Source organism: Podarcis bocagei (genome assembly GCF_964188305.1).
Source record: "Podarcis bocagei genome assembly, chromosome: 9".
Classification (NCBI taxonomy): Eukaryota; Metazoa; Chordata; class Lepidosauria; order Squamata; family Lacertidae; genus Podarcis; species Podarcis bocagei.
The window spans coordinates 76,791,080-76,912,975 of NC_138134.1; the positions used below are offsets into that span (position 1 = coordinate 76,791,080).

The 121,896-nt window shown below is 47.7% G+C and overlaps 1 protein-coding gene and 1 long non-coding RNA gene across 3 annotated transcripts; both read left to right on the top strand.

Moving 5' to 3' along the window:
- Positions 1 to 8,252: 8,252 nt before the first annotated feature.
- FBXO41 (F-box protein 41) lies at positions 8,253 to 100,293 on the top strand. 2 transcript variants are annotated; one of them, XR_014011365.1, is made up of 14 exons: positions 8,253 to 8,844; positions 31,378 to 32,392; positions 45,682 to 45,892; positions 47,154 to 47,233; positions 48,987 to 49,345; positions 50,367 to 50,602; positions 51,860 to 51,975; positions 54,860 to 55,012; positions 70,642 to 70,737; positions 81,006 to 81,124; positions 82,561 to 82,719; positions 86,693 to 86,808; positions 93,258 to 94,477; positions 94,529 to 100,293. XR_014011365.1 is itself a non-coding variant. In XM_081207030.1 (13 exons), exons 2-13 carry the CDS (start codon positions 31,647 to 31,649, stop codon positions 93,318 to 93,320), a joined length of 2,454 nt encoding a protein of 817 aa, XP_081063156.1. In that variant the 5' UTR covers positions 8,253 to 8,844; positions 31,378 to 31,646; the 3' UTR covers positions 93,321 to 100,293. The 2 variants fall into 2 exon arrangements, 1 of the variants encoding a protein (XP_081063156.1); XM_081207030.1 differs by having other exon boundaries at positions 93,258 to 100,293.
- A 7,627-nt stretch (positions 100,294 to 107,920) lies between these two features.
- On the top strand, positions 107,921 to 109,311 carry LOC308594423. The gene is made up of 2 exons (XR_014011464.1): positions 107,921 to 108,241; positions 108,450 to 109,311. It is a non-coding gene; the product is annotated as an uncharacterized lncRNA (long non-coding RNA).
- Positions 109,312 to 121,896: the final 12,585 nt, after the last annotated feature.

Below are 121,896 nucleotides of genomic sequence, written 5' to 3' on the forward strand. Positions count from 1 at the left end.
TCTGGTCACATGTAGAGGAAGTTTGTCCCAGCCCAGGAGGAAACAGGAAGTTCTGACTGGCTGGTTCAGACATCCCCTTTTTATGTCCACTCTAGGAATGTTGTATTTGACCACTCTGTGTTTCACACCCCACAAACCTAACTTTGTAAAACTCCCTGTCTCTGTAGGGACCTCCAGGCTGCTGCATCTCAACACAGATGGGAAACACAGTTTGGCTCAAAAGCCACAGATGTCATAGATCAATGCTGTCTTCTCACACCTAAGCTGTTCATTAGGTTCAAGCGCACAAACTGTGCAAACACCCCTTCCCTAGATACGTCATGACACAGCGGTTGCCCGTTTAGCTAGCATATGTACCTAAGAACAAATTAAATGGCGATAGCTCCATTGGCAGAGAACAAGACTCTTAATCTCAGGTTCATGGGTTTGAGCCCCAGGTTGGGCAAAGAAAATCCTGCATTGCAAGGGGGGGTTGGACTAGATGACCCTCAGGGTCCCTTTTGACTCTACAATTCTATTATTGGCTTGGGCTTCCAAGCAACTGAGGACCCTCCCACTGCTATGGTAGAACAGGACCAACTTGTGCTGCCACCTAGCGGAGCCCAGAAGAAATGCAAAGGTTGTTGCTGACTGGAACTCGGGGGCTCTTCTGGGCTCTGGGCGCATCCACAACATTTGAAAAAGGGCCATAGCTCAGGGGTGGAACATCTGTTTTGAATGCTGTTCTGAATACATGCCCAAGTACGGCTGGGAAAGATTCCCTGCCTGAAATGCTGGTGATCTGCTGTTGGTCATTGTAGACAATACTACTACTACTACTACTACTACTACTACTACTACTACTACTAATAACAACAACAACAACAACAACAACAACAACAACAACAACAACAACAACAACAACTACAGCCTGGCTGCATAGTTTCTCTGACTGGCTGGGAGCCCTACTGAGATGTGGGAGACTGACACTATCTACCCATTTTTCAGACTGTTCACAGTCAGGAAAGTGATGGGGAAATTATTGCTGTTTCCCAATACGTTTCCGAGCACAGTTCAAAGTGTTGGTGCTGACCTTTAAAGCCCTAAACGGCCAAAGGTCCTGTATACCTGAAGGAGCGTCTCCACCTCTATCGTTCTGCCTGGACACTGAGGTCCAGCTCTGAGAGCCTTCAGGCGGTTCCCTCACTGCGAGAAGTGAGGTTACAGGGAACCAGGCAGAGGGCCTTCTCAGTGGTGGCACCAGCTCTGTGGAAGGCCCTCCCATCAGATGTCAAGGAAATAAACAACTATCAGACTTTTAGAAGACATCTGAAGGCAGCCCTGTTTAGGGAAGTTTTTAATGTTTGATGTTGTTGCTTTTTTATTATTGTCATTAGTGTTCTGTTGGGAGCCGCCCAGAGTGGCTGGAGAAACCCAGCCAGATGGATGAGGTATATATAAGAAGTTGTTCTTGTTGTTGTTAAATCGATATACCACCCAATCCCTGTAGGGCAGTTCACAACACAAAACTACAATATAAAAAACATGAAATGAATTATAAAAATAAAGACAACCCAACAATCCCTGTTTCCACAACACATTTGAAAAGGGCATTGGATGTCTCAGCCAAAGGCCTGGTTAAAGAGGAATGTTTTTGCCTGGTGCCTAAAGGTGTACAGTGGTACCTTGGGTTACAAATTTAATTCGTTCTGGAGGTCCGTTCTTAACCTGAAACCGTTCTTAACCTGAGGTACCACTTTAGCTAATGGGGCCTCCCGCTGCCGTCACACCACCGCCGTGCAATTTCCATTTTCATCCTGGGGCATGTGGGAATGTTCTGGGGTGCAGGAGAGGATATATTGTGGGATTATATCCTTATCCAACTTGTGCTAACAAGTTCCCAAAATATCAGCAGAGTTTATAGACATTCCCCTTTAAGTTTGCAACAATAACGCTTGCACAGGTTCGCTAGAACCTCTATAATAATTACTCTGGTAATTTCCCCTTTGTTCCCTCTTGAAATACAAGACACGACACAGTCTTCATAAAAGTATAAAAGAGTTTACTCACGTTCTGTTCACAATATGATCCCAGAAGGCAGACAGGCTTAAAAAAGGTTACATACATTCAGAATCTATCTTGTAGCAAGATAGTCCTTATCTCCTCTCTTGGCTGGGAGCCAAGAGAGCATCCTTGGATGTTTCCTCATCGAAAGAAAAATGGCAGAGAGAGAGAGATGGCTGCCTGCCCTGTGCTTTTTGTCATTACCTGCACAGGTGAGGCCACACCCACCTCTGGTCACATGCGGAGGAAGTCCGTCCCCAGGAAGTTTACCTGCTTGCTGGACAGACATCCCTCCCCATGTTCTAACATGTACACTCTAGGAATGTTGTCATTGACTGCTCCTGTGTTTACATCCCACAGGGCAAAGTTCTCAACCCAAGGTACTACTTCCGGGTTAGCGGAGTTTGTAACCTGAAGCGTTTGTAACCCGAGGTACCACTGTATAATGAAGGTGCCAGGTGAACTTCACTGGGGAGAGCATTCCACAGACGGGGAGCCACTGCAGAGAAGGCCCTGTTTTCATGTTGCCACCCTCTGGACCTCTCGAGGAGGAAACACACAAAGAAGGGCCTCAGAGGATGATCTCACGGTCCAAGTAGGTTCATATGGAGAGAGGCAGTCCTTGAGGTGCAAAGGATGACCATATCACAGCAGAGATCTCTGGAAAGGATGGCCGCGAAATGCATTGAAAAGTGCAGGCCCAAAAACTGATAGAGGAGTGGACTTGCGTGAAGGAATACATCAAAAAACATTGTTCTGGTATTAATATATCAATATGCAATGAATGAAACTTATAGATTAAAAAATGAAGAAGAAATGGGTATAAGATGATATAGTCAAAAATAATATTGATAAGAAGAAAAGAACCAAAGGAAGCCACATATAGGTGGAGGGAAGTCAAAATTTATGTATGTATGTTTAGTTTGTATGGGGTTTTTTGTAATCTAAGTTGAGAGGTGTATGTATCTATGTATAATAAGTTTGTTCACTGTTCTGGTTTGTGTTTGTAAGTATTGCATTTATCAATAAAAGTTTAAGAAATAAAAATGAAAGAAAGAAAGAAAGAAAAGTGTCAAATGATTAACAGGAAGATGCATAAGTGCCTGAGAGCAGATCAGAATGGGGTTCCTTGCCATATAACCGCCCAGCAAAACAAATAAGAATGCATAGGAGAGCTGCATATTCCTACATTGCAGGGGGTTGGACTGGATGATCTTCAGAGTCCCTTCCCATTCTATGATTCTATAATTCTATGATTCTAGGAGCGCTCAGTGAAGTCTAACCTACGCAAGCAAATCCAGATGATTGCTCAATAAACTGGTCGCCGGTTTCCTCCAGGCCTTTGCTGGGTAAACAGCTCAGCTCCGGGCCTCCCTGCCTCCTTCTCCTTGCCCCACATCAGCCTGACTCCCTGGCTGCTGCCCTTACCTCCTCACTCCAGGCCCCCTTGGCTTCTCAGGGCAGGTGCCCACCCTGCCATCTGCCCGTGCCTCTGGACCGACGCTCCTGCGGAGCGGTCCCAGCACCCCGACTCAGCTCCGCCGAGAATCGCGCCTCGAGTCCTCCACACGCTTGGCTGCCTATGGCAGGGCCTTGACAGACAAGGACACAGCCTGGGAGTCCCATCTGCTCAAATCCTTCTGGAGAAACCCAAAGCACACATTGTGATATCATTTTTTTTGTAATAATAAAAAGAAAACAACCATCGGAGAGAGCACAGATTGTCCAAACTGTACCAGATGCTGGAAATAGAAAAAGTGTGATAACGCAATTGGGAGAAATCAAGTGATCGTCACATGGCAGGCAAAGCCGAAAGCAAATGAAGCTGACAAATTAAGGCGAAGCCCTGACCCGACCTGACCGCAGCCGAAGAAAATGGCAATTTTGCAAACGGAACCACAGAACTGCGTGACGCAACCGCTTCAGGGTAGGGGGAAATTATTCTCCTGTTTCCCTTCACGAGCATGGGGGACCATGATCAGCCCAAGGGCCACATCTCCTCCTGGGCAATGTTCCCGGGGCCACATGCCATGGTAGGCGGGGCTTCAGACACAAGTAGGCGGGGCCATGGATGTAAGCTTTGTGGGGTAGGCTGCTTTCTGCACATGCTCTCGCTCTCTTGCCTTCCTCCACCCAGGCAAGGAAAAGGCATGATCAGAGATCAAGGACACACATTCCCAGGCAGGCAGAAGAGCTCTGGGTGCCCAGGATTCCTGAATGGAGAAAGCTCCGTGGAAGTCCTTGCATCACAACACCTTCCCCTGGGCTTTAACTGAAGCATGGGGGCAAGAAAGTAAAGAACTTCTGGGAAATGATATATAATGAGATGAAAAAGATGTTGAAATATACATTCTTTTAAAAAAAAACAGAAGCATTTTTACCTGGCCAAGACATTAATAGACAAGATTGTAATTGTTCTTATATGCAACTGTAGTGGCAAGAGTACTGTTAGCCCAGAAATGGAAGCAAGAAGAAATTCTGACGAAAGAAGAATGGCAGACGAAATTAATGGACAAAATGACAGGAAGGATTCGAAAACTGCGGGACTAGAGATTCACAGAAGACTGGAAGAAGTATATGAATTATTTGAAGAGCAACTGTAATCAACAAATTACGCTAGTAGGACTACAAGAAGTTTTGTGAGGAGAAATATACGAAGTGTTACAAAGTAGAGATATTGGTTATGAGTTTGAAATGTAATAGGGAAAATAAGAAATGCATACTAAGAGATTAGATTGGAAAGTTTTCAGACAGGACTGATGGAAGTTGAAAAAATTGAATAAGATGTAAAAGTATGTTTAATTACTGTTGAAAATGATATGTTAAAACACACACACACACACACTATATATATATATGTATATGTATGTATGTATGTATGTATGTATAGCATGGGAGCAACGAGAGGTTGAGGAAGGTAGACCAGCAGAGAGGTGGTGTGTCGAATGAAAGAAAGGATACTCTCAAGGACCCCCACAGCGGTGGGGGCTGTTCCATTTCAGGAGATGGGGCATTGCCCACTGACCTCTGGCTTCTCCTACCATTGGTCTCTCTGCCACTCTCTGCCCCTCAGCCAGCTCTGGCAGAGTGTGGCTAACCGGTAAGAGTGTCAGACTAGGACCTAGAAGGACAGGGTTCAAATCCCCACTCAGCCATGGAGCTCACTGAGTGTGACCTTGCAGTGGCTGCCTCTCAGCCTAACCTACCTCACAGGGGTGTTGTGAGGATAAAATGGGAAGGCGGGAAAGTATGTATGCCACCTTGAGCTTCCTGGAAGAAAGGCAGGCTATTCATGTAAATGATGATGATGATGATGATGATGATGATAATGTATTAGTAATAATACTAATCTTTTAGTGAGCATGAAAGAGGAGAGTGCAAAATATGGTCTGAAGCTCAACATCAAAAAAACCAAGATCATGGCCACTGGGCCCATCACCTCCTGGCAAATAGAAGGGGAAGAAATGGAGGCAGTGAGAGATTTTACTTTTTTGGGCTCCATGATCACTGCAGGTGGTGACCACAGCCACGAAATTAAAAGACGCCTGCTTCTTGGGGGAAAAGCAATGACAAACCTAGACAGCATCTTAAAAAGCAGAGACATCACCTTGTCAACAAAGGTCCGTATAGTTAAAGCTTTGATTTTCCCAGCAGTGACGTATGGAAGTGAGAGCTGGACCATAAAGAAAGCTGATCGCTGAAGAACTGATGCTTTTGAATTCTGGTGCTGGAGGAGACTCTTGAGAGTCCCATGGACTGCAAGAAGATCAAACCTGTCCATTCTGAAGGAAATCAGCCCCGAGTGCTCACTGGAAGGACAGATCCTGAAGCTGAGGCTTCAATACTTTGGCCACCTCATGAGAAGAGAAGACTCCCTGGAAAAGACCCTGACGTTGGGAAAGATGGAGGGCACAAGGAGAAGGGGACGACAGAGGACGAGATGGTGGGACAGTGTTCTCGAAGCTACCAGCATGAGTTTGACCAAACTGCGGGAGGCAGTGGAAGACAGGAGTGCTGGCGTGCTCTGGTCCACAGAGTCAGGAAGAGTCGGACACGACTAAACAACAACAACAATAGTACTAATATCATAGAATTGTCCAGCTCAAAGGGATCGCGAGGGCCATCTAGTCCAACCCCCTACAATGCAGGAATCTTTTTGTCCAACATGGGGCTTGAACCCACCACCCTGAGATTAAAAGGCTCATGCTTTACCAACTGAGCTATCTCACGGATGAGTAACAGCAGCTCTCCGGCCTGAGGATGTCATGCTGTAGAGGAACCAGGGTCTCCTTTGCTCTGTCGGACTCCGCAACTGCTAAAACAGGGTGGGTCTCTATAAATGGAAGAGGCCCCAGCAGAAAAAGGAAGCTACTACTGCGGAAGAGCTGCAGGAGCTAATTGAAGTCCCAGCCCGAGGATGGCTGCCTGCTGCTGAAGCAACCTCTATGCTCAGCTCTCCATGGAGCTGTCCGTGGCGCTAGCAGAGCCTTGTCTCTGCACTGCTGAGGCCAATGCTCCAAATAGAAAACGTACCTACCTGAGATCATCTATAGAGGCTCTGCTCTGACTAGGGATGGGCGGATTGCGTTCAGTTCCCCCCATTTCTACCTCGGGTTGCATTTTATTATCTTGTTAAAAGTCCTCATGAAAAATCACCAGCAGTTCAGTGTGCGTTGTTCCTAAAATCCAGGTATTTGTATGCCATTTTGCCTTGCTTGCATGTCTTTGCAAGAAATTCCCCTTAATTATAATGCATTTTCGGCACGCTTTTCCCAATGCACACATTCGGTTATTTGGTCAGAGAAGTGTGGGCTTTGAGAGCTGGCTGAGGTTCAGTTCACACAGAGAGTGTGAATTAGGTAGGTTTTCAAAATTTGAACCGAAGCTCATTTCTCTCCTTTTCCTAGCTCAGAGTTCCCCCTCACCCTGGTGGGTGGCCACAAGAGACAGGGGCTTCTCAGTGGTGTCCCCCCGCCAAAAAAATCCCCCATCTCCCTATAGAGCCTTGCCAAGCAACCATGTTAATGCATTTTCGGTGCCAGCAGGCCTTTTTCAATTCTCCCAGAATTCTAACACCATTTTATTTATTTAATATTAATCATCTGAGTCTCGGCTGTTACCCGTGTATCTTTTGCCCTTTTGACTCTCAGTCTGCTGAGAGTCCATGGATTTTTAGTACTGTGCTGCAATCCTAATATATTATATATTTTATTTTCCTTTACTATTATTTACTCATTTCTTACATCCACATTCCACCTTTTCCTCCAAGGAGCTCAGAGCGGTGCGCGCGGTCCTCCCCTTTCCTCATTTAATCGCCGCAACAACCCTGCCAGGTAGTTTAAGCTGAGAGGCACTCTGGCGCTCTAACCGGTGCGCCATACTGCTGGGATTTATAAACCCCGCCACGGTTGCAGAGGGTCGTGCGGGGAACCGGGCTGCAGAATTAAGAACCCACGTAGGTGGATCGGGACAACGGCCAACCACTTTCCCAGTATGCCCAGTATGGGAAACCCGCCAGGAGGAGCCGAGAGCACAAGCGCCACTCTCCTCGCCCGCAGTTTCCTGCAACTGGTACTCAGAAGCAGAGCCGAGCCATCGTTGTTGCATCTTTTGGGGGGCGATTCCTCGGCTGCAAAACTGCAGCGCGGGTTGGCGCTCAGTTCTGCAGTCGGTGCAATGCACGCGCAAATATATCGAGTGTGCGCGTCGAGTGACCTTGCGCCTGGGTGTGCAAGCTGGCACACACACACACACACACACGCCCCTTTCGCTCCGGGGAGGGAGAAAAGGAACGCAAAAGGGGGTGTTTTGCAAAACGTGGAGAGGTTCGCGCTGGCCCTGGTGCTGTGCCGGCTGCCTCTCCCCCCCCCCCAAAAAAAAAAAAAAACATGGGCGCTTGGCACAGGGCAGAGACAGAAGGGCAACGGCCCCCCCTGGCATCGCAGCCCCGCAGCCAGACGGCGCAGGAGGGGCTGCCATGGAGCAGAGAGGCTGCTTCACAGTGCACAGCCAGCTGGGGTTAGGGGTGCTTGTTGAGTGGAAGGGGGGAGCCCGAGAGCCGTGCCAAACCCCCCTCCCTACCCACCCGCCCTCAGCCTCCTGAGCAGCTGCAAACTCCTTCCTCCAGCCCAGAGAGACCCTTCCAGTTTGGCCTCCCGCATCTCCCCTCCTCCTCTTCCTCCTCCTCCTCGCACCCCCCCTCGCACCCATTTCCACTCCCCCTCTCTTTTCTCTGTGGCTCCCTTGGAAATGGAGGCACGGAGATTGCAGTCAGCTGATGGGTGCTGCTGAGCCCAGGAAAAGCCTCCGCTCCTCCTTCTCTCTCCATCTCACCGCCTCCTCGGCCTCCCCAGCCCCGACAAAGGGTCTCGCTGTCGCTGGTCCCCCCCCCCCCGGGGCGGTTGGGTCAGATTATCCTATCCCGCCTCCCCCCACCGCCACCTCCTTGGAATTGGAGAGAGGTTTTTGGTCTGGCGCGCCTTCCTCGCTCTCTCGCTCGCTCTCTCTCTGCCTCCTTCCAAAGGCACAGCAGATAAGAGCTGCTACCGCCCTCTCTGGGAAGGAAAAGCATTTCTCCCTCTGTCTCTCCTTTGCAGGACCCAGAACACAGGTATGGACTAAGCAGGAGAGACTGTGCGTCCCCGAGCTCCGTCTCCTCATCCAGGCGCCGCGTGCGAGGAGGGCAGCCAGGACACCTGGGCAGGTGGGCAGCCTCCGCAGACCATCTCCCGCGCCCGCTGCCATCACCTGCTCGCTCCAGGACCTGTGAAAACGGGGAGATCAGGCAGGCCAGCCCTGAAGGTAAGGCTCTCTCTCTGTCTCCCCACGGGCATGCTGTCAGGCTGATGTGCAAAATTCTCTGGGTTGGGAAAAAGCGAAGAGCGAGAAAGAATGCTTCTGCCTTGCTTTGCACAGCGGCGCACGTCTCCCCTCGATGTGGGTGGGTGTTTTGTATTTTCTCCCCCATCAAGGAGCCCGTAAAATGAACAATTTTTCCAACGCTCGGGTCTCTGTGCCAGCCAGGTGTAGGGTTAAAAAAACACCACCCACCCCACACTGGGAGTAGGTTGGAAATGTCACACCGTGGCCTTTGGAGGAGCAGGCAAAATAAGGAGGGGAGCGAATGTGTGGGTCTCTGCTCCCCCATCCCCTGAAATCTTTCGCGTCTTTCCAGGCAGAATGGAAGGATGAAAAGCAAGGAGCAAATTCTAGAGGCGAGGATTGCAGAGGTTTTCTGTGTAGCTCTCCCCGCACAGACCATCCAATTAGCTGACAGTGACTCACAAAACAGAATTCAATACGGACTCCTTTAGTCTCTGCCGTAAGAGGTTCTATTATTCCAGTTTTCTTTTCTTCTCTCTCTCCCCCCTTCCCCTCTATCTGATGTAGCTGGAGAAAAGAAAAGAGCCCCCCCCCCTGTCTCCCTCCCTCTTCTCCACTCTGCATGTGCAAATTTGCTATCGCAGTATCTCATAGTAACCGTTGCATGAAATCCAGATTGTCGGGAGTGTTATCCATAAGGCAGTTATGAATGCTCGGAGGTTGAGATCTTGCTTTCTGGAGATGCGCCGCCTCAGTTGTAGCTGCAGAATCAGAGCCGCCGTGGATGCGGGCCAGCAAGGGTTAACTGGAATGATGGCTGAGTATTAATATTGCAACTAGAGGGTTTGCGAACTACTTTGGGGTCTGTAATAAGCCAGGCGACAGAGTTTAAGAAGAGCCCTGTGGTTAAGTTTGCAAAAAATAAATAAAAATGGGCGATACGTTTTCAGAAATATTGTGGAAGGTTTGCAGGGTCACAGAAACTCCCCCTGTGATCTCTTTTCTCTGGGAGATATTTAATGCAAAACCGACCTTTGTCATGTTTGCATTCTGGTGTGTGTGCGTGGACGGGAGAACCAATATTCCGAAGGAAATTTGCTAAGGAAGAATAAAGCTCCGTTTTCTAGCTAGAAAGGGCTGTAGCTTGCTGGCAGGGCAGCTGCTTTGAATGCAGAAGGGCTGGGTTCAACCCCTGGAACCTCCAGGTGAGGCTGGAAGACTCTCCTGCCTGAAACCTTTGAGAGCGGCTGCCAGTCAGAGTGGACGGCACTGAATAAGGCAGACAAAGCAGATTCCCCAGGTTTCTAGAGCTCACTATTTTGAATTGGAGAAGGCACCGTGCCATCCTTGACTTGTGCCAAGTGCTGTACAGTATGCAAAAGGGGCATGGTTTTGCACACAGAGGCTTAGAGTTGAGCAAGTGCAAAGCCCATAGGAGGAATTCCTTTTGGCGGTTCTGCTTCCAGATCCCAAGCAGTGGATTTCTGTGGAAAGCCCAGCTCGGATTTCAGCATCAATGCTCTCAAATCCCACCTCAGTCGTAGTTGCGCTGCATCACGGGTTTCCTTGTTTAAGGGGCTGCAGAAACCACCAAAGGGGAAATGTGTGTTTTCAGTCACGGGAAAGAATGTCATTGGACTCTAAAACATGAGGGAAACATTAGGAAACATTAAGGGAAATCCGGGCGAGGAATTCATGCCTTTTGGATGGCAATTTTGTTCAATTCAAAGAAAGTTGTTTGGTGCAAAAAGAGTGAGGTGTCAGGAGAAAGAATGGGAAGTTGCCAAATGGTGCTCATTCATGCAAGCAGGTCTCTTAGGCAGAGTCATTGAATATGTGGTCTATTCTGCAATGCCCAGGGGATTTTCGTGCTAGAGTTTTGAAGAGATGGAACCAGGGTCTGGGGTTATTAAAATCCTTATTTCAAAGGAAGGCGTTAATGTTCAAGGTATGTCATTGCTGCGCCCATGTTACAGATGAGGAACTGAGGCTGAGTGATAACACGCCCAAGTTGGCTGCTCATCATTTGAGCCAGAATCCTCTCCTTGAAGCCCCTCCAATTGCTCATTTCAAAGCAAAAGCATTTAATACGGTATGCGATTAGGAAAACAATTGTTGTTAGGGCCTTCTTGGTAGTTGTGCCTGCCCCGTGGAATGCCCTCCCACCAGATGTCAGAGATAAACAACTTTCAGAAGAAATCTGAAGGCAGCCCTGCGTAGGGAAGCTCTTAATGTTTGATCATAGAATCATAGAATCATAGAGTTGGAAGAGACCACAAGGGCCATCGAGTCCAACCCCCTGCCAAGCAGGAAACACCATCAGAGCACTCCTGACATATGGTTGTCAAGCCTCTGCTTAAAGACCTCCAAAGTAGGAGACTCCACCACACTCCTTGGCAGCAAATTCCACTGTCGAACAGCTCTTACTGTCAGGAAGTTCTTCCTAATGTTTAGGTGGAATCTTCTTTCTTGTAGTTTGGATCCATTGCTCCGTGTCCACTTCTCTGGAGCAGCAGAAAACAACCTTTCTCCTTCCTCTATGTGACATCCTTTTATATATTTGAACATGGCTATCATATCACCCCTTAACCTCCTCTTCTCCAGGCTAAACATGCCCAGCTCCCTTAGCCGTTCCTCATAAGGCATCATGATGTTTTGTTTTATATTCTGTTGGAAGCCAGGTTAGGGTAACCCAGCCAGATGGGTGAGGTACAGGTAATAAATTGTTGTTGCTGTTGGTTTGGAGGAGGGGAAACCTCAGATAACAAATCTGTGATTGCTGGAGGCAAAATGGAAATCTGGACCATTTTGGAATCATAGAATTGTAGAAAGGGAAGGGGCTCTCCAGGGGTCATCTAGTCCAACCCCCCTGCAATGCAGGAACCACAGCTAACGAACCCCGGACAGATGGCCATGCAACCCCTGTCTAAAAAGCTCTAATGAAGGGGAATCCAGGCCCCCACTTTCCGAGGTAGTTCGAACAGCTTTTAGCATCAGAAATTTCTTCCTAATATATAGCTGCAATCTCCTTCCTTGTCATTTGAAGCCATCGGTTCAGGTCCTGCCCTCCAGAGCAGGAGAAAACAAGCTTGCTCCATCTTCCGCGGGACCACCCTTCAGATCTTTGGAGACAGCTATCCTATCATCACAACAAATACATGGGATGTGAGTGGTGCTGTGGGTGAAACCACAGAGCCTAGGGCTTGCCGATCAGAAGTTGGCGGTTCGAACCCCCTGACGGGCTGAGCTCCCGTTGCTCGGTCCCTGCTCCTGCCAACCTTGCAGTTCGAAAGCACGTCAAAGTGCAAGTAGAGAAATAGGTACCGCTCCGGCGGGAAGGTAAACGCCGTTTCCGTGCGCTGCTCTGGTTCACCAGAAGCGGCTTAGTCATGCTGGCCACATGACCCGGAAGCCCTACACCGGCTCCCTTGGCCAGTAAAGCGAGATGAGCGCCATAACCAGAGTCGGCAACGACTGGACCTAATGGCCAGCGATCCCTTTACCTTTACCTTTATCCTATCATCTCTCAGTCTTCTCTTCTCCAAGCTAAATGTCCCACTTTGGACACTCGTCTGCAGACTTCAGGATGCGGTGCACCAGTCAAATTCAGCAACTGTGCTAGATGTCACTTACCGGAAGGTCCCTGGGTTAAGCGGTTTTTGTGGCAGCCCAGGAAGCTGGTTCAAGTTGGTTTCCTTTCCATCTGGTTTCGCCTGTCGAAAAGAGACTGTAACCCTTTTCGGACAGGGACTGTGTTGTATTTTGCTTGCTCTTCTGATCAAGGGGCAGTAACTACAGTGGTACCTCGGGTTACAGACGCTTCAGGTTACAGACTCCACTAACCCAGAAATAGTACCTCGGGTTAAGAACTTTGCTTCAGGATGAGAACAGAAATCGTGCTCCGGCGGCGCGGCAGCAGCAGGAGGCCCCATTAGCTAAAGTGGTGCTTCAGGTTAAGAACAGTTTCAGGTTAAGAACGGACTTCCAGAACGAATTAAGTTCTTAACCCGAGGTGCCACTGCATTTGTCTTATGCTATGTCATTTTTGGGAACCTAGGAGTGTGTATATGTCTCTGACACTTTGTCACACTTCCCTGCATTTCACACATTGAATGAGAAGGTGTCTTGTCACAAGTTGTGCTCCATCACACCCGATTCAAGTTCACTTTCTTTCTTTCTTTTTGCATTACTGGGGCAGGAGGTTGGTAGCGAATTCGCGCCTTTTCGTACTAACCTCTGGGGCTTATAGTCCCAGGTGGCATTTGGTGAGAGTCTGCCCTAGCTTTGTGCATTTGACTGTTACCAAGCAATACTTGTGGGTCATTCCAACTTGCTGAAGTTATCCTGCCCCCTCCCCAGTAAACGTTTTGAGAAAAGGGGGCTTGGGAATGATATCTGCAGGGAGCAGCAATGAGAGTAGACGTTCTAGGCAGGAAGAACTAGATGCAGAAATATATGATGGGGGACACCTTGCTTACTAGCAGAACATGTGAAAGTGACCTAGATCAGGGTTCCCCAAACTAAGGCCCGCGGGCTGGATAAGGCCCGAGGGACTTGTTTATCCAGCCCACAGCAACCCCTGCTGCCCGCTGCCGCTCCCCACTCTTACCGGCGCTGCACTGCACCGGAAATAGCTTGTGTGCATGTGCAAGCGTTATTTGTGCATGTGCAAGCGTTATTTCCGGTGCACATCTGGGTCAGAGAAGGCCCATGCACAAGCTCTTTCCGGTGCTCCTCCGACCTGGAAGTGCGCCGGAAATAGCGTGTGTGCATGCGTATGGGCATGCACTCCCCAACCTGTGGCCCACTGCATGATCGGCGCTGGAGACACCGGCCCGAGGCACGGTAAGTTTGCTGACACCTGATCTAGAGGTCTCGGGGGGCCGCAGGCTTAAAATGAATCAACAGTGTGATGCAGCAGCAAAAAAACCTAATGATGTTCTAGGCTGCATCAACCGAAGTCAGTTGTCCAGATCAAGGGAAGGAATAGCCCCACTCTGTTCTGCCTTGGCCAGGCCACACCTGGAGTCCTGTGTCCAGTTCTGGGCACCACAACTTAAGGATGTTGATAATGTAAGCTGGAACATGTGCAGAGGAGGGCAACCAAAATGATCAAGGGTCTGGAAACTAAGCCTTATGAGGAGTGGTTGAAGGAGCCGGGTAAGTTTAGCCTGGAGAAGAGGAGACAGAGAGGAGATATGAGAGCCATCTTCAAATATCTCCAGGGCTGTTACATGGAAGAGGGAGCAAGTTTGTTTTCTCCTGCTAGCCCCGACTGTGGAGGCAGAGCTGAGCCACTGTGTCTAGTAGCCTCTGATAGCCCTCTCCTCTCCCATAATTTCATCTAATCCTCTTTTAAAGCCATCATTGCCCCTTGTGGCAGGGAGTTCCATAGTCTAACTATGCACGGTGTAGGACCGTGTAGCAGGGTAGGACTTGAACCCATGGCTTCAAGTTACAAGGAAGGAGATTCTGATTAAACACCAGGGAAACTTTCTGACAGTAAGAGTTGTTGGAAGCCACCCGGGGTGGCTGGGGAAACCCAGCCAGATGGGTGGGGTAGAAATAATAAATTGTTGTTGTTGTTGTTGTTGTTGTTGTTGTTGTTGTTGTTGTTGTTGTTGTTGTTGACGACAATGGAAAGGTCTCCTTCGGTGGGAGGTGGAGTCTCCTTCCATGGAGGTTTTTAAGCAGAGGTTAGATGGCCCTCTGTCCTGGATGCTTGAGCTGAGTTTCCCGCATTGTAGGGGGTTGGACTAGATGACCCTTGTGGTCCCTTCCAACTCTACAATTCTATGCCAAGGCAGACCTTCCTCCTCTTTCTTATCTTCCACAGTAAGTGTTGCTGGCTAAAACTCTCTCGCTGGTGCCCAGAAGGAATTGTTTTCTCTGACCACTGGGCCCATTATTCTGTTAAAGCAAACGCGAGGCAAACGTCCACCAGGCCTTCGTAAAAGAGAAAGCTCATATTTGCAAAGATCTTTCAACATTTCAAATGAGCATGCTGGCATCAAACATGCCAGCATTGAAAAATCAGCCGTCAGATCACAAATACGTGAATGTAGGGCACACTCGGCATGCAAATAAACATTTATGAAGTCTCCGTATATTAATTCAGAGTAATTGCGCCGTACAACCAGGGTTTCTCGGCTCCAGAACTCGCAGACATACAGTGAAGCTCGATGCCGGAAGATTCAGGGCAGATGAAGGAAAATCCTTCACACCGTGCACAGTTAGACTATGGAACTCCCTGCCACAAGGGGCAATGATGGCTTTAAAAGAGGATTTGATGAAATTATGGGAGAGGAGAGGGCTATCAGAGGCTACTAGACACAGTGGCTCAGCTCTGCCTCCACAGTCGGGGCTAGCAATGCTTCTGAATAGCAGCTGCAGGAAACCGCAGGAGGACAGAGTTGCTGCTGTGTTCGAATCCTGCTTGTGAGTTTCCCACAGGCCTCTGGTTGGCGACTGCGAGGTCAGGATGCTGGCCTAGGTGGGCCATGGCCCTGATCTAGCAGGTTCGCATTACGTTTTCATGCTCCAGCTGACGGTGAGGTCTTTCCACAGCTCTGCTTCCACACCCAGGGCCTTTTCAGCACTGGCCCCGACTTGGTGGAACGCTCTGTCACAAGAGACCAAGGCCCTGCGGGGGTTGACATCTTTCCGCAGGGCCTGCAAGACAGAGCTGTTCTGCCTGGCCTTTGGTTTGGACTCCGTCTGACCCTTATGTTTCCCTCCCCTTATGGTTTTGACTTTTAAAATGAGGCTGTATTTTAAATTGCATTTTAACCTGTATTTTAAATTGTTTTTTCTTTCTATTCTTTATTATGTTTTTATTGAAATTTTATTGATGTTAGCTGCCCTGAGCCCGGCTTTGGCCAGGGAGGGTGGGGTATAAATAATAATAATAATAATAATAATAATAATAATAATTATTATTATTATTATTATTATTATTATTACATGACATCCTGTTAGCCGGAGGTTCGAATGACCTCGCTCAGCTCAGGACTAGCTGCATGCAAAGCCCCCACTCTACCACTGAGAGCTACAGCACCTCCCCTACTTTAATTTTAGCTCCATTGACTGCAATGAGAAAAATTGCACGACAAACGCTGCCACTCTCACTGCGACCAATGAGACTGATGATCAGACTCAGCATGTTTTGCAGCGATGACCCAGTGCCCGCCTAATAATAATAATAATAATAATAATAATAATAATAATTGTATTTATACCCCACCCTTCCCGGTTCAAAAACCGGGCTCAGGGCAGCTAACAATAAATTTAAAGCACTTACGTAATTGTAAAAGCAGCATAAAACACATTATAAAAACATGAACAACAATAAAATTCAAAAGTCAGTTTAGGGGAAATAAGCATTAGATAATCCCCAGGGCTTGCTGGCTGAATTGGTCCTACTTGGGCAGTGAGGAGGCCAGGGGAGAATTAGCTGTGGGGTCTCAGAGCGGGTGATCTTCATAAAAGGGGAGGGGGAGGGAAGGAAGAGGAGTAAAAGATCAGGCTGAATTCAAATTAAAGGCCAGGCGGAATAGCTCTGTCTTACAGGCCCTGCAGAAGGAGGTTAAATCCTGCAGGGCCCTGGTCTCCTGGGACACAGCATTCCACCAGGTCGGAGCCACCACTGAGAAGGCCCTGTCCCTGGTGGAGGATAGTCTGGCTTCCTTAGGGCCCGGGACCTCTAAACTATGGTTGTTCATGGACCTTAAGGTCCTCTGCAGGGCAGACCAGGAGAGGCGGTCCTGTAAATACGAGGGCCCTAAGCCACAAAGGGCTTGTATAATTGGAAGGGACCCTGAGGGTCATCTAGTCCAACCCCCTGCAATGCGGGAATCTCAGCTGAAGCCTCCATGACAGATGGCCACCCAACCATTGCTTAAAAGCCTCCAATGAGGGAAGAGTCCATCACCTTCTTAGGGAATCTGTTCCACTGTCAAATAACTCTTGCCAGCAGAAATTTCTTCCTGATGTTTAGTCGCAATCTCCTGTCTTGTAGCTTGAAGCCTTGGGTTCGAGTCCTACTCTCTGGAGCAGGAAAAACAAGCCTGCTTCATCCGCCATGTGACAGCCCTTAACATATTTGAAGATGGCTATCATATCTCCTTTCAGTCTCCTCCTTTTCAAGTTAAACACACACAGCTCCCCCAGCTGTTCCTTATAAGGCTTGCTTCCCAGGTCCTTCATCATCTTGGTCTTATATAATTCAGCATTCTTCAACCTGGAGCCCTCCATATGTTTTGGACTATAATTCTCATCAGCCCCAACCATCACGGCTACCTGGAGGACGGCAGGTCGGGGAGGCTCCCTTGTATTATCCTGGAGGATGGAATATTGCCCTAAGCCACAAAGGGCTTTAAAGGTCAAGACCAGCAGGAGACCCCCCAAGCCCATTCAGACCCCAATTTCCCCAGCAAAAAGGATCAAGTAGGAGGAGAGGCCCTTCTCTGCTAGAAGCCCCTTGAGAAAACTACCAGTCAGAATGGAGAATTAATTTATATCCAACCTTTTCCTCCAAGGAGGTCAAGGCAGCCTACGTGGTTCTCCAGTCCTCACACAACGACCCTGTGAGGTAGGTTAGGCTGAGAGGTAACCCAGAGAGCTTTGCAATCTCTCAGGTCCTGATCCACGCAGGAATCACAGAACTTCAGAGTTGGAAGGGACCCCGAGGGTCATGTAGACCAACCCCCAGGAATGCATTCATCTCAACTGGATTGTACATGACAGGTGGCCGTCCAAACTCTGCTTGGCAGGGGGTTGGACTAGATGACCCTCAGGGTCCCTTCCAACTCTACAATTCGATGAACTGTGATGAACTGTGTCCAGTTCTGGGCACCACATTTCAAGAAGGACACTGACAAACTGGAACCTCCTCTGGACACGTTCCAGTCGATCGATCGTCTCTATTATGGGTCCTCTCAATTTTGCACCCTTCCAGGCGTTTGGAACTGCACACATTGCCCTCAGTCCAGTGCTCCACCACCTTCAGAGGCTAATAGCCTCCTAAAGTCCTTCCTGATGTTGAGTCAGAATCTCCTTTATTGTTATTTGAATCCAGTGCTTTTTTCCCATTAAAAAATGTTTAGGGGTACTCTAATTTTGACTCAGGACGCGGGTGGCGCTGTGGGTTAAACCACAGAGCCTAGGACTTGCCGATCAGAAGGTCGGCGGTTCGAATCCCCATGACGGGTGAGCGCCCGTTGCTCGGTCCCTGCTCCTGCCAACCTAGCAGTTCGAAAGCACGTCAAAGTGCAAGTAGATAAATAGGTACCGCTCTGGCGGGAAGGTAAATGGTGTTTACTTGCGCTGCTCTGGTTCGCCAGAAGCAGCTTAATCATGCTGGCCAGATGACCCGGAAGCTGTAAGCTGGCTCCCCCAGCCAGTAAAGTGAGATGAGTTCCCCAACCCCAGAGTCAGCCACGACTAATGGTCAGGGGTCCCTTTACCTCTTTAATTTTGACTCAAGAAAATCACCATTTTATAGTTCAAATCAGGGGAAATAAATACAGTAAATGGACAAAAGTACAAGGAACATTCATTACCTCATATTACACAGCTGACAGCTCACAGTATCTTCCATATTAGCATGAGGTTGTGTGTGCTAACATCTTCCCAATTTCTCTGATTGCTGTTGGTGTCCGTCACCAGATGTCGTCCTTTCAAACAGTTAGTCATTTTACTATGGAAGTGAGAGCTGGACCATAAAGAAGGCTGATCGCCGAAGAATTTATGCTTTTGAATTCTGGTGCTGGAGGAGACTCTTGAGAGTCCCATGGACTGCAAGAAGATCCAACCTCTCCATTCTGAAGGAAATCAGCTCTGAGTGCTCACTGGAAGGACAGATCCTATAGCTGAGGCTCCAATACTTTGGCCACCTCATGAGGAGAGAAGACTCACTGGAAAAGACACTGATGTTGGGAAAGATGGAGGGCACAAGGAGAAGGGGACGACAGAGGACGAGATGGTTGGACAGTGTTCTCGAAGCTACCAGCATGAGTTTGACCAAACTGCGGGAGGCAGTGGAAGACAGGAGTGCCTGGCGTGCTCTGGTCCAGGGGGTCACGAAGAGTCGGACACGACTAAACGACTAAACAACAACAACACTCATATTAAAATACTGCCCCTCAACGAGGCCACCGCACATCCACATTCCAATTCCTGCTTCACACATTAAACGCTTGCTTCCATCTGAGAATCGGGAAACACCGGGAAAGGAAAGGATATTTAAAGCCTGGCACAAAGACATCTCCAGATTTATTTGGCAGGGGAAGAAGCCGAGAGTAAAGTTTAAAATTTTGACGGATGCGAAAGAAAGAGGAGGCTTCGCCCTCCCCGACTTGAAGATATATTACGAGGCATCTAGCTTATGCTGGATAAAGACATGGATAAAGCTAGAAGATGGGGAAGTGCTAGACTTAGAGGGTCACGATAACCGCTATGGGTGGCATGCTTACCTGTGGCATGGGCGGAAGAAGGGCCACAAAGGATTTGGGAACCATATATTCAGGGGCCCTTTGTTGGAGGTTTGGGAGAGATATAAGGAGATGTTAGAACCCAGAACACCCCAATGGTTATCGCCGTTAGAGGTAATGGCCATCAAAAAGACTAATATGGGAACTAAATGGGCAACCTACGAACAATTGCTTATGAAGGAGGAAGGAAAATGGAAAATGAGGCCGTACGATCAAGTTAAATCTCAAGTATATGATTGGCTACACTACCACCAAATAAATGATATGTTTAGGAAAGATGTAAAAGATAAAGGCTACGCCGACAAAAACTCTAGATTCCAAACCGAGATCCTGGGGAGCAATATAAAAATACTATCCAAACTGTACAAATACTTACTGGACTGGAACTTAGCTGACGAAGAGGTTAAGGTGGTAATGACTCACTGGGCTAGAGATCTTGGCCGTAATATCTATTACGAAGAGTGGGAAAAACTCTGGAAACAACACTTAAAATTTACGGCCTGTGTGTCACTTAAGGAGAACCTAATGAAAATGTTTTATCGCTGGTACCTGACTCCGGTTAAGTTAGCCAAAATGTATGGATACGTGCAACAAATGCTGGAAATGTAAAGTAAGGGAAGGCACCTTCTACCATATGTGGTGGGAATGCCCAAAGGTTACAGGGTTTTGGGAGAGTATATATGATGAAATGAAAAAAATGTTAAGATACACCTTTAACAAAAGACCAGAGGCGTTCCTGCTAGGCTTGGTAGGAAAGGAAATAAAGAAGAAAGATTATAAATTGTTCCAGTACGCAACAACGGCAGCAAGGGTCCTAATAGCAAAAAACTGGAAGCAGGAGAGTATTCCAACAACGGAAGAATGGAGAAGCAAATTGTTGGAATATGTGGAGATGGATAGGATGACATGTAAAATTAGATATACAAAAGATCAGAGGTTTGTTGAAAATTGGGAAAGTTTTACGAAATATCTGGAAAGCCTAACTGATGAACAGATAACACTAGTAGGTTTCCAAGAAGCTCTGTAAGAGGTAAAGGGTAAAGCCAAAAGAAAATGGATGGATGAGAGTGACTTTGGCTTTACAAATATGGAAATGCGGACTTATTGACAATGTTATTTTGGACGATTCGTGGAATGACTGAAGGAAGTCAACTTATTTTCTATAAGTGTACAGATATGAGTTTCGATTAAGTTTGTTATGTATTTTGACTTTTGAAAATTAATAAAAAATTATGCATGAAAAAAAAAAAAGGAAAGGAAGCCGCCATCGAAGGTGGTAACAATGAATCTGACCAATCACCATACTAGATTACAACTCCTACTTCACATATTAAACGCCCGCTTCCATTTGAGACTCAGGGTACACCATGACAGGAAATGAGGCTGCCATCGGGGGTAGCATGCTACAGAAGAATTTTTAATTTTTTTAGTTTCTTCTCCTGTTAGATTCACAAAATGTTTAGGGGTACATGTACCCCTGCATCCCCCCTGAAAAAGCACTGTTTGAATCCATTGGTTCGGGTCCTACCTTCTGGAGCAGCAAGTTCAGCTTATATCAGCTAAACCTCCGCATCTCTGGGACTTCCAAGGTTTGAGGACAGTGGTTAGGAACCCCGTGCCCAGGGACAAATCATAAAATCATAGAACTGTGAAGTTGGAAGGGACCACAAGGGCCTTATAGTCCAATTCCCTGCAATGCAGGAAACTTTTGCCCATTGTGGGGCTCGAACCCACAACCCTGAGATCATAGAATCATAGAATCATAGAATCATAGAATCATAGAATCATGGAGTTGGAAGAGACCACAAGGGCCATCGAGTCCAACCCCCTGCCAAGCAGGAAACACCATCAGAGCACTCCTGACATATGGTTGTCAAGCCTCTGCTTAAAGACCTCCAAAGTAGGAGACTCCACCACACTCCTTGGCAGCAAATTCCACTGTCGAACAGCTCTTACTGTCAGGAAGTTCTTCCTAATGTTTAGGTGGAATCTTCTTTCTTGTAGTTTGGATCCTTTGCTCCGTGTCCGCTTCTCTGGAGCAGCAGAAAACAACCTTTCTCCCTCCTCTATGTGACATCCTTTTATATATTTGAACATGGCTATCATCTCACCCCTTAACCTCCTCTTCTCCAGGCTAAACCTTCCATCCTTCCATCTCTTGGAAGACCACCCATTCTCTTGGCTACGTTGACTGTAATCCAAGGGAACTCGGAGGACCCACTGGGCTGGGCCGCTACATACAGTATTGACCTAGACAAGAGCTTTCCAAACTGTGTGTTGTGACACGTTAGTGTGTCAGCAGCAGTGCGTACAGTGGCGTCGCAACGGGGAGGGGGCGGAGAGCAGTGCGCCTCGGGTGCCATGTCTGTGAGGGTGACAAGAAGGAACCCACGGGGGCTCACGGCGGCGCGAGCAGCTATCGCGCCATCGCCGCATGTGGAGGGTCCTCCGTTCGCGGCTGCAGCCGCGAGCAGAGGATCCTGGTGCCAGTGGCAAACCGCTATGTACAGTGCATGTGCAGTGTCGCTACGTACGGCACATGTGGTGTATGTAGCGATGCCACACATGCGCTGCACATAGTGATGCCTCACCCTGGGTGTCACAATGCCTTCGTTTGCCCCTGAGTGTGTATGTAGGTTTATTGCACAAACCCGTGCTCTTCCCGGGACTGGAAAGGGGCTGGCTTAAACCTCCGGTTTGCTAGTAAAACTGAATTACTGCGTCGCAAAATGATGCACGTCTAAAAAGCCCGTCGCCAACATGAAAAGTTTGGAAAGCTCTGACCCAGACCAGTGGTTCTCAAAGGGCGTGGTGGGGCAGGAGAGGGCGGCAACAGTGGTGACGAGATTCAAGGACAATCAAACATTTCAGTGCAGCGTAGTATAGCATCTAAATTTTTATTATTTGCGGAATATGGATCAATACCTTTTCAAAATGAGAGCGAGAGCCTCCTGCGATACCAAGGCCAATCCTAGCTGCGTTTTCTGATGTATTTCTTATCGGTAGAAAATTCAGCGTGGTGCAAGGAAATTTTCATTCTGAAAGCTTTATACCTACAGAACACATCTCTGTCCTCCAGGTAAGCCAGAGGGACTTCTGCATTTTGTGGGTTTTTCCAGCCAGGCCAGGAGGAGGGTCTGGGGCAGGGGCAGTGATGGCTGTGATAGCCCCAAGGGCCTGATAGATGGGTCTGGGGGTGGGGACACGGTTTGTCCACAGGACTGAGGTCGCCGACTCGATATAATAGAAAAACAGCCAAGGGAATCCATAGTTTGGATGTTAACAGATCATTATTATTCCTTGACGAGTTCCCTTGCTGGAGGAGCCCATCTTCCCTGCTCGTGTTTTAGCTTGGAGACCAGTTAAAGGTTTGTTTGCAGAAGGCCTTTGGGGTTTGCGGTCTGAGAAGTAGCTCCCAGGCCACGTTTTGAACGCAGAAATGCACATTAGCGAAACTAATGGTTGCTGCAAATGGGAAGAAGTGAAGGATTTCAAGCGCTTTGGGTTTTTTTTGGAAGGCTCTGCATGGTGATTAGCAGCCATAAGGATTGATTCTGCCCCAATCCTACACCTTTCCCTCTCCAATAAGTGGAGAATCAAGGATATACTCCTCCGTAATACTAAAATGAATACACATCCCTACCTTGGGGAAAGGCAATTGGTGGAGGAAGGCTCGATAGAGGTGTGTAAAATTGGGCATGATGTAGAGGAGGTGGAGGAACAAAAGTTTTTCTCCCCCATAGAATTGTAGTAATAATAATAATAATAATAATAATAATAATAATAATAATAATAATAAATTTTTATTTATACCCCGTTCCCCAGCCAAAACTGGGGTCAGGGCGGCTAACAACAAGTTGATTGAAATACAACTTAAAAAACAAGATTAAAATACATTAAAACATTAAAATGCAGCCTCATCACAGGAGGAGAAAGGAAAAAGCAAAGAGGGGGAGGGAATCAAATTGATTCCAAGCCAAAGGCCAGGCGGATCAACTCTGTCTCACAGGCCCTGCGGAAAGAAATCAGATCCTGCAGTGCTCTGGTCTCGTGAGACAGAGCGTTCCACCAGGCTGGAGCCAGTGTTGAAAAGGCCCTGGCTCTGGTTGAGGCTAATCTGACTTCCTTAGGGCCCGGGACCTCTAGGGTGTTGCTATTTATGGACCTTAAGGTCCTCGGTGGGGAGGGTTGGAAGGGACCCCAACGGTCATCTAGTCCAACCCCCTGCAATGCAGGAATCTCAGCTAAAGCATCCATGACAGACGGCCATCTAAACTCAGCTTAAAAACCTCCAAGGAAGGAGAGTCACAACATTAGATCTCACGGACATTCAAGGATGCTGAGTGCCAGGAGAGACAGGACAGATATAAGGAAGTTCTTCTTCAGACAGCGCACAGTTAAACTACGGAACTCCCTGCCACTGGAAGCAGTGATGGTACCAACTTGGGTGGCTTTAAAAGAGGAATAGACAAATTCACAGAGGAGGAGAGGGCTGTTGATGACTACTAGCCATGTCTATGTTCTGCCTACACAGTGGGAGCGTCAACAATGTCTAGGCAACACAATGACCATATACATTTGTAATAGGCAATCTTTATAGAATTCCTTCAAACCATAACAAGTACAATCTGAAATCTTTCGACTCAAAGTCTCTGAAAATCTTTAAATGAAGCGAGGTACCAGACTTTCTACGATGAAAGATAAGCTGTGAAGCTTTGTGTATTCAGCAAATATGATGTCCAACACTGAACAGTGATTCTGGATATTGACTACTGTTTCGTAGAATTCTTGGTCAGCGTGGTGGGAGGATATAGAATGCTTCATAAACTGAAAATAAAATTTTACAGACTATGACCTGCATGCACATATCACTTTACAAAAATTATAAACTATAATACAAACAGAAATGAAAAAGAGTACATGCCCCCATCTTATTTCGAATGAATGAAAATATCAAATGCTGTGGAACAGTGCTCATGTAATAATGTAGTCACTGCTACTAACAATATTTTTTGAGAAACATATAAGCCCAGCTTCTATAAAGATTGTCTATTATGCTTTCGTAGATTTTCACGGGTACAGGAATGCAGGTTTTGGTGTCTTCGGGTGTCTTCCCGTGTAAGAGTTGGGGTGTCTAGGCGACGTTTCGACGAGGTCTCACTCGTCATCTTCAGGCTGGTGCTTTCGGCTTCTTGTTACTGGAACAGAGCAGGATCTCAGTGTTTGAGTTCCTATAAATACTGTTGAGGGGGTGTGGTGTATAGCCTCCAACGTTCTGGGCAGAGAGGAAGTTCCCAGGTTAGTGTGTCTTTTCTTCTTTTGTTCATTAATTACTTGAGGGATATCTTGAGTGATTTCTTGCACGTATCGCACGTATCGCAGAACACAAGAATGCCGTCAAAAAAGAAGAAAAAACTTCCTCTCTTTACCAACACATGAAAGAAACAGGACACGAAATTAATTTTTCAGACTCCAAATTGCTCTTTAACATGGAACACCACCACAAGAGAATAATCATGGAAGCCATCGAGATAGAGAAACACCCTCACAACATGAACAAGCGTGACGATACGTCCCGCCTGCCAGACATCTGGAAAATAGCCCTCCCCACAAAAACCGACACCAGAACCAGAGGCACACAGAACGCCATCTCCAATCAACCACACCAGACCCACACCCAGACCCTCTCCACAGATAAATTACAGACACCATCCAGTAGCCAAACCATAGCGGCACCTCCGGATGCTGCACCCCCCTGCAATCCCTACACAGATCTGGCTGGCACAGGGCACAAAACCACAGCTCGCCCCTATACACGAAGCCAAGCCAGAGCACAACTAAGTGCAGTACAGCCATCTTCTCAGAAAAAAACTCTTCACAGCTCAAGAGGTCAAGACACGAAAGCTTTAGCAACTAATCCACACCTAATGACCCTCCTAAGTGGTACTCAGAATATCACTCAAGAAATCACTCAAGATATCCCTCAAGTAATTAATGAACAAAAGAAGAAAAGACACACTAACCTGGGAACTTCCTCTCTGCCCAGAACGTTGGAGGCTATACACCACACCCCCTCAACAGTATTTATAGGAACTCAAACACTGAGATCCTGCTCTGTTCCAGTAACAAGAAGCCGAAAGCACCAGCCTGAAGATGACGAGTGAGACCTCGTCGAAACGTCGCCTAGACACCCCAACTCTTACACGGGAAGACACCCGAAGACACCAAAACCTGCATTGTCTATTATGTCTATAGACCATAGACATACATAATAGACAATCTTTATAGAAGCTGGGCTTATATGTTTCTCAAAAAAATATTGTTATTGTTGCCTAGACCAGTGTTTCCCAACCGGTGTTCCGCGGCACACAAGTGTGCCGTGAGACGTTGGCTAGTGTGCCGTGGGAGGGAGGCGGGCGAGTCGGGCGGTGAGAGGCGGCGGCGGCGAGGATCCGCGTCGAGCCGGGGGCGGCTCCGCGGTGGTGGTGCCGAGGTTTCTCTCTCCATTCTCCCCTCACACACACACACAGGAAATAACACAGGATCAGCTGACAGGACCCAGCCAATGGGGCGGCGGCGGGGCAGCGCGTGCAAAAGGGAGGAGCGCGAGACAGCGGACGAGGAGGAGGCCGGCATGTCCGGGCAGCAGCAGCAACAACAGCAGCAGCAACTCCCGGCGACGGCTCCTCAAGCCCCGGGCAACCCTACTCCCTCACCGGCCTCGGCCGCCCTCCTGCTCCACCCGCCGCCGCCTCCCCCGCTGCCGCTGGCCACCTCGGCCCCGCCGCCGCCCCCTCCTCCGCCCGCTATCGCCGCCACCACCACAACAGCCACCGCCGCCTCAGCTGCCGCCGTCCCTCAGTCCCTCGCTTTGCTGCCTCCTCCCCCCCACCCCCAAAGCTTGGAGGTTCCCCGGCAAGGGGGAGGGGAAAAAATTGAAAACTTTCACTTTCGTGCGTCCCTCCCGGCGTGACGCTGCGCGCTGACGTCACGGGGCTGTAATGGTGGTGTGCCGCGAGATTTTTTTCCTCAAACAAGTGTGCCTTTGCCCAAAAAAGGTTGGGAAACACTGGCCTAGACATTGTTGACGTTCTCTTTGCAACACAGGGGTTTGGCTACTCTTGTGTTCGAATCCTGCTTGCTGGTCTTCAACAGGCATCTGTTTGGCCTCTGTGAGAACAGAATACTAGACTAGATGGACCACTGGCCTGATCCAGTGGGTCTTCTTGTGTCCTGCTCGTACTGCCCTCCCGGCTGAGGTCATACGGTGTGTTTTTGTCAGGCACATTTTACCTAGGAATTCGCTCTTTTTGCTGACATTGTTGGATCTCTTTGCATCGCTGTAGCTCTTGCTGATGCATCCAACAAGTTGCAGCGCCCAGAATTAAAGTGTTGCTCCAGATTTTGTCAAAACCACCCACCCTTGGTCTCTGCAATACATGTGTAGGTTGGTTGTAGTTTTACCTGACTACAGGATATAACATCCTGATTTTTTTGCATTCAATTATATAAGCTTTACTGCCGGATTTGCTGGTTATATCCTGATGGATGTAATATTGGTAGCTGGAATTTCTTTGCCATTCCTTGGGGTTTTATGGGTTGTTTTCAGCCCTAAGATGGAGCTGTTCTTTTTTAAGTCCAGTAAACAGATCACTTAATTTATAACAGAGCTTTTGCAGTCCATCGCTTCTTTAACTATCAATGGCTCAAAGCTTTGCGGTTTCCTTAAGTGGGTGGGAAGATCTTGTAGTATGATTAAAACGGTGATTAAGTATTGAAATAGCAAATGAAAGAGTTGCCTGTTTTTTCTTTCCTTTTTTTAAAGGAAAGCAAACCCGCGAACGGCATATTTCAGGAAGCCAGTTTGAAAACCTGACTCGGTTGTGGATAAACTAAGGGAAACAAGGGTGGAATTTTTTTAAATAAAGCCAAGTTTGTGCTTCAAATCCACCTTGCAAGATAGAGAGAGGAATGAAATGCAAATGGTTTTCATCATGGGTAGGCAAACTAAGGCCCGGGGGCCGGATCCGGCCCAATCGCCTTCTAAATCCGGCCCATGGACGGTCCGGGAATCAGCGTGTTTTTACATGAGTACAATGTGTGCTTTTATTTAAAATGCATCTCTGGGTTATTTGTGGGGCCTACCTGGTGTTTTTACATGGGTAGAATGTGCGCTTTTATTTAAAATGCATCTCTGGGTTATTTGTGGGGCATAGGAATTCGTTCATCCCCCCCCCCCAAAAAAAAATATAGTCCGGCCCCCCACGAGGTCTGAGGGACAGTGGAGTGGCCCCCTGTTGAAAAAGTTTGCTGACCCCTGGTTTTCATTGATCCGGGGCCTGTCAACAGGAGGGCTATGGGCAGGGCAGAAAAGGGTTTGGCAGTCTGTTGCCCCAGTCATGATGAATTGCACTCCATCCCACCACTCAGGGCTAGGCTGAGCCTTGGGGGGTGGGCAGTAAGATGGGGGGGGACCTCCATTGCACTGTGGGGCTGAAGCTCAGACTACACACCCCACTGCCTGCAACAGGATTTCTGAATGTTGGAAGATTCGGGACAGATACAAGGAAGCGCAGCGCAGTTGAACTACGGAACTCACTGCTACAAGATGGTCACCTAGACAAATTCATGGGGGGTATTGATAGCTACTAGCTAGGGTGATTCTGTTCTGCCTCCACAACCCTTCTCAATTTCAGCTGCTGGAAACCCCAGGAAGGGAAAGATGCTCTTCTGCTTTTTTCCGACATCATGGGCATCTGGGAAGCCACTGTGAGAACAGGATTCTGGACATAATAATAATAATAATAATAATAATAATAATAATAATAATAATAATAATAATAATTTATACCCCGCCCTCCCTGGCCAGAGCCGGGCTCAGGGCGTCTAACACCAATAAAATCACAGTACAAACATAATAGGGGGGAAAGAGGAGGGGGAACCAATTTAAAATACAGGTTAAAATGCAATTTAAAATGCAGCCTCATTTTAAAGTAGCTGATAAATCAAGACCATAAGGGGAGGGAAACATAAGGGTCAGACCGAGTCCAAACCAAAGGCCAGGCGGAACAGCTCTGTCTTACAGGCCCTGTGGAAAGATGTCCAGTCCCACAGGGCCCTGGTCTCTTGTGACAGAGCGTTCCACCAAGACGGGGCCAGTACTGAAAAGGCCCTGGCCCTAGTTGAGACCAATCTAACCTCCTTGAGGCTCGGGACCTCCAAAGTGTTGTTATTTGTGGACCTTAAGGTCCTCCGTGGGGCATACCAGGAGAGGCGGTCCCGTAGGTACGTGGGTCCTAGGACATTGGCCTGACCCTGCAGGCTATTCTTATGTCCAGCGGAGCTTGCCTGCTACTTCCAGGGATATTGAAAAACAAACAGGCATGAATAATGATTGATCCGCGCTGTATTCTTGACATGCTTACCTTGCGACGGAGGCCAGCTCAGCTGTCTGAGATCTGGGAAGGAAAGGGCTTGCAGCTTTCACTTGGCATCCTTCCCTCGTCTCTCACACTGCCTCTTTGCCATTCCCGTCAGGTACCTCAGCTCACAGGTCAGCACTGATAATCCTGCTTACTTTGACAGCAACAGGGAGAAGATCTGGCCTCACTGTACGCGACTTGAGAGAGGCAGGCTCTTCTGTTTACTGCTTTGGCTTTGCAGTAATTGCATTGTGGTTTTAAGCAGGGAGCTCTTTCCGTTCTGCTTTTCCCCAGTTAAGGATGGAGGAGAAATTTGCTTCAGTTCATGGTATTCAGAGGGACCTGCCTCATTCTCACGTTGGGAAGCGATATGCAAACTGACAACCCAGGCATTCTTTCAAAAGAGCACTTTCCTGAATTTTGTAACACTGCTCTCCAACCAAAAATGTTAGGGGAAAGCATTCTCACATTGCATGCATTTGTGGAAACGTTGTATAATGCGTGTTATACATGGAGAAAGCATGGCGGAAATGTGAAGATTAGGCAAATCGGCGTACAAAAACGTGTAGATTAGGAGAAATTTGCACTAGGGCGCAGGCGAACATTCGTAAGGTCTTAAAAGTAATTCTCAAGAACTGAACGGAAGATTGGGAAGACCAGAAAGGGAGAGAAAAAGAATCTTCCAGATTTGTCCAGCTAGCCAGTTCCAGAGTTACTCTATGGAACTCCCTGCCACAAGAGGCAGAGATGGCCACTAACCTAGATGGCTTCAAAGAAAATTAGACACAGTCGTGGAAGGCTATTAATGCTTACTAGTCAGGAGGAATACGCCCTGCCGTTGCTGTCGGAGGCTGTGGCGTTTGCCTGTTCATTTGAAAATGTCTGTACAGGGGGAGAGGGGGAGAGAAAGGGTTAATATGTAGACCAATAGGAAAGCCGGAGGCAGAGCCTACCTGTTTATAAAAGGGCTTGGCCCGAGGTTTGGATGTGGGTAGTTGGTTGGTTTTAGTGGGTTGGTTGGTTGGCTGGGAAAGGCAGTTGGAAACAGAGAGACAGTGCAGTTGGTTCTTGTGTGAGGGGAAGTAGAAGAGATAGAGACAGGATAAAATTATTTGTTTATTTATTTATTTATTTATTTATTTATTTGTACCCTGCCCATCTGGCTGGGTTTCCCCAGCCACTCTGGGTGACTTCCAACAGAATGTAAAACAAAACATCAAACATTAAGAGCTTCCCTAATCAGGGCTGCCTTCAGATGTCTTTCTGAAATTTGTTTATCTCTTTGACATCTGCTGGGAGGGCATTCCACAGGGCGGGTGCCACCACCGAGAAGGCCCTCTGCCTGGTTCCCTGCAGCTTTGCTTCTCGCAGTGAGGGAACCGCCAGAAGGCCCTCGGCGCTGGACCTCAGCATCCAGGCAGAACAATGGGGGTGGAGACGCTCCTTCAGGTATACTGGACCAAGGCCGTTTAGAATAAGACTAAGAAGGTAAAGAGTAACAACGTTTGGAATGCAGTTAAAGTTTGTTTGTGTCTGCAATAAAAGTTACCGGGAAGGACCTGGTTGGTGGCAGCGGATTAGTGATATACAGGTCAATAGTCCATGAGACGACCGGGGGCTCCATACGAGCACCACAGAGGCAGCAGTGTTTCTGGGAACCGCAGGACAGGAGGGTGTTTCTCATGTTCTCAGGCCGTGTTTGACGGTTTTCCTTTGTGGGCCACAGTGAGAAGAGGCTGCCGGTCCAGGTGGGCCATTGGCTAGGGCTGCCGTATTTCAAAAAGCGAAAATCTGTGGGGGTGGGGGGTGGGATCTGCCAAAATCTACACTTCCGACATGGGTTGCCATATGTCCGGATTTTTCCAGACATTTCAGCAATTTCCACCCGGAGACTGTATCTGACGGTCGAATCCTGACTACGTCAGGGAAATTCCAGACGTATGGCAACCCTACCATGGGTCTCATCCAGAAAACTCCCTTGATCTTCCCAAGATCCACCACTGTCAGGCATGGAGAGTCCTCCGCTCCCTTCGGTAACTTCACAGATAAGAATTAACAAGCAGTTGATAGGTTTCTAGTCCTTTTAATATAGCATCACGTTGTGAGCACAAATACGCAGCTCTCCGCATGGAGGGCAGCTGGCTTGTCTAATCCTCCTTCCGGTTTCTGCAACCTTTTTCAGCGCCAATGGGAAGTTCCTCCCTCCCTTTGACTCCTTTGTTCTCTGATACGTTTGGACCTCTGAGTCCTTGGTGAGGGGGGTGTTCCCCACGCTCTCAAGAGACGTCTCGACTAGCTGCCCCCTCCATTCTGGTTCTGTTGTCACTATATCAAAACTGAGCAACTCCTCCCTAAGCTGTTCGGCTCTGTCTCTCTCTCTCTGAACACGCTGTGGACAGGGGGGGTGACTCTCCCCCCTCCAGCTCTCCATTGGAGAGAAGCTGTCATAGAATGCATCCCCCAGTCCTCGTCTTCAGACCATTCCCTGACAACCATAGATTCACAGCTGGCAAGGACAGCAGAGGGCAGTCTCAGGAGACTCAGGGCAGGGAACAAGGCCCCCGATTCCCAGGAAATGCTGACTTTCTTCTCTCTTCCAGTGCTGCCCGCTGTGCCCGATGCTGACCAGACCTCCTGCGGCCTCTCTGGGTCACCCTCTGGGATTCTCGCCCTCCACGCCTTTGCCAGCCTGCCCCTAACCAGCAATGACCTTGTGGAACTGGCCTCCCGCCCCACCGCGCCCCCTTCCCCACTGCTCCTCCTGCCCCGCTCCTCCTGCTACCCGCATGCCTGCACCATGACAGGGGCCCGGCAGCTGGATTCCTGCGGAGGAGGGCTGCGTGGCCAGGAGCGTGGCTCGGGCTGAGGGATGGCCTCGCTGGACCTGCCCTACCGCTGTCCGCGTTGCGGGGAACACAAGCGATTCCGGAGCCTGTCCTCCCTGAGGGCTCACCTGGAGTACAACCACACCTACGAGACCCTCTATGTCCTCTCCAAAACCAACAGCATCTGCGATGCCACCGTTTTCCCCCTGGCATCCGACACCACCCTCCTGACGCCCGCAGCCCGCCGGGACATCTTTGAGAGCACCTCCTTCCAGGGCAAGGAGCAGCGCTTCACCTGCGACCTCATCGCCACTGCCACCACCGAGGAGCTGGACCCGACATCCTCGCCCGTCGCGTCCCGCTACGTCCACGAGATCGAGATCCCCCTGACCGAGATCTTCACCCGCAAGGCCATGACCTCGGCCACCACGCCTCCTGCCGCCGCGGCCGCCGCGGTGGCTGCCGTCGATGCGGCCTACGAGGAAGGCCTGACCCGCCTCAAGATCCGGGCCTTTGAGAAGCTGGAGGTGGACAAGCGGCTGGAGAAGCTGACCGAGGAAGTGGAGCAGAAGATCGCCTCCCAAGTCGGCCGGCTCCAGGTGGAGCTGGACCGCAAGAGCTCGGAGCTGGAGAAGGCCAAGCAGGAGAGTATCCGGCTCAGCCGGGAGAAGCAGGAGCTGGAGGAGAGGGCCGTGGAGCTGTCCCGCCAGGTGGACGTCAGTGTGGAGATGCTGGCCTCTCTCAAACAAGACCTGGTGCAGAAGGAGCAGGAGCTGAGCCGCAAACAACAGTGAGTGATGGTTTCTGTGGTGTCACAGGGTCTGCTAAAATTGGGGGGGGGGTTGAACCTGAGGCCCACGGGCCTGATCCGTCTTCCTTCACCCCGTCTTCTGATTTTGCCAATAGCAGCAGAGAAAAATGGAAGTATCATTGAGGAAGGCAGAGGTTTAAACACAGGAAGTGAAGTGGGGAGGGAGGAGTCCTGGACTGGTTGGATGCAGAAGAGTGGTGGGAAGAAACTGTTGGGGGGCCACCAAGGGAAGAAGGCTCAGAGCCTGGGGAAAGGTGGTGGGACGACAGTGAGTGGTCAGAGGGAGAGGACTGGGAAGAGGAGGTGTCAGAAGCTGAAGAGGTAACAGGGCTTAGTGAGCAGGGAGAGTCTGTGGCAGAGAGCAGCCCAGAATCAGAGGTAGAGGAGGAGGAGGAGACAGGTCAAGAAGCAGAGATGAGTCAGGCTGATGAAGAGTCACAGGTATTTCCCCCTCCTGCTGCGACCAGATCCCCAACCCAACCCACCCCCGGTCTCCCAGAACCAGAAGAGGCATGAAAAGGGCGAAAGAGAGATTGGCTGCACACAGGCACAGTCTCAGATTGCTTGGGGGGAACCCTGGAGACTTAGATGGCCATGGGGAGACCTTCAGTCTCAGCAACTGACTCATGGCTGCCAGACCTTCTGAAGATGAGTTGCTGCACTCCTGTGCAGATCCTGATTGTACTAAAAAAGAGTTAACTCCAACTGGCATGATGTCATTTACTGCTGGCTCGCTCCTGGCAGAAGGAAAGAGGAAGGGTGGGAGGGAAGGAGGGGGCGCAGACACAGAGTAATAGCAGAAGTTGCTTTGCACCAGATTTGTCCAGTCAGCCCAAGATTGTCCCTTCCAGCCTTTCCCAACCCAGATGATGTGCCCTCCAAATGTGGTTGGACTACTCCAGGGGTCGGCAACATGTGGCCCATGGGCCAGATGTGGCCCACGAAGACCGTTTTGCCAGCCCACGAGCTGCCCCTGAACCGAGCCACCCACTCAGCGAGTCCCCTGCGCCTTGTCGAGCAGCGCTAGAAATCGTGTCTGCACATGTCCAGACGCCGAAAACTGCGCTTCTGTGCAGGCGTAATTTACGGCTTCTGGGCATGTGCAGGTGCAATTTCCGGCACCGCGGACATGCGCAGGCGCATGCCCACGGATGATGTCTAGGGGAGTGATCCGGCCCATGGCTGGTAAACCTTGCTGACCCCTAGACTACTCAAAGGAAACACAAGAAGCATGGACTAATGGTTTTACCTGGTATAATCCTGCTTCCTGGGCTCTCTCTGAATGTAGAGCCTTGAGCCAATATAAAGGGTTAGTCATCCCTGTGTTAAAGGATGCCGCAAGGCGGGAAGGTAACGTTTGACACCACTTTTCAAAATTAACCTGTGGAACATAAAAGCATGCTTATGTAATAAAAACCTGTTCAATAGAAAAGTAATACACAATCAATATTAGAGTCAGTCAAACAGAGGGAGGTTTTTTAATTAAAAAAATATTACATATAGCAATACAAATATTTGAGAGACACAGATATGAACCATGGCTTGCCTGTTTGGCATCATATGGTTCACGACTTAGAAAATGATGCAGAGTGGAGAAATGGAGAGAGATAAATCATGCAGTTAGTCCTTAAGTTCATGACTGGTGCTCAGAAATCTGCCTTGGTTGCCAATCTGCCACCGGGTCAGGTTCAAGATGTTAGTATATAAAGCTCTTAATAAACTGGGGCGAGTTTACCTACGAGTTTCACCTTCAATCGGTGAAATGCCACGTGATTCCTGTTCCACATTTGTAAGAACCCATTCACTGAGCGTGGTAGCTAAGGGACTTTGGAACTCCCTGCCTGTTGATATCAAGCTGGTGCCTTCACTGTATTCTTTGCAGCTGCATTTGCAGATCCAAAATAGAGCAAGACTGGGCAGTGTGGGTGGAGGTCCTGGGCTGCCCAGACGGCAAGACCCCTCTCTTGGCCACGCTGATGGAGTCCAAAGAAAAAGTAGAGCAAGATGTTTGGCAACAGTTTAGCTGCAGGAATCACTGGTAGGAGGCGTACAAGAGACCATCCAACTGCCTTAGGGACTCCGCTCCAGATTTCTGTAGGGCTCGTTGTTGTTTTGTTGTTTAGTCGTGTCCGATTCTTCATGACCCCATGGCCCAGATCACGCCAGGCACTCCTGTCTTCCACTGCCTCCCGCAGTTTGGTCAGACTCATGCTGGTAGCTTCAAGAACACTGTCCCACCATCTCGTCCTCTGTCGTCCCCTTCTCCTTATGCCCTCCATCTTTCCCAACATCAGGGTCTTTTCCAGGGAGTCTTCTCTTCTCATGAGGTGGCCAAAGTCTTGGAGCCTCAGCTTCAGGATCTGCCCTTCTGTAGGGCTCACTTAGCCTTTTCTTCTCCTGAAGCTATCCCACAAGGCAGTGGGCACAGATTTTTCCTCGGGGTTTACTCCCAAAGCCTTTCTCACAAATATTTATAGCCTCGAGGGTATAAATGGACGTTTAGATCCAGAGTTTTCCTTCTCCTATCTGGGCTACCTTCCCAGGTTGACAAGCCCCTATCTTGCCCCTCGTTTCATCTCCTGCTAAAACCATTCTTGTTTTGACAATCCTACCCAGATGCCTAGAAAGTTAATTTGTTTTAGTGTTTCGACTTTTCGTAAGTTTTAAAGTAGAGTTGTAATTTTTTATAGTTTTTATATTTTTTGTAAACCGCTTAGAGGGCTCTCTTTTCCTTTTTTACAGTCAAGTGGAGTATACATTTTATGAAATAAATAAAATAAATAATGATTTAACGGAAGGAGAAGATAGCGGTCAATATTAAGTCCTGGAATACAATCAGTTCCAGCTAAAAATCATACGTTGCAGAAAATTGCCACCCACAAGTTTGTCTTTTGACATAAGTCATGAATGACCGCCAAGTAGCCTCACCGTCTATAGCTTTGGCTTCTCTCTTGGAAGCTTGTGAAGGATGAGTGAGTTTTCTAGATATCACAAGAAACAAGACCTTCTTAAACCAGGTATCAAGGGGGGAAACCCAGTTAGACTCCATCCCTGGGCAATGGTTAGTTGAGTGGTGACAGGCAGCAGTTTTTCTTTTTAAGAAAAGTTTAAAGCAGTCAGCAAGGCTAGATTTTAGGTTTGATGAGGCGCTAAGCTCCTGAAGGTAATGGGGCCCTTTATATGTCCAGCTGTCCTTTGTCAACAACAAATTGTCACTGTCTTTTTGTGCTGAATATATGCTATACGGTAATTGACGGACCTAACAGGAATCGAAAGCCATTTGCACATAACAAAATATGTATTTTATCAAAGTAATTGATATAGCAATGAGCAAACCAGTGATATTTTACAGAGCAGGCTAGCAAGCGGGGCCCATTACTTACATCATAGGAGCCTACACAAAACACTGTTGCTGTGTGTAGGTTTTATTTTATTTGTTTTTTATCTTATATTTTGGAAATGTAAATCCAGGTTGTTGTTTTTTTTTGGGGGGGGGGCCCAAGAGAGTGGGGCCCTAAGCTATAGCTTGTTTAACTTATACATAAATCCAGCCCTGGCTGGCACAGAGGCTAAATGAGGGATTTTGATTTTCATTTCTTTATTTTACTTATTTCATGAAATTTATACACTGCTTGAGGGAGGGAAAGGTCTCTAACAGCTAAAACAGTTTGTAGAAACATCTACAAACCTACTTTAGGTTTAGGAGTATAGCATCTAGATCAAGGGAAGTAATAGTGCCACTGTATTCTGCTCTGGTCAGACCTCACCTGGAGTACTGTGTCCAGTTCTGGGCACCACAGTTCAAGAAGGACACTGACAAACTGGAACGTGTCCAGAGGAGGGCAACCAAAATGGTCAAAGGCCTGGAAACGATGCCTTATGAGGAACGGCTAAGGGAGCTGGGCATGCTTAGCCTGGAGAAGAGGAGGTTAAGGGGTGATATGATAGCCATGTTCAAATATATAAAAGGATGTCACATAGAGGAGGGAGAAAGGTTGTTTTCTGCTGCTCCAGAGATGCGGACACGGAGCAATGGATCCAAACTACAAGAAAGAAGATTCCACCTAAACATTAGGAAGAACTTCCTGACAGTAAGAGCTGTTTGACAGTGGAATTTGCTGCCCAGGAGTGTGGTGGAGTCTCCTACTTTGGAGGTCTTTAAGCAGAGGCTTGACAACCATATGTCAGGAGTGCTCTGATGGTGTTTCCTGCTTGGCAGAGGGTTGGACTCGATGGCCCTTGTGGTCTCTTCCAACTCTATGATTCTATGATTCCATGATTCTATGATTCTACTTTAAATCAAAGCAGAATATTGAATCATATTGCCATTTTCCCTTGGTGTCGGAATAACAGGATGGGGCCAGATTCATAGTCTTAGGAGAGAAATGATTTGGCATCACAAAGCCTGCACGAAACTCTCTTCCACTTTCCCTGCCCAGCAAAAGCCTGCTCATTCTTTTCAGCTAGAGCCTGCAGTACACCTGCGTCGGAGTGCAGAAGGCAACCAGCTTTTCTTGGGGGAATCCTTCCAGGTGGCCTCCCTCTCAGAAACGGGCTGCTTCACACAGAAAGCAGATAATGTGGGAAGGCACACAGGGGCGGAATGAATAGTTGCATGATCTTAAGTAGAAAGATATCTGAGGAAATGGAGAATCAGAGGCAATAATCCCGTCTAAGAAAATGTGGACTGAAATTTAATGATCCCAATGCACTCTGAGTATCGCTCTTCTCTCGGGTACCAGTCGAAACAAACAATCATCCCACATTCTCTTAGATGGGATTATTGCACCTCGCTCTGAATTTTCTCCAGTATTTCCAGCTTGCTCAAATATTCATTCTGGCCCTGTTTGCTTTTTCAGACTTTCTTCTCTTTGTGTGTGTGTGTGTGTGAGAGAGAGAGAGAGAGAGAGAGAGAGATTGGCATTGCAAAACTCATTTTTCTCCGGCTCTGCAAAGAGTGAAGTCATTCTCAGATGTGGGCAAAAGACACACACACACACACACACACACACACACAAATCCTTTGAACAATTCCTTCTGCGATCTTCCTTTGTCTTCACAATCGTCTGTGGATGTAAACACCCAGACGTTTGCACCTTTTTCTGCCTTCTTTGAAAGCAGGCATTAAATAAGACCAGACATTTCCTACCATTCCCCCATTCTGAATCTCTTCCTTTGTGGTCTATCAGCCAACATTTCCCTCAAGCAACAGCATGTTCACCCCCAGAGGCTTAAATTAATTTTTCAAGTTGGATTTCATGCGCCGTTTTGCTGCGATCAGAACAGATTACGTCCCCTTTCTTCCCAACCTCCCCACAACCCCATGGATGCGACGGATGCCAGATAGCAAGTCATGCTTAGATAAGCAAGTCATTTGCAAGACCTCCCACCACAGTCACTTGAGCCCAAGACTTAAATAATTGTGTCTATGGCAAAATCCATCCTGCCGCTTAGCCGATGAAACCGGGGTGAGGGAAGGGACCCAAAGTTAGCCCACGCCTAGTGAGTGGAAGAGGGTTGCCTGTAGAAAAAGAATTCTGACCAATGGGGTCGGTGGGATTGATCTAAAGTCTTTCTTTTCTTTTTTTGAAAACATTTTTATTTGATTTTACAATACAAAATTATAAAAAAATCAAACACATATCCGTATACATATCTGTGTGTATATATATATATATATATATATATATATATATATATATATATATATATATGCTTTCGTAGATTTTCACGGGTACAGGAATGTAGGTTTTGGTGTCTTCGGGTGTCTTCTTGTTACTTGTTCTTGTAACAAGAAGCCGAAAGCACCAGCCTGAAGATGACGAGTGAGACCTCGTCGAAACGTCGCCTAGACACCCCAACTCTTACACGGGAAGACACCCGAAGACACCAAAACCTATATATATATATATATATATATATATATATATATATATATATATGCTTTCGTAGATTTTCACGGGTACAGGAATGCAGGTTTTGGTGTCTTCGGGTGTCTTCCCGTGTAAGAGTTACACGGGAAGACACCCGAAGACACCAAAACCTGCATATATATATATATATATATATATATAAGATTTTACAAATTATAACAAACATATCAATACACACAAACACAAACAAAAATAACATAAAAAGCAAGTATAGTTTCAATACCTTATTTTCTTAAAACTTATTTCACCGACCTCCTCATACCTCCCCTTTCTGCATTCCCATTTCAAAAATTTAGTTCAGCAAATCCTCACCCTTAATTTTATCTAATTATCATCCTTACTTTCCTTTCACTTAATCTTTACAGCTGTACTCCATTTGATTTTAAAAACCACATTATTCTAAATTTCATAAATTTTACAGTATTTCTTAAGATAGTTCTTAAATTTCTTCCAATCTTCTTCCGCCGTCTCTTTTCCCTGGTCTCGGATTCTGCCAGTCATTTCTGCTAGTCCCATATAGTCTATCACCTTCATCTGCCATTCTTCCAAGGTGGGTAGATCCTGTGTCTTCCAATATCCGTATACATATCTGAAGGCAACTCTGTTTAGGGAAGTTTTTAATGTTTGATGTTTTATCATGTTTTAATATTCTGTTGGGAGCCGCCCAGAGTGGCTGGGGAAACCCAGCCAGATGGGCGGCGTATAAATCATCATCATGGAATATGATATATCTGTAAGATCATCACAGTGAGGACTTCTTTGGAGAGCAAGATCCCCTTGATCTCAGAACCATCTTGCTTATATCCTGTCCTCTACAAGGTTTGCAGTTCCTGCTCTCTTTTGTGCCACCTGCAAAACTTGTGAAGAACACTCTCCCCAGCTTTCAGGAGTGCTCCTATTTTCCACGGACAGTCCCAGATTTACAGAATCTGCCGCAGTTTCTGATTTGATCCTGGAATGCTCCACTTTTCCTTACGACGTCTCTATTTTCATCGGAGAAATGTTGGAGGGTATGGAGTGATCTGACCCCCACAGCCATCTGAAGGCAGCCCTGTATAGGGAAGGTTTTTGTTTTTTAATGTTTAATGTTTTAGTATGTTTTTATATGTGCTGGAAGCCACCCAGAGTGGCTGGGGCAACCCAGTCAGATGGGTGTAATAATAATAATAATAATAATAATAATAATAATAATAATAATAATAATAATAATAATAATAATAATAATAATAATAATGGAATAGAACATCCTTATTTTCATTGGTTAAAGCTATATAGTCCATATAGTTAAAGCTATGGTTTTCCCAGTACAATCGTACCTCGAGTTAAGTAGTAAATTTGTTCCGGAGGTCCATTCTTAACCTGAAACTGTTCTTAACCTGAAGCACCACTTTAGCTAATGGGGCCTCCTGTTGCTGCCATGCGATTTCTGTTCTCATCCTGAAGCAAAGTTCTTAAACTGAGGTACTATTTCTGGGTTAGCGGAGTCTGTAACCTGAAGCATCTGTAATCTGAAGTGTCTGTAACCCGAGGTACCACTGTAGTGATGTATGGAAGTGAGAGCTGGACCATCAAGAAGGCTGATCGCCAAAGAATCAATTCTTCTGAATTCTGGTGTTGGAGGAGACTCTTGAGAGTCCCATGGACTGCAAGAAGATCAAACCTCTCCATTCTGAAGGAAATCAGCCCTGAGTGCTCACTGGAAGGACAGATCATGAAGCTGAGGCTCCAAGACTTTGGCCACCTCATGAGAAGAGAAGACTCCCTGGAAAAGACCCTGATGTTGGGAAAGATGGACGGCAGAAGGAGAAGGGGACAACAGAGGACGAGATGGTTGGACAGTGTTCTCGAAGCTACCAGCATGAGTTTGACCAAACTGCGGGAGGCAGTGGAAGACAGGAGTGCCTGGCGTGCTCTGGTCCAGGGGGTCACGAAGAGTCGGACATGACTAAACGACTAAACAACGACAAGAAGTTTCATTGGAGAAATGTTGGAGGGTGTGTGAACTAAGAGAACAATGACAATTCTCTCGCTCGCTCTCCATCAGAAAAATCCACGGCTCTGCTCCCTGTGCGGGGAACTGTTCTCCAAACAGCAAATATGTGGTTTTCACATGAAGGGAGAGAAAACATCATAGATATTCACACAGCATCCTTTCTCTGCAAGAGACGGTTTCTTCTTTCCCCTCTCGCCTTTGCGGTGCAACTGCTGCAAAGGAGCTGAGCGTCTCTCTACTGCCGTTCCAACAGATCAGGAAGGATCAGGCCCCCAGGGAGGCAGTCTGAATATTCAAGAGAACAGCGGCTGCCTGAGAGCCTCTTCCTTTTTAGAAACAGCTCCCTCTGGTAACTCCCACCTCCCTGATCTTTACTTAAAATGGGCATTTGCATGGAGATGGGATCTGCACCTCGCTCTCAATTAAATTCACGCTGCAGGATCAGGCAGGTTCCCACCATCGCAGCATCAAGGGAATGTTCGGAAATGTTCAGAGTTGAAAGGGTTGTTTGGCAGGAAGCGAGACTTTCTTCCCTGTGAGTTTTTGACACCCGCCACGCTGTTTGCCAAAGTGGGTTTTAATTTTATTTATTTTTTTAGTAAAAAAAAAATACTTGCTTTTATTTGAAAGGGGAACAGACTGCCTTTATGACCAAAATTACGCCTTTCTTCCGTCTCGTGTTTCCGGCACAACTGTCTTTCTCCTAGCCAATCCCAACCACGTGATGACTATGATGTCATCACAAAGGATGCCTACCAGCTGGTGATGATGTCATCACGCAGCCGGCTCAGAAGCCACACCTTTTTGAAGCCACACTTCATTGCGAATGAGAAAATCCACCCCATAAATTCCCAGGGAGTTTTAGCTGGTGCCTTCATTATACAGCTTTAGATGCAGAAAAAAGTTCCTTTTTAACTAGGCCTTTGGCCAATTGACATCCAATGCCCTTTTAAATGGGTTGTGGAAGAGGCAAGTATCGCCTCATTCCCGTTCTTTTTTATTAGGTATTTTGTGTTTTTTACATTATTTATTTTGCGTTTTTTACATTGTAATTTTATTTTGTGAACCACCCTAAGACATACAAATATAGGCAGGTATACAAATTATTAATAATAATAATAATAATAATAATAATAATAATAATAATAATAATACCTTTTGCTTTCTCTTGAGGTTTAGATGAGAGAATCTCTCAACCCCCAGCCCCGCTGCCACGTCTCGTCAACAGCCAATTACACTGATGGACAGCTGGCTATTAGAAAACACCGAGGATAACGATTTAGTCTCTTATTGACAATGGCCAGGAATAAATACCGAGGGTTTGGTCTCCATGGTTTCCCCCTGAACTTGAACTTGCCATTTCAGCTCTCCTCCTGCCATGTGTCTGTCTCTTTCTCTCTCACACACACTTGTAGATTTGAGAGAGGAATCGTCAACAGAGGTGGCGTTGTTATTTAAATACTAACAAGGTCTAAGCTCCAGAACTCCTTTCTCAGAGAGAAGGCTCTTTCTTTAAGCACACCTAGGTGACCCTATCCTAAAAACAGTTGATTCTGCTGGGAAGTGCTTCCTCCCAGGAGCATTCAAGGGCAAATAATAATAATAATAATAATAATAATAATAATAATGATGATGATGATGATTTTTATTTATATCCTGTCCTCCTCAGCCATAACCAAGCTCAGGGCAGCTAACATCAAAATATAGATACATTAAAACATAAAATTCAGCAATCGACTGAAATACAGCTTAAAATCTGATTAAAATCAAATAATTTCAATTGGCACCAACCAACCCCCAAAAGGTTAAAAGTGTGGCCCTCACCATAACAACTTCATGATGAGTACCGGCAACTTTTTCTCTTAAAAAAAAAAATCACTGCTCCTAGGACAGAAATGTAGAAAAACCGAAATTAATCGGCTTGGTGATTGATTGATTGATTGATTGATCAGTTGGTTGGTTGATTGATTGGCTCATTTGGGTGGGCAGGTGGAGGTAGCACCACGTGGGGTGGAGTCCACAATTGTGCAGAGTCCACATCTGGATTGTGATTCCGCCCTTCAACATCTGGCTCTGCAATCTGGCATTAGGCAGGGACACACCAGGGACTAGAATTTTGGACTCTGCATTATGAAAAGGGTTCTGCGCCATAACCGATCCTACCCAACAGCTGCTTCTTCTTTTTAAGTACCTCATTTATCAATTTCTCTGTGTTTTAATAGTAACTAAGATAAGATGTTAATACACAGAAAGATAACTTATCAATACAGTGGTACCTTGGGTTAAGTACTTAATTCGTTCCGGAGGTCTGTTCTTAACCTGAAACTGTTCTTAACCTGAAGTACCACTTTAGCTAATGGGGCCTCCTGCTGCCACTGCGCCACCAGAGACCGATTTCTGTTCTTATCCTGAAGCAAAGTTCTTAACCTGAAGCACTATTTCTGGGTTAGCGGAGTCTGTAACCTGAAGCATATGTAACCTGAAGAGTATGTAACCCGAGGTACCACTGTACAGTCATACCTCGGGTTACAGCCGCTTCAGGTTGCGTCTTTTCGGGTTACGGACCACCGAAACCCGGAAGTACCAGAACGGGTTACTTCCAGGTTTCAGTAGTTGCACATGCGCAGAAGCGCTAAATTGTGCTTTGCGCATGTGCAGAAGCACCGAATCGCAACACGCACGTGCGCAGATGCGCAGACGCGGGTTGCGAACGCTGTGGGTTGCGAACGTGCATCCTGCACGGATCACGTTCGCGACCCGAGTGTCCACTGTAGTTATAAATGTGACCCGGTTTAGGGTAATTTATGTAGAAATAGCTTTGCAATGGTTGCTCTTTAACTAAGTTTAGACCTAATGAAGTCAATGGACCCAGCTTAGTCCTGTTTGTTAATTTCAGCGGTTGCAATGTATGGGCATACATTTTGCTCAAAAGGTTGAATAACTCAACTGTGCAGGAAGGAAGGAAAACGCCTCTCAGTTCGGGAAGATCCCTAAACGCTCCCTTGTGTGAATGCAAGCAATAACACCGGCCCTGCCATCTCCTCTCTGCGCCCTGGTTTCTCGGTGACCCCCTGGCTGTAGCTGACCCACATTCGGTGCCAAAGATACTCTGACATTTTCAGAACCTCCTGCAGGCCTGGCAACTGCTTGGATGCCCCAGGGAGGCTGGTCTGTTCTGTGTGTTGGAGAGAGGAAGGAAGGAAGGAAGGAAGGAAGGAAGGAAGGAAGGAAGGAAGGAAGGAAGGAAGATGAGAGCCTATGTGGTTTGGAAACTTCAGCTAGCACAGAATTCAGCAGCCAGGTTGCTCACCAGAGCAAAACGGTTTGAGTATATTACACCGATCGTGGTCCGACTGCACTGGCTACCAATTAGTTTATGGGCCCAATTCAAAGTGCTGGTTTTGACCTATAAAGCCTTAAATGGCTCAGAACCACAATACCTCAAGGACCGCCTCTCTCCATCAAGAGGTCTGGAGGCTGAAAGATGTTTAAATATACTTTCCCCCCAAAACCGGAAGCATTTCTGCTGGGGTTGATGGGGCGGAAATCGGCTTCGCTGATGAGTCCAAAGGAGAGAGAGGTTGTAGAGAAATGGAATTCAGAATATATATACTGTACCAATTGTGTAGCAGCTATAATAACAACAGTAACAGTAATTTATTTACAGATAGGTAGCCGTGTTGGTCTGCCATAGTCAAAAAAAAAAAAATCCTTCCTGTAGCACCTTAAAGACCAACTAAGTTAGTTCTTGGTATAAGCTTTCGTGTGCATGCACACTTCTTCAGATACACACAGTAATTTATTTATACCCCACCCTTCTGGCTGGGTTTCCTCAGCACTCTGGACAGCTCCAACAGAATATTAAAAACACAATAAAGCATCAAACATTAAAAACTTCCCTAAACTGGACTGCTTTCAGAAGTCTTCTAAAAGTCAGGTAGTTTATTTCTTTGACATCTGATGGAAAGGCGTTCCACAGTATGTTTCCCAGTATGTTTCTGAAGCGTTAAAGCCCTAAACTCCCTTGGCCCAGTATACCTGAAGGAGCTTCTCCACCTCTGCCTGGTTCCCTGTAACTTGGCTTCTCGCAGTGAGGGAACCGCCAGAAGGCCCTCGGCGCTGGATCTCAGTGTCTGGGCAGAACGAGGGGGGTGGAGACGCTCCTTCAGGTATACTGGACCGAGGCCGTTTAGGGCTTTCAGGGTCAGCACCAACACTTTGAATTGTGCTCAGAAATGAACTGCATGCTGAACAACTGCAACAAAGTTTTGCAGCGTCAGATGCCACTGTTCACAGTCCATCAGACACACAAACCATCTTCCAGAATGTTCCGTTCCATTTCTCTTGCTACAGGTTCTCCTATACAGTCATACCCCGTGTTGCGTTAGGTTCATGTTGCGTCTTTTTGGCTTGCAAACGCGGCAAACCTGGAAATGTATACTTCCAGGTTTCACTGAGCGCATGCAGAACCGTTCTGCACACTTTGCAGATGCGCAGAAGCACTCTGTTGCGCTCCGCGCTTGCGCAGAAGCGCTGCTGTAGTTTAGAACTTTTTGGGGTGCGAAAGGCTCCCCGGAACGGATCGTATCCGCAACTAGAGCTACCACTGTAGGCCAATAAAGGAGATAGATAGATAGATAGATAGATAGATAGATAGATAGATGATAGATAGATAGATAGATAGATAGATAGATAGATGAATGATAGATAGATAGATAGATAGATAGATAGATAGATAGATAGATAGATAGATAGATAGACAGACAGATTAAAGGAATCATAACCGCAATTCAAGTTTGGTTTCTGAAAGCCACATTTTCCTTTGCGTCTTTCTGTGTATTATAAACCACTGTCCAGCGAAGGGTCCTTTAACTCTTCCAGCCACTGTTACAAACTCAGAGGAAACTCAAAGCAAAAGTTTGCAGAAAAATGGGATGGTTATAGAAGATATGTTCAGAAATACAATAATAGTTTTGACTCTGTGTTAGCATCCGAGTGATAAAGGAAGTAAAAGGAGGTGGATAACAATTGAGGATTTATTATGTTTTCAGAATGTATTGGAAAATTTATATAGAAAGGTGTATTGTTTTGTGTACATTCGATTATAAGATAAAACATATGCGAAGGGACTTGACAGGAAGTCAAAATCGAAGAAAAGATTTTGTAAGATAAAAGGGGGAAAATATTTACTTTCATTATTATCGTGTGTGTGTGTGTGTGTGTGTGTGTGTGTGTGTTTGTATGGAATGTTTGGGAGGAAATAAGAAGGTAAATAACAAATAAGAAACAAAAAAATCCAGCTAGGCGTTACAGTTTGCCTGTCTCTCGCCTTCCTCCCGCAGGGAAGTGATACAGATCGACCAGTTCCTGAAGGAGACGGCCGCCCGTGAGGCCAACGCCAAAGTCCGCCTCCAGCAGTTCATCGAGGAGCTCCTGGATCGGGCCGACCGGGCCGAGAAGCAGCTGCAGATAATCAGTAGCAGCTGTGGGACAACCCCCAACTGCAGCCTGGGGAGGTGCAGCGTGTCTGGGTCCAAGAGCACAGGAAGACCGGTACCCGAAAGACGCCCGTTCTAAGCATATAGGAAACTGCTCTATACTGAGTCAGACACATTTAATAAAAACAGCACAAACCAATAAAACCCCCTTCTTCCCACCCCAAAGCAGCTTTCAGTTGCAATGGCAAAAAGTGACCGAACAAACAATTGTTGTTGTTGTTTAGTCTTTTAGATGTGTCCGACTCTTTGTAACCCCCTGGACCAGAGCATGCCAGGCACTCCTGTCTTCCACTGCCTCCCGCAGTTTGGTCAGACTCATGTTTGTAGCTTCAAGAACACTGTCCCACCATCTCGTCCTCTGTCGTCCCCTTCTCCTTGTGCCCTCCATCTTTCCCAACATCAGGGTCTTTTCCAGGGAACCTTCTCTTCTCATGAGGTGGCCAGAGTCTTGGAGCCTCAGCTTCAGGATCTGTCCTTCCAGTAAGCACTCATTTCCTTCAGAATGGAGAGGTTTGATCTTCTTGCAGTCCATGGGACTCTCAAGAGTCTCCTCCAGCACCATAATTCAAAAGCATCCATTCTTCGGCAATCAGCCTTCTTTATGGTCCAGCTCTCACTTCCATACATCACTACTGGGAAAACCATAGCTTTATCTATACGGACCTTTCAATGAAAATAGGGACGTTCTATTCCATTATTATTATTATTATTATTATTATTACACCCATCTGACTGGGTTGCCCCAGCCACTCTGGGTGGCCCTGAGACCCCTGGGTATAGGGCGGTATATAAATAAATAAATAAACAAATAAATTTATATCTTTTTTCCTGCATTGCAGGGGGTTGGACTAGATGACCCTTGGAGTCACTTCCAACTCTGCAATTCTACGCTGCTATGGTTTAAAACATGGGTAGGCAAACTAAGGCCCGGGGGCCGGATCAGGCCCAATTGCCTTCTCTATTCGGCCCGTGGACGGTCCGGGATTCAGCGTGTTTTTACATGAGTCAAATGTGTACTTTTATATAAAATGCATCTCTGGGTTATTTGTGGGGCACAGGAATTCGTTCATTCCCCCCCCCCAAAAAATATATATATAGTCCAGCCCCCCACAAGGTCTGAGGGACGGTGGCCCGGCCCCCTGCTGAAAAAGTTTGCTGACACCTGTTTTAGAGGCAGGAATCATGTATCGCCAGGGTCTCTTCTGTGATGCTCCTGTGGGGGTCAAAATGGGGGGTTTCTGCTCAAGCACTCTGTAATCTCATCCATGGGGGGGGGGTGCAGGAGTCTTCTGATCCCCAGTTTTTTGTCTCCGCAGAGAGACAGGCACTCGGTTCCCGGAGCAACAGCACACAGTTCGTACGCGGTTTCCAACCAAAGATCATCTTCCAGCACTGGGTGAGGAATTGTTTGTTTGTTTCATAAAATTTAGACACTGCTTGACTGGGAAAACAAACAACCATTCTCAAAAACGATAAAACAATAAAATTAACCGAGAAAAAATGAGAACAACAATTTAAGTGAAAATGCAAACAGGCTAAAAAAACAGATGAAAACTCGCATCAACCTTCAAAACATCTGGGTAAAGGTAAAGGGTAAAGGGACCCCTGACCATTAGGTCCAGTTGTGGCTGACTCTGGGGTTACGGCGCTCATCTCGCTTTATTGGCTGAGGGAGTCGGCGTACAGCTTCCGGGTCATGTGGCCAGCATGACTAAGCCGCTTCTGGAGAACCAGAGCAGCGCACGGAAATGCCGTTTACCTTCCCGCCAAAGTGGTACGTATTTATCTACTTGCACTTTTGACGTGCTTTTGAACTGCTAGGTTGGCAGGAGCAGGGACCGAGCAACGGGAGCTCACCCAATCATGGGGATTCGAACCACCAACCTTCCGATCGGTGTGGCAATCACACAGCATCCCCGGACGTTTCACCGTCTATTGATCCTTGTGCCACCACTTTATTTCTCGCTGCCACCACCCAGGCCCTACCTGGTAAAATACTGAGTCCAGTCAGGGTTAAATTGGAACATAAACTTCTGTTTATTTATTGCAGTTTAACAAGCGTGTGGTTTCATAAATGGTATCGGTCAATTACAACCTATAACTTCCGCTATCTGCTCTCACTCACTAAACCACCTCTCAGATATTTGCTTGTCTTCCTAGTCCCTAACTGTTCCTGACTCGGCTTATTTTGCTACACTAACTCAACCTACCCACAGACTCTCTCCCAATTCACTCCCACTCCAACCAACCACCCAACTCCCAACGAACTCCTCCCTTCGCCCCTCCCAGAGCTAGTTTTATAGTCCCTCTGACTCCACCCCCTGGGTTCTGATTGGGTAACCTGTTTAACTATTTCACCTCCAGCACTCTCATATGTTAACATCACAACCGGCAAGCCCTAGGCCAGGGGTCGGCAACCCGCGGCTCCGGAGCCGCATGTGGCTCTTTTACACCTTTGCTGCGGCTCCGGGGTGGATACTAGCGAGGGGAGGAGGCGCATTGTGCGCCCCGACACTCCCCACTGTGGCAGGCGCTGTAGTGGCTGTGACGTCGCATGGGGGTGGTGCGTGCGTTAGTCACGCACCGTCCCGACGTCACCTTCCCGCCTGCCCGCTACATTGTAAGGGGCATGTACGCTGGTCACTGCATTGAAAGGGGGCATGTACGTTGGTCACTGTTTTGAAGGGGAGTGAAGAACACACACACACAAAAAGGTAACTTGTTAATTTAACGTTTATTTCTATGAGGAGGAGTAATTCTAAGGGGTCAAACAAAGAAATAATAAAAAAGTGACAAAAAAGTTATTTTTATAATGACGAGTTTTGCGGCTCCCAGTTTTTTTTTCTTCGGAAACGGGTCCAAGTGGTTCTTTTTGTCTTAAAGGTTGCAGACCCCTGCCCTAGGCTCTGTGGTTTAGACCACAGCGCCACCCACGTCCCATGTCTAAACGGGAGTGTTTTTAGCAGGTGCCAGGAAAAGTGACATGATGCTGCCTGCCTGATATCAATGGGCAGGGAGTTCCAAAATATAGTTCTTACAAATACAGAATAGGTATAACATACCCGTCAACCTGCCTGGAACAGAAATGGGCTGGTCTGGATGGCCTTTGGGTGCCCCTTCCTGCTAGTGCTTCCCTTCTGTGCTTCCAGAGCCTCTAGCCGTGCCAAAGCCGTCTCCCAGAGCTCCGGCTGCTACGACAGCGACAGCCCCGAGCTATACCAGGGGGACGAGAACGCCGACGGGCAGTCTTACCAGGGCGGGCAGAACCGAGGTTCGGACAGTGCTTTCGACAGGCCTGGTGGAGTGAGGGCTTCGGGTCTCCGCAGGCAGGCCATCCAGAACTGGCACCGCCGCCCTTACCGCAACAGCACCGAGGGCGAAGAAGGAGACATCTCTGACGTGGGCTCCAGGACCACCGAGTCGGAGGCCGAGATGTGGGAGACCGAGCCCCCGGCAGAGGCTCAGCAGGAGAATTTCTCCAGGTCCAGAAACAGCTCAAGGCTGCAAGGTGAGTCTCCTCTCCTGCAGAGAGCAGGACGTAGTGGGTTTTATTCCATAAACCATGTTTATTATGACGTTTAAGGCATCTTCTATTGGGTCAGAGCAACAGCGGCCATTGGGAACCCACAAAAGTGAAGTCCGTGGACCTAGAAATTCTGCTGCTTTTGCCATCCATCTGTATTGAGAGAGCAGAGTTGAATTCCTGGCGCCCAAAACATATTTTTAAGACCCCTCACTGAAGAAACTTGCCAAAATTAAGTCTTCCTCCTTAAGACTCGCTGATGTTTAGAGGATTAATTTTCTTGTGCACTAATATATTCCAATAGATTGTTGGCTATTGCTTTATTTCATATATAAGTCATTCATCATGTTACGTTTGATTGCATTGGATCAGATTGTTGTAAGACGTGTGTCCTTTCTTGTATATGTTGTTGCTGCAAACCGCCTGGTGTACAGTCATACATCGGGTTACAGATGCTTCAGGTTGCGTTTTTTTGGGTTGCGGACCACCGAAACCCGTAAATACCGGAACGGGTTACTTCTGGGTTTCGGCGGTCGCGCATGCGCAGAAGTGCCGAATCGCAACCCGCGCGTGCGCAGACATGGGTTGCGAACGCCGCGAGTTGCGAACGTGCATCCCGCATGGATCACGTTCGCGACCAAAGTGTCCACTGTATACGAAGGCGGTACACAGGTACCTCAGTTTTCGGACGTCTCCATTGCCAAACTTTTCGGCTTTCAGATGCGGAAAACCCGGAAGTAAATGCTTCCGTTTTCGAATGCGCCTCGAAAGTCAAACTGCTTCTGCCGTGTGTACCTGTTGCTTTTCCACAATTTTCTCTACTGAATTAGCAGGCTGCTCGGCCTTGTAACGTTTTGGAAGTCGAACGGTCTTCCGGAACGGATTACATTCGAAAAGCGAGGTACCTCTGTACCTGCAAATTAAAAAGTGAAACGAAATGGAAAATGGGGAAAAAATGACATGCCCTAATGTGCCCAGACAACGTTATGGATCTCTTATGTCACAGCCAGGTCTGAAGGAGGGAAGGCAGTCCGGCCGGAGAGAGGCAGCCCGGCTCGCTCAAACGAGGTCATCAGCCCCGAAATCCTCAAGATGCGAGCCGCTCTCTTCTGCATCTTCACATACCTCGACACCAAGACCCTGCTGAGGGCAGCCGAGGTCTGCAAGGACTGGAAGTTTGTGGCCCGGCACCCTGCCGTGTGGACCCGGGTGCTTCTGGAAAACGCCAGGGTGTCGTCTAAGGTGAGCCAAAGTCTTGAAATTGTTGTGGCTTACTGGCTTTTGTTGGTTTTTTGTGTTGTTGTTTTTTTAAAAAAAGTTATTTGATTTTACAAGCAAAAAGTTGTAACAATACCAAATACATACCCATATATTTCTCTGAATCCCTCGACTTCCTTCCTTCCTCTCCATGGGTCCTATTGTCAACATTTTCAGCTGCGTATTATTACAGAATCCATATTTTGTATCTTTCCATATTAGTGTTGTTAAAATCCTGCTAATGTTTTCATCTGCTTACAGTGGTCTCTCTCCTAAGGTAGATTATAAACTTTCCCCATTCTTTCTTGAAGTTATTGTCTTCTTGGTTCCCGAGCTTTCTAGTCAGTTTTGCCATTTCGGCATATTCTAACAGCTTAATTTGCCATTCCTCTCTGGTGGGGATTTTATCTTCTTTCCATCTTTAGGCTAGTACCATCCTTTCTTTTTTGTTTGCTTTGTTTTGTTTTTTTTAATTGAACTCTATGATCCAAATATTGCGCCCATTTTCTCATATGTGTATCCTGGTTCTGATCCAAGTTTAACCAGAGGTTATAGGATTTTGAAGTTACGCCTGTATCCAAATGGGAAATAAGCAGAATGTCAGGGCCCCTAGCATAATAAACTACAAGAATTTGCTGAAATGGCACAGTTGACAAATAGCCTGAGAGGCAATTCAAAACAAAAAATTATGGAAAAATGGGATAGATATGGGATATATGTTCAAAAATATAGTAAAGGTTCGCTATCTATGCTAGCATTTGATTGACGTTGGAGAGAAATTGAGTTGAGAAATAAGACTAAGAGCACATATTGATATAGGAATGTATTAGATAATATGTATACAATAATAAGAGTACATTCATTTGTAAAAAAAAAGAAAAAAAAGAATATACAACGAGATTGAAAGGAAGTCCGTAGTGTTGGTACAAATATTATTTTGAAATGGCTTTATGTCTTTGTTTTTTCTTTGTTTTTTTTTTCTTTTTTCTTTCTTTAGGTACATAAATTTGGTATATAAACTTTGTATACATGATGGAAATTATATTATAATATGCTCTGTAATGTAATATGATAAGGTATACATATGTGACATAAGAACATAGAAAGAAAGAAAGAAAGAAAGAAAGAAAGAAAGAAAGAAAGAAAGAAAGAAAGAAAGAAAGAAAGAAAGTAGGTCAGGGCCTGGCAGGATGTGGATGAGTGGCGGTTGCCTGGCATTTAATGTCCCTTGTCCTTCCACAGTTCCTGGTCATGCTGTCACAGTGGTGCACCCAAACACACTCCCTCACCCTCCAGAACCTCAAGCCCCGTCAGAGGGGGAAGAAGGAGACCAAGGAGGACTACATGAAAAGCACACGGTGAGTCAGACCCTCCTGGCAAGCCGGTCAGGGAGATGGACAAGCCGGAGAGGTGTGCAGAGGTGGGCGTCAGATGTCAGTGGTGGTTGCTCCTGAGTAGCAGGCAGGACTCCGACCTGTCGTTTACAGGTTTTACTGTGCAAACTATTTACAGTGCAGATCCACAAAGTTCATGTCCGTCTTAGTCACTTGCAGAATCCGGGAGTGGCCCCTTCCGGTTCCTCCCCCAACATAAGAACTTCGACACCCCAACCCTCCTCCTGCCCTCCTTGCCTTTCATCCCTCTGCACAAGCAGGGCAACGGAACTGGCGTGCATCCCTCCTGGCCAGCCTGGCTAGGTGATTTGCTGGGGCTCTCAGCAGCATCCTTGAGCCCTTTCCTCGCTTGGCTGGCTCCTTCCCCCTCTTCTCCACTGGAGGTGTGGCTTTTCCCGCCACTGGAAGATGAATTGCTCCTCAGGAATTTCAGAGGCTCTCTGTATCCCAACGGCCCCCCTGCCTCCCTCCCCTGTTCCGATGGCAGTCCCCTGACAGTGGGCAACCAATATGTTCAAGGGTCCGGAAACCAAGCCTGATGAGGAACGGTCGAAGGATCTGGGTATGTTTAGCCTGGAAAAGAGGATGAGACTGAGAGGAGCTATGAGAGCCATCTTCAAATATCAGGCTTAACGTGAGTCCACAGTGCGAGGCGGCAACAAAAAAAAGCTAATGCTATTCTAGGCTGCGGCAACAGAAGTGTAGTACCCTGGTCAAGAGAAGGAATAGTACCATTCTATTCTGCCTTGGTCAGAGCACACCTGGAATACTGTGTCTAGTTCTGGGCACCACAATTTCAGAAGGAAGTTGACAAGCTGGAAGGTGTGCAGAGGAGGGCAACCAAGATGATCAGGGGTCTGGAAACCAGGCCTTATGAGGAACGGTCGAAGGAGCCGGGTATGTTTAGCCTGGAAAAGAGGAGACTGATAGGATATATGAGAGCCATCTTCAAATATCTCAAAGGCTGTTGCATGGAAGATGGAGCAAGATTGTTTCATCCTGCTCTGGAGTGTTATTGGGTTATTCTTATTTTGATTTTATATATTGTGATCTTTTCTGTGAACCGCCTTGAGACCTCTGGGTATAGGATTACCAGACGTCCCATTTCCTGGGGACAGTCCCCAGGTTTGCGAATAATTCCCTGGACAAATTCCATCCCCGGATTTCATCTAGTGTCCCCGGGAAATGCAACAGCGGCAGTCTCAGCAGCCCGGAGCAGTTGGCTCTGGCTGGCTTCAGGAGCTACCAGTGGCGTAGCGTGGGGGGTGCAGGGGGGGCCGGCCGCACCAGGTGCAACATCTGTGGGTTAGGGTTAGGGTGCGCAAATCCACGGGTTAGGGGGCACAAATCCACGGGTTAGGGGTGCAAATTACTTGCCTTGCCCCGGGTGCTGACAACCCACGCTACGCCACTGGGAGCTACTTGGAAGTCCCCACCTGATGGTGGTGCAGGGACTCTCAGACGCAGCTTCCGGGCTGCCTCCACCTTCCCTGACCCCAGCAACTAAGCTGCGAAGGGAGGCTTCATGCTGCCTATCGGAGCAGCCTCCCAACTCCTACTTGCGTGCAAGCAGGAGCGGGGCAGGGATCTCTCAGCTGGGAAGGGAGGCTTCACGCTGCCTATCAGAGCTTGTGTGCGAGAAGGAGTAGGAATGGGATTGGGGCAGCTCCAATGGGAAGGGAGGCATCGCGCTGCCCGAGCCTCACTGCTGCTCTCAGCCCTCCTTCTCCGTCTTCCATGCCTGACCCACCGCACACCGCTTCCCCACCACCACTGAAGAACCAACAACTCAGGGGCTGCCCAGGCTCACGGAGAAAGGAGATAGAAGCCTCAGAGGAAGGGGAAACGTGGCGGTTGAGGTCAAGGCGGCGGCGGCCCCTCTGCCACCACCATCGCTGAAGCATCAGAGGCGCCAGAAATTGCATCTGCACACGCGCAGACGCCAAAAATCGTGGGCGCTCACGCAATCCAGCCAACAGGGGGATCTCCACGGGATCGATCCGGCCCAGGCAAGATAAACCTTGCCGACCCCTGCTCTGAAGGAAGCCATCATCAGCAATGTCTAGGCAACACGATGGCCATGTACATATGCAATAAACCATGTTTTATAGAATTCCTTCAGACCCTAACAAAGTCCAAAATGAAATCTATAGTCTTAAAGTCTCTGAAAATCTTTAATTGAAGTGAGGTAGCAGACTTTGTACGATGAAAGACTCATCTTATTTTGAATGAATGTATGTAAATGAAAATATCAATTATTATTACATGAGCACTGTTCCACAGCATTTGATATTTTCATTTGCATACATTCATTCGAAATAAGATGGGTTTATGAAGCAATTCTGTATCCTCCCACCACACCGACGAAGAATTCTACGAAACAGTAGTAGTCAATATCCGGAATCACCGTTCAGTGTTGGACATCATATTTGCTGAATACACAAAGCTTCACAGCTTGCCTTTCATCGTACAAAATCTGGTACCTCGCTTCATTTAAAGATTTTCAGAGACTTTAAGACTATAGATTTCATTTTGGACTTGTTAGGGTTTGAAGGAATTCTACAAAAGATGGTTTATTGCGTATGTACATAGCCATCATGTTGCCTAGACATTGCTGGCGTTCTCTTTGCAAAGCAGGGGTTGGTTTGGTTGCTTACTGAAGGAAGCCATGGCAGTTAAAGATGTATAAAAGACGTATAAAACTGCCCTGTATTTTGTGGTGCAAAGGGTTGTGGGTTTGAACCCCACATTGGGCAAAAGAGTCATGTATTAAAGGGGGTTGGTCTAGATGACCCTCGTGGTCCCTTCCAACTCTACAACTCTGATGATCTGGACCTTTCCTTCACAGGGGCTGCCTGGAAGCTGGCCTGGAGTCGCTGCTGAAGGCCACCGGAAGCAACCTCTTGATTCTCCGGATTTCGCACTGCCCCAACATCTTGACAGATCGCTCCCTCTGGCTGGCCAGCTGCTACTGTCGAGCCCTCCAAGCCGTCACCTACCGGTAGGCGGACAAAATACAACTCTCTTTTTTAAATAATAATAATAATAATTGCATTTTTTAAAATTTACATATACTGAAAAGAAAAAACAATACATAAAAAGAAAGAAAGAAAGAAAGAAAGAAAGAAAGGAGGAAAGAAAGAAAGAAAGAAAATATATTTGTCAAATACATAAAATTATTTAAGGAGTACAAACCATAATTTGAATAATCTATACACAATATTCCTAGAAAGAAATTACCTTCATATTTCTCCTTTCCTTTTTCATTCTTTACAGTCACTTTCTTTCTGTTTCACTATATCGGTTTGAGTCCCTTATATCATCAATCTTTATTACGGTCCAGAGACCCAACAAATCATTACAAAGCAATACACAATTCATACAGACTACCTCCAGGTTAAACAAGTATTTTGTTTAGAATATAAGGATCATTTGTTCTTGCAACCACCGATAAAAACTTTGCCACTGCTAATGTTCTAGCATTTGTCCGGTCTTCCAGTAGGAACCTGACACAGTGAGCCTCTGATTTTCCTGGGAAAGGTACCAGCAAGGGTAGTATCAGTTCAGCCCTGGCTTGCTCATATTTTGCACAATGCAACAAAATATGTTTTATGGAATCGATGTCTTGAGCACACGAGCAAAGTCTGTCCTGGTAGGGAACTCCTCTCAACCTGCCATCCAACACTGCAGAAGGAAAGACATTTAGTCCGGCTTTGGTGAAAAGCCTTCAATAGTTTGGTACTGTCAGGTTTTTAATGTAAGATGTTAACTTAAAGACATACCCATATTGTACTCCTACTGCCAGCGGACTACAGACTGTGTGTGATCGAGATCGCAAGTCACTGTGTGCATTATCCCATAATCTTTGCTTTAACAACTTTTGGGTGCCTTCATAACCCAGGTAATACAGTTGGCGGGGAGACAAACCAATAGAGGTGGCTTTTTTAACCATGGTTTTCTGTCATTTGCTGACAAATTCCTCATTGGTCAGGTGTTGGTACAAACCCTTTCCTAGATTAAACACTGAAATCCTGAGCCAATGTTTTAGGGCAGCCCACCACGCTTTAGCTGAAATTGGGCATTCACCAGCTTCTAACAGAAGTACGGAGTTGGGGACGCAGTTGGGTACCTGTAGCAGAGATCGTAGAAATTTTGCCTGAAAGCCATCTAGCTTTGGCAGGTCCCCATTATGCCAGACAGTTGCTGCGTACAGGAGTTGGGAAACGGGTTTTGCGTTGAAAACCCTTAAGGCTGCTGGAACATATTTGCCGCCCTTTGTGAAGAAGAATCTGAGTATGTCTAGCTTTGTAATCTCCGCCTTTTGAAGGGAGGTTTGCCAGTGGTGCTTCCAAGATCCTGTATGATGGAATGTGAGCCCTAGATAACTGAAGTATTTTATCTGTTCAAGGTTATGGCCATTCAGCACCCATTTAGACCGGGAGAAGCTTCTCTCGAAAACTAGAATTTTAGATTTTTCATAATTAATGGATAAACCATTTCCAGAACAGTAATCAGAAAGTTTCCTCAGCAGATAATTCAAACCCGGTCTGGAACGTTAGATGATGGCCGCGTCAGGTTTGAGGCCCTTATATGTTTGTCGAATTCCCCCTATCTCTATGTGGCTTCAACATTTCTCTTACATTTAAATTATCTGTATTCAACCGTTGAAAAAGAAAATTCCCTTATATCTGTGGAATGAATCTAGGCACAACCAAGTGTTGCTATTGGAACAGTATTTTGTCAGGTAATTTTTAAAACATTCCTTTCTTTAACCTAATTGCCTGAGTGGTTTCTTATTAATTCTGTCATTTTGGCAAGTTCGAGACAAAATGTGGTTCTCAACCAGTTTGGAAATGTGGCAGTGTGGTGCAGTGGTTAGAGCGCCAGACTAGGACCTGGGAGAGAGCAGGGTTCGAGTCCCGGCTCGGCCAGGAATGAATCTCTCTGCCTCTCCTCTTTTTTTCTTTTTTAATTTGCATTTTATTTATTTGTTAACATTCTTATATTACATCGGTAAACGTTGCCATATTACATTACAGGACTTACTATAATATAATTTCCAACATGTATATGAAAATTATATACAAATTTTATATACCTAGAAAGAAAATGAAACAAAAAAAAAGAAAGAACGAAGAGAAAAAACGAAAACAATTTCCCCCAAAAAATTATATACATACCAACACACTAGACTTCCTGTCTTTCCCTTTGTATATTCCTTTTTTACAAATGAATGTACTCTTATTATTGTATACATATTATCTAATACATTCCTATATCAATATGTGCTCTTAGTCTTATTTCTCAACTCAGTCTCACTCCAACGTCAATCAAATGCTAGCATAGATAGCGAACCTTTGCTGTATTTTTGAACATATGTTTTATATCTATCCCACTTTTCCATAAATTTTTGTTTTCAATTGCCTCTCAGGGTATTTGTTAACTGCACCATTTCAGCAAATTCCTGTAGATTGTAATGCCAGTTTGTTATTGTCGGGGCTTCTTGTTCCTTCCACCCCTTTGCCACCAAAGTCCGAGCTGCGGCCGCTGCATATAAGATTCTCAAAGACCTTCCTGAGTGGGAGGTCTTCAGCCAAAGATTACTTTCCCCGCTGTCAAACGGCATATATGCAAAGCCACTTAATTACCGCTGTTTATGCAAGCTGGGTGGGAGGCCTGCAGCCAACGATCAGGCTAGCCCATCAATCGGCATATGCAAAATTACTTAATTACTGTAATTTATGCAAGCTGTAGAGTTCTTCTTTTTCTTCTCTGTCTTGGCATCAAACGATGTCGCCTGGCCACAGAATTCTGTGCTGCAAATGGAGGAAAAACACAATTGGAAAGAAAAACCCAGTATGGCTAGGGGGTCGCACCTTTTTCAATACATTTTTTTAAAAATAGCCCTGCCCTGTAATAGCATCTGGAGAGGCAGAGAGGGTTTTCCTGGCATCAAGAGAAGGGCGTGTGTGGTTTGCCAGCTGATCTTCTGTGTGTCTGGCTGAGCTGTTGTTTTGGGAGAAATGATTGCTTTTCTGGATCAGGGAGGGAGATGCAGCTGTGAGGTTTGGTGGGTGAAAGAGAGCAGAATTTTGTTTGTTTGTTTGTTTGTTTAGTTGTTTAGTCGTGTCCAACTCTTCGTGACCCCGTGGACCAGAGCAGGCCAGGCACTCCTGCCTTCCACTGCCTTCCGCAGTTTGGTCAAACTCATGCTGGTAGCTTCGAGAACACTGTCCCACCATCTCGTCCTCTGTCGTCCCCTTCTCCTTGTGCCCTCCATCTTTCCCAACATCAGGGTCTTTTCCAGGGAGTCTTCTCTTCTCATGAGGTGGCCAAAGTCTTGGAGCCTCAGCTTCAGGATCTGTCCTTCCAGGGAGCACTCAGGGCTGATTTCCTTCAGACTGGATAGGTTTGATCTTCTTGCAGTCCATGGGACTCGCAAGAGTCTCCTCCAGCACCATAATTCAAAAGCATCCATTCTTCAGCGATCAGCCTTCTTTATGGTCCAGCTCTCACTTCCATACATCACTACTGGGAAAACCATAGCTTTAACTATACAGACCTTTGTTGGCAAGGTGATGTCTCTGCTTTTTAAGATGCTGTCTAGGTTTGTCATTGCTTTTCTCCCAAGAAGCAGGCGTCTTTTAATTTCGTGACTGCTGTCACCATCTGCAGTGATCATGGAGCCCAAGAAAGTAAAATCTCTCACTGCCTCCATTTCTTCCCCTTAAGGAATAAATAATTTTTAAAATAGGAAATGGAATGAATGGAAGGGAGGCGGTGGCCAATTTTGCTGACCTTTTCTGAGGACCCAAGTTATCAGACTGCTGCTGTTTGAACTCCCCATCTCCAGACAGGGCTGGGGAAATCTTGGCACATCCTGATTCTGAATAAAGCACCTTCCTGTGTCCCTATGAACGAAAGCTGAAATAAAAGGACTGTTAAGTTGTGGGCGAACATATCAGACGACACAGCGATTCTTCCAAAGCAGCTCTTTATTTGTAAGCTGGAACAGAACTGAACTGAGGAGCTCAGTCAGCCTGCTTATATAGAGCTCCAGTACCTCGTTACTGTAACAACTTTCTAAAACTATCCAATCACTGAACGTCACTTTCAATCCTTCATTTGCATAACTATCTACAGTATCCCCCTGCTGGCCCAGGGTGAGAACTTCAGTACATAACAAGGACTCCCTTTGCTCCAATTGTTCATATTCCCCTGTGTGCCAGAAGATTGGGGAGAAGGAGGCCTTTCCCTCCATCCCAGGCTGACAGCTAAGACCCCCTGAGAACATCACAGACCACCCAAGAGCAGCGAAAAGACAGCGGAGGTGTGAAATAATAAGGAACCTTTTCTTTGCTTCAAGCCTGGGGGTGTGACAGGCGAGCATCTGTAATAGAATTTTAAGGTCATGTAAATATATATCATAAATGTACCAATGTCTGGAGCAGCACAGGAAGACCGTCCTGAAACTATTTTGACTCCCAAGCTGACCAAATGTTTCTCTGCAAGGAGGGAGCAGGGTGAGGGAACCTACATTGTCACAGGAAATAAGTAATCACCATTTCAAATGGAATGGGCAGACTATCAGGAAAGGCAATCAGATAAGGCATTATCAGAATACCTGCCAGACAGGAAAAACAACAACACTCAAATTTCTGTTGTAGACCGCCTTTTCTGTGATGTAGGTATGATGTTTGTGGGGGGTGCTCTTGGGTTACACCCCTTCTCTGATGTATGTATGATGTATGGAGGGGTGGTCTTGAGCTCTAGGGCAGGGAATTTAAAAATGTCTATATAAGGCCTTGCGCGCCATTGTTCTGGGTTCCTCCTCCTTTCCTGCGGGTGAGGCGAGCACCCTGTTGCAACAGATCAATAAAGATCAGGCTTACAAGCTGCTTTGCTTCTCAATATTCTCTGGATGGCCTCTGTTATTTTCTCCTACCAATAGGGAACTCACGTAAGGACTCTATAAGAGCTCTTGTGTCCCCCATAAGGGAATAAGGGCAGATTTTGTTTACAGCACAGCACGGCTGGGCTTTATCCTTGGCAAGACTGGCACGGCGAAGCAGCTTGGTGTGCCGGCAGGGGAGTGCGCAACTGTCCCCGTGTCAGGACGTCTGGGAGAAACCGTGCAATTAGCCCAGCTTGAATGGGCTGGTGAGATTGTCTTAGATTAGAAGGCTGGGCTGGCGTGGAGAACACATCTGGGATGCGCAGAGGAGCTGTGGGTGGCTCTTTGCGAAACAAGTGACTGGGGTGGGCTCGCTCTGAGAGCCTGAGCATCTCTGAGCATCTCCCGGTGAGCAAAAGATCACAGCGTTCCCACTGTTATAAGAAATCGGCTCCCTTTCCCTTATGGGGTATTCTGGAGCCCGCATAGAGTCCTTATGTGGATTCCCCACACTGGCTCCCAGTACATTTCTGAGCACAATTCAAAGTGTTGGTGTTGACCTTTAAAGCCCTAAACAGCCTCAGAACGATGGGGGTGGAGACGCTCCTTCAGGTCTACTGGGCCGAGGCCGTTTAGGGCTTTCAAGGTCAAAACCAACACTCTGAATTGTGCTCGGAAACACACTGGGAGCCAAAGTAGATCTTTCAGGACCGGTGTTATGTGGTCTCGGTGGCCACTTCCAGTCACCAGTCTTGCTGCCACATTCTGGATTAGTTGTTGTTTCCGGTTCACCTTCAAAGGTAGCCCCATGTAGAGCGCATTGCAGTAGTCCAAGTGGGAGATAACCAGAGCATGCACCACTCTGACGAGACAGTCTGCGGGCAGGGAGGGTCTCATCCTGCGTACCAGATAGAGCTGGTAAACAGCTGCCCTGGACACAGAATTGACCTGCTCCTCCATAGACAGCTGTGAGTCCAGAATGACTCCCAGGCTGCACACCTGGTCCTTCAGGGGCACAGTTACCCCATTCAGGATCAGGGAGTCCTCCACACCCGCCCGCGTCTCATCCCCCAAAAACAGTATGATGGACCTGGGCGTGTTCTGCCTGGAGAAGAGGAGACTGAGAGGAGATAGGATCTTCAAATATCTTCAGGGCTGTCACATGGAAGAGGGAACAAGCTTGTTTTCCCCTGCCCTGGAGGGCAGGACTCAAACCAGTGGCTTCAAGTTACAAGAAAGGAGATTCCGACTAGACGTATGTAAAGACTTTCTGTCTGTAAGAGCTGTTTGACAGTAGAAGTGGTGGACTCTCATTCTTTGGAGGTTCAGAGCTGGAGAGGGGAGCACAGGATGTGCTGGAAGAAGAGGAAGAGGTAGGCCGGGCAAGTGAAGGGCTAGGTGTTTCCCCAGCCTCTCCTGCACCACTGTCTCCCAGAAACAGCGGCGGTCTGAAAAGGGATGAGCAAAGGGAGCTCCCATGTAGGCATAGTCTCTGGCTGCATGAGCACAGTCCCTTAGTGGGAGGTACATAGAATTAACTATCTTCTGTGTGACTGGGGAGCACCCATTTCACCCAGCCAGCCACCCACCAGCTGGCGTCATCTGAAGGCTGCTAGGGTGGGGTTAAATCCTGTGTCGGCTGTGCATCCCTGTTTCCAGCAGCTAATGAATGGGGTTAAATCCTGCTCAGTCTGGCAGGATCATTAGCAAAATAACAACAAACCTATGATTACGTGAAACATACTCAATAAACACACAAGACGTAATCGGCTGTACTTTTGAATAAATAAGGCATACTATTCATTGTATCAAATTGTAAATTTCAACGGAAGTCTCGTAAAGTTCAACGGAAAAAGCAGAAGACCCAGTGGATCAGTTCATTCTATATTCCATTCATGCATAAGAGCCATACATGTATAAATATAATAAATATTTATTATACAGTCTGGCAGGATTGCATAGAAATGAGTACAGTGAAGGGGCCTGTCTGGTCTCAATAGGCGGGGAGTTCCAAAGTTTAGGTGCCGCCACACTAAAAGATCAAGTGCTCACAAATTCAGAAAGGCACCCATCATGGAGTATGCCTGTCAGCAGATCACACCGTTCAAAGCTAGAGTTAACCCTTTATTGGTTCTTCACAGACTTGGCTGAGTTTTCTGCCTAATAAAACTGCTGCCACATTTTGCAAAGCTAAGCAGGGTCCGGGTTCAAAATGGATGGAGTGTTGCGATACCTACATTGCATCGGGGTTGGACCAGCAGGCACAATCAGCAACAAGTCTCTTGTGAATGGGGCAGGGGATGCAGCGAAACAAAATCGCTTTGAAAAGATGCTAGATTTAATCATGAAAGAAATTCAAGGCAGATGGACTCATAGAGTGATAGGCGTGCAGACGATCGTGGGGGTCTTCCTCCTCTCTTTCATTTGGATGATTTTCTGTGGCAGATTGCAGGGGCACAGAAAAAGTGCTCTCCTGACATCTGCTCTGCCTGCTATTCCATGCATATCCTTCCCAGCTGAGACAGTGCTGTTGAACCCGATCTGGCTTTTGCTGCTGGCAACGAATCCTGAAAAACCACCAGAGGTCAGTTCTTAGAATCATAGAATCATAGAATCATAGAGTTGGAAGAGACCACAAGGGCCATCGAGTCCAACCCCCTGCCAAGCATCAGAGCACTCCTGACATATGGTTGTCAAGCCTCTGCTTAAAGACCTCCAAAGTAGGAGACTCCACCACACTCCTTGGCAGCAAATTCCACTGTCAAACAGCTCTTACTGTCAGGAAGTTCTTCCTAATGTTTAGGTGGAATCTTCTTTCTTGTAGTTTGGATCCATTGCTCCGTGTCCGCTTCTCTGGAGCAGCAGAAAACAACCTTTCTCCCTCCTCTATGTGACATCCTTTTATATATTTGAACATGGCTATCATATCACCCCTTAACCTCCTCTTCTCCAGGCTAAACATGCCCAGCTCCCTTAGCCGTTCCTCATAAGGCATCGTTTCCAGGCCTTTGACCATTTTGGTTGCCCTCCTCTGGACACGTTCCAGTTTTTCAGTGTCCTTCTTGAATTGTGGTGCCCAGAACTGGACACAGTACTCCAGGTGAGGTCTGACCAGAGCAGAATACAGTGGCACTATTACTTCCCTTGATCTAGATGCTATACTCCTATTGATGCAGCCCAGAATTGCCATCCACTTTATTGCTCCAGGAACAGCAGCTTTTGCTGTGACTTTTCCTTCTAGGCAGCCCCAGTCCACCTCCCAAGACTGCTGCTACTCAGCCCGTAGGAGGCTACTCGGCCTAGTTTAGAGAAAAGGCACGCGTACGAGCTGGCAGGATAATAAGAAAGCCGATAGAAAAACGTTTCCCTCCCTCTCGTAACACTAGAATGCCAATGAACATCCAGCGGAGGCGAATGCTGGAGGATTAAGGTCAGAAAAAGGAAAGTACTATCTTCCACTGTTAACCTGTGGAACTCCCTCCCACAGGAGACTGTGATGGCGACCATTTAAAAGGGGTGGAGAGGGCTGCTGATGGCTGTTAGTATTATGGCTACGCTCTGCCCTCCACAGTTGGAGATTTCTGAATCCCAGTTGCTGGAAACCACAGGAAGGGAGATTGGTCTTGTGTTCGAATCCTGCTTGCGGGATTCCCATTGAGGCATCTGGGCTGGAGGGGGCATAACAACAATAATAAATTTTTATTTATATCCCGCGCTCCCCATCTGAAGCCGGGCTCAGAGCGGCTAACAACAATAAATGTAACACACAGCAATCTAAAATCCATTCATTGGCACAAGGCAGCTTTTGCTCTTTCTCTGTCTCCAGGTTCTCTCTCTCATTGCCGCCGCTTCCTTCCTTCCCTTCTTCCCTCGTTCATCCCCTTCCACCCGGCAGGATCAGGCCCACCTGGGCAGCTCCTGCTTGGCAGCTCAGCATCCTGCCCACGTGTTTTAATTAACGGCAAGCCAAGCCGGCCAGGGAGCCTTGGCAGGCGGCTTCCTGGGAGATGGATGAGCGTTCCAGATAATATGATTCTGCTTATTTTTAGGCTAAACCGAAGCGTAGAAGTAGGTCATTCACAAATTAGAAAACAGCAAAGCTTACCTTTTAGGCAGAGCGGTGCCACCAGGTAATTCTCACCCCGGGGGCTTGGCCTGGGCCTCCCCCTTTGCCCCTTCCACCCAGAAGAGGGACGAGCCTGAGATGTGTTTATATATATATATATATATATATATATATATATATATATATATATGCAGGTTTTGGTGTCTTCGGGTGTCTTCCCGTGTAAGAGTTGGGGTGTCTAGGCGACGTTTCGACGAGGTCTCACTCGTCATCTTCAGGCTGGTGCTTTCGGCTTCTTGTTACTGGAACAGAGCAGGATCTCAGTGTTTGAGTTCCTATAAATACTGTTGAGGGGGTGTGGTGTATAGCCTCCAACGTTCTGGGCAGAGAGGAAGTTCCCAGGTTAGTGTGTCTTTTCTTCTTTTGTTCATTAATTACTTGAGGGATATCTTGAGTGATTTCTTGAGTGATATTCTGAGTACCACTTAGGAGGGTCATTAGGTGTGGATTAGTTGCTAAAGCTTTCGTGTCTTGACCTCTTGACCTTGTGAAGAGTTTTTTCTGAGAAGATGGCTGTACTGCACTTAGTTGTGCTCTGGCTTGGCTTCGTGTATAGGGGCGAGCTGTGGTTTTGTGCCCTGTGCCAGCCAGATCTGTGTAGGGATTGCAGGGGGGTGCAGCATCCGGAGGTGCCACTATGGTTTGGCTACTGGATGGTGTCTGTAATTTATCTGTGGAGAGGGTCTGGGTTTGGGTCTGGTGTGGTTGATTGGAGATGGCGTTCTGTGTGCCTCTGGTTCTGGTGTCGGTTTTTGTGGGGAGGGCTATTTTCCAGATGTCTGGCAGGCGGGACGTATCGTCACGCTTGTTCATGTTGTGAGGGTGTTTCTCTATCTCGATGGCTTCCATGATTATTCTCTTGTGGTGGTGTTCCATGTTAAAGAGCAATTTGGAATCTGAAAAATTAATTTCGTGTCCTGTTTCTTTCATGTGTTGGTAAAGAGAGGAAGTTTTTTCTTCTTTTTTGACGGCATTCTTGTGTTCTGCGATACGTGCATTTATTCGTCTGTTTGTTTGTCCAATGTACGTGGCTGGGCAGACTTTGCAGGGTATTTCATAGACCCCTTGGTTTTCTAACTGGATTTTATCTTTGGGGTTTCTGAGGATATTGGCTATTTTTTGGTTGGTGCAAAAGGCTGTTTTGATATTGTGTTTATGGAGGATTTTGCTAATTTTATCTGTAGTGCCCTTGATATAAGGAAGGAGGGCCATGCCATTGTTTTCTTCTGTGTCTTGCTTTTTGGGGGGTGTTTCTTTTTGGATTAGCTTCGTAACCCTGTTTTGCTGGTATCCGTTGGCGATTAACACATTTGAAAGATTCTGTAACTCAGTTGTCAAGTGGTCTTTGTCAGCCAGGCGTTTGGTTCTGGAGATGAGAGTCTTGGCTACGGAGTTTATTTGTGCAGGGTGGTGGTGTGATTGTGCATGTAAGTAGCGGTTGGTGTGTGTTTTTTTCCGGTAGATAGTGTGTCCTAGGGAGCCATCAGGTTTTTTGTAGATTAGGACGTCAAGGAAGGGAAGTTGGTTGTTGGCTTCTATTTCCATAGTGAATTGTATTTTGGGGTGTAGGCTGTTGAGATGTGTGAGGAAGCTATCTAGTTTTTTCTTCCCGTGTGGCCAAATTACAAAGGTGTCGTCAACATACCTGAGCCAAAGTTTGGGTTTGTGTTCTGACTTGTCTAAAGCATTGGTTTCAAAGTGTTCCATGTACAGATTTGCGATGACCGGTGAGAGGGGTGATCCCATAGGTGCTCCTTCTATCTGTTTGTATCTTTGTCCATTGTGGATGAAGTACGTGTTGGTTAGGCAGTGGTTGGTCAGGTCCAGGATGTATTCGGGGGGATTGTATTTGTTTTGAATGGCTGTCAAGGCTTCATTAATGGGCACTTGTGTGAAGAGAGATACAACATCGAAGCTCACAAGTAGGTCGTCGGGATGTAGGTTTTGCTTCTTTATTGTTTCTATGAACTGGAAGGAGTTTGTAACGTGGCTCACCTCCATAGGCTCACCTCTACAAAATCTCGCTAAATTTCTCGCTAAGCAACTTCAGCCCTATGCAGAATCTATCGCTTCACACGTTACAAACTCCTTCCAGTTCATAGAAACAATAAAGAAGCAAAACCTACATCCCGACGACCTACTTGTGAGCTTCGATGTTGTATCTCTCTTCACACAAGTGCCCATTAATGAAGCCTTGACAGCCATTCAAAACAAATACAATCCCCCCGAATACATCCTGGACCTGACCAACCACTGCCTAACCAACACGTACTTCATCCACAATGGACAAAGATACAAACAGATAGAAGGAGCACCTATGGGATCACCCCTCTCACCGGTCATCGCAAATCTGTACATGGAACACTTTGAAACCAATGCTTTAGACAAGTCAGAACACAAACCCAAACTTTGGCTCAGGTATGTTGACGACACCTTTGTAATTTGGCCACACGGGAAGAAAAAACTAGATAGCTTCCTCACACATCTCAACAGCCTACACCCCAAAATACAATTCACTATGGAAATAGAAGCCAACAACCAACTTCCCTTCCTTGACGTCCTAATCTACAAAAAACCTGATGGCTCCCTAGGACACACTATCTACCGGAAAAAAACACACACCAACCGCTACTTACATGCACAATCACACCACCACCCTGCACAAATAAACTCCGTAGCCAAGACTCTCATCTCCAGAACCAAACGCCTGGCTGACAAAGACCACTTGACAACTGAGTTACAGAATCTTTCAAATGTGTTAATCGCCAACGGATACCAGCAAAACAGGGTTACGAAGCTAATCCAAAAAGAAACACCCCCCAAAAAGCAAGACACAGAAGAAAACAATGGCATGGCCCTCCTTCCTTATATCAAGGGCACTACAGATAAAATTAGCAAAATCCTCCATAAACACAATATCAAAACAGCCTTTTGCACCAACCAAAAAATAGCCAATATCCTCAGAAACCCCAAAGATAAAATCCAGTTAGAAAACCAAGGGGTCTATGAAATACCCTGCAAAGTCTGCCCAGCCACGTACATTGGACAAACAAACAGACGAATAAATGCACGTATCGCAGAACACAAGAATGCCGTCAAAAAAGAAGAAAAAACTTCCTCTCTTTACCAACACATGAAAGAAACAGGACACGAAATTAATTTTTCAGATTCCAAATTGCTCTTTAACATGGAACACCACCACAAGAGAATAATCATGGAAGCCATCGAGATAGAGAAACACCCTCACAACATGAACAAGCGTGACGATACGTCCCGCCTGCCAGACATCTGGAAAATAGCCCTCCCCACAAAAACCGACACCAGAACCAGAGGCACACAGAACGCCATCTCCAATCAACCACACCAGACCCAAACCCAGACCCTCTCCACAGATAAATTACAGACACCATCCAGTAGCCAAACCATAGTGGCACCTCCGGATGCTGCACCCCCCTGCAATCCCTACACAGATCTGGCTGGCACAGGGCACAAAACCACAGCTCGCCCCTATACACGAAGCCAAGCCAGAGCACAACTAAGTGCAGTACAGCCATCTTCTCAGAAAAAACTCTTCACAAGGTCAAGAGGTCAAGACACGAAAGCTTTAGCAACTAATCCACACCTAATGACCCTCCTAAGTGGTACTCAGAATATCACTCAAGAAATCACTCAAGATATCCCTCAAGTAATTAATGAACAAAAGAAGAAAAGACACACTAACCTGGGAACTTCCTCTCTGCCCAGAACGTTGGAGGCTATACACCACACCCCCTCAACAGTATTTATAGGAACTCAAACACTGAGATCCTGCTCTGTTCCAGTAACAAGAAGCCGAAAGCACCAGCCTGAAGATGACGAGTGAGACCTCGTCGAAACGTCGCCTAGACACCCCAACTCTTACACGGGAAGACACCCGAAGACACCAAAACCTGCATTCCTGTACCCGTGAAAATCTACGAAAGCATATATATATATATATATATATATAACAAATCATTTTCAACAGTAATTAAACATACTTTTACATCTTACTCATTTTTTTTTACTTCCATCAATCCTGTCTGAAAATTTTCCAATCTAATCTCTCAGTATGCATTTCTTATCTTCCCTATTACATTTCAAACTCATAACCAATATCTCTATCTTTTTCTACTTTGTAACACTTCGTATATTTCTCCTTACAAAACTTCTTGCAGTCCTACTAGCATAATTTGTTGATTACAGTTGCTCTTCAAATAATTCATATACTTCTTCCAATCTTCTGTAAATCTCTGGTCCCGCAGGTTTCGAATCCTTCCTGTCATTTTGTCCAATTCTGCATAGTCCATTAATTTCGTCTCCCGTTCTTCTTTCGTCGGAATTTCTTCTTGCTTCCATTTATGGGCTAACAATACTCTTGCCGCTGTTGTTGCGTTTAAGAACAATTTAACATCTTGTCTATTCATCCCATTATATATCATTTCCCAGAAGTTCTTTACTTTCTTACATTCCCACCACATATGATAAAATGTTCCTTCTTTTTCTTTACATTTCCAACATTTATTATTTGTCTTATTCATTTTCGCTGATTTCACTGGTGTAATAATATCATCTGAGCCTGAGATGTTTTTCAGATCGGAAAACCAAATGGCATCTTCACCCTAGGTCAGAGTTGCCATATTTTGTAGAGCAAAAAAGAGGACACATTTGCCAGCGTCTGGGGCGGGAGGGAAGGGGTGTGGGAGCAGGCGAATGCTACAATGTCCCTTCAAAATGTACGAAAACAATCCAGATATTCTGCCAAATTATAAAAAAATTTAATAGCACTTTCCATGCTTCTAGTTCGGAGGGTTCTGCTCATCTCATATCTCTAATGCTTTTCATAGTCATGGATTATATGATATGTATATGTATAATTTGGAATATTTAATGTGATTTGATTGGATTGTGGAAAATTTAATAAAAATGAATTTTTAAAAATCAAAATGTACAAAAACAAGGACCTGATCCTTTCCTGCATCGTGCAAAACTATGTATATGTTTAAACAAAATGAAAAAATTCCTTCCAGTAGCACCTTAGAGACCAACTAAGTTTTTTATTGGTATGAGCTTTCGTGTGCATGCACACTTCTTCAGATACATATGTATATGTTTGTCACTTGGTTGTCTAGTAACATAAAAAGTAGCCTGCTTCCATACCCCCCTGACATTTTGGTAAATTCAAAAAATCCTCCTGCACCGAAATTTTAGCCCTGAAAAAGAGGGCATGTCCTGGAAAAAGAGGGTGTATGGGCCCAGATCCATTTTTTTTACCGTTTCAGGTTTTCTGTGTGTTTTTTAAACAATCAAGTGGTGTATGAATTTCATGGAATTGGGTTTGTTTTTTAATTAAATTTTTAACCACACGTAACAGCTACGGAAAATTAAAATCAAAAATAAAACAACAACCAATAATCAGAGAATCGTCTCCGAGTACACCAGCAGAACTTTGTTAAAGTTTGTATGCTAAAACCATCGCAATATTAACAAACATGAAATAATACATGACAACATCCGTTGCTTGGACTGTTGGCTACAAAGGAAAAGGCATATCATATCAGCGGCAGTTCTGGTCTGCAGGGTTTTATACAAAGGCAGGAGGAATGGAGGGGGGGAAAATCTGATTTAAAATATCTGCTTCCTGTTCGCCAAACTGAGCTGTAGACCGTAGGCACTGTTCTAGCACATGCTTCGTTGTTTGTATAATCTATAAAGTCGCCCCAGACTATGTAAAGTTATAATATTTCTTGCTACCTTCAATTTCCATGTCAGTTTCCCCCCAATAATGCTACCTGTGGGATTGCACCATGCTCAATAATTGCAATGATTTCCATGTCCTGGCAATGGTCATTATTGGCGCGGTATAATGATGATGATGATGATGATGATGATGATGATGATGATGATGATGGTGTCATAAGAGCAGTACCTGTGGCAGGGAACACTTCGTGCTCCTTCCAGGCTAGTTATCAACAACAACAATTTATTATTTATACCACGCCCATTTGGCTGGATTTCCCCAACAGAATATTAAAAACACAATAAAACATCAAACATTAGAAACTTCCCTAAACAGGGCTGCTTTCAGATGTCTTCTAAAAGTCAGATAGTTGTTTATTTCCTTGACATCAGATGGGAGGGTATTCCACAGGGCAGGCACCACCACCAAGAAGGCCCTCTGCCTGGTTCCCTGCAACCTCACATCTTGCAGGGAAGGAACCGCCAGAAGGCCCTCGGAGCTGGACCTCAGTTTCTGGGCTGAACAATGGGGGTGGAGACGCTCCACCCCAATCAATCAATCAATCAATCAATCAATCAATCAATCAATAATTTTCACTCGCCTTGCTAAATCCTAAATCTAAATCATCCTCCTGCTAATTCACATGAAACACAATCCACGTTCTCCAGTACTTCTTCGTTTGGCTATACTTCTATTTTCATCAACGCAGAATCCACCTGCCAAAAGATGCCATTTTTGAGGAATCTGAAGAACACCTGAGTTCTGGGAAAGGGTGGATCAGGTGCAATTTGACGCTCATCTGCTCCTATGGAGTTGTTCATCTCTTTCCACCTTCCCATTTCTTCGTTGCAGGAGTTCCACTGACCCCGTGGGCCATGAGGTGATCTGGGCACTGGGAGCAGGCTGTCGAGACATCATCTCCTTACAGGTGGCGCCGCTGCACCCTTGGTAAGAATGCCGGAGTGTGCATTTAATACCCTGGCACCTTTGCCGGTATTCTCCTCTCTTTCCTCCATGCACACACACACACACGCATGGAAATAGCAACACCTGCAGGGCAATTTTCATGGACGAAATTGTGTGTACAGGGAGGGTTCCCAGCACTGCGGCAGCAATCAGACTCACACACACACACACACACACACACACACCCCGCCGTGGCTGATGTGAAACTTTTCAAAAACACCTCTCAGAGTGCAACTGGGATGGATCCAGACACAGGTGAAAAACCACTATAAATAAGTGAGAAATTAGATTATAACAAAAGGAGGAAAAAATCTCTATGGTAAATCGTGTTTTAAAAATTCCTGCTCTCTGGCACCATCTGGTGTTGCATGTTCATATCGCATTCAAATCGCTGTTTCTTCACTAACGTAGCTGAGTCCCTCGATGCGGCAAAGAAATTTGTTTTCAGGTCTTGCAATGGCGTGCTTAGCTGCAGAGCTCAGGGGTTTCTTTATTTTAAGCTAAAGTCAGGCAGAGCAGGAAGCAGCCCCTTCTCCTCCCACCGTTTTGCAGCTCAGAATCACCCTCCCCTAAGAGCTTTTCCATTTGCAGACGGAACCATGTAGGTCAGGGGATGGCAAATCTTTTCACCAGGGGGCCGCTCCACTGTCCCTCAGACCTTGTGGGGGGCCGGACTATATTTTGGGAACAAAAATGATGCAAGGGCACCACGGACCCCAGTGGCTGCTTACCTGTGTCTTGCAAGTGGCAGGGGCTGGTGGCGGCAGGACGAGGAGCGGCGCGCGAAAGGGCTCTGGAGAGGGGCTGCTTAAAATGGCGGCCGCTCGAGCGCTGCTGCTACTGCTGGCACCAAGAAAGCCCAGCCCCCTTCCTCCTCTAGGCAGGGCAGGAAGAAGCCAGGAGGGAGGGAGGGAGGGAGGAGGCGCGTCACCGCCGTGGGAGGGAGAAGGAAAGAAGGTGCGCGCTGGTGATCCACACAGCGATTTCCGGACCTTCCACGGGCTGGATCCAGAAGGCAATTGGGCCTGATCCGGCCCGTGGGCCTTAGTTTGCCAACCCATGATGTAGGGCTTACCTGTGTCTTGCGAGCGGCAGGGGCTGGTGGTGGCGGGAGAGGAGCGGCGCATGAAAGTGCTCCGGAGAGGAGCTGCTTAAAACAGCGGCCGCTCGAGCGCTGCTGCTGCTGGCATCCACAAAGCCCAGCCCCCTTCCTCCTCTAAGTAACTGTTAAGTTGTGGGTGAACATATCAGACGACACAGCGATTCTTTAAACAGCTCTTGTTTATTCAGAGACCAGAACAGAACTGAACTGAAGGTCTCAGTCAGCCTGCTTATATAGAGCTCCAGTAGAACGTTACTGTAGCAACTTTCTAAAACTATCCAATCATTGAACGTCACTGTCAGAGCTGCTCGAAGATCCTAGCTCACAGAGGATCACGCTAGCCAGCGATCATTAAGTAAAAGTCTTTATTGAGTTACAGTTTCCATTCTCAAGCTGCTGCGTGCAACTCTACGTCTAGTAGCTAGATCGGCGAAGCTCCGTCTGATTCTCCGCCCCTTGTGCACCAACTTAATATCCTAGCCCTGCTCCACCTTTTCCGCCTGACTGTTCTCCTCTGGGTCCCTCTGCCCCCCGGGGTTTCTTCCTTCCGGGATTCTTCTGACGCTGACCCGGACCCTCCTGCCTCCTTGCGCCGGGCTTTAGGACCTGGCTCCCTTTCCGGGCTGCTTACTGCGCCGCCTTCCTCTGCATTTGAACTTGGCGCGCGCGCCCAACCTTCCACTTTCCGCTTAACCGTTTCTTCGCTCCCCGATGGAGGTGTGGCCACTCCTGACTCATGCCCTCCCTCCTGTGGTGAGCTGCCAGCGCTTGCCCCCTGGCTCCCTTCCTCCTCCCTGCTCCCTAGCGGTGACGCTGGTCCCGATTTCCAACTGCTCTCCTCTGAGTCCCCTCTGGCTCTATCTTCCTGGGGTGCCCCCCTAAACTCCCCCCTTGCCCTGGCCACTGGTGCTCCTTTCTGTGAATCCTCTGATTCACTGGAAAGACTCGGAGATCTCGGGTCGTCGTCATCACTCATCTTTTCTTCTGCCTCCTCCCCTTCGCTCTCTGTTTCCTCCCTTGCCCTTGCCTCTGCTCCTAAACCCCTGACATCCATCCCCCCCTCGAAGCCCCCCATTCCCCCCTCCCCTCCTTCCGGTGCTGGAGCTGGGTGCTGCTGTTGCAAAGGGACGAACGTCGGATATCGTTCGCTTCCCGTGGCGGGCCTCCATCTGAAGGCTCCCGGGTCTTCCTCCCTGCTCCCGTTGACGACGGTCACCTCCGCTTCCATCTCTGTGCCGCCGTGCTCGAAACCAGGGTCGTCCCCGAAAACGTCCATGTCCGTCTCTCCCTCACTTCCTCCTGGCGGCGTTGCTCGTCCTGGGCATTCCAGCCACTTTCTGCGGAACTGCTCCTCTGGTCTATCGTCCCACCAATACGAGGGTTCTGATGCAGATCCCGAGGGTGACCCCTCCGGGGAACGGACGTCTTGTGTCGGGTCCTCGTCCGAGTCGAACCCCCGGAAAATGCTGGCCGAAAGCGTGGGCGTGAAAAGCCAGTCGTCGAAAAAGTCCGCTGGCATTGGTCTATGTGGGAAGAGGGCGTGAAACTCGTCTTTGAGTAGAGGTTCGTCCAAGGCGTAGCCCGGCACCCAGCTGTTCGCACTGGCCGGGGTGCCCTCCTTGGCGAGAAAGTATTCTACCCCCTCCTCCCCCCATCTGGAGTCCAAAATCTCCGTGACTTCGTTGATGCGCTCCTTCTGTGCCACTCCCGCGTGCCCTGTTCTGTCTCTGACCGGACTCGGCGCCGTTCCGGGTTCCTGGAACCTGTGCGGTGCCTTGTAGGGAGTGAGCACCGATCTGTGGAACACCGGATGCATTCTGGAACCCTCCGGAAGTGCCAGTCTGAAAGCTACCGGGTTGACCTGCTCTTCGACTTGGTAGGGCCCCAGTTGTTTATGCCCTAGTTTCTTCTTGGCCAACGACCTGGCCGGCACTGCGTGGGCTGCTAACCAGACCCAGTCTCCCACGTGGAGCTCTTCGCCAACCCTTCTGTGCTTGTCCGCTTGTACCTTGTATGCGTGTTTGGCCAGCTCCAGGTGGCGCCTCAGCTGATCGTGGACTTCCTGCAGCTCCGACGCGAACGCATCTGCTGTCTGCGGCTCCCCCTCCCCCATTCTTTCCAGTCCCGGGAAGGTTCTGGGGTGCCTCCCATTGTTGGCGAAGAACGGCGTGACGCCCGTGGACACGTGCTTCGTGTTGTTGTAGGCGAACTCGGCAAGCGGCAGGTAATCCACCCACGTCGCAGGCTGTTGATTTGCATAACATCTCAGGTACTGCTGCATGATGGCATTGACCCGCTCCGCTTGCCCGTTGGTCTGCGGGTGTCTCGCCGACGCCAGGTTGATCTTGACGTTCAGGAAGCCCATCAGCTTCTGCCAGAAATTCGAGATGAACTGCCGCCCCCGGTCGGACAGAATAGACCGTGGCAGACCGTGAACCTTGAACACGTGGTCTATGAACAGTTTGGCGGTTTGCTCCGCTGTGGCCACCTTCGCACACGGAATGAAATGTGCCATCTTGGAAAACAGGTCCACCACCACCAGCACTGCCGTCTTGCCTCTCGAGCTGGGTAGATCCGTGACAAAGTCCAGAGCCACCCTTTCCCAAGGTTCGACCGGAGTTTGCAGCGGTTCCAACAGTCCGGCCGGCGGTCTGTGCACTGGCTTGGCCCTCTGGCAGGTGTCACACCTCGCCACGTAGTCTGCGACCTCCCCTCTCATTCCAGGCCACCAGAAATCCCTGGCTACTAATTCCACCGTCTTCTCCTTGCCAAAGTGCCCGGCCGTGGGCGCGTCGTGCAGCTGCTGCAGCACCTTGGCGCGAAGGTCGTCTCCCGGCACGTAGATGGCCCCTTTACGGATGAGCAATCCATCACGTAGCTGGAAACCGTCGGCCGCAGCCTTGCCCCTTTGCACCTCTGCCATCTTTGCTTGCGCGAAGGAGTCATCCTGCAACGCTCGTCACACCGCCTCCAGGTCCACGGTGGCCGCGGCGCACGCCCACACTGTTGGTGCGAAGATGTGCATGGCGGCCGCTGGTGTTGCGTCCTCCAGATACTGTGGCTTACGGGAGAGGGCGTCCGCCATGATGTTAGTGTCCCCCGGGACATACTCTATGCGGAAGTCGAAGTTCGCAAAGAACTCAGCCCAACGTATCTGCCTCTGGTTTAGGAACTGTGCCGTGCGCCAGTGCTCCAGATTCTTGTGGTCCGTGCAAACCTGCACCGTGTGCTTGGCGCCGATCAGGAAGTGCCTCCACGCTTTGAACGCTGCATGAATGGCCAGCAACTCCCTGTCCCAGATGGTGTAGTTCTGCTCGGACTTGCTGAGCTTCCTGGAGTAAAACGCTCCCGGTCGCCACACCCACTGCTAGTCCTTCTGCAGCAGGACCGCCCCCACAGCTCTGTCCGAGGCGTCTGTCTCCACCCTCATCGGCCTGCTGGGGTTGACATGAAGCAGCTGCTCTTCCGACGCGAAGAGACGCTTGAGTGCCTGAAAGGACTGCTCCGCCTGCTCTGTCCAAACGAACTTCTTTTTCTTGGAGCTAAGCGTGTCTGTGATGGCCGCTGTCTGCATAGCGAAGCCTTTGATAAACTTGCGATAGAAGTTCGCGAAGCCGACAAACCGTTGGACCTCCTTCCGGTTGCGTGGACTCTTCCAATCCAACACCGCTCGAACCTTGGCGCTGTCCATGGCGAGCCCCTTGTCAGACAGCTTGTAGCCCAGAAAGTCCACCTCCGTCACGTCAAATTGGCACTTCTCCAGCTTGGCATAGAGCCTATGTTGCTTTAGCCTGCTCAGCACTTCCTTGACGTGCCCGTCATGCTCCTGCTGCGATTCCGAAAAGATCAGGATGTCATCTAAGAAACAGACGCACGTCTTGTAGAGAAGTCCCGCCAACACGTGATGCATGAAAGCTTGAAAAACGTGGGAGCCATTTTGCAATCCAAAAGGCATAACTCTATATTCGTAGGTCCCCAGTGGCGTGAACATGGCCGTCTTCCACTCATCTCCTTCCCGCATGCGAATGAGGTTGTACGCCCCTCGCAGGTCTAACTTGGTGAACACTTTTCCCTTCCGCACCTTCGCTAGGAGGTCGTCGATTCGGGGCATGGGGAAGTCCGATGGCTTGGTCCCACTGTTTAAAATGCGATAGTCCACGACCAGTCTTTTTTGGGGCGTGTCTCGCTTTTTAACAAAGAATACAGGACTGCCCCCCGCTGCCTTGGACTCTCGGATGAAACCGCGCTCCAAATTATGATCTATGAACTCCTTGAGTTCTTGCAGTTCGTCCTCTGACATGGAATACAGTTTCCCTTTAGGCAGCGCCGCCCCCGGCAGCAGGTCAATTTTGCAGTCATATGGTCTGTGAGGGGGTAGTCTGTCCGCCTCCTTTTCGCAGAAAACTTCCAAAAATTCTGCGTACTTGTGGGGAATCGCTTGCAGCGTGCCTAGCAGCAGCTGTGACTCCTCTTCCTCTCCTTCCTGCCGGGGCACGATGCAGTGTTCAGCACAAAAGGAAGAGCCGAAGATCAGCTGCCTCTGGTACCAAGCCAGCGTTGGGCTGTGCTTGTCCAGCCAACTCATTCCCAATACAATGGGCGTATCCGATAGTTGAGTGACATTGAAGCTGATGACTTCTCTGTGATTCCCAAGTCGCATCACCATCGGTGGCGTCTGCTTCACCACTTGCCCCCCTAGCAGCTCCCTGCCATCCACCGTGACAACCTGCAGGGGCAGTGTGGCCGGCAGCAACTGTATAGCGTGTTTGTCGACAAAGTCCTGCCCTATAAAGTCCGCATTGCTGCCCGAGTCCACGGTGATTGGCACGTCCATGGTGATTCCATTGGGCAGCTGGAGAGATGCGGTGAGCCTCACTACTGGTTTGGGCGGGAGGGGGTTCACGGGCTGTAAAATCTCTGGGGACTGCGTCACTAACACGTCTGGCTGGGCCCCAGTGCCTCTTCCTCCAGCCAGACTGCGTCGTTTCCCTGCTGTGGTCCACCTTGCTGCGTCGCTGCAGTCACCATTGCTGAGGCTGCAGTGAGCTTGTGGGGCCTCTGGGGACACTCTTTCGCCATGTGCCCTGGCTCCTCACAGACGTAACACTTCCTGTTCCCTCTAGGAGGCTTCGCTTTCACTGCTGCCGGTGCTAGGGCTCTGGTTGCTGACTGAGCCCTTGCACCTCCAACCTCCATAGGTTCCGCTCCTCCTCCTGGTGGAGGCGTGGATTGCGCACGCGCTGCGTCTCTGGGAAGGAAGGAGGGGCCCCTGGCTGGTTCGCGCCCTCCACACCCTTCGTCCCTGCTCCACGGACGTTCTTCCAGCCGCACCCCCACTGCCAGTGCCCTCTGAACGACCTCCTGGGTGGTCCGGGGTCTCTCCCCCCTCGCGATTTCATCCTTAATCGAGCTGTGCAGCCCCTCCCAAAAGAGGTCTCTCACAGGGGCCGAATCTCTGTCCCATTCCAGGGCACTGACCAAAGCGAAAAAGCGGGCATGATATTGCCTTACGCTGGCCCTCCCTTGCCTTAGTCCATGCACCTCCTTCCGGGCAAGATCCACGTCAATGCTTGATAAAAAAAACACCCATCCATCGCTTTAATAAAGGCATCCGCATCTTGGAGCGCCGGATCCTTATCTCTCCATAGATTGCGCAGCCATGCTTTAGCATCCCCATGCAAATGGGACATGATGAATCCCACCTTCTCTTGCTCATCTCTAAAGTCTTTATTCAGCAGTTGCAGTGCGCACAGTACATCTGCTCTAAAGTTGGGATACTGTTGCAGGTTCCCATCGAAATGAGAGACCAGACCGCCTGTCCGTCTCGCCAACCCAATTCCCTCCTGTCTGGGTGTCTGCTTTGTAAGCACGTCTAACCTGACTTGGAGATCCCTGCAGGCGGCAGCTGCCTCCTCCTCTCTCTTCCGGGATGCGAGAGCCTCTGCATTCAGTTGTGACACTGCTTCTCTGAGTTCCGCTATCTGCTGCTCAGCCGTCATGTCGGCTGCCGTTCGTGAGCTCGCTGGTAGGCACCTGCTTCTCTCCCCTCCTCGAGGCTGTAGATGCCCACACTTGAGAGACGGAGCTTACTGTCAGAGCTGCTCGAAGATCCTAGCTCACAGAGGATCACGCTAGCCAGCGATCATTAAGTAAAAGTCTTTATTGAGTTACAGTTTCCATTCTCAAGCTGCTGCGTGCAACTCTACGTCTAGTAGCTAGATCGGCGAAGCTCCGTCTGATTCTCCGCCCCTTGTGCACCAACTTAATATCCTAGCCCTGCTCCACCTTTTCCGCCTGACTGTTCTCCTCTGGGTCCCTCTGCCCCCCGGGGTTTCTTCCTTCCGGGATTCTTCTGACGCTGACCCGGACCCTCCTGCCTCCTTGCGCCGGGCTTTAGGACCTGGCTCCCTTTCCGGGCTGCTTACTGCGCCGCCTTCCTCTGCATTTGAACTTGGCGCGCGCGCCCAACCTTCCACTTTCCGCTTAACCGTTTCTTCGCTCCCCGATGGAGGTGTGGCCACTCCTGACTCATGCCCTCCCTCCTGTGGTGAGCTGCCAGCGCTTGCCCCCTGGCTCCCTTCCTCCTCCCTGCTCCCTAGCGGTGACGCTGGTCCCGATTTCCAACTGCTCTCCTCTGAGTCCCCTCTGGCTCTATCTTCCTGGGGTGCCCCCCTAAACTCCCCCCTTGCCCTGGCCACTGGTGCTCCTTTCTGTGAATCCTCTGATTCACTGGAAAGACTCGGAGATCTCGGGTCGTCGTCATCACTCATCTTTTCTTCTGCCTCCTCCCCTTCGCTCTCTGTTTCCTCCCTTGCCCTTGCCTCTGCTCCTAAACCCCTGACAGTCACTTTCGATCCTTCATCTACAGTATCCCCCTGCTGGCCCAGGGTGAGAACCTCAGTACATAACACCAACCAAACCAACCAACCCCTGTGTTGCAAAGAGCGTCAGCAATGTCTAGGCAACACAATGACCATGCCCATACACAATAGACAATCTTTATAGAATTCCTTCAAACCATAACAAGTACAAAATGAAATTTTTAGTCTCAAAGTCTCTGAAAATCTTTAAATGAAGCGAAGTACCAGACTTTGTATGATGAAAGACAAGCTGTGAAGCTTTGTGTATTCAGCAAATATGATGTCCAACACTGAACAGTGATTCCGGATATTGACTACTGTTTCGTAGACATGAGCACTGTTCAACAGCATTTGATATATTCATTTACATACATTCATTCGAAATAAGAATTCTACGAAACAGTAGTCAATATCCGAAATCACTGTTCAGTGTTGGACATCATATTTCCTGAATACACAAAATGTCACAGCTTGCCCTTCCTCCTCTAGGCAGGGCGGGGAGAAGCCAGGAGGAGGGAGGGAGGGAGGAGGCGCTGGCACCACCACCGTATGAGGGAGAGGGAAAGAACATGTGCACTGGCGATCCACGCGGCAATTCCCGGACCGTCCACGGGCTCGATCCAGAAGGCAATTGGGCCTGATCCGGCCCATGAGCCTCAGTTTGCTGACACATGATGTAGGGTCAACAAAGGAGACCACAGGTCTTCTATAAATAAGTAAAATACAGTCATACCTCATGTTACGTTTGCTTCAGGTTGAATGTTTTCAGGTTGTGTCCTGTGGCGACCTGGAAGTACCGGAAAGGGTTACTTCCGAGTTTTGCTGCTCGCACATGCACAGACGCGCAAAACAACGTCACACGCATGCACAGAAGCAACAAACCACGACCCGCGCAGACACAGAGACATAGGTTGCTTTCTGCTCATGTTGTGAACGGGTCTCCGGAACGGATCCCGTTCGCAACCAAAGGTACCACTGTAGATATATTTCACCGCAAGGGTGAGAATTAACTTGGTATCTCCGCTGTCAGAGGCGAGAAATGCCCCTGATTACCAGGAGCTGGGAACCACAACGCAGGAGCAAAAAAAAATAATGGAAGTAAAACTTTGCCTTGTCCCTGCACATCGCTGCTAGAAGCAGCGCTGGCTTCCAGAAGTACATATGGGGATGCGGTGGGGTCAGAATTGGAGACTGCAGCCACTGCCATGGCAGTAAGTGAAAGTGCAAGGGAGGGAGGGAGCCCAGAGGGGGCGGGGCATGAGTGAGAGGGGGCGTGGTCTCTTTCGAGGTCGTGTCCCAATTTCCCTCCCTCAGGTGCAGGAGGGTCTGTGCCACCTCCCCTCTAGGAAACCCAAATTTGGTGTTTTATCGGAGCAGAAGGCAATCAGGTGTTCTGTGGACTGCTGTTTGTTCCAATTTATCGCCAAAGATTTGTTTTCTCCGGGGGGGGGGGGAAAGTGTTGACAAGCTCCACATCACCTTTTAAACACCCGTCGAAGACCCTCCTTTCCCAACAAGCCTTTTAAGTAGAGATCTGTATCCATACGGGACTTGAAATTGTCCTTACGTACGAAATGTATTTTTAATATGCAAGCTGTCCTTAATTGCTTGCGCGGACAGAATGGTTTTGACGCATGGCGTTGTTGTTGTTTTTATTGCTGATGTTTCCACTGTGAAATTGCTTAGATATCTTTTAATGGGAAGAGGTTCCTGGATGGGCTTTAGGACGAACAAAGCTGCCCTGGTGTCGTCGTTGTGTTTTTGTTGCGATTCCTGGCTTTGCAGGGGGCTGGACTAGATGGCCCCTGGGATCGCTTACAGCTCCGAAGTTCCATGAGGGTAAAGAACAGAGAGGCAGCAACAGAATGATATGTGACAAAAAGAGAGAAGAGAGTCTCAAGACCGGTGCCAGTTTGGGATTTATTTTTTATTGTTATGCAAAGGGGAGGAAATCCAGCACAATACAAGATATGAATTTGCATCCACTGCCTTTAGTTCTCTCCCTCCGACGTGCGATAAAACAAGTTTCTAAAAATGCCTTCTCTCTTTGCTTGTTACTCAGGGGGGCTGGGAAACAACTGGAGCTAAATTACATCTATTCTCACTGCACAGAACTCCCATAAGCCAATGCAGATGACACATTCTTCTCCTAATTTGTGCCTGTTAATGACATTATGCAAATTGGAATGCTTTGATCAGCTTCTCGTCTGCATTTTTTTTCTTCTTCTTCTTCTTCTCCTCCTCCTTCTTTTTTTCCCCCCTCCAAAAAATAAAAAATTCCCTTCCAGCCAGCAACCAACCCGCTTCAGTAACCGCTGCCTGCAGATGATTGGGCGGTGTTGGCCACATTTGAGGGCGCTGGGCGTCGGCGGAGCAGGTTGCGGAGTGCAAGGATTGGCTTCCTTAGGTAAATCTAGCCTCAGGCTCTCTGTCTGTGAAATGGGCTTCTAGGGGGCAGAAAGCCAGGGGGAGAACAGCGAACGCTTTGCATTCTGGGAATGTGATGGCGGTGGCGATGCCAAGAGGGTGTGTTTGCTTTCTTTCAGGCATGACCACCGGAATAAGAAGCCATAAATATTCTAGGTAAAGGTAAAGGACCCCTGACAGTTAAGTCCAGTTGTGAACGACCCTTGGGTTGCAGCGCTCATCTCGCTTTACTGGCCGAGGGAGCCGACGTTTGTCTGCAGACAGTATTTCCGGGTCATGTGGCCAGCATAACTAAGCCACTTCTGGCGAAACCAGAGCAGCGCACAGAAACGCCATTTACCTTCCAAGCCTCTTGGGCATGCTGATCAGAAGGTCAGAAGTTTGAATCCCCGCGACAGGGTGAGCTCCTGTTGCTCTGTCCCAGCTCCTGCCAACCTAGCAGTTCGAAAGCACACCTGTGCAAGTAGATAACTAGGTACTGCTGCAACAGGAAAGTAAATGGCGTTTCCGTGCGCTCTGGTTTCCATCATGGTGTTTCGTTGCGCCAGAAGCAGTTTAGTCATGCTGGTCACACGACCCGGGAAGCTGTCTGTGGACAAATGCTGACTCCCTCAGCCTGAAAGCAAGATGAGCGCCACAACCCCAGAGTCTGGACTTAACATTCCAGGGTCCTTTACCTTTATATCTGTCTGTCTGTCTGCCTATATATCCATCTATCTATCTTCTATATCTATCCATCTATCCATCTATCTATCATCTATCTATATCTATAAAGGTAAAGGTAAAGGGACCCCTGACCATTAGGTCCAGTCATGGCCAACTCTGGGGTTACGGCGCTCATCTCGCTTTATTGGCTGAGGGAGCCGGCGTACAGCTTCTGGGTCATGTGGCCAGCATGACCAAGCCGCTTCTGGCAAACCAGAGCAGCACACGGAAACGCCATTTACCTTCCTGCTGGAGCGGTACCTATTTATCTACTTGCATTTTGACGTGCTTTTAAACTCCTAGGTTGGCAGGAGCAGGGACCAAGCAATGGGAGCTCACCCCGTCGTGGGGATTCGAACCACTGACTTTCTGACTGGCAAGCCCTAGGATCTGTGGTTTAACCCACAGCGCCACCTGCATCCCCATCTATATCTATCTCTCTATCTGTCTGTATCATCTATTATCTATCCGTCTATCTATCTATATCATCTATCTATCGATCTATCTATATCATCTATCTATCTATCATCTATCTATCTTCCATCTATCCGTCTATCTATCCGTCTATCTACCCGTCTATCTACCCGTCTGTCTGTCTGTCTGTCTGTCTGTCTGTCTGTCTGTCTGTCTATCTATCTATCTATCTATTATATAGAATATGGCGGTTGTGCAAATCCTGGCTGATCCCCAAACGCCTGTCTTTCTCCTCAGCCCGGAACTGCATGCGGCTGCAAGTGTTGGAGCTGGACCACGTGACGGAGGTGAACCAGGAAGTGGCGGCCGAGGTGTGTCGGGAAGGCCTGAAGGGGCTGGAGATGCTAGTCTTGACATCCACCCCGGTCACACCCAAAGCCTTGCTGCATTTCAACAGTGAGTGGGAACCCCCCTCCCCAGAAAAGCAAAGCCACGGGGCAGGTGGGCTGCAGGAGGGTTCCCGCCACGTTCCTGGACCTAGGATGGCACCTAGGAAGCAGGGGACACAGCCAACGAAAGATGGGATGGGACATCTAGAAGGTTCTGGTCCAGTTGGCCATGGTGAGAAGAGGATGCGGGACCAAATGGGCCTGATCCTGCAAGACCTTCATATGTTGGGGCTCAGTGATAAGATCCCTGGAAACCCAACTGGTTGGTCATTGTTGGGGCAGCAAAGGTTCTCCTGTGTTTTTTTGGGTGGCTGGAAGAGACTCAAAAGAACTATCTCTACCGTGAGGACATATCAGTTTTGTAGTGGCTTAACTGTCATGGCTTCCTCCAAACTTTTTTTTTGGGGGGGACACACCAGGAAATGGAATTATGTTCACATGTGGTGGGGGTGTAAATATTTACATTTTTTTTGGCCAAGGGTGTTTAAGGAGATAACAGAAATCACTGGGTTAAAGCTGACCAAAAGTCCAGAGGTAGCCCTATTCTCAATTTACAATAAGGTGCAAGGTTTGCAGGCAATAGTAATTATTATTATTATTATTATTATTATTATTATTATTATTATTATTATTATTATTATTTTGTTATTTTGTTATTTATACCCCACCCATCTGAAGGACTTGCTCGCAAATTTATTGACAGCTGCAGAAATTATTGTAGCCATTAATTATAAAGCAACATGTGTCATTAAGGTAAGATAGGGAATATGCAGGAGAATTGATTTTGAGGAGATATGGAGAGTGTTCGTAGAATTTATACTGTTAAAATGGAAAGGGGTCAAACCATCGCAAGAGGTGTTGAAATTTTGGGAGGTTGGATAGTTGCAATGGAATGGTCTTGGTGGTGGGTTGCATATTTTTATTCTTATTTATTTACAATTATTACTTTTTCAAAAAAATTAAAAAAGAGAAATAAAGGCACTTTCATTTTTTTAAAAAAAAACAACTTTGGGAGGGGGAATTCATGGGTGTGCTGCAGAGAGTCCTAATCTGGACTGGGGCCCATGAATCTCCTTTGCACTTTTTAGAAGTTATCCACACAGTTCCTTAACTCAGATGGCTTTAAGAGAGGATGAGACAAATGCATGGAGGATGAGGAGATCGAGTGGCGAGGAGCCATGATAGCTATGTTCTGACTCCATTTTTGGAAGCCTCTCTGTACCAGGAGCTGGTTTTGTGGGGAAATCTCCCACCATGGGGAATGGCAGGCAGGGCCAGCGGCGTTGCGCTCAGGTGCGGCTTGTGGGCTTCCCAAAAGGGGCATCCGCTGGCCACCGCAAGAGGAAGGCACTGGACTAGGTGGACCACTAGCAGTGTGACTTTTCCAGAAAAAGAGGTGCCAGAATTCACCAGGAACACCTCCCTTGTTCTCTTATATAGGGGCATGGTGCCCACCTGAGAGGGGCCAGAACTGAGTTCCAGTGAGTTCCAGCTGGGGGAAAAGCCCTGGCCATTAGCCTGACTTTTTTTTATTTTATCACTGAGGTTGCCAACATGGCACCCATGGGTGCCAGTGTGCCAGCCAGTATGACCAGTATGGCAGTATTTTGTTGGAAGCTGCCCAGAGTGGCTGGGGAAGCCCAGCCAGATGGGCGGGGTATAAATAATAAATTATTAGTAGTATTAATATTAGTATAAGTATTATTATTAGTAGAATCCCCTCAAAAATCCAGAGTGTGTGGTACTATTTGCTCTTCTTGCTTATTTAGGGTTATACCACACACCCCATGGCAGCCATTTTGTATTATGTCACACACCCCATGGCAGCCATTTTGCATTATGCCCCACACACCCCTTGGCAGCCATTAATATTTTGCCACACACCCAATGGCAGCCATTTTGTATTATGCCACACACCCCATGGCAACCATTTTGTGTTATCCCTCGCACACCCCTTGGCAGCCATTTTGCATTATGCCCCACACACCCCTTGGCAGCCATTTTGTATTATGCCACACACCCCATCACAGCCATTTTGTGTTATGCCACAAACCTCACGGCAGCCATTTTGTGTTATGCCACACACCCCATGGCAGCCATTTTTTAATTTGTACCCATAGCACTAAAAAATGGTCCTATTGACCCCCCACCCCCCAAAAGGCCTTTCAACCCCAGATCTTATGTCTATTTTGGCTGCTGCCTTGGATATGTGGGAAAGAAGAAAAATCTACTTTCCTCACACACCTTTTCTCCCATCAAGAGGTACAAAGCTTCAGAGAAGCTCAGGTTTTCTTTTCAGTTAAGACTTGGATGTGAAGGAACAAGTGCCAAATAGAGTATTTATAGAGAATTTCACTATTAAAAATAGCAGAGGTTGGCTTTCTGCCAGAGCTGCTTCATTACAGATATCCAGGAAGTTTGCTAGGCGACATGCCCTACTGTTTTTTACACAAATAATCAATTAGCATCGCTGCCCAATTTTTAGTTGACTGACCTCTTTGTGTTAATTAGGTAAATTAAAATTCAGTTGCGAATGTTACCAAACCTCAATAAGTCTATTCTTTTTGTTTTATTTCATGTGGGAATTTATAAGCATTATCAGAAGGAATGTCCACCTATAACATGACTTTCCTTCTCTTTTCCCTAGGAAAGAGCCAAAGCACATGCAAAATTTAGCAAGCATCCCCTTAACTCTGAGCCCCACTGATTAAATCTACTAATTCGGGGATCTATTAATTGATCTGCTTTGTGGATTTATCTGCTAATTGAAAGCTCGCAGCCCGATTTATTAAATTAAAAGTAGAGGAGGCACGGTTAGAGATATGAGCGGCTCAAGCAAACTTCGCCTCTCGCACAGCCGTATCAGCCGCTGCTAGCAATTTTCCAAAATAGTGATTACTAGCTCATATCACAGATGATTATTAGCATTTAATTTAGCAGACTTCTGGCAGCTGGTACCCACAATTAATGACATAAGCGATGCCTTAAATGTATTTATGCAGAGGGTTTTCCCTCTAGTTTTTTCAGAGGTGGGGGAAGAACAATCAAAGATGTTCCTTTAAATAATAAGGGTGCTGGAGTTGTAGCAAATGCCCCGGTCTTCTTTGGGTTGTTTTGTACAGTCATGAGGTCTAGAACCCTGACCATTCATGATCATACAAAGTGGAGATCATCAGGGTTCAAGGTGAAATAGCAGCTTCTCTCCTGCAGGGGTCGCCAGTGTGGCACAATAACACCCTTAGTGTTAAGTTGTGGGTGAACATATCAGACGACACAGCGATTCTTCAGATAGCTCTTGTTTATTCACAGGCCAGAACAGAACTGAACTGAAGGGTTCAGCCAGCCTGCTTATATAGAGCTCCACTAGAACGCAACAGTAACCATTTCTGTAACTATCCAATCACTGAACGACACTTTCGATCCCTTATTTGCATATGTGGACCTGAACTATCTACAGTATCCCCCTGGTGGCCCAGGGTGAGAACTTCAGTACATAACACTTAAGGTCAGGGGTCCCGAAACTAAGGCCCGCGGGCCAGATAAGGCTGCCCACTTCTGGATTGGAGGAGCACCGGAAATAGCTTGTGCGCACGTGCAAGCATTATTTGTGCATGCGTTATTTCCGGGGCACATCTGGGTTGGAGGAGGTCCGTGCACATGCGTGCAAACTATTTCTGGTGCTCCTCCAACCCAGAGGTGCACCGGAAATAGTATGTGCGTATGGACATGCGCTGTCCCACCCTCTGGCCCGCGGTGTGATCAGCACTGGAGACACCGGCCCGAGGTGCAGTAAGTTTGCTGACCCCTGCTTAAGGTCTCCCCCTGGTAGCTATGAAGTCCCCCCACTTCCCCCCCTTGGTCATGAAGCAGAAGGGGGGGAGTGCCTTTTTCTTCACATTTTATGTGTGTTTTTCCCCCCAAGAGAAGAGGAAATCTCCCAACCCAGATTTCATGCTGAAGACATTTCTCTTTCCTTAAAGGTGTTTGCCGGAACCTGAAGTCCATCGTGGTGCAGGTTGGGATCTCGGACTACTTTAAGGAACCAAACAGTTCTGAGGCCAGGAAGATGTTTGAGGAAATGGTGACCAAACTCCAGGTAATGAGATTCCCACGTGGTCTAATCCTTATTAGTCTTGTTCTGCTTCTCTTCCTTTTTAGCAATGGGCTTGCTTGGAGAAAGAAGTGGCAAGAGCTCATCCTCAAAGTTCCCAGGTTCAGTCTTTTTATACAGTGCTTTTTTCCCTGGGGGGACACAGGGGTCTGCATACCCCTAAATGTTTTGTGAATCTTTGTACTTATGTCCTTTTACTGTATTTATTTTCCCCGATTTGAACTATAAAGTGGTGATTTTCTTCAGTCAAAATGAGAGTACCCTTTTTTTTAGATATACATATATATCTAAAAATAGATATAGATGTGTGTGTGTGCGCACGCGCATGCGTTATATGTGTGTGCTATATATGTGATATATATACATATATATATTTCTGTTTTACAGTTTAAAATACTCTTTTAAGCATCCTTAAAATATCAATGACTTCCCTTCCTCTCTTTCCATGGTTCATTATGCGTATCTTAAATCCCTGCATATTTTACACAAACTAAACTATTCAATATTCCATTATTACATCCATCAAAATTATTTACACTGCTGAATTTATCTTTATGGTGCCAATGTTTTCAAGTTTACACAGTTTCCCCCCATATATTCATTAAACATTTTACAATCTTCTCTAAACGTATGTTCTTCTTGTTCTCTTATTCTGTGTGTTAAGTCTGCAAGCTGTGCATATTCTGTCATCTTAAGCTGCCATTCTTCTTTGGTTGGGACCTCGCTCGTTTTCCATTTGGGGGCTAACAAAACACGGGCCACAGTAGTGGCATACATAAATAACCTTTTTTGCCACTTGGGAATTTCCGAGTGGATTATCCCCAACAGAAAGGACTCTGGGGTTTTTTTTTGGGGGGGGAGTACTTTTAAGCATTTTTTTCAGTCTTCAGCTGGCAAAACCTGGAGAGCCGCTGCCAGTCAGTGCAGGCAATGCTGAATAAATGACAAGCAGAGCCACCCCATGACTGGCTGTAGGTAAGCAGGCAGGCAACTGAGGACTAGATCAAGAGAAGTAATAGTGCCACTGTATTCTGCTCTGGTCAGACCTCACCTGGAGTACTGTGTCCAGTTCTGGGCACCACAGTACAAGAAGGACACTGACAAACCGGAATGTGTCCAGAGGAGGGCAACCAAAATGGTCAAAGGCCTGGAAACGATGCCTTATGAGGAACGGCTAAGGGAGCTGGGCATGTTTAGCCTGGAGAAGAGGAGGTTAAGGGGTGATATGATAGCCATGTTGAAATATATAAAAGGATGTCACATAGAGGAGGGAGAAAGGTTGTTTTCTGCTGCTCCAGAGAAGCGGACATGGAGCAATGGATCCAAACTACAAGAAAGAAGATTCCACCTAAACATTAGGAAGAACTTCCTGACAGTAAGAGCTGTTTGACAGTGGAATTTGCTGCCAAGGAGTGTGGTGGAGTCTCCTACTTTGGAGGTCTTTAAGCAGAGGCTTGACAACCATATGTCAGGAGTGCTCTGATGGTGTTTCCTGCTTGGCAGGGGGTTGGACTCGATGGCCCTTGTGGTCTCTTCCAACTATATCATTCTATGATTCTATGATTCTATGACTGACTTAGGCAGACTGAGATTAGAGGGCCAGTCTCATTCACACAAATCAGGGGTGGGGAACCTCTGGCCTACAGGTCAGATTTGGCCCATAAGGCCATTTTTTTTAACACTGACCAGTCACTCCAATATTTAACTTATATGCATGCGAAAGGCTGGGCTGGATGAATCCCAAACCGGAATTAAGATTGCCAGAAGAAACATCAACAACCTCAGATATGCAGATGACACAACATTGATGGCAGAAAGTGAGGAGGAATTAAAGAATCTCTTAATGAGGGTGAAAGAGGAGAGCGCAAAATATGGTCTGAAGCTCAACATCAAAAAAACGAAGATCATGGCCACTGGGCCCATCACCTCCTGGCAAATAGAAGGGGAAGAAATGGAGGCAGTGAGAGATTCTACTTTCTTGGGCTCCGTGATCACTGCAGATGGTGACAGCAGCCACAAAATTAAAAGACGCCTGCTTGGTGAGAGCCAGTGTGGTGTAGTGGTTAAGAGTGGTAGTCTCGTAATCTGGGGAACCGGGTTCGCGTCTCCGCTCCTCCACATGCAGCTGCTGGGTGACCTTGGGACAGTCACACTTCTGTGAAGTCTCTCAGCCCCACTCACCTCACAGAGTGTTTGTTGTGGGGGAGGAAGGGAAAGGAGAATGTTAGCCTCTTTGAGACTCCTTAGGGTAGTGATAAAGCGGGATATCAAATCCAAACTCTTCTTCTTCTTGGGAGAAAAGCAATGACAAACCTAGACAGCATCTTAAAAATCAGAGACATCACCTTGCCAACAAAGGTCCATATAGTTAAAGCTATGCTTATAATAATAATAATAATTTATTATTTGTACCCCACCCATCTGGCTGGGCTTCCCCAGCCACTCTGGGAGGCTTCCAAAAATATATATTAAAATACTCTAATACATCAAACATTAAAAGCTTCCCTGAACAGGGCTGCCTTCAGATGTCTTCTAAAAGTCTGGTAGTTGTTCTTCTCTTTGACATCTGATGGGAGGGCGTTCCACAAGGCGGGCGCCACTACCGAGAAGGCCCTCTGCCTGGTTCCCTGTAACTTGGCTTCTCGCAGTGAGGGAACCGCCAGAAGGCCCTCAGAGCTGGACCTCAGTGTCCGGGTAGAACGATGGGGGTGGAGACGCTCCTTCAGGTATACAGGACCGAGGCCATTTAGGGCTTTAAAGGTCAGCACCAATACTTTGAATTGTGCTCGGAAACGTACTGGGAGCCAATGTAGGTCTTTTAAGACCGGTGTTATGTGGTCTCGGCGGCCACTCCCAGTCACCAGTCTAGCTGCCGCATTCTGGATTAATTGTAGTTTCCGGGTCACCTTCAAAGGTAGCCCCACGTAGAGCGCATTGCAGTAATCCAAGCAGGAGATAACCAGAGCATGCACCACTCTGGCGAGGCAGTCGCAGGCAGATAGGGTCTCAGCCTGCGTACCAGATGGAGCTGGTAAACAGCTGCCCTGGACACAGATTTGACCTGTGCCTCCATGGACAGCTGTGAGTCCAAAATGACTCCCAGGCTGCGCACCTGGTCCTGCAGGGGCACAGTTACCCCATTCAAGACCAGGGAATACTCCACACCTGCCCGCCACCTGTCCCCCAAGAACAGTACTTCTGTCTTGTTAGGATTCAACCACAATCTGTTAGCCGCCATCCAACCTCCAACCGCCTCCAGGCACTCACACAGGACCTTCACCGCATTCACTGGTTCTGATTTGAAAGAGAGGTAGAGCTGGGTATCATCCGCATATTGATGAACACCCAGCCCAAACCTCCTGATGATCTCTCCCAGCGGCTGCATATAGATGTTGAAAAGCATGGGGGAGAGGACAGAACCCTGAGGCACCCCACAAGTGAGAGCCCAGGGGTCTGAACACTCATCCCCCACCACCACCTTCTGAACACGGCCCAGGAGAAAGGAGCAGAACCACTGTATGACAGTGCCTCCAGCTCCCAGCCCCTCAAGACGGTCCAGAAGGATGTTATGGTCGATGGTATCAAACGCCACTGAGAGATCCAGCAGAACTAGGAAACAGCTCTCACCTTTGTCCCTAGCCCGCCGGAGATCATCAACTAGTGCGACCAAGGCAGTTTCAGTCCCATGATGAGGCCTGAATCCCGACTGGAAGGGATCCAAATGGTCCGCTTCTTCCAGGCGTGCCTGGAGTTGTTCAGCAACCACTCGCTCAATCACCTTGCCCAAGAATGGAAGATTTGAGACTGGGCAATAGTTGGCCATCGTGGCCGCATCTAAAGTTGGTTTTTTAAGAAGTGGTTTAATAACCGCCTCTTTCAGCGGTTCTGGGAAGGCTCCCTCACGGAGGGAAGCATTCACCACCCCACGAAGCCCATTGCTCAGTCCTTCCCGGCTAGCTTTTATAAGCCAAGATGGGCAAGGATCAAGGAGACAAGTGGTTGGTTTCACTCGTCCAAGCAGCCTGTCCACATCCTCTGGTTTTCCCAGTAGTGATGTATGGAAGTGAGAGCTGGACCATCAAGAAGGCTGATCGCCAAAGAATGGATGCTTTTGAATTCTGGTGCTGGAGGAGACTCTTGAGAGTCCCATGGACTGCAAGAAGATCAAACCGATCCATTCTGAAGGAAATCAGCCCTGAGTGCCCACTGGAAGGAAAGATCGTGAAGCTGAGGCTCCAAGACTTTGGCCACCTCATGAGAAGAGAAGACTCCCTGGAAAAGATCCTGATGTTGGGAAAGATGGAGGGCGCAAGGAGAAGGGGACGACAGAGGACAAGATGGTTGGACAGTGTTCTCGAAGAGACCAGCATGAGTTTGACCAATCTGCGGGAGGCAGTGGAATACAGGAGTGCCTGGCGTGCTCTGGTCCAGGGGGTCACGAAGAGTCGGACATGATTAAATGACTAAACAACAGAACAAGTCACTCCAATATAATGTACTTACCTGAGATCTGCAGCTGAAAGGCGGTATACGAATTTAATAAATCAAAACAATAGCAGGTTATGTCAGTGGGTGCACAGGAGGGCAGAGATTGATTTTATCTAAACTGCGAGTGCCAATTCCCCTGTTTGCAAAAGGGCTTTCAAACAGCCCCCATTCTGCGCTTTGAAGTCCCGGTAGTCAGGATGTCAAAGCACCATGTCACCTGCCACTGCTATGGCACAGGGTGATTGACAGATGGGCACCCCCGCTCACCTGTCAAATTCCCCCCCCCCCGCCCAAGTTGAGGACATAAGGATCTGACCCACCCGGCCAGAAAACGTTCCCTCTCTTTGGCCCAAACATTTAGAATTTATTGGAACTCCATGGCGTTTGTATGAAAAAGAACTGTCTTGTTGGAGATGTAATAAGGATAATATTCTTTTAAAACACCTGTTTTTACAATGACCTATACTTATTACGTTTTGGGAGAAAGTAGTGAATTATATGAAGATGACCGTGTGGGGAAAAAATAAAATTTCCAGAGGATAGTATTCTTTTGAGCTACATACCTACGACATGGAATTTGACAACTGAGGAACGTAAATGGAGTCTTCCTACCCTTACTATGGCCAAAAGACTGATATTGCTGCATTGGAAAGATGAATTGACGCCTCCATTTAATCAAGGCAGCCCTGTTTAGGGAAGCTTTTAATGTTTTATGTATTATTGTATTTAAATATTTGATTAGAACCTGCCCAGAGTGGCTGGGGAAGCCCAGCCAGATGGGTGGGGTATAAATAAATTGTTGTTGATGATGATGATGTTGATGTTGTTGTTGTTGTTATCAATGGATTGAAAACACGATTGCACTTACCACTTATGAGTGGATTGCTTATAGATGTAGAGTTTGCAGAGGGAAATATAAAGAAATTTGGAGCCCATTTAGGTAAAAAAAGAAATATATACCATATATTTCCGTGTATAACATGCCCCCATGTATAAGACGCCCGTTATTTTGGGGGACTCCAAATTAAGAAAACACCCCTCAGCACTACCCGTGTATAAGACGAGCCCCAATTTTAAACCTAATTTTTTTGTTAAAAAACCTAGTCTTATATAGTGGTACCTCGGGTTACATACGCTTCAGGTTGCAGACTCCGCTAACCCAGAAATAATACTTCGGGATAAGAAATTTGCTTCAGGATGAAGCGCAGCGGCAGCAGGAGGCCCCATTAACTAAAGTGGTGCTTCAGGTTAAGAACAGTTTCAGGTTAAGAACAGACCTCCAGAACGAATTAAGTACTTAACCCGAGGTACCACTGTACACGGAAAAATATGGTATGTATTTGGATAATGCCACTATCTATATATTAGGTTAGTATGTAAGGGACGTGGGTGGTGCTGTGGGTTAAACCACAGAGCCTAGGATTTGCCGATCAGAAGGTAGGCGGTTTAAATCCCCGCAATGGGGTGAGCTCCCGTTGCTCGGTCCCTGCTCCTGCCAACCTAGCAGTTCGAAAGCACGTCAAAGTGCAAGTAGATAAATAGGTACCACTCCAGCGGGAAGGTAAATGGCGTTTCTGTGTGCTGCTCTGGTTCGCCAGAAGTGGCTTAGTCATGCTGGCCACATGACCCAGAAGCTGTACGCCGGCTCCCTCGGCCAATAAAGCGAGATGAGCGCCGCAACCCCAGAGGCAGTCATGACTGGACCTAATGATCAGGGGTCGCTTTACCTTTATGTATGGAATTGCAATTGTTATTTCCTATAGGGTCATGGTTTATCCTTTCATGTTCTCCCTTTTTATTTTTTATTCTTTGTTGTTTATTTTAAGTGTTGTTAAAAAGAATTAAGAAGCAGCAGCAGCTCTGGCCCAACTGGAGCAGCCTGTTTCTTCTGTCACACCACTTCCCCTGAAATTTATTGCCATCTCTCTCTTCTCTATCTCTTCCAGGCCCTGAAGAAGAGGCCGGGCTTTTCAAAGATTTTACACATTAAGGTGGAAGCTGGCTGTTAACCTTTGCAAGGGGAGAGACCAACGCGCACCCCAGATTAACACCTCCTGCCCGTCTGTTAGTAAAGACATCCTGGCGCCAACACCAGCAGCCTGCCTGCCAGCCTCAGTTCTCTGGACTGGCGCTTTCAGAAGCACCCAGCCGAGCGCACGCATCTTTGAGCAGGCCTTCCGGACTGGGCGCGATGAGCTCCTTTTCCGTGCGGTGAATGGTCAGCTGTATCGCTGAGATGATGGTGCTATGAAAACACACACACAAAAATGCCCGGCAAAGGAATTTCTCCAGACTGCCAGTGGGAACACCCCTTTTCCTTCTCCTCCTCCTCCTTTCATCTCACGGAGGCAGCTATGCAAGGGAAGCTTGGCCCTTCTTTGCAGATCCTTCCTTTGCCGTTGAGACTCTCTCTTTCTTTTCGCCCTTCCAACAACTTCTCGGCCAAGGGTGACAAATCAACGAGGCTCCCTGGACTCCCTCGATTCGCCCTCCTCCTTTGTGGAAACGACTGGTCGTTCCTTCCGTCTGAAACTCCATCGCCTCGGAGCCTCATTTCATCTCTTTCCTTTCAGGCTCTTTCTCTCGCTCACTCTTACTCTTGGTTTTTTAATGAGGGAGGGGCAGTTCCTATTGTGGGGAGAAGCAGGGATTCCTGTTCATTTTGATTTCCCCCCTCTCTCTTATGAAAGAAAAAGCAAATCCGAATTTCCCTGCGGCCAGAGACCGCTACAATCCTAAGAAAACAAATCTCCTACCTTGCAAAGGAACCCTGGAATGTTCTCCCCGCTGACCAATTTCCCTCTTGGAGCCAGGAACATAGGAAGTTGCCTTATACAGAGTCAGGCCCTTGGTCCATCCAGCTCAGTATTGTCTATACAGACTGATAGCTGCTCTCCATGGTTTCAGGCAGGGGGTCTTCCCCCGTCCTCCCAGGAGATGCTGAGGACTGAACCCAGGACCTGGGCCGCGAAGCCAGGGCCCTTCTTCTCTCTCCTGCACAGGCCATAAAGCATCTTTGCCTGCAACATCCTCTTTTCATCTCTTGCCACCAACTTTTTCCTGATTCATGGAAAGCCGCCGCCTTCCTCTTCTGGCGGGTGGCTTCGCCGAGTGATTAATCGTTTGGCAATTGGCACAGTGGAAAGGAGACGTTTCTGCTTTGAATGTAAGCCTCCTCCATCCACCATCCCTAGCTTGCCTGCTTTCCAGGAGGCAGGGAGATCCAGTCCCGTCCCCTCATGATTTCCAGATCTGCAAGTGCCCTCCAGGTATTAACTGGCCCCCGACATTAACCAGTTCCCAATCCCTGCCGTTTATGCCAAGATTTAGGGAGCACATAGCTGCCAGAAATGAGAGGAACCAGCTCTGCCCGAATTTCTCAGGCAGATGGCTTTGCTTCAGTTGGATTTCTTGGGGAAGAAGGATGGAGTTTGCAGTCAGCATCCTGCTGTGGCGATGGATCAGCAGCAAAAATGACACAGCTAGCAAGTGCAGGTTCCAGATCCTGCAAGGAGGAGTCTGGCTTATAAGCTCACGGCCAAAACATTTGATCAACCTGAGGAAGTCCTTTCTGGCATAGCATTTATGCTGAATCCCCAGAGGCAGTCGAGGGCTGGCCTGGAGAGAGGACTCGCGGGAAGCATTTTCTAGTCTAAGCCAAGGGTCGCTACGCTGTGCCTTCATCAGCTGGAATTATCCGAAGCTGTTTTTATTCCATCAGAGCATCTCTAGTCTTGGAGGGGGGGCGCGAGGCTGACCTGTTGGGTTTCTGCCTGGTGTGCAGCTGATGAAGGCACAAGCTCCATGCCAGAAAAAACAAGGCAACCCCGATCTCAGAGCCAACGCTTATCAGACCCAACCCTTATCAAGTAGCTGTTGGACTCCTGGTTCAGTACAGTAAGCCCACAACTTATGCACGTTTAACTTATATTCAGCTTTATGCACTTTGCAAAAAAAATAATAATTAAAATTAAAAGGGGGCATGCATCCAGGAAAAATGTCTTTGGCAATCCTATCCGCCATTGCACGCCATGTGTTTTGATTATACACAATTTTGGATTTATACGCAGTGCCCAGAATGTGATGTAAGTTGCGGGCTTAACTGTAGTTACAAAGATAAGTTATTTGAAAAAGACAGATAGGACTATATATGGTGGGTTCTAAAGTTTCTATTACTTGATAAAGCTTCTATTACTGATAATCAAACCCCCCACACCCAAAAGGAGGAAGGATCCTTATTCCTTATGTTGCACAACCCCCCCCCCCGAGAATTCTGTGGCATGAATAAGTTGTGCAAAGCACACTTGATGATGACACCATGTTGATTTTGGGGGTTCTTGAACACAGAACCCTCAGTGAGCAGGAAGGCTGCAGAAACTGCAAATTAGTTTAGGCTGCATCTGGGCTTCTTCAATGCACCATTCAAAGTGAAAAGGTTAATCCTTCTTAGGGCTGTGTTATCATTTGCCACTGAATCAGAGCAAATGTCAGTCGGGTCTTCTCCGATGGACAGTTCCTCAGATTTATTGCGAAGGAACGGGTGTTCCACAGGGGAAGGCGGTGGAGCAGAAGCAAAACCACTCACACCCGTGCTTTTTAGGGACGAGTGGAAGTCTGAATGGGCCCTGAATCAGAATATTTCAGGACCCTGGACAGAGCCCCATGGAAGGTGCTCCCTGGACCCACACAGAGGAGAGAGTAGTTGCCTGAACGAGAAGCATAGGACTTTTTAGGGCCAAGCGGAAAGTGTGCCTTTAATATAGATATTTAAAATAATTAAGAAGAGTGTGTATGCAGGTTGCAAGCTTCAACCCAGCAGGAGCTGGCTGCAAATTAGAGAACAGATAGTCTGCAGGTTCTGCCCTCCTCTACTCACCCCTCCCAATTAACCTCCGTCTCCAAGACATTACAAAGGCCAACTCTAGGCATTTAGGCCCTGAAATCTTAGGTATGGGATGCTGCTGATTCTAGTGTTAGGAGAAATCCAGACTCAAAAGCTGGTGGGTTTTCATGAGGACTTAAAAAAAATTGACAAATCTACTTGCAGCTCCCGGCCAAGTGACACATTGAGTGGAAAACCTACGTTTGGTGCCATGTGAAGTGTTAAATTGCCCTAAGAAGATCTCTCAGTTTCGGCAGGCAATAAATAGTCTCTAAGAATTCATACAGCAACACTGGGGAGAGTGAGAATTCAGAGAAAAGGAGGGTCAACGGAACCCTCACGGAGATATTGGATCTGCAAAAATCCAGTTCTGCTTTGCAGAATTATTGCCTTTTCCAGCAGCCAACTGTCACAGGTAGTGATTTTTATTTTATTTTAATCCTGATTCCGAAAGACTTGCACAACCTTTGGGGGTTTTTTGTTCTCCTGTCATGAGGGCACAAAGGTCACAAATCCTGGAGTAAATGGAGAGCTCCTGCAGGAAGGAGGCCCCAGAATGCATTGCTCCACGTGCACCTTGAGATGCACTGCATTCTGAGAAATGCAGTCTTCAAGGAGCAGGGCACCCTCGTGTTTACAAGGAAGGCAGCCATTTTGCCAAAGTTTCTTTTTTCATCATGGCCCTGGAGGTGACACCGAAGGGACAGGAGGAGGAAGGGAGCAAAGTGTTTGGTGTGGCCAGCTTAACGGTCCGAAGAGTCTAAAAGGATGCCTAAAAAACCAGCAAAAATTAAAAATAATCATCCGATAAGAAGGAACAAAACAAAAAGCAACAAGGATGGAGGAGAAAGTGAACACGAGCCTCCTAAATTCCACATTTTGATACTTTTTAAACACAAGAGTTTTCTGGCAGTGGCGATAAACCATGACCTTGAACAGTCGCCTTTGACACAGTGCAGAAACTTGAACAAATGTTACCTTAAATTCAAGAAAAGTCAGTATTTATTTCTATAAAGAATAATAAAAAAGACGAAGAGAGATTTTAAAGCAAAGTTATTTACTCAGCATGTGTCGCTATGCTCTGTTCTTAGTGAGGGATTGCTTTAACTGAGAGTCGTTTCGGGGACTGATTTATTTATTTTGGTTCCTCCTCATTCATCAAGGACAGAGAAGGTCAGCTCACGAGGATGTTTGCTGCTGCTATGACTACAATTTCCATTACTTTCTGCCCCCTCTCGCCTTCTTTTCCTTTTTGAAAGAGAGTGCCAGAGAGGAAACCAGCCCATTGGATGTGAGGAGGACTCGAGAGCCAATTCTGGCCTGATACTATCTTTCTTGCCCTCGTTCTAATGCATCCTTCTGCAGAGTCTCTGGTAGTGGAACAATCTAAGGTTTGGGTCACCCTGATTAATCCAGGGATGTGCTCTCAGGATTTAGCTGGAACATTCTTTCATTTTTGGAAGCGGGGGCAACTGTGACAGCATCCACCTACGGCAAGTCTCCAAGCAATGGCATTCGACTGGATGGAGTGGCTACCAGGAGGGGGAAAGCTTTCCCTCCTTTTCCTCTTGTTGCCCCCAAGATCGCATTCCAAGGGATGTGTGAACAGAGGGCAGCGGTCAAGAACTGCGCATGGTGCGCAGCGATTCGCCTGGGAAGCCACGATTTCATGTTACCAGGACATATAACTGGGAGGGAAGGTGGAAGAGCAGGATTAAAAGGTGTGACTCAGAGGAACAGAGACCAAAGTGTCTTCTAAGAGATATTTCATCTCTAGGTTTGGAGGGTTGTTGGGGGAGGGCGAGGAGAGCAAGATGTTTATTTATTTATTTACCTATGTGTTTATTTATTTATTGGGTGGAATGACGTTGCTATTTATTTTCTCTTTTTTTAAGAAAATAAGAATGATGATGATGATGATAACTGTGAGATTCTCTGCCTGTGAACTTTGGTCAAAATTGAGCTATGGGTTCGTGGTCTCCCTCCCTTTTATTATTATTATTATCATAAATCCCTGAGTAGTTCATGGCCTTCCTTTCTTCCCTGTCCCCCACCCCATCAGTCTCACAGCTCACTGTGCTGCGAAGGCAGGAAAAAAGAGGTTTGTAAGTAGATGATGATGTGATGTTCGCTGGGAATTATCCCCCCCCCCCAATCTCTGCAGTGTTAACCCTTGCACCCTTTGAACAGGACTTGAGCACTTTTGAGATATGTTTTCTTTCCTGTTTAAAACTTATTCTTATTCTTAACCCAGAAATCAGATAGTTGGGGCCACGATCCAGTTAGCATCTGCAAACCTCACAGATTCCAATGGGAAACCGCAGAGCCTAGGCTTAACTTTCTCCTAGGGGCATCAATAAGACTTAAAAGTGTTTTACTTTGTTCTGCACTTACCTATTCAGAAGTAAGTCTAACTGAGTTCAATGGGAAGCATGTAGAGAAGTGCAGACTAACAGGAGCTGGATGAAGCCCCCTGACCTTCTGGGTGTCATAAGGTAAATTTGAGCCAAAAACTTGTTTTGTGTTCTTTTGAGAAAAAGCTGGGTGGGAGGCAGAAAATATCTCTGCAATGCTTTGAAGGCAAATGAATTTTTCTTAATGTGATCATTTGTATTACTGGGTTCCGTCAGGATGTTCTAAAGGCCTTTGGGGAATATAAACATTAATTGAACGGATAGTGCAGGATATGGTATGCTCAGTTTGAAGAGCTGCTTAGCACATCAGCGTGCCTCAATCGATCGCTCCACCCTCAACAGCTCACAGCTGAAGCCCCGCTCAGAGGTTTGGGTTGCCCTCCACGCCTTCAATGGGTACAGAGTGTGAGGCAACAGGCTCTGCTCTCCCTACCCACATCTCCTAAATACCTGGAGAAGAACCCAGATTTATGAAAAGGGCTTGGATGTGCGAGCAGTTTTCCCTTAAAAAGCAAGAGGGCATACGAACATCCTTTTCTATGGGGATTGCACTATGGTGGCAAGTTCATACACACAGGCTATGACTTCATAGTGCGCTCATTGAGAAATTTGCATGCAAGTGGAAGTTGATCCACAGTGTATTGGGGGGGCATTTCCCAACAGCAGTTCACCTTCTGCAAAACTGGGGTGGCTATTTTTGCGCAGAGAGGCTATACCAGGGGTCGGCAAGGCTTACCGGCCATGGGCCGGATCACTCCCGCTGAGATCCTCCGTGGGCTGGACCGGCGCAGCACGATGCCAGAAATCGCGTCTGCACATGCCCAGATGCCGAAAATCACACCCACACAGAAGCGTTTTTTGGCATCTGGGCATGTGCAGATGCAGTTTCTGGTATCTGCGCATGCGCATATGCGGTTTCCAGCGCCACTTGGCAAGTCCCCATGCTGTGCTGCACTGGTTTAGTGCAGCGTGTGGGGGACTTGCCAAGGGAGCGGCTCGTGGGCCAGTAAAATGGTCTTCATGGGCTGCATCCGGCCCATGGGCCACACGTTGCCAGCCCCTGGGCTATGCTATGCAGTTGCTACCTGTGTAGTAGCAAGGAGTGGGGGAGGAATTTGGTTCAGATTGCATTCAAATTCAAATTTCCCAGATTCACATTTTTCCAAAACAGCACAGGAACTTTGAAATCCACATATCCCCGAATTTTGCAACGCGTTTCTCCAGACAAGTAATGTGTGCCCCCCAAAAAGGGAATTGTGTTAAATGTGCATATAAATGCATACATCAGTGAAAATAGCACAATCGGGGGAAATGCTGTGGGAAAATGTCTTCGGTCTGTGAAATTGCATACAAATATGTGTTTGTTAGGAGAAATTTGCATGAAAATGTGATGGATTTTCATGAGCACTTTTTTAAAAAGAAAAAAAGGAAAATTGCAAGTTGCTGCAAAATGTGGATTAAGATTGGAACACTGAGAAACTGGAAGAAATCAAAATTGACAGATTCCCCCACCCCTAAAAGTACCTGCTGCCCCTTTGACTTGGAAGGAGACTGCCCAGCGCTGACCGTGCTTTGGAGGGAGATGGGGACAGATGGCAGAGTCGCCGCAAAAGGCAGCGATTTATCTTTCGCTCTTTCCGAGCAAACTTCACACCTCCCTTTGCAATGTCACCTTCTGCTGAGCAATATGAACCCGAGGAAGATCTGGCGCAGCTGCTGCACGAAGCGCCTCTGCCGCCGCGTGGGTTTGTTTTAACGTGGTTTGCAAAGTGGAGACGCCTCTTTGTGTTTTGCGAAGATCGAAGCCCATTTCGGGCGGCTGCGGCTGCCTGGCTTGTTGGTGCTGTCGCTGCTCTAATGTGCTTTTGTAGAACTGCCAAATGTTGAAGCTTTGTGGTGTCAGTCTGCGCGGGAAGAGGGAAACTTTGAGCGTGAAGCTTTCTGCGTCATGTCATTTAGCACGTGGCGCTATCCGAACGAAGTGAAACGTACGCCTCTGCCATTTGCGGCATGGGATCTGCTTCTAAGATCCAGGGCTGGCTCAAGCATTGGCCAGTGGGAGCACATGGCTTAAGCACCAACACCAGATGAGGAGGAGGAGGAGGAGGAGGAGGAGGAGGAGGAGGAGGAGGAGGAGGAGGAGGAGGAGGGAGCAGTTTATGGGCAAGGATCATAGGTTGGCAGTAGAGCATCTTGCTTGCATGCAGAAGGCCACAATGTAGATCTGGAAGAGTCCCCTGCCTAAGACTCTGCAAAGTCACTGCCAGTCAGGATATTGAGCTGCATTGAACTTTGGCCAAGTCCTATGTAACTAGCTTGGATTTTGAGCATGGGTAGAAGAAAGTTCCCTGAATGCCACAGTCGGCTACTAAGGGGAAGAGTGTCAGACCAGATCCATGGTGGAAGTTTACGCAGCCAGGAGATGGGAAATGCCAGAGGGATGTGGTCAGTGCACATCTCGAGTCCATGGCATCAGCTGCTGTCCCAGAAAAAATGAAAACTGTCTACTGATCAGGATCATGGCCGCAGAGGAGCCCACGAGCAGGGCATGAGGGTAGCAGCCATTTCTCGCTGTTGCTTCTCCCACTAACTGGTATTCAGAGGTAGACTGCTCCTGCTCATAGATGCTCCATTCTGTTGTTAGACCTATTCCTCAATGTATTTGCCCATGCTTCTTTTAAAGCCAAGCTTTCTTTTCTTCCTTCACCTACAAATATCATCACCCCTTGGGCCAATTTCAAGGCATCTGTAAAGCTTCCATCTCCTTCCATCGTTCTGCAGTTTCTTTGCTTGTTTCATAGAATGTATATGCCACCTGATTGTAAGGGGGAAAGCTCAACGCGGTTTATACCTCCAAGGTGGGCCCTGACTGCCGAGGGCAAAATTGTCTTTCTGCAGATTCCCAAAGTGTACAGAATATCGCAGTTCTGTTGAGCAGGACTGGAAAATTCTCCAGAGCTTTCTCTGTTTCCTTGCTCGTTCCGGAGTTGAGGGTGTGCGCTTGTCTGCATCCCAGTCCAGTACGGATAAATGACCATCCATATTCCCATATTCCCTTTCTATACAGCCTCCAGATTGTGAGGGGGCCCCAATCTGCAAGCTGGGAGAAATTTTAGGAGTGCAAGCATGCACCTTGGGTTTGAGCTTCCTTGGTGGTGTTTTGGCGATATAGATAAAGGTAAAGGGACCCCTGACCATTGGTCCAGTCGTGGCCGACTCTGGGGTTGCGGCACTCATCTCACTTTATTGGCCGAGGGAGCCGGTGTACAGCTTCCAGGTCATGTGGCCTGCATGACTAAGCCGCTTCTGGCAAACCAGAGCAGCGCACGAAAATGCCGTTTACCTTCCCGCCGGAGCAGTACCTACCGTATTTTTCACTCTATAAGATGCACCAGATCATAAGATGCACCTAGTTTTTGGAGGAGGAAAACAAGAAAAAAAATATTCTGAATCCCAGAAGCCAGAACAGCAAGAGGGATCGCTGTGCAGTGAAAGCAGCAATCCCTCTTGCTGTTCTGGCTTCTGGGATAGCTGCGCAGCCTGCATACGCTCCATAAGACGCACACACATTTCCCCTTACTTTTTAGGAGGGTAAAAGTGAGTCTTATAGAGCAAAAAATATGGTATTTATCTACTTGCACTTTGACGCACTTTTGAACTGCTAGGTGGGCAGGAGCAGAGACCAAGCAACGGGAGCTCACCCCGTTGAGGGGATTCGATCCACCGACCTTCTGATCGGCGCCACCCGTGTCCCCAGTTTTGGTGATATAGATAGTGTTATTTGCACATATCTGTACAGACCGAGTATCAGATTAGAAGGGCTTGCAGCATTAACTAACAAGAGATCTTACTACTTCACTGGGTTCCTAAGGAAAAGCCCCCCAAGCGATAGTGTCGGTTTCTGCGCAAAGAGCAAGTCAAGTCTCTGTGTCTCCCAGTTGCAGCTCAACAGGGGAGAAAACGTGATAGACCCATGGCCTAATTGCTCTACTACAACCAACAGTCATCACCGCCAACATGGGGTGGGGAAAACATTTTATGGCAACGCACCTGCACTCAGCCAATTCTGCAGTTGTGCCAAGAGAAGCTGAACAGATTTGGACAGGGCCGCTGCCTTGTTTCACTTATTTATTTATTATATAAAATTTTATACAGCGCTTGATTGGAAAACAAAAACAAAAACCCTCAAAGTGGTTTACCAAAATGGTAAGGCTAAAAAAAATGTGCAGTAATTGAAGGCATGAGAAAAATTGCAAAATTGCAGGCTAAAAATACCAACTTTCTAAACCTCTGGATTGGCTTGTCTAAACACACGCACAAAAACACACGCCCGGACGCTGAGGTCCAGCGCCGAGGGCCATCTGGCGGTTCCCTCACTGCGAGAAGCAAAGCTACAGGGAACCAGGCAGAGGGCCTTCTCGGTAGTGGCGCCCGCCCTGTGGAACGCCCTTCCAGCAGATGTCAAAGCGATAAACAACTACCTGACATTCAGGAGACATCTTAAGGCAGCCCTGTTCAGGGAAGTTTTTAACGTGTGACATTTTACTGTATTTCTGGTTTTTATGGAAGCCGCCCAGAGTGGCTGGGGAGGCCCAGCCAGATGGGCGGGGTATAAATAATAAATTATTATTATTATTATTATTATAAAAATGAGCAGGCACCGAAAAGAATAATAATAATACAGTGGAACCTTGGTTGTCGAATGCTTCGGAAGCCGAAAAATTCGAAATACAAACGCCGGCAACCCGGAAGTGAATGCTTCCATTTTCAAACGTTTCTCCATTTTTTTAAAGGAATTTGCCGGCCGGCAATTGTGGCTCGGTTGTCAAACCTTTCGGATGTCAAACGGTTTTCCAGAACAGATTATGTCCGACAACTGAGGTTCCACTGCAATAATTTATTACTTATACCTTGCCTATGTGACTGGGTTGCTCCAGCCACAAGGAAGCTTCCAACATAATAAGAGTCATTTTAAAAAGAGTACAGTGAAGGCAGCTGCCTAATATCAAGCAGCACGGAGTTCCAAAGGGTAGGTACTGCCACGGTAAAAGATTGAGAATGTGGAACGGGTCTTTTGTGGCCTCTGTGATATTTCCAATTCCGCTGACCAAAGTGGCTGTGGGGCTTCATTGCAAGGGAAAGGTGTTCTCTATGGCAAACTGGCCTCAAGTGGCTGAGAGCTTTGAATAGTAGCAGGAATGCCTTGAACTTAGCCCATTGTCTCTCACAAAGATTCCTGGCTTGACCACCTCAGCCGTCTCTTCCTCTACGAAATTCAACCTTAGAGATCTAAAACAGCAGGGCTGCAGGGGACCCGAAAGAGATGTTCTGGAAAGATGCTGTGATTTGAGTTAGGCGCCCAGGCAGCGCATGTGCAATGCTGTTGGATTCTGGAGCTGATGACTTAACGGTGCTGATCCAACGAGTTGTGGGGGGCTGTTTCTGTTCCCCCACACACAGAGAAACACACCATAGCTGCATTTCTTTAGGGGAAGGAGAGTTTCCCCCGCACAACTGCACGCAGGGCTCTCCGGAGAGTGGCATCATCTCTTTCATTGCTGCCATGGAGACATTTATTAAAAGATATGAAATCTTGTCAGCAGCAAGATCAATTGGTTGGGGTTGTCAAATCTTCTGCAGGCTTTCAGAGGCCTTTCTTCCTTAACAAAAGGGGTGGGGTGGGAAATGGATTTGCCTGTCAGCACCATCAGATAATCCGCAGCAAAGGTGCAGAAATAGAAACCCAGATATGTATGATGAGCATTTGGCAACCGGTCTTGCCGACATCTCCGATAAAGCAGCGGCAGGCTGTGAGAAACTGACGCTTAGAAAGTTAAAATTCTGCACTTAGGCAATCTATAACCCTGCCAACCGGGTTCTGTGAACTGCATAAATTATGCAAATTAGCAACTGTGCCTCACGTTCCCATCCCGTGGATTTAATTCCGCGGTGTTATTATCGGGCATCATTTATTCTGGTTCCAATGGACAGAGAGAGGTATTGCAAGGGGTTTGGGCCCAGACCTTGACATCGTCTTCTAGATTCTGAGAATCCATCCCAATGACTGCTCCCCACATTAAATGGGGGGCACCCTTTGTGTGCTCGCATGCAGCCCCCTGGACCCTATGCGGTACCATTAGAACAGGCTTGGCCTCGTCTTCCCCAGGTGGGATACCTGGAGGTCTCCGCCTACCTCAGCCAGCTGCCCAATCCCGCCTGGGGAGGCGTTGCCAAGGTGATCAGGCCAGGTAGGGGGAGGGACCACCCTGCCCACACAATAGGGGAAGGATCTTGGGTAGTCCCTCTACCTGGCCTGATCACCTTGGCAACGCCTCCCCAGGCGGGATTGGGCAACTGGCTGAGGTAGGCGGAGACCTCCAGGTCTGTGATAATGGTGCCGCATAGGGTCCAGGGGGCTGCGAGCGACCGCGCAAAGGGCACCCCCCATTTAATGTGAGGAGCGGCCATTCCGTGTTAAGCACATCAAATAATAGATACTCACTATGCTTTCCAGGGGGTTATAAACTTGGTTTCAAAAAAAATAAAAATAAAAGCTGAAAGTTTCAGGAAGTTGAATCCTGCACTCCCTTCTGTGCTTTCCTTTGCTCCTGCAAAAATAAAAAAAAACACAGTGTATGCACATAAACTCTGTCCCTAAATAGACGTCTATTTGCTCTGTCTGGCACACCTCTCCAGCTGCTCCCGCTCCAAGCCTGTTCGTCTTCCCTGAATTTGAGGGTCGAGTTTTGAATTAGGGTTTCTACAAGGCCACATTTGTTAAAGCTTATCTGTTTGTTGGCTTAGCGCCGCCTTTAGCCTTGTGTTGTCATGACAATGGGTTAAAAGAGCCTGCTTGCAGGAATCGCCTCAGGATTGGCCTTTCTCAACCTTGGGTCCTCAGATGTTGTTGGACTACAAGTCCCATCATCCCTAACTAGCAGGACCAGCGGTTAGGGATGATGGGATTTGTAGTCCAACAACATCTGAGGACCCAAGGTTGAGAAAGGCTACTCTGAATGGACACCATTGGTAGACAGCCTGCCAGATGAAATGGGCCATTGATCTGGCCCTGATCATCTTCCTCACAAAGCGGGGCATCCAGAGGAGGTCCAGAAAACCCAATTCCCATCTCTTCACACCAGAAGTCACACCAGATCCTCCAAACATCCTATTTCTTGAGCGTTCAACCTGATCCGCTTTGCAAAACGCCTACGCAGAAGTAATATTGCATCCAGTGTTTATTGCGCATTCATTCTGATTTGTTTGCAGAGAGGTCACACCATTACAATACAGTTATATAATGTGCAGTGATCCTGATTTGCTTGCTGGGTGTCTATACGTCTTCCCATTAATCATTTGTTTATCCTTTTCTTAACCGCAGTTCTTCATCGCTTCCCCAACCGCAAAAAGTCAGCTTCTTTTTAAACAAAAATTTGGTGTGCTGGGGCAATGACGTGCTTGAATCCATTTTAGCGGTGCATAGCTAAATTCCTGCTGGCATGAATCCATGACATTCTGGAGACACCTGTGCTCTCTTTAATCCGGAATAAATCCATTATGTCAAAGGACACCTCCCTCCTAAGGATTTAAACCACTTTAACATTCATGGCTTCCCTCTAAAGCAGTACTGTAGTGAGATGACGTCTTGAGATAATGGTCTGAAAACTCCCATCAGCCCTTCAAGGGACTACAGTTCCCAGCATGCCTTGAGGAAAACCAAGACAGTTGAAGTGACAAAAATCCAAAGGATAACATTATCTTTAAAATATGACCAAGGGATGCCTCAGATTAAGTGGAAAGGGATTTTTGGGGAGCGGGACACTGATAATGGTTGAATATTGGAGCGCTAAGGAGAAATAATCCAGTTTGTTGGTGAAACAGGATCTTGAGACCCAACGTAGAGGAGATCTCTTTGGCAGATTCCCAAGACAGGGGGTACATAATGGGTGGAGACCCTGGTACTCCAGTTATTGTTGAATGCCAGCTCCCCCTCTTCATCCCTGACCACTGGACATGCTGGCTGGGGCCACTGGGAGCTGGAATTCAACAACCTCTTCAGGGCCACAGACATCCCCATCTCTGATACAGGGTGCAAAAGTGTTGTCAGAATGGCAGAGAAGCAGGCTTGACTCCGCCAGTGCCTCGTGAGCTTTTGGACAATCTTTGTTCACAAAATAGCTAGGAGATAAGGAGATCTTCCCCTCCGTATTCAAAAATTAAGAAGAGTCCTTCTGGATCAAGCCAGTGGCCCATCTTAGACCAGCATCCTGTTCTCACAGTGGCCCACCAGATGCTTGTTGGAAACCAGCAATCAGGATTCGAACACAAGACCGTCCTGTGGTTTCCAGGAACTGGTCTTGAGAAGCATTGCTGGCTCCATCTGTGGAAGCAGAGCCGAGCCATTCTGGCTAGCAACCATTGATAGCCCTCTCATCCATGAATTTATACAATCCTTTTTAATCCTGTGGGGGAGAGTTCCATAGGCTAACGATGTTTTGCATGAAGCAGGGCTTTCTTTACTGCATTATTTTGGGCCACCGAACCAACCTCATGATGGTCATGCTGGACATCCTGTTTGCATCGTTTGGCGCACAGCGCCGCAAAAGAATTTCCCTCCCAGAACAGGTTTTACATCCAGAATTAATTGCAACCCATCATGGGGGGGTCGAGGGCAAGGCGTGAGGGACCCGAAGATAACCGAGGGGACTGTGGGGGGGAAACTCGTTTCTCAAAGCACTTGTGACTTTCTGCATCACTCATTATAAGTAACTGAAAATGTGTTAGTGTGCCAGAAAGAAAGAAAGAAAGAAAGAAAGAAAGAAAGAAAGAAAGAAAGAAAGAGTCCAGCAATTAAGCTATTTTTTTAATTATATAAATATATGTATATTTTAGTCTTTAGAGGAAATGTGCCAGTGTTCTGAGAACCAAAATGTTTGTTTCCCCTTGTGTCTCGAGACAGATCCCAAATACCAAGTGGGAAAATGGCTTTATGGGAGGGGGAAAGCTGTGAAAGGGGGGGAGAGAGGAGGGCACGGGGGGGGGGGGAGAGAGAGAGAGAAAGACACGACATGGCAATCAACAGGTTAAATCTCAGCCAGTTCCCTGAATGGCTGGTGGTTCTCAAACGCTGGAGTCTTTCCCTTGCAATCAAATTTTGAGGCTCGCTCAACTAGATGCTGTCGGGATTGCGATAGGATGCTGAGGAGCATGTGTCATTCTGGGAAGCAGGGTGTGGTTTGTTTCTCGGAGTCCAAAGAGATTTCATTCCTCGCAGCAAATCTGAAACATTCCATTCTTCCCACCCACCCCTCCAAAAAAGAACCCCCACCACCAGACTGAGTGGTGGAAGATTTCAGCACAAAATGTGGATCTCAAATTTCGGGCATCCCGCAAAATGCTGAATTTCGTCTCTAGAAATCCAGAATTTGAAAAATTCTGTTTGATTTCAGGAATCTGAATTTTTGTTCCACTGCCATCAGCAACGGCGTCCTGGACACCTGTACTCGGAGCCATCTCTGGGCCGTATTTCCCAAAGTTGGGTCTCCAGCTGTTTTCGGACTACAACTCCCATCACCCCTAGCTAGCAAGGCCAGCAGTCAGGGATGATGGGAACTGTAGTCTGAAAACAGCTGAAGTTTGTGAAACGCCAGACCACAGCCGAGCTAGTGCATTAGATCCCTTTGCTTAACTAATGCAGAACATGCTCAGGCCATGGGATGTGGCATTTGCCAGAGGGAAAGGGAGAGAGCTTTGCTACAGCTCAGCCTGATTTTGTTCTGCACATTTGGCTAGGTGTGCAGCCACAGAATCACAGAACAGTAGACTTGGAAGAGACGCCAGAGTTCATCTAATCCAGCCCCCTGCAACGCTAAAGAATCCTGCACTGGCATTCACAAGTGTGTGTGTGTGTCGCACAATCAAAATGAGGCAAAAGCTTCACAAGATGTCAAAATGTCGAATTTGAATCTCATCTCAAACTACATCGTGGACAATATCCAGGGATGCAATCGCATTCCACGTACAAACCGTAGCAGCCACAACAGCATCGTTTGGGGAAAGCAAATCCTCCCCCTAAAAAAAAGGTGGGGGATAGAAAGTTCACACTTTCTTTTGTAGCTTCTCCAAGAGATGACGAGGACACATGCAGAGTTATTCTCAAAAAGAAAGATCCTTGTTTAAGAACCACCACCATTCAGGAACCTGGAGATTTGCCTGTGTGGGACTGGGAGGAAAAACCTTTGCACTGCAGACGGGAAGTTAAGTTTTCTTTCGTTATCAGCCTTGGCTCGGTTGGGGCCCATCGGACGTCCGGGACTACAAATCCCATCAGCCACAGCCAAAGCGAGCTCTTGCTATGGCTGATGGGTTTTGTAGTTCAAGACGCCCGGAGGGCCTTAGCTGGGCCAAGCCTGCACTAGAGGGTGAACTGGCAAAGGGCAAAGCAAGAACGGTGAAGCTTTAAGGTGCAGCAAGAAGATGGGAGCTGAGACTGGCCGAGGGAGAGACTTGCAAACCTGCCGCTTTACGTTAATCCCGGTGACTCTCTTGAGGCCTCTCCTCCCATCAAGAGACCGTCATACTTTTTTGTTTGACATTTGGGGGGGCAGAACTGTCATCTGTAAAACGCACTTTGGTGTTGTTGCTTTGAAACTTTGCCGAATGTAAACAATGCGTATTTAAAATTAAAAAACCAACAAAAACCAACTCTGTGTTCTAAGAGCTATTTTATGATTCAGTGGTGAATAAAGGTTCTTGAATTGAACAGGGCGTGATTTTTTTTCCCCCATTCGAGGTGCCCAGTTAACAGACAGAGCCATTTCGGCTGAAAATGGAGGAAGACACCCTCGCTTTTCCCCAACAGGATTCATGGCTTAAATAACATTTCCACACATTAAGAAAAGAGAAAAGCATCCTTTCAAACCTTGAGACCTCCTTCCTTCCCTCCATGGCTTCCAATTCTAAATTTTATTCCTGCATCTTTCACTGAAATCTATCTGTTATATAATCATAGTATCCAAAATCCATGTCACATTACAATACAAGTGTCATTGTATTCCTGCCACTGGTTTCAACTCTTTACAGTGATCTCTCAAATAGGTTAAAAAGTTATTCTAGTCTTTTAAAAAATACTTGGTCTTCCTGATTTCTGACCTTTCCCATCCGTCTTGCCATTTCCGCATATTCCACCAGCTTGATCTGCCATTATTCTCTGGTCGGTAGTTCTTCTTTTCATCTCTGAGCAAGAAGCATCCTTGCTTCTGTCATTACACACAGGTTACAATTCTGGCCATCATGCATATAAGCAAAATCACGTGTTGCCAGATCCCCTAGAAAAAACATTTTTTTAATAATGAAAAGAGCAAATCCAGCCTCCTCTGGTGACTCTCCAAACTGCTCCACAGCTCTCTGTCTGGCCTCCTCCAATCTACCGTATTTTTCGCTCCATAAGACGCACCTGCCCATAAGACACACCTAGTTTTTAGAGGAGGAAAACAAGAAAAAATATATATTCTGAACGAAACAGTGGATGCTTGATTTTTGTGGTTCATGCTGTGGCAGCCTCCTTTATCGCTAGAATCCCTTATCTCCCCTCCCGATCGCTTGCTGATCAGCTGGTAAGCGGCTTTGTTTCAACACCCCCTTCCCTCTTTCTAAAAATAAAAAGCACAATCTGCTTTTCGCCCCTGGGCAATTTAGCTCCAGGGACCAGACATTCACTCCATAAGACGCACAGACATTTCCCCTTACTTTTTAGGAGGAAAAAAGTGCGTCTTATGGAGCAAAAAATACGGTGTTTCCAAAGTCCTTCAAAACTTTCCGCAACATCCTTTGCACTCTCTTCCTCCCCTCCGCCAACACTCTCCCAACGTCTGGCAGATTGCAAGCCATTTCCACACAACACACACTGCACACATACTCTCTAGTTTATACCTTTTTAATAATAATAAATTTTATTTATACCCCGCCCTCCCCGGCCAGAGCCAGGCTCAAGGCAGCTAACACCAATAAAATAAAACCACAGTAAAAACATAATAGGGGGAAAAGAGAGGGAGAAAAAACCCCCAATTTAAAATACAGGTTAAAATGCAATTTAAAATGCAGCCTCATTTTAAAATAGCTGATAAATCAAGACCATAAGGGGAGGGAAACATAAGGGTCAGACCGAGTCCAAACCAAAGGCCAGGCGGAACAGCTCTGTCTTGCAGGCCCTGCGGAAAGATGTCAAGTCCCGCAGGGCCCTAGTCTCTTGTGACAGAGTGTTCCACCAAGTCGGGGCCAGTACTGAAAAGGCCCTGGCCCTAGTTGAGACCAATCTAACCACCTTGCAACCTGGGACCTCCAAGGTGTTGTCATTTGTGGACCTTAAGGTCCTCTGCGGGGCATACCAGGAGAGGCAGTCCCGTATAAGTGAAATCTGTATGAGATCGTATAAGTGAAATCTGCTGAGAAGGTGATATCTGTTGGGTTGGGCTAGATGACTTTTGCGGTCCCTCTACAACTACAACTCTATGATTTTGTTATGCTTGCTTGTATTTGCCACACCAGACACGCTGCGTTGGCTCCAAAGGTTGCCTTTTTGAACTGCGGAGCCTTCCTTTCACCAAAGGAGCTGGAAAAGGGTTGTGACACGGCCACTCCAATCTCTGAGCAGCAACAGGCTCCAGGGGTCCCAAGAGTTTTCCCCAGAATACATATCCCTTAGAATGAAGGCCAGCCGCTAAATTAATGAACCAATAACTAATAAATGGACGCACAAGGGTTTTGCGGGCGATGTTGCAGCTGGAACAAAATGTAGGTCGCGGGAGGTTGAAGGCGCTGAATCCAGGATGCAAATAATATTTCTAGGGAACTCCAGAGAACGCCTTGGGGCAGCCTCCATTTTTAATTAACAGACCCACAAACAGGATGAAAAACAACGCATGTCAAAATCTGGGCCAAATCCCTGCAATTCACCAGACTGTTTTATGTCTAATAATAGTTCTGATTCTCTAGAGGCGCTGAGGAATATCTCTCTACCAGCAGCAAGTAACTTGAGAGATTTCCCCGACATCCCATGTGCTCTACGTAGGATTAAGTTTGGGGTCCCCCAATGTAGCCCCCATGGGGGCCACCACCTCTAGACCCTCCCAATTATTATTATTATTTTGCAATGAATATTTGGGCAGGGGCTCCTGGCATTTGGCAGAGGCACTTGTCTTCAGCTGCGGGGCTACAGCCTGATCCTAAGAGGGTCTCAACAGGAATGTAAAAAAAGCTTTCAATCTGTTCTCAACAGCAGCCTTCCACACGCCGACACAGAAGTCCAGAAGGATTGGTCAGACCTCACCTGGAGTACTGTGTCCAGTTCTGGGCACCACAGTTCAAGAAGGACACTGACAAACTGGAACGTGTCCAGAGGAGGGCAACCAAAATGGTCAAAGGCCTGGAAACGATGCCTTATGAGGAACGGCTAAGGGAGCTGGACATGTTTAGCCTGGAGAAGAGGAGGTTAAGGGGTGATATGATAGCCATGTTCAAATATATAAAAGGATGTCACATAGAGGAGGGAGAAAGGTTGTTTTCTGCTGCTCCAGAGAAGCGGACACGGAGCAATGGATCCAAACTACAAGAAAGAAGATTCCACCTAAACATTAGGAAGAACTTCCTGACAGTAAGAGCTGTTTGACAGTGGAATTTGCTGCCAAGGAGTGTGGTGGAGTCTCCTCCCTTGGAGGTCTTTAAGCAGAGGCTTGACAACCATATGTCAGGAGTGCTCTGATGGCGTTTCCTGCTTGGCAGGGGGTTGGACTCGATGGCCCTTGTGGTCTCTTCCAACTCTATGATTCTAGGATTCTAGGATTCTAGGATCCAGACCCAAGTCCCCACTCCTGCCAGGGATGCTTTAGTTGTGATTCCCGCATTGCAAGGGGTTCCCTTCCAGCTGTTTGGCTTTGTGATTCTCTGGGAGAATCCCATCCTCACTGGGCTTGTCAGGCAAAGCCATAGGATTGCAGACCCTCCAAGTGCCCCTGTTTTCCAGGGACAGTCCCAGATTTACAGAAGCCCCCAAAACCAGGAGCTTCATAAGCTTTCTTCTTCCCGAACATCACAGCGACCGATGCCAACCGACAACCGGCTCACTTAGGGATTCACAGAGTCTTCACAGCTTTGGGTAACAGACCTCAGCAACTCAGCATTTTGGCTAATCTATTTTATTTACATATAAACACACACGGAGCACTGAAACATGGCTCCCTCTCTCTCTAGCATCAGACAGCAAAGAGAAAAAGACAAAGGGCAATAGTCGCACTTTACGGAACACAGTAACACAAACATCCTGTCTCCGTCAGTTCCCACTCTGTGGAGTCAAAACATACACCGTCATGTGAAAGACAACAATCCCATGACTGCAATCACGGAGCAGGAATTCTAACAGTTTCTGACTTGAGCCCAGAATGTCCCGCATTTCCTTAGGACGCCCCTATTTTCATCAGAGAAATGTTGGAGAGTTTACAACCCTCGAGCCAAGGAGATAAGTAGCTATATACCATTTAAAAGACATCGGAAGGCAGCCCTGTATAGCAGGCATAGGCAAACTCGGCCCTCCAGATGTTTTGGGACTACAACTCCCATCATCCCTGACCACTGGTCCTGTTAGCTAGGGATGATGGGAGCTGTAGTCCCAAAACATCTGGAGGCCCGAGTTTGCCTATGCCTGCTGTATAGGGAAGTTTTTCAGCGTTTAATGCTTGTTGTGTTTTTTATATATGTGGGAAGCCGCTCAGAGTGGCTGGGGCAACCATGTCAGATGGGCAGGGTATCAATAATAAAATTATTATCGTGAACATGATTATAATGGAATAGGGTGTCCCTATTTTCATTGGAGAAATGTGTGGGGTTGACCCAGCCACATCTGTCAAGGCAGCTCTTATCACAGCTCCAGCTGCGTGTTTGCTTTTAAGCTAGTTTAAATATTCAACAGGGGAACGGAGCCCGTGGTTAAAAAAACAGCCCACAGTCGAAAGGGGTGGGGGACAGGCATGCAAGATTTCCCAGTGCACAGAAAGTCCTGAGTAAGCGCCAGGTTGCTCCCCGCAGGCAGAAGTCAAGCTCCGCCAAGCCTTGCCACACCATGTCAAGCGAAATCTCCCTCACATTTTGACATGCAGATGTAGGTCAGCTGTTTCCAAGAGCAACCGGAACTGAGGAAGGGAACCCAGGCAGAAGGAAAAATCCCCCCCAGGATGTGCTCCCACCCTTCTTTTCCCTTCAGAAACTCCGATTGCAATTTTGAAAGTGGTTTTCTTTTGGGGCGCTGGGGGGGCAGGAAGCCTGGAGGGATTCCCCAATAAGCTCCCTAAATCTCCTAAACAAAGTTCACTGGTGGCTTACAGGCTTCGCGGAACATGTCCGGCGTGACGGATATTCTTTGTGACAACCTCTGCAGGAGAGGCGTTTTGTGGTTTCATATAGGACAGGGGAGACCTCATGACAGGCCTGCGGAGATGGAGAAGGGCTTTGGCTTGGGGACGCAAAGATCATCTGCTTTGAATGCAGAAGGTGCCCATGTTTGATTCTTCGTATCTCCAGGTAGGGCATAAGCTCTGGAAAGCTCTGGCCTAAATGTTCATGAAAATGGCTTCGCCTGGCATCAAAATGGTGGCAAGGTCAATGTCAGGCAGGCCTCCCTGGGGAGAACATTTGACATAGATAGGGAGCCACCACTAAAAAGGCCCTTTCTCTTGACACCGCCCTCCAGACCTCTCTCAAAGGTGATATATAGAGATTAACCTCAGATTATGATATCGGGGTCGAGGCCACCTTCTATAGGGAAAGTTGTCTGTATTCACATGAAATCAAGGTGGCTTTAACAAGGAAGGAAAGAGGTATCTCTGCGCTGGACCAGACCGTTCCCAAATTTTGCCAAAAGCTAAATTAAAAGCAAAATTGATGGTCCGTCGATGAGAATCTAAGGATTTAAATCAAGGATTCACAAACTTGGGTCTCCCAACTGTTTTGGACTACAGTTCCCATCATCCCTGACCACTGGTCCTGCTAGCTAGGGAAGATGGGAGTTGTAGTCCAAAAACAGCTGGATACCCAAGTTTGGGAAATGCTGATTTAAATCAAGAAAGTGCATGCTGCTCTGTTGGCATGGAGAGGGTGTCACAAAACCAAGCACCTCTTAGGAAAAACTAAGCTTACTTTTTAAAAGGAATGTCAAGAGAAGTATGGATTTTCTTAGCTGATGGGCCGTTCCCTTGGTTACGTTCTCCCTTGGCTGAGCATCGTACCACACGCACCCGAGCTGAATGGCAATCGATCTAAGTGTGCTGCTTTTGGGAGATGTTAAACTCGCAAATAAATGCAACCACCTGCACTGTTCCTTCAGAAAACAGCCTACATCTTTTACCCTAAAAAGCATCTCGGCTATAACAACACTTCCTGTGTAGGGCCAGGAAATAATTGCTGCCTAGTAGAGTAAAACCACGTAGCTGAACTGCTTCCTTGGAACAACAAAAATCCACAAAATCAGCATGCATATATATATATATGGGACGTGGGTGGCACTGTGGGTTAAACCACAGAGCCTAGGACTTGCCGATCAGAAGGTCGCCGGTTCGAATCCCCGCGATGGGGTGAGCTCCCATTGCCCCTGCTCCTGCCAACCTAGCAGTTCGAAAGCACACCAAAGTGCAAGTAGATAAATAGGTACCGCTCTGGCGGGAAGGTAAACGGTGTTTCCGTGCGCTGCTTTGGTTCGCCAGAAGCAGCTTAGTCATGCTGGCCACATGACCCAGAAGCTGTACGCCAGCTCCCTTGGCCAATAAAGCGAGATGAGCGCCGCAACCCCAGAGTCAGCAACGACTGTTTCTGTACTGGCAGTGATATATGGAAGTGAGAGCTGGACCATAAAGAAGGCTGATTGCCGAAGAATGGATGCTTTTGAATTCTGGTGCTGGAGGAGACTCTTGAGAGTCCCAAGGACTGCAAGAAGATCAAACCTCTCCATTCTGAAGGAAATCAGCCCTGAGTGCTCACTGGAAGGACAGATCCTGAAGCTGAGGCTCCAGTACTTTGGCCACCTCATGGGAAGAGAAGGCTCCCTGGAAAAGACCCTGATGTTGGGAAAGATGGAGGGCACAAGGAGAAGGGGACGACAGAGGACGAGGTGGTTGGACAGCATTCTCAAAGGTACCAGATTGAGTCTGACCAAACTGCGGGAGGCAGTGGAAGACAGGAGTGCCTCGCGTGCTCTGGTCCATGGGGTCACCAAGAGTCAGGGGTTCAGGAGCAGAGGCACAGGAAAGGGAGGAAACAGAGAGTGAGGGGGAGGAATCCGAAGGAAATATGAGCGATGACAGCGGCCCGAGATCTCCGAGTCTTTCCAGTGAATCGGAAGATTCACAGAAAGGGGCGCCAGTGGTCAGAACAAGGGGGGCGCCTAGGGGGACACACCAGGAAGAAGGGACCAGAGGAGACTCAGAGAGCAGCAGTTGGAAATCGGGACCAGCTTCCCCACCAGAGCACAGTAGGGGGGAGGGGTCGCAGGCATCGGGAGCTGGCGGCTCGCCGCAAGCGGGAAGGCAGGAGTTAGGATTGGCCACACCTCCATCGGGGAGCGAGGAAACGGTCAAGAGGAAGGTCGAAGGCTGCGCGCGCGCGCCAAGTTCAAATGCACAGGAAGGAGGCACAGTAAGCAGTCCGGATAGGGAGCCAGGTCCTAAAGCCCGCCGCAAAGAGGGAGCAGAGTCCGGGGGGTCGGCGTCAGAAGAGTCCAGGAAGGAAGAGACCACGGGGGGGTAGAGGGACCCAGAGGAGGAGGGAAAGACGGAAGAGGTGGAGTAAGGCTAGAGTATTAAGTTGGTGTACAGGAGGCGGAGACTCAGACGGAGCTTCGCCGGTCTAGCTTCTAAGACGTAGAGCTGCACGCTGCGGCTTGAAAATGGAACTTGTAACTCAATAAAGACTTTTGTACAGTAATACCGGCTAGCGTGGTCCTCTGTGAGCTGGGACCTGGAAGCAGCTCTGACAGTAAGCTCCGTCCCCAGTTGCACCAAAAGCCTTGCAGCGTGAGTGGACGCAGCGAGGGGTGAAGATTGGTGCTTTGCGAGCTCACGAAAGTAGGACGAGATGAATACTGAACAGCAGATAGCAGCCCTGCAAAATGCAGTGTCACATCTAAACACTGAGATACTCGCATCCAGGAAGAGGGAAGAAGAAGCGGCCGCCGCCTACAAGGATCTCCAAGTCAGGTTGGAAGTGCTTACAAAGCAGGGGCAACCGGGACCCAAATCGGAGGGAATTGGGCTGGGGAGAAGAGGAGGCAGCCTGGTATCTCATTTCGATGGGAATTTACAGCAGTACCCCAACTTCCGAGCAGATGTGCAGTTTGCGCTGCAACTGCTGGACAAAGACTTTAGAGATGAGCAAGAGAAGGTGGGGTTTATTCTATCCCATTTGCATGGAGACGCTAAAGCGTGGCTGCGCAATCTGTGGAGAGATAAGGATCCGGCACTCCGAAGTGCGGATGCCTTCATTAAAGCGATGGATTTATGTTTTTTATCAAATATAGACGTTGATATCACCAGAAAAGAGATACATAGGCTGAAACAAGGGAGGGCCAGTGTAAGGCAGTATCATTCCCGCTTTTTTGCACTGGTCAGTGCACTGGAATGGGACAAAGATTCAGCTCCAGTCAGAGATCTTTTCTGGGAAGGTTTGAACAGTGCAGTAAAGGACGAAATTGCGAGGGGGGAGAGACCCCGGAGCACTCAGGAGATCGTTCAGAGGGCGCTGACGATTGGGGTGCGGCTAGAAGACCGTCCATGGAGCAGGGACGAAGGGCATGGAGGACGCGAGGCGGCAAGAGCACCTTCCTTCTTTCCCAGGGATGCAGCGCGTGCGCACTCCACGCCTCCGCCAGGAGGAGGAGGGGAACCTATGGAGGTTGGAGGTGCCAGGGCTCAATCAGCAACCAGAGCCCTAGCACCGGGAGCAGTCAAAGTGAAGCCTCCTAGAGGGAACAGGAAGTGCTACCTCTGTGACAGTCCTCAGCACATGGCGAAAGAGTGTCCCCAGAGGCTCCACAAGCACACTGCAGCCTCCGCGACGGTAACAGAAGCAACTCAGCAGAGAGAACCACAGCAGGGAAACGACGGAGTCTGGCTGGAAACAGAGGCACTGGGGCCCAGCCAGACGAGTCAGTGAAGCAGTCCCCAGAGATTTTGCAGCCCACAGACCCCCTCCCGCCCAAACCAGTAGTGCAGCTCACCGCATCGCTCCAGCTACCCAATGGACTTACAATGGAAGTGCCAATTACCATTGACTCTGGTAGCAACGCGGACTTTATAGGACAGGATTTCATCGAGCAGCACAAGATAACGCTACTGCCAGCCACGCTGCCCCTGAAGGTTGTCACGGTGGATGGCAGGGAATTGCTAGGGGGGCAGGTGGTGCAGCAAACGCCACCGATGGTGATGCAAATTGGCAATCACAGAGAAGTCATCAGCTTTAATGTCACCCAGCTGTCGGACACGCCTATAGTATTGGGCATGAGTTGGCTGGACAGGCACAGTCCAACGTTGGCTTGGTACCAGCGGCAACTAACCTTCGGCTCCTCTTACTGTGCAGAACACTGCATCCTGTCCAGACCGGAGGGGGAAGAAGAGGACGCACAGCTGCAATTGGGCGCGCTGCAAGCAGTCCCCCACAAGTACGCAGAATTTTTGGAAGTTTTCTGCGAGAAGGAGGCGGACAAGCTGCCTCCCCACAGGCCCTATGACTGCAAGATTGACCTCCTGCCAGGGGCGACGCTGCCGACAGGGAAACTGTATTCCATGTCTGAAGATGAGATGCAGGAACTCAGGGAGTTCATAGATCATAATTTGGAGCGCGGGTTCATCCGGGAGTCCAAGGCAGTGGGGGGCAGTCCTGTATTCTTTGTGAGGAAGAAGGACACGCCCCAGAAAAGACTTGTGGTGGACTATCGGATTTTGAACTCAAAAACCAAGCCCACGGCTTTCCCCATGCCCAAAATCGATGACCTCCTCGCGACGGTGCGCAAGGGACGCGTGTTCACCAAGTTGGATCTGCGAGGGGCGTACAACCTTATTCGCATACGGGAGGGCGACAAGTGGAAGACGGCCATGTTCACACCCCTGGGCACCTACGAATACAGAGTTATGCCATTTGGATTACAAAATGGTTCCCACTGTTTTCAAGCTTTCATGCATCACGTGTTAGCGGGGCTCCTCTACAAGAAGTGTGTCTGCTTTCTGGACGACATCCTGATATTTTCAGAATCTCAGGAGGTTCACGACAGTGACGTCAAGGAAGTTCTGCAAAGGCTACGGGAGCATAGACTGTACGCCAAACTGGAGAAGTGCCAGTTCGACGTGACGGAGGTGGATTTCCTGGGCTACAAATTGTCGGACAAGGGGCTCGCCATGGACAGCGCCAAGGTTCGCGCAGTGTTGGACTGGAAGAGCCCGCGCAGCCGGAAGGAGGTCCAGCGGTTTATCGGTTTTGCCAACTTCTATCGCAAGTTCATCAAAGGGTTCGCGATGCAGACGGCGGCCATTACCGACACGCTCAGCTCCAAGAAGAAGAAATTCATCTGGACGGAGCAGGCGGAGCAGTCCTTTCGGAAACTCAAGCGTCTCTTCGCGTCCGAAGAGCAGCTACTGCATGTAAATCCTGGCAAACCGATGAGGGTTGAAACAGACACCTCAGATAGAGCCGTGGGAGCAGTCCTGTTGCAGCAAGACCCGCATGGGGATTGGAGGCCGTGCGCCTTCTACTCCAGGAAGCTCAGCAAGTCGGAGCAGAACTACGCCATCTGGGACAGGGAGTTGCTTTTGAATTCTGGTGCTGGAGGAGACTCTTGAGAGTCCCAAGGACTGCAAGAAGATCAAACCTCTCCATTCTGAAGGAAATCAGCCCTGAGTGCTCACTGGAAGGACAGATCCTGAAGCTGAGGCTCCAGTACTTTGGCCACCTCATGGGAAGAGAAGGCTCCCTGGAAAAGACCCTGATGTTGGGAAAGATGGAGGGCACAAGGAGAAGGGGACGACAGAGGACGAGGTGGTTGGACAGCATTCTCAAAGGTACCAGATTGAGTTTGATCAAACTGCGGGAGGCAGTGGAAGACAGGAGTGCCTCGCGTGCTCTGGTCCATGGGGTCACCAAGAGTCGGACACGACTAAATGACTAAACAACAACAAAATTGTCATTGGAGTCACCACTCTGGGTGTCCTAAAGAGTTGTTTTTACCAATAATTTTATTGTTCCAGTCTCTGCAAGCCTCCACATTGAGGTTGAGTTTGTTAGGGTTTTTAAGAACGAAGCAGTGTATACATTTTATGAAATAAAGTTGTTGTTGTTGTTTTATTTTCAACTTATACACCGCCCTGTACTCGGAGGTATCAGGGTGGTTCACAACAAGACCACAACATATAAAATCAAACCAAAAGCAGTAACCTAATAACATCCCCCCCCCAAAAAAAGCCACATTCTAAAAGGGTGTTGGATGTCAATAAGATCAGCCAAAGGCCTGGTTATATATATAATGAAGACCTAGAGGTGTTCATGATAAGGTATGCAAGCTTTCACGTTCACACAGAACGCTTTGGCTAAGTTCTCAGTGGACAGTAAGCTTGTTCCTGGACCTGGGGATCACATAATGGAATAGTCTCCTCTGTCCCCATCCAAATTCCTGCATGTAGAAAGCCAGGCTAAAGTATTTCCAGCCTGCGAGCTTTCTACATGCGGGGAACTGTGTCTGTATGTGTTTTTACAAACTGTGTTTGTACTCCATCATCCAAGTCCTTACCTGCTCTCTGATGCCACAGGTAGAACCTTTCATGCCTTGTTCCATTGCCCCAAGCACAAAGCCTCTCAATAAGGACTGCAACCTTTACAACACAGTCCCATCCTTCGCCACACAGCAGTCTTCGCCGTTGGCTTTAGCGAGACTCACTCCCAGGGATCTTGGTACGGGAAATTTGCCTGAAGCAATTAGACAGAAGTCTTTCCAGCCTCCCAGAAAGGCATCCCTAATTAATCTGGCAAAACGCTCTTTTAACAAAATCAGTTCTAATTATTCCTAACAGGTATGCTAATATTTATAAAATACTTTAGAAGCCTGCAGATGGCGGGCAGCGTTTCAAAGGGAAGCGAGGAGAGCAGTGCTGGATAAGGCCAAAGGGGGCTCATTTAGTCTACCATCCTCTTTGCCACATGGCCAGGCAGAAGGATGTGGAGGAGATTCGGTCCATGGCTTCTAGCTACGCTTTGCTGCTACAGTTGGGAGTCAACAATGCTTCTGAATCTCCAGAGATTCAGGAACAGGATTTGAGATCGGGGGGATGATGATGATGATTTATTTATCATTATCCACTGTCTTTACAACCCTGGACAGCATTGTTTTTTCCCTGACCGTGCAGCTCCCAAACCACACACAGAAACCATACTGTTGAGAGCGTATTAACTTATGGTCTGTGTGTGTGGTTTGGGAGCTGCACGGTCAGGGGAAAAACAATGCTGTCCAGGGTTGTAAAGACTGCAGAGAGAATAATTGGGTGCACTCTTCCCACCTTGGATCAAATCTACGCTTCCAGGTGCCATAAGAAAGCTGCAGAGATAGCGCAGGATAGTGCGCACCCCGGAAATGATCTCTTTCAGCGTCTGCCTTCTGGAAGAAGGTCCAGGGTTATAAAGACTAGGACTAGCTGCCTGAGAAACAGTTTCTAACCAAATGCGATTTTGGTTTTAAACACAGTGTAAGGTAGTCTCTATGGGAGTATAATGTATTTAATTATGGGGTATCAGAGTTTTTAGGGGGTTAACCAGGCTGGGATAGCAGGCTTGCTGGTTTTTGAATGTCTGATGTAGTTTTTTTCCAATTTCGTTGTTCTGTATGGGACAATGACAATAAAGATTATCGTAAATTGTAAATAAATTCAAAAATTATTTATACCCCACCCATCTGGCTAGGTTTCCCCAGCCACTCTGGGCGGCTCCTAAAAGAGGACTAAAAACAGAACAAAACTTCAAACACTAAAAGCTGCCCAAAACAGGGCTGCCTTCAGATGCCTTCTAAAAGTCAGATAGTTGTTTATTTCTTTGACATCTGACGGGTGTTCCACAGGGCGGGCGCCACCACCGAGAAGGCCCTCTGCCTGGATCCCTGCAACCTCACTTCTCGCAGGAAGGGAACTGCCAGAAGACCCTAGGAGCTGGGCCTCAGTGTCCGGGCAGAACAATGGGGGTGGAGATGCTCCTTCAGGTCAACGGGTGCCGAGGCTA

Bases quoted from the DNA above. Each gene is read 5' to 3' on its own strand.
- FBXO41 (XM_081207030.1), top strand. From the start codon at position 31,647: ATGGCCTCGCTGGACCTGCCCTACCGCTGTCCGCGTTGCGGGGAACAC. The intron at 70,738-81,005 runs GTAAGAATGCCG...ATTCCCTTCCAG, and splicing joins GTGGCGCCGCTGCACCCTTG to CCAGCAACCAACCCGCTTCA. The intron at 86,809-93,257 runs GTAATGAGATTC...TATCTCTTCCAG, and splicing joins AAATGGTGACCAAACTCCAG to GCCCTGAAGAAGAGGCCGGG.